Genomic DNA, 144,179 nt, shown 5'->3' with positions numbered 1-144,179 from the left:
TAGTTGAAATGTAATATAATATAATTATATAATATAAGGTAACACTTTACAATAAGGGTCCCTTAATTGAAGTTAGTAAGTACATTATTAAGCATTAATATATAAACTAATGTGTTGATTAATGCTGAGTAGCCTAATGCATACATAATGATAATTAATTACATTATTCACCTTTTAAATGTATTAACTAACTTTGAGTAGTAAACGTTAATTAACTGCTCACTAATAGGCTACATTAATTAATGTGTTTCCTAATCCTAAGTAATACATAATAATGATTGTTAATATATCTGTAAACAGTTAATTAATGCTTAATAATGTACTAACTAACGTTAATTAAGGGACCCTTATTGTAAAGTGTTACCATAATATAATATAATATAATATAATAATAATTTACTTTTTGTCATCGTCATCATCAGGCATTTAATCTGTGATGGTTTGTCCCAGATATTTCATCTTAAAACAAACAGATAGAACTTGCCCTGACAGGAAAAAAGTAATATATTACATGTGTGTCAGTGTTGTTGGCTGAAACAACGGGACTCAGTCCACATGTTTCCAGATGCTGGAGAACAAGTTCACTCTAGAACCGTCTAACAGGTGTGGACCGACACACAACAGCGTGACCTCTACTACTGTACTCACTGTAGTGTCTCCCTCCAGCTGCTGGTTCATGTGTGTGTGTGTGTGTGTGTGTGTGTGTGGGTGTGGGTGTCACTCCTGAGTCAGTGACGTAGCCTCTGTTTTACGACGGTGTGCTCGTGCTCACACACTATGACAGTTTCCGTCAGTTTCACTCGCGAGTCGTAACCGCGGAGAAGAACGAGCGAAGCCTTTTGTCGTTTCACAAATTCCCCACCTGAAAACGAGACTTTTTTAAAGCTTTTTTTTTTCCAAAACCGATCGATCGATTGATTGTAAATGACCGTATCGAACGGAGGAAGAGGGTAGTTCTTTTCCTTTTTTTTTTTTTTTTTTTGTGGAGATTAACTTAACTACGACTTGTTGTGGCGGCGGCGGCTACGAAAAGTTTGTTGTTGTCACGTGACGCGAGACGAATGTGGCGATAAAAAAAAGTTTGTTTGGATAGTTAAAAAAAAAGAAAGGGAAAAAAAAGAAAGAAAAAAACTACATTATCTGACACCCACGGCAAAAACTGAAAAAACGGTTTCACCACAATGCCTCAACCAAAATATCGTAAGATTGCTGTAATCGGTTACAGGTCTGTAGGTGAGTAAAACAAACACACACACACACACACACACACTAATGCTAATGTTGCTCGGCTAGCCAGTTAGCTGCATGCTAACAGCTAACGGCTAACAGCTAACGTCCTGGCTTTGTTTTCACCGAGTCTATCCGACTTTTTATCCCACTAATAACTCTTTGTAAGCTTTACCATTGTTCGTGTTTTTATTTATTTTATTTTTTCATCTGTGTTTGCTGCGTAATCGATCACCAATATTCACTAAAAAATACAACCGACACATGCTAGCTGTGTAACTTAGCTGTTGTAGGCTAGATATAGTAGTAAACCACTGGAACAAAGTGTCCTGGTGAAAGTAAAGTTAGTTGTTCCTCTGTGTCGCTAAAGCTTTTGATCCAACATGGCAAACACGACAAGTATGTGAAGCCGAACAGTTAAGGAAAACGAGCCTGTGATTATATTAACCTCCTGATTTACTGAAATGTAGCTGTGAGACCATATTTTGGTTAGTGTGACCACTCTTATAGCAGGTATTATAACCCAACATGGGGGCTGTTGTGTTGTGTTAGGTAAGGTCGACTGGTGGTGGTGATAGATGTGGAAACTGTTATAATAATAATAATAATAATAATAAGGAGGAGGAGCTGTGTAGATATAAACGACTGGAACAAAGTGTCCTGGTTTAAAATAAAGTTAGCTCAGTCCTTGATGTCCTGCTGTGGTTGAAAACATTCATCTGACTTTGTGTCTCTAAACCTTTGATCCAACAAGGCAAACATGACAAGTACAGGTGCATCTCGATATGGAAAAGTTTATTTATGTCACTAATTCAACTCAAAAAGTGAGACTAATACATTATATAGATCCGTTACACACAGAATGAAACATTTTATGTCCATATTTATTTAATGTCTTTTAATTATAATGATTATAGCTTATATTTAATGAAGACCATGTCTCAAAACCATTGAATATTACAAAAGACACATTTTAAAAAAGCATTTAAATACAGAAATGTTGGCCTTCTGAAAAGTGGTTGTGGGTATTTGACTTGAACTAATGGAAACTGACTTTTCCATGATATTCTTATTTATTGAGATGCACCTGTATTAGAAGCCACACAATTAAGGAAAAGAGCCTGTGACTATATATTAACCTCCTGATTTACTGACCATATTTTAGTGGTATGACCACTCTTATTGCAGGTATTAACCCAACATGGGGGCTGTTGTGTTAGGTACGGCCGACTGGTGCTGATAGATGTGCAAACTGTTATAATAATAATAATAAGGAGAAGCTGTGTTAATGTCGATAGCTGTGTTAAAGAGTGTGTAGTGTGTGGAGGACTCTCACTTCAGCTGTCGACTTGTTTTGGTCATTTGGTTAGATAGTAGAGTACAGTAGAGTAACCTTTATTGCGGCAAAGGGAGGTTTGCTGCAGTCCTTTGAGATAAGATAAAACATGAGAGACAAAAACAAGCAGTTCACACGAAGCTTGGCAGCTGTGTCACCCAGAACATCTCAATGTAAACACCTGTACTTTGTCTTTTGATGTATATGATGTATTAGTTTAACTTTTTGAATTGAATTCCAGACATAAATACACTTTTCCATGCTATTCTAATGTATTGCAATGCACCTATAGTTGACATTTCTTATCAGGTCACATAATTGGTTCAACACCTGTAAACAGTAACGTAATGTGATAAAAAAGAAAATGTTTTGTTTCATTTAAAGACTTGAAGCCGTCATAAGTAAGTCACTACACAGGATCGGTGTCTGTTCAATTGTAAAACATAGATTTTGAGATATTGTATTAACAACAATAGTGCAGCAGTCATGTTTTGTTTTTTGCTCTACACAGGAAAGTCATCTCTTACAATACAGTTTGTGGAAGGACAATTTGTTGACTCCTATGATCCCACCATTGAAAACAGTGAGTGTTATCAGTAAATAATGTGTAAAAAAATAAAATAAATCTTTCTTCATCTAAAGAAGTGTTTTCTAACTATGAGATAATCTCCATCCTTCAGCCTTTAACAAAATGGTCAGCGTGAATGGCCAAGACTTCAATCTTCAGCTGGTTGATACAGCTGGACAAGTAAGTTTTTTTTTTTCCATTTAAGACACTTTATGTTTTAATTCCTGATATTTAACCTCAGGTGCTGCTGGTGTTGCTGCTTATGTGAGATGGCTTATAAGGTTGTTATAATTTACCTTCTCTGTCTGTAGGACGAGTACTCAATTTTTCCACAGTCTCACTCTATGGACATCCATGGTTATGTCCTCGTGTATGCAGTGACTTCCATGAAAAGGTGAGTTTATTTATCTGTATGGATAATATTAGAAAAACATAATGGTAGAAGACATTTTTAGGTTTGAATCAACTTTAATATCATTATAAAGAGCAGTACATCAGTATTTTAAACTGCTCTGTTTGTCTGTGTTCAGTTTTGAAGTTGTGCAGGTTCTACATGACAAGCTGCTAGACATGGTTGGGAAGATTCAGTAAGTTTAGTGTCGTTTTGAAAATTCAAACCTTACAAATGTGTGTTTTTTTTAAAAGTTATTTTATTTTCAACCATGATGATTTCTTTTGCAGGGTCCCAACTGTTCTTGTAGGGAACAAAAAAGATCTCCACATGGAAAGGTAATCAACACGAATGAAATATGAAATATACATATAAATGGCAGTGCATGTAAGTAGTGTAATGAGTGATAATGTAATATGATAACGAGCTAATGTGTTGGAGTTTTTTCTGTGTCATTGATCTCAGAGTTATCAAGCCAGAGGAGGGAAAGAAACTCGCTGATTCCTGGGGTGCTGCATTCATGGAGTCCTCCGCCAAGGAGAATGAGGTAAAGACACGTACGGCGGGGAAAATAAGTATTGAACGCATCGACATTTTTTAATCCATTTTTCGTCAAAGTGTGATTTTCTTCTTTGTTCCTCCTGAACATTTATACAAAGGAGACGTGTAGGTACTTGGAATATTTTTGTGTAAAAAAGAAAAAAGCTGTAACCAAACACTGACTCCAGAGATGGATGAGGTCGTCCTACTCTGGATCTTTTCATAGGAATTATCAACTCTCTCTACTCTATGGAAAAAATAACCTGTAAAATAACTCACCGTCATGCCAAGGAAGGGTTTGGAGAACTTCATCAAAACTCTTTAGGAGTTCCAGGGGGGGTCCAGCTGGAAACGGATTTTCATATAATGGTGGCGGATAGAGCTCACCTTTGAATCGTCCAAAACACACACTATGAAACATCCAGATACCTCCATACTGCTCGTCTGTACTGACCCAAGTGTCCTGAAGCCGCCACATGAAGAACATCTCGCAGCAAATCTCGTGCAGCCACTGGAAGCTACTGCTACAACAAGGATAAAAACAGAGATCAAATTATTTTTTCCCGAACAACTTTTCCATGTGGCGGCTTCAGGACACTTGGGTCAGTACAGACGAGCAGTATGGAGGTATCTGGATGTTTCATAGTGTGTGTTTTGGACCATTCAAAAGTGAACTCTATCCACCAACATTATATGAAAATCCGTTGTCAGCCGGACCCCCCCTGGAACTCCTAAAGAGTTTTGATGACTCTGAAAGTTCTCCAAACCCTTCCTTGGCATGACGGTGAGTAGAAAATTAGTGAATTATCGATTTTGGGTGAAGTATCCCTTTAAATAATATACAATGATTTGTTGTACAATAGTAATAGTACAATAGTAATAGCAATATTTTGTCATGTGGGTATCGTTTTGCCGTCGTGCCGTTCTGTCGGACCGTTCACTCCATGTGAACGCAGCATAAGCCCCTGAATGCACCGCTGAGTGCCGTTATCAAGGAGTAAACAATGAGTAATGCCATGACCTCTATGCACACTCACCACGCACGACTGTTGACGTATTCAATACTTACTTTCCCTGCTGTAAACCTTTTGAATGCCGACTCATGCACAGTGTTTCTGACGCATGTAATTTGCTCTTCTTGTGATGCAGACGGCTGTGGAGGTTTTCAAGCGGATCATTTTGGAGATGGAGAAAGCGGACGGGAACTCCGCCCCGGAGGAGAAGAAGTGTGCTGTGATGTAAAAACGTGTATCCAGGACATCAGTGAGCTCATTTTTTGCTGAAGACAGGAGGCACAACTTCACCGGCTTGCCCAATCGTGACCTCACCGACACCGAGACACTGACCGGCCGCGGTGGAGCTTTTTCTGCTCCACTGCGATGATACCAGATTGATTTACATAGCAGGGCCACTGCCCCCAGACAGTCGATAAACTATCCCACCCGTAACCAGAGGCAGAAATTTATAAGAGGAAGATTAATCTGTTTTAGACAAAGAATCGGCTTCAGTGAACACGTTCTATAAATACTGAAATATAATCTATGACTAGGCAAAATCTTGATTTTTTTTTTTTTTAGTTCAACCAAACCCTCAAAAAACAAAATAAGATTTTCCAATTGCATCAAATTTTTTTCCATGAAAGAATTATGGTAATAATTACTTATAAATCTCATGTTTGAGACATCATTGGCTTGTTTATCTAAAAGTAAAAGTTTAGTCAGTGTACAGTGAGAGACCTTTTTAGGATGAGTATATTTTTTCAGCAGGTCTTTTTCCCCCCACAGTGATGCAGAGTCACTGTTCACATTGCTTTAAATGTGGTGTTAAAATGTCACTATTTCTCACAAATGGTGGATTTCGTTGGAACATCCCGAAATGAGGTTTCACTGTGGTTTCACAGTTCTTCTCACTGTAATTTTTTTATCAACTCATCTTTGCAGGTACCGTTCACCACCTGAACTCTTGAACTGTGTCTTCAGAACAGAAGAATCTATTTGTATATTTAACAACAAACATTTTAAGCTTTCCTGTGAAACAGATAGACCTCGCATTGTTTCTACAGTCGAGTTTCTCCTTACTGACCATGATAAAAGCTGATATCTTATGGACAAACCTCAAGAAATTTAGTATAGATCATAAGATATCTTTTGGTATTTACCAGTTATGGCCTTTTTTTTTTTTTTATATATATATACGGCATACATAGAAATCTTAGAAATTGGTTTGATACTATTGGTTATATCTTGAATGATGCAGGTTTGCTCTCCCTTCAGTATGATAAGTAGAGTATTTGCTTATAAGCAGGTTTAAAAAGTATGAACATTGTTGATTTGCAATTATTGAATTGCATTTTAACACTGCATAAGACCAGTTAAAGTGGCTGATGGCCACTGGGGTTAGTTTAGTAATCTTTGGACTCTTGGTTTTGATTTGATGGTTCCTTCAGGCCCAGGTGGCACGCAGCCTGTTTAATTGATAAATAGTGGACTGGCCTGATCTTCGCCGGACACTTCCTGAATTGTTTTTCCTTTATAGCTTGTGTAGCCTTACAGAAACACAGACGGTGGATTTTTCCCCCCACCCCCGACCCTCACGTTGTACCTGTAGTGGGTAATTGTACCTTTTTATCAAGTGCTTTGCTGAGTAAGTAGTTGGCAGATGGATGATTGATGATGGTTGAACAGAAGCTGGTGATGCTGTGTCTTGTGCCTTAAAGTTCTTTAAACTCCCTCATCTGCCTCCCTTCACGACTCAAGGTGCTCTTTAAGGTGTTTTTTTTCCTTCTCCCCCTTCTGTTGACTTGATACCGAGGGAGCACCAGAAAACCAATTTTTTCCCTTATGGGTCAATGTTAATTCAGAAATCTTGCTGTAAACAGTTTTGTATATAAATAAATCTGTTACTCATTTGATGTGTCGTTGTGTTGAATTTTGAATTTTTGATTTTTTAATCCTTCAGCATATGAAATGTTATGTGGAGAGGCAAGAGTTAGAAACCATGTTCTTTGTCAGTCTTAAAAATTACTTCTACAGAAAAAGTAAATTTCTCCACGGAAATTTGTATGGAAACTCCAGTATTATTACAACTCCCTCTAATATTTAGATACACTACTGTATTTACATATTTATATAAAGTATGGCTCCTGTCTTTTCCCAAATAAACTGAAGGAAGTTCGCTACAAATTACACATAATATTTATCCCCCTAAGCAATCTGTTTCTATCTATTCATATTGATTTAATGTCAGTACACGTAAGGATTCTGAAGAAATTGTTGATACTTAAACCAACTTGCAATTAATTTAGATGGAAAAGCAATAACCATTAATACATAATATTGTATTATGTTAAGGTAAAATACGGTTGATTGGAATATTAAGTAAGAAGAAAATATTGTGATATTTCATGATGTAATACTGTAAAGTTGATCTGTTTAATATTCCCCCATGTCTACAAAAAAAAAGTTGAAATTGTCAAATCTTTTTATTTTGCAAGGAAAGTACTATATCCATAAATGTAAATGGACACACAAAAAACAAATTTTCATGAATTTAAAATATAAACCATAGGATATAAACACGATATTACATGCAACTACCGTACTACACAACATGAAAGACAGAAAAGCTATAAAAACTCTGGAGTATCACAGACTATTACAAATATCTATATGATTTATGTGTATATATTTTTGTATATATATTTATATAAATGTTGTTTGTTTGTCTGCCTGTTTTTGTAAGTACCTATGTTTAGAAAAAAAAAACGAAAAAAAAAAATCCTCCATATCTGCAACTGCAAGTACTTACCTGAGATTACGTTGCGCTCACACTACATGTGTTACGGTAGCCTCCCATACATACGGTACTACATGTATTACGGTGCGCTCACACTACGTGTATTACGGTAGCCTCCTCCCATACACACTACGGTAGCCTCCTCCCATACACACTACGGTAGCCTCCCATACATACCGCATTACATGTATTACGGTAGCCTCCCATACATACCGCATTACATGTATTACGGTGCGCTCACACTACATGTATTACGGTAGCCTCCCCATACACTGTGTATTACGGTAACGGCGGTTCTCCGTGGTAGCGGAAGCCTCGGCGTCTGCTCGACCTGCTGCCAGTTGGAAACCACCACCCGGTTAGAGGAGGAGGGCGACACAGCGGATGGACCATGGAGTGTGTAAGTTACCTGGTTAACTTGACTGTTTTACAGCAGCTGAGTTTTTATTTTCTTTTTTTTAACCACTCCCTTCACCTTAGTTTAACCGTTGAGATGTGACGTAGCAAGCCCGGTAACGGTAGCAAGCTAATTTAGCTAACTAAACTGTAACTACAGGAGGAGGTTGTTCCTAACATACCGCATACTTATGAATGTAAACACACTTTCTAAAACGGTACTGTAAATAATTTCTAAAAAACAAACAAAAAACAAAGCTTTTTACCTCGTAATGTCTCAACAAAGGTAGGTGACGCACGCACCGAAATGGAAAGTCACCTCGTCGACGGACTCGTTAATGTAAACACAGTGGGATGCTAAAGCTAAAGCTAGAGCTAATGTTTTATCTCTTTAGTCTTTAGTTTTTTAATGGTTTGGTGCAGAATCTATAGAGTTTACCGCAGCGATCCCACCGGGGTCAGTCTGACCTCCAGGGCACTCAGGCACCGATACAGCCGGTACTGGTGTCAGCTGAGTGGTTATAACACTGGACCGAAGCCGCTGCAACGAGCTGTTAGTGAAGTTAAGTTAGCAGTGAGTAAGTTTACAGCTACAGGTGTAATAACAGTGTACAAGTTGATAGTCTTCACAGTCCACATTAATAACAAGAGGTAATACGATTTTAATAAATGTAAAATAAGCAATATCACAGTGATTAATTTTAATTCTGCCTTAAAAACACATAAGCATTAGGATCAACAAGTAGTAAAATAGTGTAGCCTATTACTTTATATTTTAAAGAATGGTCTGTCATAGAATTTGTAATAAATAAATAAATAATGATGATAATAATAATAATAATAATAATAATAATAATAATAATAATAATAATAGTGTAATAAAAAATAATTATATAGTAACTTTAAACAAGGTTTACAACATGGGTTTCAAAAGTGGTTTGACATAAAAGCAGAAACGCACAAGAATAATAGCAGAAGAACAGCAGCTACATAAAACCCATAAGAGCACAAGCAAGCATATAACATTTTTGTATTTGTATTATTATTATTTTTATTAGCCCTATTGGGACTGTTTTTGTTTTTTTCCTATTCGTCTCGGTTTCCTTTTTATTCTCATGTTGTTGATTTGTTTTGTTTTACTGTATATTACTGATGTTTCTATCCTGTATTTATTGTATGATGCTATGGACCGATTCTATCTATCTATCTATCTATCTATCTATCTATCTATCTATCTATCTATCTATCTATCTATCTATCTATCGTTAGACATAAGCATCACCTTTATTCTGCAACTATTGCTATGTTAATGTACGGGTGTAAGAAAATAAAGAACCAGTACATTACATATTACAATATTTTTTGAAGCTTGTGTTGATATTTTATCAATAGTTCACATGAAGACAGTGTTTTGTTTTGAATTTAACCCTATGGTGATTCAGACGGTGATTCGTCCGTTCAGGCTGCACAAAACAAACAGTATTATTGGATGTTGCAGTGACCATGTATTATATTGATAGTGAATTTAATCTCCTAATGTTTAAATTAACCATGTCAGTGTTTTTAATGTAGCCATGTAACACAGCCCCTTGTTTAACAACCTGTTTTTACATTCACTCAGTCACTTACTTATTATTATTTATTTATTTTTCAGATTCCAGTAACCACTGATGATTTCGAGCCCAAAAAGGACCTGGTCATAGAGGGTGAGGAATAATGTGTATATCATGAGGCCAAAGTGACAAACAGTGACGATGTGTAAAAGACAGTGAACAATAGTGTCCCTTTGTTTTCCCCTCAGACCCGGAGCACAACGTCTACACCAGGTTTATGAAGTCCCACCGCTGTTATGACCTCGTACCCACCAGCTCCAAATTAGTGGTGTTTGACACATCGCTGCAGGTAAAAATAAAAAGCTTTTAATGAGAAAAACTGAACTCTGTCCTTTAATTCGCTGATGTAGACTGAAAAAGCTTCGGTGTGATTAATGTTGCAGGTGAAGAAGGCGTTTTTTGCTCTTGTCTCTAACGGGGTAAGAGCAGCTCCTCTGTGGGACAGCAAGAAGCAGTGCTTTGTTGGTAAGAGACGTTACTTATTATCAGCTCTGTTTAAATAGATTAAATATAATAAATAATTAAATACAGTAATGGATTGATTAAATGCTCCTAATCCTTCTCCACAGGTATGTTAACCATCACAGACTTCATCAATATTCTCCATCGCTACTACAAATCTCCACTGGTGAGTTACGGTCCTTCAACTGTCAGATTAGGTGTCACATTTTACATCTGAAACCGATGTTAGGAAGGTTTTATTTTAATAGATCTTTATGTAACATGCTGCTGAATCTGCCTGTGCTTTTGTCTACAGGTGGTCTTTATGTTTTTAGTAGTTAATCTTAATCGAAGTCAAACTTTGTCTCTTTCAGGTTCAAATATATGAACTGGAAGAACACAAAATTGAAACATGGAGAGGTAAATAGTGTTAAATAAATATAGAAACACTTCTTCTTCTTTATCATTCACACTGATAATCTTGAATTTATTTAAATTAAATGTGTGATGTGTGTTGTGTTTCTACCAGAGCTTTACCTTCAAGACTCCTTCAAGCCCTTGGTTTGCATATCTCCCAATGCAAGGTGAGTCTCTTAGAAACGTTTCCCTTGTTTTTATATCAAATATCACTTGAATTGAACTGTTTGTTCCCTGATGAAACAGAAAACCTGTAATATAACAGTAAAATGAGGTGTCAGGTGTCTGAAAAGCTCCTCCTCACATTTATTCTCTGTAAAACCATCTGTGTCTGTATTAAGCTGCTTTTCTCCACTTAATAATAACTTAATTTCTAATTCTCATGGCGCCAAAGCTCATGTTGTCTAAATAAAGTTGCCCTGAGATTTGAAGTTTTGTTTGTATCCATAACATTTTATTGAATCACTGCCACACACTTTAAAAAGTTAATGCATTTCCTGCCCAGACAGAAAAACTAGTTTGATACTCAGCTGTTTTTAATCTGACAATCTGCCGCATTCCCTGATTAACCTGATAAACTCTGTCGCCTCTGTGTTACAGTTTGTATGATGCCGTATCGTCTCTGCTGACAAACAAGATCCACAGATTACCGGTGATCGACCCTCTGACAGGAAACACACTCTACATCCTCACGCACAAGAGGATCCTCAAGTTCCTGAAGCTTTTTGTAAGATTTAATAATTATTTCAGTCTTTGCGACAGTAACGCTGCAGAAATCAACTTCAGAGTCGGGCTTAGTGTCACATGTCACAGAAAACCTGTAATATAACAGTAAAATGATGTGAGCAGTTAGTGCTTACAGGTAATAATAATAATACATTTTATTTGTAACGCACTTTATATTTACCAAAAAATCTCAAAGTGCTAGGTGTCAGGTGTCTGAAAAGCTGCCAGATTGCTAACAGGAACTAGGAGGCAAGAACACATAACACCCATACTAGCATCCCTTCATTGGCTCCCCATCAAGTACAGGACAGAGTTTAAAGTTCATGGCCTGGCCCCCCAATACATTTGTGACCTACTCTCCCCCCTTTCCAACCCAAGGACTCTTAGATCCTCGAATCAACTGCTCCTGACCGTTCCCCGGTCTAGGCTACGAGGAAAGGGCGATCGTGCCTTTGCCATTGCAGCCCCAAGGCTATGGAACAGCCTACCCATTTCAATTAGATGTTCCTCCTTCAACCCCTGCTAACATTTCCATATTCCGCACATTCTGTGACAAACTGTAAACTGTTTTCTTGTCTGTAACAACATCTATTGCACGTCTGTCCGTCCTGGGTGAGGGATCCCTCCTCTGTTGCTCACCCTGAGGTTTCTCCTGTTTTTCCCTGTTAAAAGGGTTTCCATGGAGTTTTTCCTCAGTCGATGTGAGGGTCTAAGGACAGAGGATGTTGTTACGATGCCATGTAAAGCCCTTTGAGACAAACTGTTTGTAAAAACGGGCTATACAAATAAAATTGCCTTGCCTTGCCTTGCCTCTGCAGCTGCCTTTAAGGCAAATCTAAAAACCTTTTTGTTTTCCCAGGCCTTTAAATGTCCCTGATGGTCTCAAGTGTGTGTCATTTTTCATTCTGGCTGTCCCAGCCATGGCTATTTTGTATTTTGTACCTTGTTTGTAATTTTGTGTTCACTGAACTGTACATCACTTTGGTCAACTTTGGTTGTTTTTAAATGTGCTTTATAAATAAATTGATTTGATTTGATTTGATTTATCAGCTCCGATCAAGGAAGCTGTAAATGTCAACATTTCTTTATTAAGCTGCTTCACAAACACAGATTTAATCCAACAGGTTTTAATTCTGTTTTATTTTCCCCAGATATCAGAGATGCCAAAGCCGGCGTTCTTGCGTCAAACCCTGGAGGAACTGAACATCGGCACGTTCAAGAACATTGCGGTGGTCCGTGCAGACACGCCGCTGTACACGGCACTGGGCATTTTTGTTGAGCAGCGAGTGTCGGCGCTGCCTGTTGTAGACGACAAAGGTCAGTGGGTTTAAAGTGGAAAGTCCTGGTTCTTAAAGTTATAACTTGTTGATTTCTGTTTATTTATTGATCTTCTGTTTCTCTCTCTCTCTTTCAGGTCGAGTGGTGGATATATACTCAAAGTTTGATGTTATTGTAAGTTGTCGACTCTTTGTATGTTTGTCTTTCTTAAAATCAAGTTTATTTGATTTGAACAATTTTTTTTTAAATTAATTATCCATTAATATTTCAATTATGTTCTCAGTTAATCCATTAATTTATTGTTTGATGTATAAAACCGGTGAAAGCTACTGGCTGTAATTTTCCAAAGACTTGACAGGATTTATTCAAAAACATTTATTATCACATTATTTGACCCAGAAATATTTACATTTACATTTTCAATACAAGTTACAGGCATTATCTTGATTTCTCTTGATCAATTGATCGACTAGTTTGATGAAGTGTTAATTGTGAGAGAGTATGATTGTGGAAAAAGTTTTTTTTATAGTATTGTTTCTAATGAACGTTTGAATAAATGATCAGGACGACCTCACGCCAAATTTTAAGTTCAATGTGATGGATTGTATGAATTTATCTGCAATACATTGATTGCATTAGTCAAAAACTTACATTATAATGAATATTTTATCAACGTGGCTCTATTTATTACATTTCTCTCAATTGCCGTAGTCTATTTACATGTACAGTAAACTCTGTGGTGATGTTGACATATTGGACTCATGGCTACAGTTACAAGTGTGTGTTTTTTTTTTCTTTTTTTTTCTTTTCTGCTGTTAAATACGAACACACACACACGTTAATGTGAGGATATGTTGACCTGTGCTCCTGCAGAACCTGGCAGCAGAGAAAACCTACAACAACCTGGACATAACTGTTACCAAAGCCCTGCAGCACCGCTCGCAGTACTTTGAAGGAGTCCTGACCTGCAACCGACACGAGACGCTGGAGGCCATCATCAACAGACTGGTGGAGGCCGAGGTGGGAGATCAACAATAATGAACGTCATTTATTCCTTTATCGACACAGCACCTTTTAAAACTAGAATTTACATTTAAAGTGTTTTGACCTAAAAGCAGAAACACACAAGAACCAACAGTGTCATAAAAACCATAAAAACCCAAGAAACACAGACGATACAAGAACATGAAGTGAGACCAGGAAAAACCAGTCATGATGAATTAAAAGAGAAATTAATATAATAAAAGGAGGGATAAGTGAGATAAAGACGTACCACTGTAACAGCGCTCAATTTATGGAATAATCTTAAAAATCATCTAAAAACATGTAGTACAATAAATATGTTTAAAACACAAACAAACTTAAGAGCAGGATGATCAAGTTATATAAATAAGAAATATGAGCTGTGGTGCCTTCTCTGCTGAAGAGCTTTTTTTGACTGTTAGTAGTAGTAATAGTAGATTGTATAGTGTAACATAAGTAGGTAGGTGTAATAAGCTGTGCTTCAGCCTACACATTTACAGTCTTGAATGCCTATTGAACACCTCCTTTAGTTATTTATTTATTAATTCATTTTGTTTTGTCTTCTGTTCTTAAACCTTATCTAACTACTGTATTTATGTCGAGTTATAACTTCTAATGTGCAATTATGTGTTGTGCTAAACCAAACCAAACCAAACCAAACCAAACCAAACCCAAAAGAATTAAATCTAGTAAGAAACAGAAGAGCAACTGAATGAAACTGCAATAATAAGACAAAAAAGTGGTGAAAGGAAATAAAAAAACAATAGAAATGGGTTAGAAAACTAATGAAATGTGAGGCATAAAACACCAAGGTCATAAAGATTAATAATTCAAAACAAAACAAAGAGGCCGACGATGTTATGGAGCTACAACACATGAAGAAAGTGAGAAATACAGAAAAATAAAGAATAAAAAATGACAGAAAAACAACAAGAAGACGACAACGTCACATAAACTCAAGTGTGTAACAGTGGGTTTAAAAAGTGACTAAATCTCCTCAGTGTTGCACAAGAGTTGAACTCTGCTCAGTAAATCATGAACGTCTCAGACGGTCGCACCGTGACTCTGATGAAATAACACAGTCTCCTGTTAACAACACTGCTGTGAGTGTGTTTCTCATTGTGGTGCATTGTTTTTCCTGTTAGTAAACTTTTTTTTTGAAGAAAAATGGTTGCTTTTAAGTTTGAATACACGTTACCAAGCAGATAATGAAATAAAAATAGATAGATAAATTAATTTAAAAAAAGAAAGAGAGAAAAATTCACATCATTACAAAAGCAACTTAAGGATCAAAAATATAAGAAATGATAAAAACAGATATAAAAACAGACAATAACAGCTGTAAAATTAATAAGTTTGTCTGCCTCATATGTGGTGCATGTGTTTTTGTCCTTCAGGTGCACAGGTTGGTGGTGGTGGACGAGCAGGACGTGGTGAAGGGAATCGTGTCTCTGTCGGATATTCTCCAGGCTCTGGTGCTCACCGACGGAGACGAGGGTGAGGACTGACGCTGCTGCTGCTTTTACTGGAGCTTCTAAACTTTTATTTTAAAGCCAGGAACACACCGGCCCGACAGTCGGGCGTCGGGTCTCGTCGGACGGCGTCGGGTCCTCGTCTGTTTGGTGCAACCCGACAAAAAGAGGAGTAAAGCAATATATTAAGCGGCAATATATATATTTAAGCATCAAAGATGTTCAATCAAACCCACATAGTTTGAAACAACGTTCAAAACACACACAGCCAGTGTCACAACTAAGCATATAAAGTCCACTAGCTTAATGCTAACGTATAATGTAAAACACCATAGATGGGCTAACAGAAATCCACAGGGGAATCCCGCACGCTTTTAGAGGTTTACTGCTGGCTGGTTAAATTGTTTTTAGGAGATTAATGTTGGTCTCATTGATGAAATTTAACAACTGTGGCAGTGGCATTAGTTTGTTTGAATGAAAAGTGAGCAGGACTGCCTCTGGGCTACGTACTGAAGATCACCACATTTACGTAAATAAATAAATGTTTTACAATGAACCGATCAGTCAAATACATTTTATTTTGTTAAGTCAACATGGTTACTGTACATGGCAAAGATTATTACCACTTTATGACTTTAAATTGGTCTGTATTTCTATGGGAGTCCTCGCCACTCAATCGCTCTGGTCGGCAGTCGTCGGGGCGGTGTGTTTCACTGTTTCCTTTCTCCCGACGGTGGCCGACGGACAAAGGCCGTTGGCGTCGGGGCGTGTCGGGGAGGTGTGTTCCTGGCTTAAAGCATTAAAAGTATGATAAAGCAGTGGAAGCATTCACATATTTTCTGTCTGCAGGTTCGGCTTGAAGGAGGAGAAAAGGGAAAAAAAACATCAGTAGGTTTTAGTCTCATCATCATCATCATCGTTGCTGTCGTCGTCCATCTCTGGAGTTTCTTCTCTTCGCACCAGAAGACGCCGCTCCACAAATAACGGAGCTCATTATATTTTTTTAACGACGCGGTAATCTATGATTTTTTTTTTTAGTAACGTGTACAGTTGGAGGTCGCAGAGTCACGAGAGAGTGACGAGAAAAGAAGCACAAAGAGTGAGTGAGTGAAGGACGAGCGAGCGGCATCATTCCCACCGTGTGGCCGACGGACGCACACACACCAACACTACACTGATTATGACTCTGATTACAAAGGTTTTTCCTCCTAATATAAAAAAAAGAAAATCAATCAGCTGAAGGGAAACTGATTGACTTGTATTAATTGTTGTTGGCAGCGTTTGTTTTAATTGGCTGGAATAATCAATGAGTAACAGGAACACACACACATACACATACACACTCACACACCAAAGTACACGAGACACCTGAACGATGACGTCATCAGGCTCAGGTGATGTCATCATTCCTTCGTCAGTCACATGATTTAAAGCAGGTGGAGGATTTAGCTGTTTCATCTCCTTAAAGGGATACTTCACCCAAAATCAATCTTCTATTCATCATCCGTCATGCCAAGGAGAAAGGGTTTGGAGAACTTTCAGAGTCATCAAAACGCTTCACGAGTTTCAACGGGCTTTCATATAATGGCGCCGGCGGATAGAGTTCACTTTTGAATGGTCCAAAACACACACTATGAAACATCCAGATACCTCCATACTGCTCGTCTGTACTGACCCAAGTGTCCTGAAGCCGCCACATGAAAGAGTTGTTCAGAAAAAGTTCATTTGATCTCTGTTTTTATCCTTGTTGTAGCAGTAGCTCCCAGTGGCTGTGTGAGATTTGCTGCAAGATGTTCGTTCGTCGTTGTAAACCATTGGATGTCTGATGTAAACACGGAAGAACATCTCGCAGCAAATCTCGTGCAGCCACTGGGAGCTACTACTACAACAAGAATAAAAACAGAGATCAAACTTAGTTTTTCTCAACAACTTTTTCATGTGGCAGCTTCAGGACACTTGGGTCAGTAGAGACGAGCAGTATGGAGGTATCTGGATGTTTCATAGTGTGTGTTTTGGACGATTCAAAAGTGAACTCTATCCGCCGCCATTACGGTATATGAAAATCGTTTTGATAACCCAGAAAGTTCTCCAAACCACTTCCTTGGCATGACAGTGAGTAGAATATTTGGTGAATTATCGATTTTGGGTGAAGTATCCCTTTTAACAACTACATTTTCCACCTTGCAGAGATAATTTCACGGATACATGGTTACCTAGTTGTGTGTACTGTACTTCTCATTTGTACACACACACAGATATGCAGCATTTCCAGAAAATGAGTGTGATTTTATCATTCTGTTTAATGAATGATCCTTTCAGACCCGAGGACCTTGTTGGAATAATAATTGTATTTTTTTGAATGTAAATGAAATGAAACTGAAAAAAAAAAGAAAAGAAAAAAAGTCGACGACTTGTGAACAATTGAATTAGTTTTCTACAGTTACGCAGTGTGAAAGAAAAGAGGAAGAGCATGAGTTTTTAAACGTGTTGCGTATAGCCTGGAAAAAGCTCGACCATTAACATTAACAGGTGCTGTGATGCGTTCGAGTGCAGAAACTCAAAAAATATTTATGCGTTTAATGTTTTTGCCTTTTTTTTTATTTTATTTTGTTTTCATGTGTATCTGAATGATTAATAGACTCTCTATATCTGAAGTTAGTGACGACTTCTCTTCCGCTTGTTTTTGTTTCGTCTGCTCCACTTATGGTTTGACTTTATTATTAACGTTAAAGGGACTCGTTCATTCATTCATTAATTCATTCATTCAGTCACTTGTTTTTGGAAAACGTGGTCCATCAGTTTAAAATTCAAATGAACAGTTGTATTGTAATATTAATTTCCTGGTTTTGTGTTGACGGTGCGTTCATGTTGTCAGAATATGAGACGTCATATATATTTTCTTTTATTTTTTTTTTGTCAAAGTCACTGATCACCAGCATTTTACCCTCCACTCTCCAAAGAGGGATGGACCATCCAGACGCCTCCTGCTCTTCTGCTCTACATGAAACGAATATATAATATGTACGACTGTATGTAAAATGCACAGTTTTTGTACTAATCTGCATTGAGATTATAATTTAAAGGATGAGCAATAAAGGTTCTTTTTAGTTTGTTTTAAATGGCATTCATCTCCAAATACATGAATCTTATACTGTATATGACATAACTTTTATTTTAGTTAATTACGTGATAATGTCAAGAAATAGGGAAGAAATAACAATTAATTGCGTAGTAATGTCAAGAAATAGCCTAGAAATAACAGTCAATTTCAGATTACACATGCTTTTTATGCTTTGAATTTTTTGGGAAAGACCAGAGTTTTTCTCCACCAAGTCCTTGCAATTGACCGTTATTTCTGAGCCATTTCTACGCAATCAATCGTTATTTCTTGGCTATATTTCTCAACATTACTATTAAATTGTCTGTTATTTCCATAGACTGTATAATATTTATTTCTAAGCTATTTCTAGACATTATAGTGCAATTAATTGTTATTTCTTGACATTTTCACATAATTAACGGCCTGTAAATTAAAGGGTTACCGGCTTTTCATAATTAATAGTTAATGTAGTCATTCTTAGGTTGTTTTTCCGAATTGCTAAAACTGATTGAACCAACCCATTCACTGAATCAATTACACTTTTTTTTCTCTAATTTTTAAATTGTATTTTATTGTTTTCATATATTTCACTGATCGTAATTATGGAATGCGAGTGTGTGTTTTATTGAAAGCGAGGCTGGTGTGCCTATGAAAATAGGTTACAGTGGGTTTTTTAAGTGCTGTGGCTACAAGCAAATCTCATATTGTCTCTGTACAAAGACAACAAAGACCTTTTTAAATGTGAAAACAGCGGAGACCTATTCAAGATTTGCGTTTAATAACAGGCGAAACATCGAAATTAATTTATTCATGGCCACATTAAGTGAAATTATTAACTTTACCGATTATCCATCTGATTATCTGTCCTGCTGCGAGCGCACAACAGGGTATCTGCGGATCCTTAAAAAGTCTTAAATTCATGTATCTAAAATTAAGGCCTTAAAAAGTATTACATTTATTAGAAAATTCTAAGATGGTCTTAAATATATAATACACAGCATCATAAAATATGTATGCACTTAAACTTTTATATGAAATAACAGGGTATGCGCGCGGGGTCTTAAAAAGTCTAAAATGTGAAAATCTAAATTTTAGGTCTTAAAATGTCTTAAATTTGTTGAATTATTGTGTTCAAGTCTTAAATAATTTTAGACAGGTCTTACATTTTCTTATGCCCACCATGGGTGAGCATTTCACTCGCATTTGCCCCTAAAAAAAACAAACATGTGTGAACCGGAAAAATCACAAAAAGAAAGAGCACACGATTGGTCAAAAACTACAAATCCCACAATTATCTGGCCTCAACAATAACAGTAGTTAGTGTAAGTAAGGGAGAGTGGAGCTGTAGGTGAAAAGAGGAAACAACGCCACGTCTGGTCCTGTTCTATGTTGTTCGTTCACACCGTCACCGTTTATTCGTTACGTCCGCGGTGTAAAAGGCCGTGACGCAAAGACGCGATTAGGCGCGAGACGCGGTAGACGCGACTTTTTTTTTTTTGCGACGCTACACCCGATTCTTTTATGGCGACGGGACCTTCGCGTCTTCGTCCTTTTCATCCTTTTCATCGTGGACGAGGAACGCTTTTTTTTCGCTCGAGTTGTGACGCGCGACCAAACGCGAGATACGCGAGAAATGCGATTTATCGCTCGTTTTGACTTTGTGTAAATTCGCGTCTTCACGAGCCCGCCCATTTTCACTACAACAACAACATTTCTGCTCTCACCAACCATGGTTGAGGTCACAACGCTGCTGTAGCTGCTCTGGAAGAGTTCCAGCTGATGAGCTACAGAGACTTTAGAGTCTAAAGGAGCAGTGCGTCGCTGTGTCGGACTGTTTGGATTTAATGAAGAAGCTGCACAGAGTCAGGTGAGCAGAAGCTCAGGACAAACACTTCGCTCCGGGACATAATGCAGCTACACCTCACATGTTCTTGTCTTTTACCTCAGGGAGATTAAAGTAGTGTCTGTTTCCACTTTCCCTCCGATCTCGGCAGCTTCCCTCTGCTAGTTTGTGTGTGTGAGGCTAAACTGCGTGCGTGTGTGGTTTGTGTACAAACTGAACACTGCCTCTGATTGGCTTAGCATGAAACCTTACTCTGCCTCAACCAATCATCATCACTTATGCGGTTGTCTCGTCCCTCCCTCCTCCCCCCTCCCCTCACCAAAGGAGAGGAGGAAAAAACAACAACAGTTTAGCAGCTTCTGTGTCTGAGATGAGCCAAGTCGGAGGACAACGGCTTCACTGAGTAGTTTGTAACGCGCCTCATTTAATTGTCGGTAACGGTAACGGCGTTGTAACGGTGGAAATAGTAATTAGTTAGATTACTTGTTACTGAAAAAGATAACGCCGTTAGTAACGCCGTTTATTTTAACGCCGTTATTCCCATCACTGATCATGGGAAACAGAGGTTGTAGCTACAGTAAGTTAAACACTGGTGACATCGCTCAGACAGAAACAACTCAGATCTGTTCTGATTTTTCTATTTTACCACGCTATGAAATAATAATGTAACATAACAAGACGGAGTTGTTTTAGAGGTAAATTCTTGCAAAACCACTGATGCGCGTTGCCTTCAGGGACAGTTTTTCATCAAGCAGTCTCTGCATTTACCTCTAAAACAACTCTGTCTGGTAACGTTGTGTTATTATCTCATAGCGTGGTGAATGTGCAGGTCACAACTTGTCCACCAGAGCATTGTGGAGTTGTTGGATTGTGTAATTGATGAGTTTGATGAGGGAAACCAAGAAATCCCATTAGCCTCTGTAGCGTAGCTCTGAGCAGCTCACGGCTCTGCTCCGCCGTTCTAAAAATAGCTTGCACCGACAATTATAAAGGTAACAAACCTACTGCTATGACTATAGGGATTATGGCAATGGGCCAATTTGCCAAAATGCTGAACTATCCCTTTAAACGTAGGATGATCAATTCATATTTAGAACTATGAACTGCGGTGTCTTTTATGCTTCAGAGCTTGTTTTTCCTTCTTTTTTTTTACTCGATAGCACACCTTCTTTATTTTGTTATTTAATTGTTTACTTTGATTTGCTTTTTTCTGTTTTGTCATCTTTTCTTGGACTTGGACTAAATAAACTACGAGGTGAAAATAAGAACAGGAAACAGGACGTAGGAAAAACCGTTGTATTTTATTACTCTATATTAGAAGATACATGATTGAAGTCCTGAAGGGTTTTTGTACATCGATGCAGTCGCCTCGTTCTGAGACGTGGGAATTATCACAACCTGTCGTATATATATATAACACCTCATTTCTGTCACTCACTCACTCCCCCCCCCCGACCCCCAATACACACACACACATACACAGACTCCCAAACTATTGGAGCAAGGTATTAAAAGCCTTAAATACACTAATGCATTGTAACATTGTAATAAGGCAGATACTATTAAACAAACATACCTCTTTCTTTAGTGTATAAATAATGGACGACAGACATTCAACCACCAGCTATCAGACAGCAGAGCTCCCCGTCGTTCGTCGGTCCAGCTAAACGACCACAACCACGGCTACAACTACAACAAACGACAACAGTGTATCCAGTGCAATCTGTCTCTTCTTCTCACCAACATCCCATAATACTAAAAACAACACAGTGAACAACTTTTTAACTTTAAAAAAAAAAGTTCAGGGTCAGATACGTGTGAGAAACAGCAGTGAGTGAGTTCATTTCAGTAGTAGTTTTTTTTTCTTCGATTTTTAAAATTTCTTCTCCCAGAAAAATTAAAAACGTCATCGTTATAGAGATGATGATCGATCGATTGATCGATTTATTGATTGATTGATCGATGACGAGAGGAGACGAGATGATTCTGATAATAATAATCATAGAATAATTTGGTTTTTAATGCTGTGAGGTCAGTAGTAGTGCACATGTGGCTTCTTCTCAGGCTTTTTTTCTCAGGGACTCACAGCCTCGACACACAGGTACTGTCAATGACGAGGGGAACACACACACACACACACACATTCACTCACACATGTACGCACACACACACTCACACACACAGACAGAGTACCTGTTGGATTTGCATACGACTAACAAGAAAAGTGCATCCATTTCCTGACAACGACAACACAACAAAATAAAATAAAATAAAGATAAAAATGCAGGTTGATTTGCGACAGTGTGAAAACAGAGAAATATAAATCACATATGGTTGATGATGAGATGCGGAGGTAACGAACACATGAAGGAAAAAAAATCAAATATTGCACAGCAGGAACAGTGTGTGTGACGAATACAGTGATAAAAAGGTCCTAACAGGTACATAATAATAATAATAATAGTAATTCTCTTTATACAAACAGCAGGACGACAAGTCTTTGACTCTTCTTCCCCACCAACCAAAGAGCTGGTATAATAATAATAATAAAAAAAAAAGTTCCTAACCATCTAAAACATGAGCTGAGAATCAATCATAACTCGTAACTCTTGTTATATTTACACAGGTTTCAACCTTAAAAAGCTTGTTGATGTGCAGTTGCTCGTCTCCAGGGGCGACGGAGGCAGAAAACAACAGCGGACATGCTCCGACGACAGTATGAAAAGATAAAATATATAAAAACAAACAGACTAATAATGTTCAGCTTCCTGGAGTTAGTGTATTCATGTAATGTACAGTTTTTTAAGATATTTATATATTAGTGGCTGATCTGTTTCTGTCCAGAGGGGGGCGGAGCCTATTACAGGTGTATTGTTCATCAGTAGTAGTGTGTGTTTTTGTCTCCACAGCAGATTGAAGTGTTTTTTCCTTCGACTGGTCTTTAAACCGAAGGAGAAAAATCCTGTTGATTAAAGTTGAAGCAGAAAAAAAAGAAAAACCTGAGGTTCGTGTGAACGGCTTCGGGCAGGTTTGTGTTTGACCAGGTGTGTCCTCCTCCTCCTCCTCCTCTTCTTCCTCCTGCTGCTGCTGCTCAGGTGAGTGTCAAGTCTGAGAAACAGCTGGATGATGTTTAACATAGTGACTGATTGATCCAAAGAGTTAATAACAGAACCAGACAGAGTCGTTTTAGAGGTAAATTCATGCAAAACCGCTGATGCACGTTCCCGTCGGGGGCAGTTTTTCCAGCAAGCAGTCTCTGCATTTCCCTCTAAAACAACTCTGTCTGGTAACGTTGTGTTATTATCTCATAGCGTGGTGAATGTGCAGGTCACAACTTGTCCACCAGAGCGTTGTGGAGTTGTTGGATTGTGTATTTGATGAGTTTGATGAGGGGAAACCAAGAAATCCCATAATGAGCCTCCGTAGCGTAGCTCAGAGCAGCTCACGGCTCTGCTCTAAAAAAAATAGCTTGCGGTAACAAACCTTCTGCTATGACTATAGGGATTATGGGCAATGGACCAATTTGCCAAAATGTTGAACTATCCCTTTAACACCCTCTCTCCCTCTCCCCTATCTATGAAAACAATAAGAGCGACTGTTGTTCGTCTCATCAGGCAGAGTGATGATCAAACACACTGGTTAATTAATTAATTAATTACACGTCCGGCCATCACACAGATCCAGGATCAGCTCAGTGGAGTGTGTGTGTGTGTGTGTGTGTGTGTGTTTGTGTGTGTGTGTGAGGGGTTGGTTGGGGGTTCAGGTCGGGCAGCAGGAGCTCAGGACACGGGACAGGAGTTGTTGGTAGTTTGGCTGGGTAAGCGAGGTAGGGTTTGTTTGTTTGTCGGAAAAATCAAGTGGCTTCGAAAAACTGGCAGGAGTGTCGATGGACGAATATTTTTACAAGGTGCCACTTCTCCATCATCTCTCCGTCACATTCTCTCCATCATCTCTCCAGCTCTCTCTCCATCTCTCTGTCTCTCTTTGTGCGTTCGGTGTCGACGGACGAGGCCTCGGCTCAGACCTTAATGTCCTCCTGGATGCTTAGCAGCGACAGCGTCTTCTTGATCCTCAGCGCCGTCAGACGAGCCGCTCCGTTCGCGTACCAACACTCACGCATGATTTTACCCATCACACGCAACGACTGAGGAGGAAGAAGAGGAAGAAGAAGGAGAAAAAAGAGGAGGAGGAAACAGGGTTAATATAAAGATAATGACAGAACTGTGATGAAGAAATAAAATGTTTGACAGTGACGCTGCTTCTTCTTAGTCAACAGAGCCACAGATTAGGGCTGGACGATTATTGCAAAAATCATAATCACGATTATTTTGGTCAATATTGAAATCACGATTATTTACACGATTATGCGGAGGGGGGGGGCTGCTGCAGCTTGACCATGCTACATTATTACCTTAAATAAACAGTGCCAATGTGTGTTTAAGGTTTTTAAGTTTATAATTTTAAATATTTATTCAAAATTTATTTAAAACTTTTTTTTTTTTAAGTTTTATGATCCAGCAGCAGAAACTATACAGGGTGTTTAGCTTAACTTTTCTACATTTTTACCTTGAATAAACAGATTTGGAGTAATTGTCATGGTTGAACTTATTAAGAGGGAGAATGGAGGCTCTCTGCTTCCGTGTGTGTCGCTTATTGCGTCTCTGGGATGAAATCCAACCTGGGAAGATCAGAGCCTCCGCCCCGCTGCGCTGTTCCAGCTCTCGTGACAAACGCACCCCATAACTTCTTTTTTCTTTCTTTTTTTGACGCGCCCCATAAGTGATCTCTTGTTTATGACAGATTAAACTACACAAATACACGTCGTAACGTCGCATAACGTTATCCGCCGCTCTACAGATTGCTTTGTAAACATATGCACATGTCGCCTACGGGCCGGGGGGAGAGGAGGAGGAGGAGGAGGGGGGGGGGGTTGTTGTTGTGCGGCCGCTTTGAGGAGACGAGCGAGTGTTTTAAATTATTATTTCCCGTTCATTCGTCCTGAGCGGTGGCCGCTGCTCTCTCTTCACTGGCGCTGATTTTTAAACGCCGCCGTCAACACACGAGTGGACTCGTCCACAGCATTAACTGAGAGAGGAGTGCAGTGCAGGCCCGGGGGCGGAAGCGCGCATGTGTGTTTTTCAGAATAAAACACCAATAGACAAAAAAATAATCGTTTTTCTTCGATTACAGTGTTTTTATGATCGTAAGAAGCCAAAATCGTAATCACGATCAAAATTCGATTAATCGTCCAGCCCTACCACAGATGCTGATAATACAGTCTTAACCAGTCTCTGATGGTGAGCTGCTGCATAGAGTCATTCATCATTAGCCACGTTTACATTTGCTTTTTTTTCTACAATCTGATTATAATCATTCTGATGGGAAATTCCAACTTCGCGAAATAAATTGATCAGATTAAAACGGGTGTGTGTGCACATCAAGTAATTAATCAGTATAAATTCAGTGTGACATCATGCGCAGTGTATGGAGATAGATTTGTGTCTTCATTATTCAATCAAAAGAATAGTTGATTCCTGAATATATCTCCTTAAAATCGCATGAAATTAAAGTGATTAATCTCTGCCTTGTCCATTCAAAACGTCTCATTGCCATGTATTGGAAAAATATATCATGTTGTCCAGCTATTAGTCATTGGCTGAAAGAATTATCATTGTGTCTGGCTTTAGAGAAGCTGACTTATAGTATTAAACATAGTCATAGACTTGAAATCTGCCTTTTCTTGCTTTTTTTTGAAAAGCGTGGATCTGCAGTGTGCCCATGACCCTTGAATTTCATTGCTCTACACTGACTCTCTGTTGTCTGTGCATCTTTCTTCTTTTTTTTTTAATGGCGTTGCACTATGTGTTTGATTTTATGGCTCTATGTATACTTACTTTTTCTTATTTCCCATTTGCTTATTTATTTTTCCTCTTTTCCTGTTGCTTGGCGGGTGTTAATTTTACACTCTGCGCATGGCGTTTGTTTACAACTTTCGACCGGTTGAGACTGTTACTGTGTGAACTCAAACGACACAAAAGAAAAATATATTTGATATACTAGATACTTGTATCATTTTAGCCGCTGAGTGGGAACAAAGCAAACGAGCCACAGGTCTGAAAACACCCTGAAGCTCTGTGAGTCTCTTTCTTTGGACTCTGTCCAATATGAATGAATATGTATGATATTTATACAGTATGCAGTGCTCCTGACATGTTTACTTATCTATAATCCTGTGTTTTTCTATTATCTTTTGCTTGTATATTTATTATTGCTGTCAAAGTTAACGTGTTTTGGCGATTAATTTTAAACATTTAGCGTGTAAAGTGTTTAGTTTACTTCTGGTGGTGACTGACCCGTAACCTTTGGTGATGTGTGCAGACAAAACCAGGCAAAGCGTTGTAGCTACCCGCTGTAGCGCTGTTATTCTTCACTTTATTAGGTTTTAATATTTTTTCATGTGAGTAATTAACTGCTTTTTTTAATTGATTGACAGTGCTAATATTTATATATAAAAATATATTATTGGGAGTGGTCATGCAGCCCGGAAGAAGGTTAAAGCACCATTCAAACATTTCTTCTGTGCAAGTATTACAGTCTCTATATCAGGAATGTGAAAACCACATAGAAGCCAAAAAGAGGCATAACATTGTTGAAATTGCAAGTATTTTTCTCAAGAAATTTCAGGTTGCTCATAACATGTTTATTGTTTTGTAAAACGGAGGGTTCGTTTGCACTAAAACGAATGGAATAAGTTATTTATAGGTTATTATGCATTTTACTGGTCCGGCCCACTTGAGATCAAATTGCCTGAACTAAAATGAGTTTGACATATCTGCTCTATATCTTTAATCATGTTTCTCATCATCTGAATCTCCCGTTCCTACCTCGTAGCTCTGCCACCAGTTTGGGATGTTGGGCCGAAGCTTCTGCTCACACACCAGCTTCCTCATCTCCTCTATGGAGGGGTCGGAGGGAACCAGGTCGTAGTAGGGCAGCTGGTACTCCTCGTGGATACCTGGCGATAACACAACACAACACAACACGTTCATCTGTTGACGCTGCGACCTGAGACCTGAGCTCCCAACACCGATACAAAAGAAAAACAAACGGCGCGGCTCGAGTTGTCCCGACCTCCACTGTTGCAGCGGCGGGCGACCTCCCAGTAGACCAGACCCAGCGCGTAGATGTCGGCGCACTTGAACGAGTCGAAGTGTCTCGTGTTGATGGTCTCATCCAGAACCTCCGGAGCCATGTACCTGAGGAGACGGGAAGAACAGCAACGTGTCAGAGATACGTGTGGGAACGGACGGACAAGTGTGTGTGTGTGTGTGTGTGTGTGTTAGTGCTGCACGATTTGGACAATAATGTGCGATTGCATTTATGGTGGACAATATTGCAATTTGCGATTGTGATTAAGTCTACTTGCTTGATTATGCAGGACAACACAGAGAATAATATAGATTTCAGTGTGTTTCTCAACTCAAAACATACATATTTTAAAGGGATAGTTCAACATTTTGGCAAATTGGCCCATTTCCATAATCCATATAGTCATAGCAGTAGGTTCGCTACCTTTAATTGTCAGTGCAAGCTATTTTTAGAACGGCGGAGCAGAGTCGCGAGCTGCTCAGAGTTGTTTTGCATGAATTTCCCTCTAAAACAACTCTGTCTGGTAACGTTCTGTTATTATCTCATAGCGTGGTGAATGTGCAGGTCACAACTTGTCCACCAGAGTGTTTTGGAGTTGTTGGATTGTGTATTTGATGAGTTTTCCGTAGCGTAGCTCTGAGCAGCTCACGGCTCTGCTCCGCCGTTCTAAAATAACTTGCACCGACAATCAAAGGTAACAAACCTACTCCTAAAACTATAGGGATTATGGCCGGGCCAGTTTGCCAAAATGTTGAACTATCCCTTTAAGTAAAAAAGTAACTTCTATCCAGTGTGTGGATCATTTTCCAAGACCCCTCTTTATTAACTCAGTGTTTCCCATACTGTTTATTTTGGGTGTTCTTTTTATTATTTAAGAAAAAAGAGCTAACTTTTTTTTGTGCAATTTGATAGTCTATTGCCATCATTTCATTACAATATATTATAATGCATTTCTCTCTCTCACACAGCACACACAGGTGCTACACTCACACCAGTAACACAGACACACCCACCAACACTCTGACAAACAATGGAGACGACAGATGAGTGTTGCCGTTACGGTAAAAAAAAAGAAGAAACCCAAACAAGAACCAGAGCTTCCCTGGCCCTTCGCTAGAGAAATATCGCTGTTTTATTAAACGCACCGTACGAGTCGTGGAGGGAAGAACAGGAAAGATAGTCCCGATTGCAAGTTGATTAATTGTGCCGCACTAGTGTGTGTGTGTGTGCGTGTGTTGGGGGGGCTCAGACCTCTTGGTGCCGACCCTCTGGTTGGGGGCGATGTCGATGGTGTCGGTGGCGGAGTCGTGGCGGACGGCCAGGCCCAGGTCAGCGATGGCACAGGTGCAGTTCTTCTTCACCAGGATGTTCTTGGACTTGAGGTCACGGTGGGCGATGCCGGGCTTTCCTACACACACACACACACACACACACACACACACACACACACACACACACACACACACACACACACACACACACACACACACACACACACACACACACACACACACACTCACCTCATCACTAACTGTAATGTACAGTTTTATTTTATTTATTTTATTAAATTCACACACAGTGGGGAAAATCAGTATTTGATCCCCTGCTGATTTGATAAGTTTGCTCCCCACAAAGAAATGGACGGTCTATAGTTTTTACGGTAAGTTTATTTTAACAGAGAGAAACAGAAAATTAACATCAGAACATCCAGAAATAATATCATCAAATACAGTAAAGGTTTTAAACTAATTTACTAATTTGATCAAGTAAAATATGGGGCAAATAAAATCAGCGGGGGATCAAATACTGATTTTCCCCACTGCATAAACATCTTCTGGAATTAAAAAGTCAATATAAAGAGTTTTCTTCATCCTGATCCTTCCTACACAAGGGATGTGTGAAATATAATTTATCATAATTTTGTCAGTAATGCATGAATTGAAAATTGATTTATTTTTTATATAGCTTGATTTTGTTTTTATTATTCTCTGTTTTTTTATCTATCTATCTATCTATCTATCTATCTATCTATCTATCTATCTATCTATCTATCTATCTATCTATCTATCTATAGGACTAATACAAATGAAAATGTGTATAATGTACAAATCAAAAATGCCTACATTATAATTTATATTTGGTATAAGATGATATTTATCTTATTTATATAGTGTATAAGTGAATTCCTGTCTAAATGCAGGTGTGCAGTAACAGCGACACTACCTTGTGTTCCCAGGATCTCCATGTGCAGGTGTGCGAGGCCGCTGGCGGCCGACAGAGCCAGTTTGATCATCCCCTCTGTGGTGACGGAGTAACGGTTCAGGTAGTCGAACAGGGAGCCGTGCTCGTGGTAGTCGGACACCAACCACAGCTGAGTCCATGTGCCGTTGTCTGAGCCGCAGAGAGAGAGAGAGAGATGTTCATAACATGCAGAAAGATTAATACAGAAGAGCATTAGAGCCGACAGAGAAGATTCTAGGCTCTAGTTTCGTAGTCCAGGTGCAGCACAGGTGAGAGAGATGTGAACTCGTTAGTTTGCATCACGTTTTAATCTGTGTTAATTCAATGAGTTTCAATGAGTTTCCATTATGCAACATCAAATCATATGTTGAATCTGTGCTGACCTTTTCTCTCCTCTGCTGGTTCGGAAACCTTAACATCAAGTCAAAAAATGCACTAAGCAGAGTGATAAAAACAAGCAGCAAGATTTTGGGAGTCCAACAGTGCACACTTGCAGATAGGCAGATAATTAGGAAGGCTAATGCCATTCTTTCTGATAGCTCCCATCCCTTACACTCTGAATTCCAGCTTTTGCCTTCTGGCTCCCGATTCAGACTTCCTTGTATAAAAAGTAATAGGTACAAGCACTCCTTGATCCCTACAGCCATCTCCCTTTTGAATTCTGTACAGGGTAGGAGTCGTACCTGACTGTTTGACCGATATTCTGTGGTTCTGTTCTGTTTCTTGTTTCTTGTGATATTGATGATGATGTAGATATGGAGGATATGCACTGATTGCACTTTCCCGGTCATTTATGGGCTTTTTTAGTCGTGCCACTGTATTTTACCCCCCCCCCCCCCCTTTTTAATTGTGTGTCTTGTATCTGTGTTCTTTTTACTTGCTGCAACAATAATTGCCCTACGGGGACACAAATAAAAACCTTGAACCTTAAACCTTGATCTAAATTTCTGAGAAAAAAGTCAAAATTTCTGAGAAAAAAGTCAAAATTTCTGAGAAAAAAGAAATCTAAATTTCCGGGGGGAAAAAAGATCAAAATTTCTGAGAAAAAAGATCAAAATTTCTGAGAAAAAAAATCTAAATTTCTGGAAAAAAAAAAAAACTTTCTGAGAAAATAAGTCAGAATTTCTTTTTGTTTTTGTCTCAGAACTGATTTCTGACTTTTTTACTCTGAATCTGTTGCCCTTAATGCTCTTCTGTAGATTAATGACAAAAATAGAAAAAAGTCAAGACGTCCTTCACACCTTTGTTGTCAGCGGCGATGAAGCCCAGGATGTTCTCGTGGCGCAGCATGATAGTCTGATAGATCTCGGCCTCTCGGAACCAGGAGCGCTCCTCTCTGGAGGAGAAGATCTTCACGGCCACGTCGCCTCCTCGCCACCGCCCTCGCCACACCTCCCCGAACCGGCCTTTACCGATGATCTCCTGCAGCACGATGGTTCTGGCCACGGTGCGCTGGACGAACAGGGGCAGACCTGCTCAGAGGGGACACACAACGTCATGAGTGGTGTTCGTCCTTTATCCTCACATTATCAGCTGAGAGATGTTTTCATTTTGGTTTATTTTGACACTTAAACGTAGGCTAAAACCCATCTTTTTAATCTGGCTTTTATGCTATAGTCTCATAGTGATTTTATTCTATTTTACAGTTTTATACTCTTTCTTATTGTTATCTTTCTCTTTAGTGTTTGAGTGTTGTGTTTTTGAGTGTTTTCTTATTTATTCTTAATATTTTGCCCTATATTTCTATCCTGCATTTTATTCTATTCTATTTTATAAAATCTGTATCTATTTTCTATTGCTATATTTTATTTTATTGTTGTTTTTAATCTTCGTGCATTAGTCTCCATGCTATTTGTCTTGTTTTACCTCCTATATATATATACTTGTTCAATCAAAATGTAAAGCACTTTGAACGGCATTTATTTGCTTTGAAAGGTGCTATATAAATAACATTTGATTGATTGATTGATTGATTGAATGAACGGTTATGTAACACAACGTATCATATCTTATACATTTAACTGCTATAAGGTGCAAGCTACAGTGCTGCTGCAAAAGTGCTACAAAGTTTATGCAGCCTTTGATAGTTTAGATTATTTTATTATTTTATTATCGCCAGTTTTAAAATATGAAATGTCAGGTTTATGTTTATGTTCCATGTCCTTGTTTTGAGGAAAAATAAGCCTAGTTCTCTATTCGTTTGTGTTTTGTTTTGTGTTTTGTGTCACGTGTCAGGCCTATCACGTTTCATTCTTTATCTCTCAAATTAATTATCTTATCTGTACCCTCTGTTTACAGTTTTGCTTTATACATTATCTGCACTATCTTGTATTTAACTAAATCATGGAATTGAAGTGCTCTGAATTTTTGTGTGTTCGCTGCACTGTGATCTTGTGATAATTAATATGGCTCTTTTTTGTAAAATAAAGATTGATAGAATATATACAGCTCTGGAAAAAATTAAGAGACCACTTCAAAATGATCAGTTCCTCTGGTTTTACTATTCATAGCTATGTGTTTGGGTAAAATGAACACTTTTGTTTCATTCTATAACCTACTGACATCATTTCTCCCAAATTGGAAATAAAAATATTGTCATTTAGAGGATTTATTTGCAGAAAATGGCAACAGGTCAAAATAACAAAAAAAGTTCCAGTGTTTTCAGACCTTGTATAATGCAAAGAAAACAAGTTCATATTAATTTTAAAACAACACAACACTACTTTTTAAACTTAAGGTGCGTTCACACTGGACCTTTTATTTATTTATTTATTTTTTTTTAAGTATATTTTTTCGGCTTTTTACCTTTATTTGATAGTGATGACAGTAGAGATAGACAGGAAATGGGGAGGCAGAGAGAGGGGGAATGACACGCAGGAAAGGACCTTTTATTTTTGTCGCTGTCACTCGTATCGCTCCGAAAAAAACGCTCCGTCGCTCAGCTGCATTCGCTCGTCAATTTGGCACAGACTCGCATTTTCGCTTTGATGACGTCATGCCCACTGCCATGTGTCTCTGTTTACACCGGCACCACCGGCATTACGGCAGCCGATCAGCGCTGAGCGACGAGCGACAGACGGCCGGAGAGTTGGGATTTCTCATCTCGAGCGACAGAGCGAAAAAACGCTCCGTTGCTGTCGCTCGGAGCCCCAGCGTTTTTTCGCCTGGGCGTTTAAGCGTTCAATCGCTCGTTTGCATTGACTTAACATGTAAACTCGTTGCTCGTTCAAAAAACAAAAGGTCCGGTGTGAAAGCAGCTTTAGGAAGAGTTTAGAAATCAACAATGGTGGAATAATTCCAATTTTTAATCGCAGCAGTGTTATAATCTTCCTCATTAAATATGATTTAAGTAGAGTGAGGTGTGCTTGTGTTGGAGTTCAATAGACACTGGAATCGATGGCTGCCATACACGTAGAGCTAAGGCTGATTTATTAAGAACATTTTGGAGTGGTCTCTTTATTTTTTCCAGAGCTTGTATCTTATGTGCATTTCCCCAGATCTCCAGGCAGGAGGTGTCGGTGATGAGTGGAACAATGAATGATGCGCTGACCTGAGCCTGAGCCAGATGTGGACAGGTCGTAGATGAGGTCCTGCAGCGTCCGGTCCTTGGCCGGGTAGAGGTGGTCGCAGGACGGGTCCTCCACCTCCAGCCGCTGCCGGTGGTTGTAGGCCCTCTGGTGGTACTGGTAGAGGAACAGGCCGCCCAGCAGCAGCAGACACAGCAGGAACAGAGGCCCCGCGATCACCGCCACCAGCTCCACCAGCCCCCAGGCGCCGCCCGGGCCGTAGCCGCCGTCCACCCCCGATGGAGACGTGACTGGAAAACAAGAGGAGATTCACATCTGACACGACTTCTTCCTCTGATGAGGCGATTTCCTGATCACAGCAACAACAAAAAAAGCTTTTGTCCAAGTTGACAATTAGAAAACCAGAAAACCATTCACTCACTGCATTAAATTACGTTGGTTATTTCCACTTTTTTTTTACACAAAGAAACGCTCCATCAACACTGAGAGAGGCTTTTACTGTGAAATGCAGCAACACAATAAGAGCTGAAATTAAATTAGCAGCAAAATAACTCAGTTAAAAGGTCACATCAGTCTCTCATTCAGCCGAGCTGGGTCCAACTATCTGGATTTTGAAATCCTTTTTTTTGCCATCCAGGATCACGTAAGCCATCTTCCCAGTTGTTCAAAGCAAAGTTCGAATAATAATACAGATACAAACTTTTCAAGATAACCAGTGCGCATTTTAAAGGAAAAGAAATAGGTACCTGTTTTTAGGGCAAGATCTACCAGCTGTTGCAGCTTTTATGTGAGTGTCAATGTGAATTTTATAGCTTTTATTGTGAGATTTTTTAATGTGGGTTTTTACGTTGGTGTTTGTATGTCTAACTGTTCGGAGCCCAAACTGATGACAAATTTCTGTCCTTGTAATAGACAAAAACGTTTTTTGTATTGAAGTGAATTGAATTGAATTGAATTGAATGGGGTCACTCAAAGTGTATTTATTTGAAAATGTGGTGTATGTGTTGTTTTCTGTTTCTTCAGACCATAGACCTTAATCTTCTCTGGTCTGGCTGATTAAATAAATGAAAAAAAAAGGAAATATACAGAACATTAGTCAAACACATTGTGAATATTTTTCCATGTGTTTCACATTCAAACTTCTTAAAAGTTAACCTTATGTATGTTTATCACTGTGATGGTTTAAAAAAGAGGTGCAAAATATAAACCAATAAAGTATACAGTATATGCTACATAATAAATATTGTTGTTTAAATCACATTTTGTTCCACCCGAATGCTGTGATCGGAATAATCCAGATGTTTTGGATCAAAGTTTTCCTGATCCAACTAAAAAGTTTTGAACAACACAAATTGAGATCTGATCCGATCTCAGAATCTGTTTTTAGATTTGAAACAACCCATTTTCAAGATTTAATCCGATCCATTATCCAAAATCCGATTCGATTACCTTTTGAACAACTGGGTCCAGGTTTTACTTTTGTGTTTCAATACGAGGCTTTTTTTTATTTTTCCTATAACAAAACAGGAGCTCGTGCACCCTCAGACCAAAACAGACGTATCACTCCTCACTTTGTCTCTGAAGTGTCGTTAAAAACTTCCTATAAACTCTGTGACTTTTGTTTGAGCTGTGAACGAACTCTCTCCGCGGTTTCCTGTCACCATTGTTCCTCGGTGACGTGTCCTTTCAGCAGAAAAATGTGGAGGACACTGAACAAAAAAAAAACACTTCTGGAAACATTACAGTAAATCTTTTGAGGAACTGTGTGAATCACTCAAAAAATAAAGGAAATCCTGAAATGTTTTTTTTTTTTTCAATCTAACATCTAATTTATTCTCAAGGCTGCAGGTTAAAAAGAAGCAGCAAATGCCTCAACACTTTAAAGGGATATGCCAACATTTTTTTTCTTGTCTTGCCTCACTCCCGAGTCCATGACCAGCAGATAGACACCATCCTTTTGACTGTGCGTGCAGTAACCATGGAGATAGAGCCGTATCGCCCGTAATTAGCTTAGCTCAAACGCTGGAAGTGTATAGGTAGTGTTAGCCTGCCTCCTACCTGAGCTGAAATCAGCAGTCAGAAGCTGATTTAATTTTAGCTCTAAACTCTGTAAATATATCACTTTATCGACATTTCAAACATGTTTAGGGGAGAAAGTAGCTGTTTAGATCAGCAGTGTGTCGTTAATTTGTCTAAATACCAGCTGTTTACAATTTTGTTCGGACGAATTCGGCGCTACTCAAGCTAGCCGTTGTGACCAAGCACTTCTGGTTACTTTCACAAAATAAAACACCCGTTGCCCTTTACACACAGAAAACCATGACGATAGAATTTGTGCTTGTACTTTGAAATAGGAAGCTAACCTACCCTCGATGTAGCTAGCTTGAACCAAAATAAACCGTCTTTGCTTGAACCCTCCGTTTTGACCGATCTCGTCCCGTTACCGGCATTTGATCGCTCAAGGTGCCTTACCGGAGAGTTTTGTCAGCTCTGAGACGAAGATCGGTCCGCCGGTTTCCGTTTAGAGTTGCTGAAGAGTTTCTCTGATGACTTTAGGTGGAGGCAGGCTAACACTACCCATACACTTCCAGTGTTTGAGCTAAGCTAATTACAGGCGATACGGCTCTATCTCCCTTGTTACTGCACGCACAGTTGAAAGGATGGTGTCTAGGGTTGCAAAAGGGTGGACATTTTCCAGTAAATTTCCAGAATATTTCCAGAAACTTTCCATGGGAAGTTAAACTGGGGAATTTTAGAAATATTCCAAATTGGAAACTTTCCTTGGGAATTTATGGGAATTATTGGGAATTTATGGGAATTAACTGGAAATTGGGGGTAATTTAAACAAACTGTATCATATCCAAACATAAATGCAAATATTTTGTTTTGTCATAAGCAGACATCCATGCAAAATAATTAACAATTAAAAAACATTTCAACTGATTTATTTGTGAGTAGAACTTTATCAACTTTTAATTCTTGTATGAACAATCAATTCTTTTACTGAATAACAAAAACATGATGAATGTTGAGTAAAATATTACTACCCCCCCCCCAAATAAAAAAAAAGTAAGCAGTGTGCATGTGATTGAGGAATAGCCTGGATATTCAAGTGTACTTGCATTAAATATGGTTGTTTTAGCCAATATTATGCTACAATATATTTCCCCCAACTATATTTAAGTTCTCTGTTCGGATTTATTCCCGTTTATTCCCATATATTCCTGTTAATTCCCATATATTCCCATAAATTCCCATGGAAAGTTTGAAAATTTCCCGGAATTTTGCAACCCTAGTGGTGTCTATCTGCTGGTCATGGACTCGGGAGTGAGGCAAGGTGTATTCCTTTAATGCAGCTTCTTATCCTGAGGTGAACTCACAGAGCTCGTATTAGATGCACTAACAGTTTGTGATTTATTAGCTGCTGCTGTTTAATCTCCGTCACAGTTCTTTTACCTGAGGGAACCTTGAGGTCGATGCTGTTGCAGTAGTCGGTGTAGCAGCAGTGGATGTTGAGCAGACCCTCGGCTCCCAGGCAGTAGAACGGCTGCCCGGGGGGAACCAGCTTGTCCCGCGTGATGCAGATGCGGATGTGGCGCTCTTGGCCCTCGATGAAGGAGGTGGAGGCCATGCAGGCGCCATCGGTCTCGCACTGGGAACCGGTCTTCTCACACTGGGCTGTGGTGCAGTTACACCAGATGGCTGCAGAGACAGAGGGATGGGAGCAAAACATGTGTTAGAAATAATAACAATATAGCTTTATATTAGACCCCATAGGCCATAGGCAAGACGAACAACACAACAACAAACACACAATAAAAGAGAATAAAGCTAAAAATACATGTTTTATATCAATCCTCTCTGTTCTGTATCCATCCAGTACAGACAGATACCTGATGGAGCTACTGTTGATGTTGGTCAAACTATTGATTATATTATTTTCTGAGGCATCAAGTCGACACATAAATCTATACATAAGGTTTCTAAGTGCAGTGTTAAGGGGATATTTCAACATTTTGGCAAATTCACCCATTGCCATAATCCCTATAGTCTTAGGAGTAGATTCGTTACCTTTAACTGTCAGTACAAGCTGTTTTTCGATCGGCGAGCTGCTCAGCTAACGCTACCGAGGAGGCATATGGTATTTCCGGGTTTCCCCCATCAGACTCAACAAATACACAATCCAATAACTCCAAAACGCTCTGGTGGACAAGTTGTGACCTGCACATTCGCCACGCTGCGACCTACCGGCTGTGGCTAACAACAGCTAACATTCATATCGAAACATATCGCCGTCAAAACGTAGTTGCCGGTCATGGCGATTACAGCGAAGATGGCGTCCTTTTTTCTTTTTTTTCCAGCCGGGTTTAAGCAGAGAATTATTGCTAATTAGACAGACCACGTCAAGTCCAGTCTTCTAACCCTCCTCTCCTCCATGTGCATTAATTTGTTTCCAACGAAGCCGGTGAGAAATCAATCCATGGAGCGATGGATAACGTTATTTATCATCTACCATGTTACCATGTGTATATCTGTGTAGTCTTATCTGTCATCAAAAAGGGATCTAGGACTCTGGAACTGTTTAATTAAGGTAAAAATCTTGCATAGTTCGTCTTTAAATACTAACTCTAAATTTGACTGGGAGTCTTTCAGGTCTTACAGCTGCGGTTTGAACCACATTTGAAATTTCATTTACTTGTGTCTCTTTTGTTGAGACCTTCTGAGCCGGATCATGACAATAACAACAATATAGCAACACACCACAGTGGAAAATGACCTCATTACCTCCAGCAGAAAGTCGGTCTTTATCAAGAAACTAATCAAGAAACTCATTCTGTGAATTTTAAACATGGTTGAAAAGCCCACAGAATTTCAAGGAACTGTGATTAAAGTTCAATTTAAAGGAACTGAGCATCTGCAGAAAACTGGGACTATTAAAGCACTGAAGAGCATTAAATGTAAATGTCTCATTATTATTCTAAATGGACAATAAATGAGGCATTTTTACTGATCATACTGTTGGGACTGTTCATCACATACATATCAAAATTATGCATATTTTCTAAACTACTCATTTGTTTTGAATATAAAATCATAATCTGCAATGTAGCTGGCAACTACTGAACAGAATAAACAATATAATGGAGAAACAACACGCAGCAATAGATAAAGCTCTAAAAAAAACTCTAATCTACTGTTATGTGCTTTATTTCGTGTGTGACATTGTTTCACAGTTTTGGTTCTGGAGGTGGAAACTTGACGAGGCTCCAGTGAATTTTGCAGCGAAGTCCTTTAAATATTTCAGGTTTTTTAAGAGGAAAAAATGTCATGACATTGTGCCAAGATGAACTGGAGACTGAGGATGAGGAAGTAGAGGAAGTGCTGGGTGGTGGTGGTGCGTTCGGGTGGCAGGGGCTTTTGGGAGGATGGGTGGAGGAGGGTTTATGTGAGGGCATGAAGAAGGAGGAGGAGGAGGAGGAGAGATTAAATGACCAGCTGTGACAGTCATTAGACAAACAAGAGACGGAGACTTCCTCTGTGAAATTGACTAATGTTATTAAGACACAGACGTGATGTGACATTCCAGTAACTCAGACAAAAAAGAAGAAGAAGGAGAAGAAAAAATGTTTAAAAAAAAGCTCTCGTTTTTGGATTCTGTGGGAGAAAAATAAAGACGACCTCTGGTGTGGTGGAAAGATGAGCTGCTTGAACTTCAGCTTCATCTACGTCAAACGGGGATAGGAGGGAGGAGGGGGGGATATATAGGGTTAAAAAAACATTACAACATGTTTCGTGGCACTGACTCACACAATGCCTACAACACCTACTGAGCAGATGCTGCTGGTTAAATAGCAGCAACAAAAACAACCACAGAAGATAAAATAAGGAAAGAAAGACGACGTGCTGCTGACTGAACATGAAACAGCTCTGACATTTCAGACTTTCCGTGGTTATTAACAGGTTTAAACCACACTGCGCTGATTGTTGTAAACCTGCTGAGCTGTAGATAAGACACCGACTTCTTGACTGACGACTGCACTGCACATTCACCATTATGAAAGGAAAACAGTGATGAAACAAGTGATGAAATGATAAAAACAATCACAGAGTCAAATCTCTCTCCGTTGGTGTTTAAACGCTGTGTCGTGTTTTTTTCTGCACAACAGGTCAGACCGGATTTGTCCCGTTGTCAGTTGTATTTTACAACACATTAGCAACAAGTTTATGTCCCGTCATCCTGGAGTCGTCAACAGAAACAGAACCGAGACACCAAAATGTACACGATAGAATAGATTATAATGAGCTCCTTCTGGCACCATCATTTCATACGAGGAGGAAGAAGGAGGAAGGAACTGTTTCCAAATTTCTAAAACATCGCTTTGTCCCAGGAAAAAAAGTTGAGAAATGACTACTACTCTGCCCAGTCAGATGCATACAGTATTATTAACCTGCTGTTGCTGATGAATGAATTGTATTTATTGTAAGTTTATCTATATACATCACCTTTAACAGACACCAGTCATGAAGAACTTTACAATTTAAATCTGATTATCCTACACATTAACATCTGTTATCTGTCATTATAATAACTGTATAAAAATGTGCACTCTCTATCTATCTGGCTGGATGAGTACACATGTTGCCTCCACCATTAAACAACACTTGGTCACTTGTATTGTCATTGTCTTAATACTGTACTGTATTGATATTCTATTTTATTTATTTTGCTTGTTTGGTTGTTCTTGTTCCTTTTGGTTGTACTGTTTTTGTTTTGTTCTAATTGTGCCTCTGTTGTAATGTGAATATTATTCTGGTTTGAAATCAATTATGGAATAAATAAATAAATATAAAGATATATACTGACGGTAGGAGGAACACACACACACACACACAGGCCCAAACTAAACAAAACAGGACTGTCTCTGTGTTTACAGTAAAAAATAATTCCCTGAGCTGTCAGTCCATGCTACCTAAACACACTGTCTGCTCCACAGCAACACGGAGACATAATACGAGATATAATGTTTTATTAAATGACTATTAGAGGTATATAAAAGAGTATAGTATAGAGTATATTATCATCTGACCAGCTACATGTTTGTATACTGTGTCTCTGCATAACATTAGAGAGGTTATTAAACTGTTTAATTAAATGTGATGATATTAACTGTAGGAGGAACACACTCACAGGTCCAAACTAAACAGGACTGACTATCTCTGTGTTTATAGTAAAATTAATTCACTGAGCTGTCAGTGTCAGTCCATGCCACCTGAATGAACACACTGCTGCTGCTTCACATTAGCCTGTTAGCTCCACATCAGCCTGCTAAGCTAGCTCCATAGCAACACAAACGTAAAAACGTAAACGTAAAAAATAGATATAGCGTTTTATTATATGACTATTAAAGGTATATAAAAGAGTATAACCCGGTCTATATAATGATGAGGACTGACCTGTTTTTTCCTGCCTTTGGGCTCAGTTCAACTCTGTTCGTCAGGCTAGTAGAAGCTATGAGTAGAAGCTAGGTGGCTAACTAACTAGCTAACTAGCTGGTGGCTAACGTTCGCTCGTTGCTAACGTTAGCTCGTTGCTAGCTCAACGGCCGCGGCGCTGTCAACGGCCGCTGAGCTCCGTCAACAACAAAAACAGTGTTGAGTTGTTCCAGTTTTTCTACTCACCCTCGGAGCCTCGGAACAACAGGACAGACTGGACCACCACCACCACGACGGCTACTACCGAGACCCGGTGGAGGTGGTGGAGGAGGAGGAGGAGGTTAGCCATGGTCAATGAATTCCCGATTCATCGCATTAACACGGTGGTGAGTTTAGCTCAAAGAAGACGAGGAGGCGAAGAGGAGGAGGAGGAGGAGGAGGAGAGATGGTGACAGGCTGAGAGAGCTAGTAACATGGTCCACCAGCAGGCTGCAGCACACACACACACACACAGAGGAGAGGTGAACATCTATCTATCTATCTATCTATCTATCTATCTATCTATCTATCTATCTATCTATCTATCTATCTATCTATCTATCTATCTAATGTAATCCCTACTTCCATTGACCTAGCCAAGTTAAAGGTCAACATCGTTTACCTTTTATCAGGGCCGTTGCTAGGGATTCTGGGCCCCCTGAAAGTATACTAAAGTGGGCCCCTACCCCCGGACTTTTCCACTTTTTTTTTTCTTAGACTACTATTATCATTTTTCATTTAGCCTACTTTGTTTTGATGCTAATGCAGCATTACTATGCGTATTAGTCAGGGTCTTACTGTATGCAGAATAAATCACTCATACAAAGATTAGACTACTGGGGTTTTTTGAGGGCCCTACTGGGCGCTGGGCCCCTAGAATTATTATCACATCACCTTTCTCCCCTATACAACGGCCCTGTATCTATCTATCTATCTATCTATCTATCTATCTATCTATCTATCTATCTATCTATCTATCTATCTATCTATCTATCTATCTATCTATCTATCTATCAAATCTAATCCCTATACTTCCATTGACCTAGCCAAGTTAAAGGTCAACATCATTTACCTTTTATGTAAATCTCGACGATAACTCATCATTCTTTGAAGCTTGTTTGTGCTGTTTGGCAAACAGTGATTCCTGTTGGATGTCGCAGTGTATGATAAGTAAGTACGGCAGCTATTGATATGAAATAACATTATAAAGTTAATTTGGTGGTATAAAGTGGTTAATTCCTCTGTTCAGATTACACAAACAGTTTTTTCACCTTTCACCTTTCTTATGGTATCGCAATATATCACAATATCGGTATACCAGATTGCTTGCTGATACACAGCTCTGTATATCAGGACTAGAAGGAGAGAGTTATAAGCCGCGCTCATAGGACATTTTATAAACTGGTGCATTTGTGCTTTTATTGTGGTAGGAACGAGGAGAGAGACGACAGCAAATGACATGAAGCCAAGGACCTGGACCTGGACCAGGACCAGGACCAGGACCTGAACCCAGGACTCAGCCATGATGGTGAACACCAGGGGACGATCAGTCGGTTCGTATCATGGTTTTGGGATTATTATTTTTCCAACTCAGGTTATCTTCAATTTATCTGTTTCTATACAACCCCACATCTATAATTAATGTTCACTGACATTCTGTTGAGCTGAGACGATAGAATCGAATGGGACAAATATTTTCTCATAAACCTTGATATAAATAAACCACGAGGTGAGCTGACTAAGCTTAACTAACGTAGCTACTTGTAGCCTCTGTTTGACCATCTTTAAAAACCAATGACTGAAATGCTGTTTTTTTTTTTACTCTCCTATGTTTATTAGTAATTTCAAGAAAACTGAATCCATGCACTCATAGAGTTAATAAAATCAGGATACGTCATGTGAATATGTTATTGGCAATATCAGAAAATGAGGAAAAAAAACAAACTAAAACAACTTGAATGAAGTGAACTGGAGGATTATTTCAACAGATCCTCCATGTTGATGCATGTTTGCAGTATTAACAGTTGGTTTTGAAGTTGATTTACAAAAGAAAACAAAATTAGACAAGAACACAAATGAGCTATGACAAAGATGAATCATCATTTTGAATATATTGTGTTTTTATTTTGATATGTTTCTACCTGACTGTGTTTTTTTGTGAGTGTTGAGGTAGGTGCTAGAAAGAAGTCAGTAAACATGGGTTTTCCTGCATTGAATCATCATCATTGTAGTTTTTGATTCTATAAATGTTGAATATATTAATGGAAAAATAAACTTTATTTTCAACCTTAAAGGGATAGTTCAACATTTTGGCAAATTGGCCCATTGCCATAATCCTTATAATCATAGCAGTAGGTTTGTTACCTTTAATTGTCGGTGCAAGCTATTTTTAGAACGGCGGAGCAGAGCCGCAAGCTGCTTAGAGCTACATAATATGGAGGCTCATGGGATTTCTTGGTTTCCCTCATCATACTCATCAAATACACAATCCAACAACTCCAAAACGCTCTGGTGGACAAGTTGTGACCTGCACATTCACCACGCTATGAGATAATAACAGAACGTTACCAGACAGAGTTGTTTTAGAGGTAAATTCATGCAAAACCGCTGATGCGCGTTCCTGTCCAGGGCAATTTTTTGACAAGCAGTCAATGAATTTACCTCTAAAACAACTCGGTCGTAACGTTCTAACGTATTCGATGAGTGAGGGAAACCAAGAAATCCCATTAGCCTCCGTAGAGTAGCTCTGAGCAGCTCGCGGCTCTGCTCTGCCGTTCTAAAAACAGCTTTCACCGACAATTAAAGGTAACGAACCTACTGCTAAAACTATAGGGCAATGGGCCAATTTGCCAAAATGTTGAACTATCCCTTTAACTTTAAATATATGTAATATTTGCCTAAACTTAGACTAAAAGCTTCAAGAGTCTTTACAGTTCAGTTCAGCCTGCGGGTCACAGGGTCAGTGTTTTGCTGAATGTTTCAGTTTCAGTCCCTGAGTTCAAAACATTTTTCAAAAACAAAAAAGCCTCCCTCTTATTTTTGGGCCTTTTTGCTTTCTCTTTCCTTTTTCTTCTCCTTTTCTTTCTCCGCTTTCTCTTTCTCGGCCCTCTTCTTCTCCTTCTTTTTCTCGTCCTTGGCCTCCTTGTACTTCCACTTGGGCGGTTCCAGGAATCCCTTGTCCCTCTTCTTCTTTTTCTTCTCCTTCTTCGGCGTCGCCTCGGTCGGCCGGTTGATGTTGATCTGGGGGATGCAGCCGGACGGGAACACGCTGTTCCTTCTCGCCATGCTGCGCGAAATGAACGTGGACGCGACTTTGGTGGAGGCCAAGGAGATCATGCTCTCTCGCCGCTGGGTGTCGGCGCAGCACGTCGACACCCCGATGGACTCGGCGGAGTGGATGGAGGGGATGATGTGCGACACCGAGCCGTTGCTGTGGCACACCGAGCTCTCCTGCAGCTCCTTCTCCGGGTGTCTCTTCATCAGCTCGGGCACGGCCAGGCGCCTCTTCCCCACCTCGGGGGGGCTCGTCGGGCAGAGGGGGCGACACCCGGTCGAGATCAGGGGGCTGTGGACGCTGGTGGTGATGCGCACCATGTGGTCCATCACCCCGTCGTCTTGAGGGTCACGAGGAAACCTGAACCCAAAGGTGCTTTTTATACGCTGGGTGATCTTCTCCCTGGCGCTTTTCTCGCCCACGGCCCTGGCCACTCGCTCCTCGAGCTCGGGCCACTCGGGGACGAAGCTCTCGCAGAACTGCTCGGCCCTCGGACGCATGGTCAGGCGACGCATGCGGTTCAAGGTCTCGTAGCGGCCGGTTTTCAGCGCCCAGTCCCGAGCACATTTTCCCCTTGTGGTGTCGACTGCGTGAATGTCAGCGCCTGGAAAGGAAGATGGAAGAGACAGAAGAAAAACGAGAGGTGGTTAAAGTCAGGAGCTTCGTCTTTTCAGCCTCTTTTTATGATGTGAGTCAGGGAACATTTGACTCATTCAACCTTTATTTAAAGAGGAACTATGCGGGATTTGTAGCTTAAAGCAGAAGTAAGCGATCCGGTGGTTTTGGCTAACTTCCTGTCAGCCGATGGAGTTAGCAGTCCCCGCCCTCGTCCCTACGTCACCACATTCACGCGCATCCCTTGGCTGCACACACAGAGAGGACCGCCCCTTTATGCCGTTCTCTCTCCTCATTGGATAAAGGTTGTAGGATACAAGGAAAGTTTTCTCCTCGGCTTACAGCAGAGCAGAGTGACTGACAGACCCGTGTTTCAGACCAAACACTCTATGTAAGTGATTGCTGTCGGAAGATATAACTATTTAAGACTTATATTAACACAAACATTCTGTTTACTTCTGCTTTAACTAAACTAAATTTTTACCTTAATTAAACAACTTTTGAGTAATTGTGATGGTTTGACTTGTGTGTGTTCCAGGGAGAATGGAGGCTCTCTGCCTTCCACCTAGCGTCTCTTGGCTGAAAACCAACCTTGTAAGAACAGAGCCTCCGACCCGGTGTCCCAGCTCTCATCTCTAGGCACCGTGACACAAACGCGCTCCGTAACCCGTAATCTCTTGTTTATGACAGATAAGACTACACAAATATACACATGATCGTAACATCGTATATGATATGTAACGTTATCCACCGCTCTATTGATTGATTTCTCACCGGCTTCGTTGAAAACAAATGCACATGGCCGGGAGGAGGGTTAGTAAAACAGCAGAAAAGCCACCAGACTTGCATAGTAGGGGTGTGACTGTGTACACGTGTAAACGTTTACACGGAATGAAACTGTAAACGTTTAGTAAAAAATCCCTAAACGATACACGCAATTATTATTTTTTTATTTTTTATTTTTTTACATAGCGTACATTTTGGGGGGCTGGGTGAAAAATAGTCCCTCACACTGTCTTAATTTAGAGAAAACTATGATTTAATAAAAATGATGCTGTGACGCGCTTCCCTCCTTCAGACAAAATGTGCGTGAGTGAGTTTTTTTTTCCTTTTTTTTTTTGCGAGCGAGTGTCATGGCGCCGCCACCGAGTAAACGCCCATCCGAAATAAACGCCGGGTCAAACATTGCTTTTCTGGTTGCCAAAAAATATTCTATGCAAATATAGCCTCCCTAAACACAAACAAATAACCTTAAACGGATTGAAAGGGGTGTCTTAGTCGAGACATTAAAGACGGCCGAGGACTGACGAGACGCCTCTGGGCTGGTTGTTCCGGCCCGGTCTGTCCACTCCTCTCATCCGCACTTCAGCACCTGTCCTGGGCTGCACCGTGTCGGCTCAGCTCGGCTCGCTCCTCGTTTTAAATGACTTATTACTCCTGTTAAAAGTAGCGTAAACAATTTACTGTTCTGATCACTCATATGCGTGTTTAGTTAGGCAATACGGTGCATTATTATTAGTTATACTTCAAAAATAAAGGACGGTGGAGCGAGCCAAGCTGTAGCCCAGGACAGGTGCTGCAGTGTGGGAGAGGAGGGAGAGACTGGGCTCCGCGGGGCTCTGGCAACTTGCAGCGGATCAGAGAGGGTGGAGGTCAGCGAGACCGGGGCGGGGGGGGGGGTACGATGGTCGACTCTGAACGCTCACCGGGCGGATCTCTCCAGTTACGGTGCGGTGTGTGTCGGGGGGGAGGGGGGCGGGACGATTCCGCCGTCGGGTCTCCTCCGCTCCGGTGTAACACCGGCACGGTGGCTGCAGTGTCAGTGCTTCCACCGGCTGCACATATCAGACTAAACAAAAATAAGGCTATAGCAACCTATAGCGGTCCTGAAGCGTGTACACGTGTACACGAAAAAAAATGCACAGTGTACACGTGTACATATTTTCGTACACGTTCACATCCCTATTGCATAGTTCCTCTTAATATCAGGAAATCATTGAGGGGGGCATCATTTAGCTTGGTGGGAAGAGCAGGCGTTGCTGCATGTCGTTCCCCCTCTCTCTGTCTCCCTATTTCCTGTCTCTCTACTCTGTCCTGTCGATTAAAGGGACATATTAAATATCACTTTTTGAAGGCTCTTTAACATACTGTATATTTTGGTGTTTGGCCCTTCCGGCCCCCAAAAGGTGAGAATTGACCCAAAAAAATGTAATATACCACCCCTACCTGCTACCTGCGGACCGGTAGAAGGGGCGGGGCAAGCAGTGGCTCATTTGCATTTAAAGGGACAGGCACTGAAACCAGCCGTTATGAACAGGGCTATTTTGAGTGGATTAAAAGAGCTGTGATGTTTGATCCTCAGGGTATTTTGACCAAAGCATGTCACAGATATGTCTTTAAGGCACCTGGGAACTATTTTAATTTGTGGAAAAGAGGCAGAATATGTCTCCTTTAAAAAAAAGAAATAAGAAGAAATCACAGAAGGAATCATGTCGAGAAAAGCAGGAACAGAATGATTTATAATCATGGTTTTTATTGACTTGTGGTGCAAGTGTGTTGAGTTTTAACGTGTGTTTTAACACAAAAGCAAAAAGGTGTTTTCCCAAAATGAGTATTTACATGGAGACTTTTAATCAGCTGAGTGTGTTGAGTGAATGACTGTTGGAGCAGCGTAGTGGGGAAGTGATGACGAAGAGTTTCCATTTAGAGCTTCATAGATGAACAAAAACCAAAGTCTGCCAACGTTGAACTGACAAAGATGTCCACCCTCGTCATGACTAACATGAATAATGGGGTCACTCATTGGTGCATTGGTCTATTTCTATTATACTTGCAAGTTCTTATAATATTTAAGTCTCATTCTGATTTAAGTTGTTGCTGTTTCAGTTAGATTTCCCCATTGATGGATTAATAAAGTCTTATCTTATCTTATCTTAAATTATCTTATCTTATCTTATTCTAGTTTCCAGGATAAAGTCAATTTAAGTCTTATCAATTAAAGTTCAACCAACAGTCTAATCAGTTCACAGCTTACTCTGATAATAACAACAGGAATAGTAATCTATATCTACTGTATATTGTCCAATATTTGCTGCCATGTTAAACATTGAGTTGCAGAGATTTTAGAAAACGTGTGTTGCCTAAAATTAGCTCTAGTGGCTAATCTAGAACCAGCCTGTGAGACTAGTAAAGCAGTGATTACTGTGTGTGTGGTAAGACTGGATAACGACCTCAGAGTGATCCCTTAAACCGGTCTGGCGTCATTGGCACATGCACTCACAAACAAAGTTAGTGCCAGGGTTCAAATATGGACAGATAAACCGGCGGGCTCAGCTATATTCTCACTGCTACGGTTCATTTTGAGCTGCAGGAGTTTCAGATTAACGAGCTAATGTCAGCGTTTTGTTTGGAGGAGCAGCTCCAACTGTCCTCGGTCACAGCTTCCTTCATCACTGGGTGAATAAGTCAGGGAGCCTCGATGTAAAAATAAAACTTTACTAGTGGATCTGAGGAATCTAAATGTACAGTCTTTTTTGTTTTTATGTGCATTTTTGTTTTTGTGTTTTGGGTATTTAGTCATGATGGTTTGATTTGTTCATGTGCTGTTAAGATCCACAGATTCTGAGATATGTCACAATTTATTTACAAAATCGTTAAACTTGTTTCCATTCATCTGGATCAAACTAACACAGAAATGTCATATTTCCATCACGTCATTTTCCACCGCTTCAGGTTTGACTTTTAATGACACCCCCCCATGCGCCCCCCGTCTTCCTCTTCTTATTCTGTGGTTTAATGACTCATGAGTGGGGCCACAAACGGTTTATTTCTAATATTACACATTTAGATCATAATATTAATTCTGTCCAGTTTTTTTTGTTTGTCTTTTTTGCTCTTTATCTTCAAATTGTAAATGCATATCTTGATGTACAGAGGGTAGGCACAATAAGCCTTTTGGTCCATTATGTCAGTTGTTCTTAATCGACCAAATGAACTCAACTCAACTCTATAATTGTGGCAGAAAATGAGCAGAAAAAGACAATTAAATCGATAATTGCAATTATTTGTAGGACAATTAATCATCAACTGAAGTTTCATGATTGTGACCGCCCTACCTGTGATGTGCATTAAGTAGGGGTGTGACGATACACTCATCTCACGAGAACGAGACGAGACGAGAAGATTTTAAGAAAACTACAATGACAAAATATATGACTGGACCAACAGACTTTTATTTAACCGAGTCGCACATGCAATTTGAAATTTTTTATTATAACTCTTTACATGCATGATATTAGCATGAGCTTTTAAGTTCTTCTTCCACAAATTGAAACTAAAACTAAAATTTATAAAAGTTAAAATAAAATGAATTATTCCTTTCTTTTTTTCAAGTGCAAACAATATGTGCAGTGTTTCCTCCAGGATTTTTTTTTAAGTAGTGGCACGAGATCTCGTCACACCCCTAGCATCAAGTAAAGCAAAGTATGATAAATCATTTCTGTGACGTACCGGCCATGACGAGAGTAGCCACCACGTCGGTGCGTCCGGTCATCGCAGCTTTGATGAGCGCCGTGAAACCTCGACAGTCCCTCACTTCGGTGTCTATTCCAGCGTAGTAGTTGAGCAGATACATGACTGTGCTGATGTGACCTGCAGAGATAAAGTGTCAGCAGCGTGTTGGGAAGATGTTGGATCAATAATATATTGTTCATCAGATCTTAAAGGGATAGTTCACCCTTTTGGCAAATGCCATACCTTTAATTGTCGGTGATGCTCAGAGCTACGCTACGGAGGCTCATGGGATTTCTTGGTTTCCCTCATCAAACTCATCGAATACGTTAGAACGTTACGACAGAGTTGTTTTCGAGGCAAATTCAGAGACTGCTTGCTGAAAAACTGCCCCCGACGGGAACATGCATCAGCGGTTTTGCATGAATTTACCTCTAAAACAACTCTGTCTGGTAACGTTCTGTTATTATCTCATAGCGTGGTGAATGTGCAGGTCACAACTTGTCCACTAGAGCGTTGTGGAGTTGTTGGATTGTGTATTTGATGAGTTTGATGAGGGAAACCAAGAAATCCCATGAGCCTCCGTAGCGTAGCTCTGAGCAGCTTGCGGCTCTGCTCCGCCGTTCTAAAAATAGCTTGCACCGACAATTACAGGTAACAAACCTACTGCCATGACTATAGGGATTATTTGCCAAAATGTAGAACTATCCCTTTAATATTTATTTACTATTTAATTACAACATCATTGAAACTGGTCAGTTGCTTGTGTTGCCACTCTATTGCTTCAACCCTGTTGTGTTAATCTCTTGTGTGCAGGTGCGACTCACCTGCTTGAGATGCGATCATCAGTGCGGTGTTGCCTTCGTTGTCCTGTTGGTTGATGTCTATGAACTCACAGCTGTGCAGCCCGTACACGATGTCTATGAAGCCTTTGCAGCAGGCGACCATCAGGCCGTTCTGTGAGTGATCACATCACCAATCAATAACACAAAATCGTTCAGTCATTTAAAACAGATGTGCATCTCTGTAGTTGGAGTCAAACTGTGGTATTCTCATTGTAATGATCCAATTTAAGGAAATGCTAAAAGAAATAACAATCAGAACTTATGATAAAAGTAATTAATGACTCACAAACTCTTTTTATCAATGCAAAAATGTCAGATTTAAACTTTTTTTGTTATGTTTTCGATTGTTTTGTCTACTTTATTGTAAGACTGTTGCTCAGTGAGGGGCAGGCAATATAAGATGTATCATCTCCCTGCTCCTTTACAACCAGGGAATAAGAAAGTGTTGTGTTTTGGTTTGTCTATTATTGGGAAAAGTCGTGAAATTACCTTGGCTGGAACAAATAATAATGGTTAATGAAAATGTAATTATTATTATTGCAACGAAATCAGAGCTTTTGTGTATTCATTTTTACATGAAACTGTAACAACTCAGCCACAAATTATACAAATGAAAACTCTTATTTTGACGCCACAACAGGAGCATGAAGAGTTTTATCAGCAAGCAAATATAGAAAAATATGTAAAAACATGTGCAGTGTGATGTGAGTGTGTCACACCACAGCTGCTCCAGGTGTTTGTGACACATGCACAAGTGCATTAATCACATAAAAATGTTAGTTAGTTTCTATATTTATTCTCTTACACATTCACACTGAGCTGTTTGTTTGTGTTTCTGCAGCTTTGTCTAGTGTCCTGTGATGTTTCCGATCAGACTCTCACCCAGCCGTTGATGTCCAGCTCCATTGCCTCCTCCTTCGTGACTCCTCTCTCCATTATTTTCCGCAGCGACACGGGTTCGTTGCGGGCGCAGGCCTGGTACAGCCTGGACGCCGCGCAGCCGTTGGCCGTCCCCGGAGCGTAGTCCGGGAGGACGGAGTCGTCGGAGAGGAGGCTGTCCGAGTCGGACTCGCTGCCCGACACGGTGGAGTCGTCCTCATCGGGGCCGCAGCCCAGGTGAGGGTCCTCTGCTGCCGTGGCCATCGTCTAACAGCAGAACAGGTGAGGTGGTGCTGTGTCGTTTCTCTACATCTACAGGGAAATCACAGGTAGAAACTAATCAGGGGGGAGGATAGTATATGTACGGTGGATGTTATATACGGCAACAAAGGTGCAGTCAGGTCTGTTGTGGACATGGGCGAATGTTTCCTCCCTGGAAAAACTCTCTGTCATGACACATTATGATAATATTGTCTGTGTAGATTCTTATTTGTCCTGGTAAAAGGCATTTACTAGGGGTGGGAGAAAAAATCAAATCACATAAATATCGCGATATCTTTTTTGACGATTTTTAAATCGATTTTTTTTTTTTTTTTTGAAAAATGTGTTTTTTTTTTTGTTTTGTTTTTTAATATTATGCAATGTGCATTTGTTAGCCTTTTTTTTTACATACAGAGACTAGTACAGGTTTTGAAAAGGGTTTAAGTTCACTTTATAATGTAGTATGTTAATTTGTAGGCTTCTACAGTATTTGTGTGCAGATAAATGTTAAAAATGCAGACTAAAAATCGAGAGAATCGGCAATATCGTAGAATCGCCACCCAAAAAATCGTAAAAGAATCGAATCGGGAGAAAAGCATATCGTCCCAGCCCTAGCATTTACACGAACTGATGAAGCCATTTAGATAAGCGGCGAAATGTCTTGAAGACAAAAACTAAGTCCAGTTCAGTTGATTCAGATGCCTAGATATGATAATATTAATAATAATAATAATAAATTACCATATTTGTATATCATGGTCACCTTACATTATGATATTTTTTATTTCATGCATACCTGCTGTATTAGTATATTTATATTCATATCTATATTTATATCATTGTCACTTACTTTGCAATATTTTTATATCAATGGTCACTTTACATCACAATATTCTTATTTCATGCACACCTGCAGTAGTAGTATTTATATTATTTATACATCATTGTCACTTACGTTGCAATATTTTTACACCATAGTCACTTTACCTATCAATACTTTTACGTCAGGCCACCTTATATACTTATATCCTCAGTACTTGTTTTGCACATTGCCTGGTTGAAGGTTGTCTAATCTAATAATAATGATAATCATAAGTCAGAATCCTCTCCTCAGTGTGGGAACCAAGTTGTTGGTCACAGATCAGGCTCTGTGACACAGGGTGAGACCGTCAGTCAGGGATTATGAGTGTGTTATCTGTGTGTCATGGAGTGGGCGTGGCCACAGGAGCTCAGTGTGTGTGTGTGTGTGTGTCTTCTCTGTTGAGTAACTGGATCAGCATCTAAAAGCCCGGCTGAACACACACAGGAGCTAAATGAGGAACAAACCTCCTCAGAATAACCACAGTCACATGTGGCTCTGGAGTCAAACTCATGCAGAAGTTATAAAAATAAAAAAAATCACTAAAATCTTATCAACACTCATAAATAAAAGTATTTTTTTTCTCCCCCCGACACTTAAAAAATACAGCGTGCATGCACTTCAACCACAAACTGAGGGGCAGGTGTTTCTGAGACTGAAACCAAACTCAGCTCAGAACTGTGATTTCAGTTTGTTTGACATCAGTGACTGTGGTTTCGTCACCACCCGGTCGTTAAACACGTTGCAGAAGAAAACACGTCTTCACACGAGAAACGTTAAAGTGGTCGATTCAGTTCAGACACGTGAGCCCAACTCCAGTTTCATTCAACAGAAGAAAAGCAGTAAAAACCCCAGGCAGAGCAGCAGCATCCATAACTATAACGTACATTATGTTATTGTTTCTTATTATATTGTTATCACTCAGTGACTAAGTGTCAGTGTGATGTAATATAAACACAGAGAACACACACTCACCGTACAGGGGCTTCAACCAGCTGTAAATCTCTCTATCTTCTCCTTGGACGACTTCTGACTTCTTCCTTTCGACTCTTTTCTTCCTACTGAGCGTCCGTCAGCTCACACACTTTTCTTCTCCGCAGGCCCGTGGACTCACATTCACACAAACACACACACACTTTACCCACTTCTATCCCACATGTTGTGGTGATGACATAAAACTAAGAGGAGGAGTCTTCACAGAGTCTTCACACACTCCCTGTGCTTAGCTCATCCCACTTACCACAGCTTTATGGAGCGGATTACTGCTCTGGACATTTTCATCTTTTAACACAACACAACATAACAACAGCTAATTATATATTTAATGAGCTAAAACTGAGGAGAGGTGTTAGATTAGATTAGATTAGATTGCCTTTATTGTCATTGAAAAAAGAATTCAACCAAATTCACGTTGCTTCCCCGCTGCGATACCACACAACACACACAAGACAGGACAAACACAAAACACAAAACCCATAAAAACATCATGAAATATCAATGTAAAAGCATATGGGGACATTGAAGATATTGCATGTTGCCCGCTGGGGATTGCACAACCCATTGTTGCCTATCTGTTCTTTAGGCTGCTATTCAGTTCTTTAATGGCACAAGAATAAAAACTATTATTTAGTTCTGTGACATGTCTTTTTCCTGTTGCGTCTTTATTTTTGGAAAATAAGTAGATTCCCATGTGCTGATAAACAGAGTATAGGTTGATCTAACTCACAGCATGATGGTACAAATAAATATAAACAGAAAAACATAATAAGAGAGGAAACTCGTAGATGAAAGAACAGTTTTAAACCAATAGCAGCCACTCGTCTTCTGTCAAATATGATTAAAACATGTGATGATGCCCATGCATGCAGAAATCTCTTATTAAAATCCGTTAAAACCATGTGAAGCGGTTCGTGTTTGATCCACAAATAAGTCATTAATCCAATTGTAAATGTATAAAATGTTAAAGCTAAGCTGCTTAAGTCAGAGGAATCTAATTAGTTGTTAAGACTGACCAGCAGCCGATCAAAATCCCATCAGAGGTGACCACGGCGCTGCCAACACACGGCTCGCTGTCCACTCTCACTGTCAACAGATTCAGGGGGGGGTCTATGGATGGTGGATCTTAATTAAGTGTAATATTATTGTTGCCGTTGTGTCTTAAAGGAATAGTTCACCAAAAAATGAAATTCACCCTCATGCTGATGAATACTCCGGAGTAGTTTTTTATTCCTCAAAGTGCATCTGGAGACCCGGGAGGCCGGTTCCTAGTCCAACAAAATCCTTATATGAGAGTCAATAGCACCCAACACAAAAACGTCCATAAAACTACACAAAAACCATGTAATCTTCCTCCATACAGCTGGTCTGCTGCAATCCAAGTGTCCTGAAGGGAGATAGTCCAGAGTTTACTCGAAACGACGGCACTTGGATTGTGTGGAGTGTGGAGGAATATTAAATGGTTTTTGTGTTGGGCACTATTGACTCTCATATAAGGATTTTGTTGGACTACGAACCGGCCTCCTGGGTCTCCAAATGCACTTTGAGGAATAAAAAACTACTAGGGTGAGTCAATAATGACTGAATTTCATTTTTTTGTGAACTATTCCTTTAAGACACAACAGCAACAATAATATTACACTAAATTAAAGCAGAAGTAAGCGATATTTTTGTGTTAATATAAGTCTTAAATAGTTATATCTTCCGACAGCAATCACTTACATAGAGTGTTTGGTCTGAAACACGGGTCTCTCAGTCCCTCTGCTCTGCTCTGAGCCGAGGAGAAAACTTTTCTTGTATCCTACAATTTTTATCCAATGAGGAGAGAGAACAGCATGCAGGGCTGTGTGTGCAGCCAAGGGATGCGCGTGAATGTGGTGACGTAGGGACGAGGACCAATAGATCCATGACGAGGGCGGGGGCTGCTAACTCCATCGGCTGACAAGACGTTATGGTGCGTTCAAGGCAACCCGTAACTCGTGTTTTTCCGACCTGTGAAGTCGTACCAGTTCGATCTGGTACGAGTTCACGGGTCGGAAGTTACGAGTGGCCGTTATAGTGACTTTCACAGGTAAAACAGGTCGGAAGAACACGAGTGGGTTGCCTGGAACGCTACAAAGTCGTAAGTCGTGACTTGAAGCTGTAACTTACGGTTTCAAAAGCCTGCCTGGAACGCAGCATTAGCCAAAACGACCGGATCGCTTACTTCTGCTTTAAGATCCAACATCCATTAAGACCTCACTGTTCCATGTCCTCATGATGAGCAGTTGTGTTTGTCCATAACTATCACAAACAAAACACTTTATTAACACGATTTAAACATGAAAAGTCTTTAAAGTGACGTTTTACTGTTTTCAGAGCTGAGTTTAGAAACTAGAAAATTTTGAGAAACTTAAAAACTCACTAGAAAAACATAAAATAAAACAGGATGAATTAAAAATGATAATATTATTAGTAGTAATAATAATACAGGTGCCATAACAGTGTTTTTAGTTGAAGCTGCTGCTTTGTGGATGGTCACAAATGAATACACACTTAGTATAAACTGTCTTACAACATAAAAGAGGAAAAACAGCAGTGAAACATGCTGCACAGATGTCTTTATAATGTAACGTCCTCATAAAGAGGGGTTGTATTTGTCCATAAATGTCACAGCAATCAATAAACTTTATTAACTTGATTCACACCTGAAGAGTCTGTAAAGTGAGTCAGAGTTTAGAAACGAACCCAAACTGAAACACTTGTCACAAGAAAAACATAGAATAAAAGAGGATGAATTAAAAATAACAATAACAGCAGTGTCTGTGCTATGATAGAGAAGTTGCTGCTCTGTGGACGGTGTCAGACTGGAGTTGGTCTGTGGGAGCTGTGGGAGCTGTGGGACGTGGCCGGACCTGTCCTGACTGATTGACCCTCTGCTGGTGAAGAGGAGCCTGAGGACAGATAACACACTGCAATTGACCAGCTGTCCACACATCTGCCCAGAGGACAACGAGAGAGAGAGAGAGGGAGAGAAGAGAGAAGGACGTGGTGCAAAGAAAAAAACATCTCCCCTTTTTTGTCCTTCAGCTGGACGTGAAGCAGGACGTGTCTCTGTCCGTCTGTTCGACTGGTTTTCTGCCTTTTTATGAAACAAAAAGCAGCGGATTGAATGCAGAGAGAAGAAAGAGACAGATTTTGTAGACACGAAGGTGAAGAAGTGAAAGACTGAGCTGAAGAGGACAGAGGACAGAGGAGCGAGGGGGATGAAAGATGAAGACTTTGTCCAAAGTGCAGGGCAGGACTGAGCAGCTGCTGGGATACGGAGCTGAGAGAGTGAGTGACGCTGCATGAAAACATCAAACTTAAACTTAACAACATGTCTGCTCATAATAATTAATGTATAGAATAAGACAAAACTGGACAAGAGGACAGACGGATGCACGCTTCATTTGGTTGTACAATAGTTTTTTAATCCTTTTCTAATATAAATATAAATATAAAGCTCAAAGAAATGTCATATTACTTTGTGTTTTACAGGGTTTTATAATACAGAGCTGATACAGAAATAACCTATTAGAGATAACATACAACTTATTTCAGTGTCAGTACTTCTTCAGGTTTTCAAAACAAAACTTTTCTCCGACTGATCCCTCAAAATTTTCCGACTCTTCCTCCTTCGTTCAGGCCTTTGACTGCTATTTTGGAAAACCAATAGATTCCCAATTGCTACTGATTGTTACTACACCACCACAGCACGATGTAGAATACACATATGTAGAAAGAAGAGGAAACCTGGAGATAAAAGAACTTTAGATGGGTTGATAGATAGTTTGATAATCTCATAGTTACAGCAGCAGCAACAGACATCCATCACACACAGGCAACAGCAGAAAATAAATAAAAACAGAAAACGGATCTATCTCTGTACAAGGTTGTGAAAAAGAAAGAAAATTATGAAATTGAAGGTTGTTTTTCTGTGGTGGGAATGAGATAATGAATCTGGACTCACTCTTCAGTCTTCTCTGACCTTAGGGTTTGACGTTGTGCTCAGTTCAGACCTCTCAGAGAAATTCCACAGATAAGATAAGAAACCACTTAAACCGAGGCAAAAATAGGAAAGAGAGAGACGGAGAGAGAGAAAGGGAGACAAGTGGTTTAATTATCTCTATCTCTATTTTTTTAATCTCTCCTCTGGTCTACCTGCTCCTGAACTCATCACACAAACATTAAAACACAAATAGAGCCCTTAATTAAAGTTTTAAAAAACACAGATAAATAACACTGAAATGAAAAGAAATGGCAGCAGCAGAGGTTTACTTTACTATATTATTATTATTATTATCCGCCTCCATATCCTCAACAAACATTACAGTAAGAAAGGCTGCCAAATATTACACATTTTTCTAGTAGACCTGATTGTACAGGTGCATCTCAATAAATTGGAATATCATGGGAAAGTTTATTTATGTCAGTAATTCAACAACAACAACAAAAAGAAAGAAACTAATACATTATATAGATCCATTAAACACAGAATGAAACATTTCATGTCTTTATGTATTTAATTTATTTTAATTGTAGTGATTGTGACTTGCATTTAATGAAGACCTAAAATTCAGTATCTCAAAAAACCAAAAGATAAAAGACCAAAAAAGAAAAAAAAAAAAAAGCATTTTTAATATGGAAATGTTGGCCTTCTTCCATCTCAATACTTTGACTTGAACTACTGGAAATTGACTTGTAGTTCTTTCCCGGGAGTTCATCTGGGCGACACCAACATAGCACAATGAATGGAGACAACGCCACCTTTTTTAGACGAGTTATTACACTAATGTTAAGACCCACAGTGGGCTCAAATTCATTTTTCTTTTCTGTACAGCTTTAATATTAGACCAGTATTTATTTTTTATTAATTTTAACTAATTGCCTTTCTTCTTTTTTTTTTGAAAGTATATTTTTTGGCGTTTTTTGCCTTTATTTGACAGCACACAGTGAGATAGACAGGAAAGGGGGAGGCAAGAGAGGGGGAATGACATGCAGGAAAGGTCTGCCCGATGCGGGATTCGAACCGGGGACGCCTGCGTTGAGGACTGTAGCCTCTACATGGGGTGGCCGCCTTAACCACTGCGCCACGCACCGCCCCTAATTGCCTTTCTTTAACCAATTATCTTCTTATATGACTGTCTTCTGCCTGATTTGGACACCTTAATCTCCCTACAGGGATAAATAAAGGTTTCACTGAAGGTGTGCACAATTTTTGAACTGAAAGAGTAGAAGATTCCCTGTAGATTATTATTTTGTGCCAAGTGTCTTCTGTGATGGCTTCATTTAAATCTGTCTAGAGTTCATCCAGTTCATCACTTCACTTTATTCTCTTGTTGTCAGATTTCCGACGCCGGCCGAGAGAAGCTGCTGTCGTCGAGTCCGGAGAACGTGAGGAGGCAGCGGAGGTGGAGCAGGAGCAGGAGAACCAGCGTGGCTGCAGGATGCGAAGGTAACATCATCATCATCACCACCACTAGTGCTGCTGCTGCTGCTGCTGCTGCTGCTGCTCCGTGCACTTTCCCGTGTCGGCCACAAGGAGGCGCCATCTGATAGAAGAGGAGCTCCTATTATACAGTAGTTGCACTGTTACAGACATAACATCACTGACGAATTTAAGATTTAAAATACTTAAAGCAACACAAAACCTCTGGCTGGTGATTGGATATTGTCTAATTACTAAACACACACACACACGCACACACACACACACACACACACACACACATGCATGCATGCACGTACAGTAATCCCAGTGCTTTTCAGCTCCCAGGGATCATTTCAGCAGAGTTTTTAAAAGCTTAACTCGATGGCACAGAGACCCGGAGCATTTAGATGTTTGTATATATCTGTAATCCTTCGTCCTCAGTCGACTCAGTCAGACTCGTGTCGCCGTCATCGTCGCCATCGCCTTTGTGACACACGAGCGTCTCGCACTGTTACAGTAGACACACAGCAGCTGTTTACTGGAGACGGCTTCTTCTTGTCCGTTTGTTGTTTGTTGTTTCTCTGCTTCTTTTATCCATGTTTGGGTTTCCACTTTTAGTTTGTGCATAAATCTCCCTGGACAGCTGTGGCTCAGAAGATCACGCAGTCATGAACACTTAATCTTTTGCCATGAGATTAAATCGGCCCGTTTCCATCCTGGCGTCCCAGCGCTGTTTCTGTTTGTTATGAGAGGAAAACGCTGTGGGTGGCACCTGTGCTGCTGCTGCTGCTGCTGCTGCTGCTGCTGCTGCTGCTGCTGCTGCTGCTGCTGCTGCTGATGGTCGAGCATCAACCGACTGAGTCACTGCAGCAGCGGTGGTTTTTATTTCAGCTTTACTCACTTCACTTCACACACAGACAAACACCGACAGAGGGGGTTGTCATAATATTTGTGCGATTTCTGGTGACTGTACAAACCCCACTGAGCTGTAGAGGTCAAGTGAATTTTCCAGAGATGTTTTTTTTGAATTTCCTCTTCACTTTAAACAGCAGCTCTGACTCCTTGACATGAAGTTATGTCTGCACAGTCGTCCTCTCAATATGTATACATATAACCACACACACTTTGAGAAGTATCTTTCTGTTAGAACTGATGATCCAATCTGTGATTTCATGAATATAAAGTAATGAACAAATCAAAAATCTGGAGCTAATGAGGCTTAATGAAAAGTGGAAAATGACGGAGCTGATATGTACAGTATATGTGTCATCAGCTGTGGTTTAATCCATGTGTGAACAGGTCAATGTGGAAAGCAATTGCTTCAAATCAATATTGTTTCTTGTGAGTTGAGCTGGATCAGTGGTTTCGCCCACATTTAAAGGGATACTTCACCCAAAATCAATAATTCACCAATCATTTACTCACCGTCATGCCAAGAAAAGGGTTTGTTGAACTTTCAGAGTTATCAAAACGCTTTCATATAATGGCGGCGGATAGAGTTCACTTTTCAATCGTCCAAAACACACACTATGAAACATCCAGATACCTCCATACTGCTCGTCTGTACTGACCCAAGTGTCCTGAAGCCGCCACATGGAAAAGTTGTTCAGAAAGAATTAATGTGATCTCTGTTTTTAGCCTTGTTGTAGCAGTAGCTCCCGTGGCTGCACGAGATGTTCTTCCGTGTTTACATCAAACATCCAATGGTTTACAACGACGAACGAACATCTCGCAGCAAATCTCACGCGTGTGCACAAACATCAACAGAGCCACTGGGAGCTGCTGCTACAACAAGGATAAAAACAGAAATCAAATTATTTTTTTCCGAACAACTTTTCCATGTGGCGGCTTCAGGACACTTGGGTCAGTACAGACGAGCAGTATGGAGGTATCTGGATGTTTCATAGTGTGTGTTTTGGACGATTCAAAAGTGAACTCTATCCGCCGCCATTATATGAAAAAGAGTTTTGATAATCTGTCATTGATCAGGAGGTTCTGATCTTCAGGTTGGTTCAGTCCTGGTTTGTTGAAGAAATGACTGAAGAGAGGAAAAGTCCGTTGAGAAGGTGATGAGGAGGTGTGAAGAGGGAGAGAGGGACAGAGAGGGAGGAGGAGGAGGAGGAGACAGATGCCTGTTGGCTCCATCTCTCCTCTGAGCTCCTCCCCCTCCCCCCATCCTTTCCCCCCTCCTCCCTCTCTCCCTCTCTCCCTCTAATCTCCACTCGGCTGGAGATGGAGCAGAGGACAGACTTTGGTTCTGCTGCTCCTCGTCTTCACATCATGGGATAGAAACTTATTATTATTATTCTGCCGCTCAGACTGGAGCTCTGTGAACTGTTGTTGCTCTCCTCTGGATCTACCACAGGAACAGTGTGTGTGTGTGTGTGTGTGTGTTTATGTGTGTGTCTGTGTGTGTGCACTATGCTGCCTGCCTCTCGTCGTAGCGTGGGGAGCGGGTCGTCATCATGAGGGGGGGTCACCACCAGCGAGGGTGTGGGTGTCAGCACCTGTTCAGGAAACTGCTCAGCACATGTGGCTGCTGCTTCGGCCGGGTCAGAGGTACGTACGTGCTGCACATTTAACTAAAACATCACACCGTTTATACTATACTACAGTTTAATCTCTCACTGAGCTCTCTGGTGTCTCAGATAGAGGTGGAGTTCATTTTATTTTAAGTTATAAGATAAAGTTTTTATGACATTTTCCATCGGTCACTGTCCTGTGGTGCAGAGGACGGCTCTTCTGCCTGAGCTGTGATTATTCTTCATGTTTAATTCAACATTTAGGAAAGAAAGTGGTGACTTCGACTTCACTTTGTGTTGTGGATGTTATAGAAAACTCAATTGCTTCCTGCAGAAACACACTCAGCAGTGGTTTAAATCCGTTTTCTCGTACAATTGAGCTATAATATTTTATTATCCGACAGATTCGGTGTGTTTGTTGGTTGTGTGAGTGCAGAGCTGGACGAGTTCCTTCTGTTTCCTGATGTATAGTGTGTGTGTGTGTGTGTGTGTGTGTGTGTGTGTGTGTTAGTGCTGGTTCTGTTTCTGAGACATGGACTTTGACTGAACAACTGTGATGACATTCACAATCTTTCTTCATTATTGATTACGGATAGAAGGACGTTTTTTTGTCACTGTGGCTCCACAATGAATTTCAGTTTGGCTCTCTCACAGCACAAATCAACGTAAGACAAGAAAAAACTAGATAAACGACAACAACTGTGTGAACTCACATGATATGTAATAAAATATATACACTACAGTATATAACTTTTTCTGTCATTAAAGCAGAAGTAAGCGATGTTTTTGTGTTAATATAAGTCTTAAATAGTTATATCTTCAGACAGCAATCACTTACATAGAGTGTTTGGACCGAAACACGGGTCTGTCAGTCACTCTGCTCTGCTCTGAGCCGAGGAGAAAACTTTTCTCGTATCCTACAGTTTTTATCCAATGAGGAGAGAGAACGGCATGAAGGGCTGTGTGTGCAGCCAAGGGATGCACGCGAATGTGGTGACGTAGGGACGAGGACTGTTATGGTGCGTTCAAGGCAACCCGTAACTCGTGTTTTTCCGACCTGTGAAGTGGTACCAGTTCGATCTGGTACGAGTTCACGGGTCAGAAGTTACGAGTGGCCGTTATAGTGACTTTCACAGGTAAAACAGGTCGGAAAAACACGAGTTGCGGGTTGCCTGGAACACTACAAAGTCGTAAGTTGTGACTTGAAGCTGTAATTTACGGTTTCAAAAGCCTGCCTGGAACGCAGCCTTAGCCAAAACGACCAGATCGCTTACTTCTGCTTTAATGGAATAAGTTGAGTTGAGAATGTGTTTTCTACACCTGGAGGCAAAGTGAAGAGTCACTGTGACAAAATGTTCCTTCTGGTTTGATTTACAGTAAAGGTTTAGGCTGTTGTTGAGAAGCAGCTGCAAAAAAAAAAGAGAGAGAAACAAACAAGAAAACAAACGTGATAGAGTCACATCTGGATCTGATCTACCTCTGATCATTTGAATCAGATGAGTCGATGATTCACTGTCCTCACACTCGTCTTCGTAAGAAACTAACCCCACATTCTTCTTCTATATATGTCTTTATATCTGTCTGTTGTTGCATAAGAGAGAAAGGTGATGACACTTCTATGGGCCCAAAAAAACAACCCCCCAGTAGCTTTATCTGACTTTTTATGACTACATTATTCCCCTTAACACTGACTAATACTCACACGTTGATGCTGCATCAGAATCATAACAAAGCCACAAAGCATGCAACATTCAGGAAATACGTTTTATTTTCCAAGCAAACCCCCCCCCCCCCCCTGTCTTTTTTTTTTATTTTTAAATAACTTAGAACAAGTTGGAGCAACAGTAGCCCCCCGCAAAATAATAATAATTATTAAATGTATTGCATCAGGCAAGAACATAGAGTAACAGAAAAATGAATAATATTTTTCTAATAATAATAACGGCCCTGTTTATATGTTTCTATGTAACATGTAGTTCTGTAGTGAACACATGATATTTTAGTTAAACACACACAGTTGATCAAATCAGTAAGTTTTAGTTTAGTTTATTAAAAGTCTGTTTGGTTATTATATATATATATATATAAAAAACATACGTTTATATTCACAGGAACTTTTCTGTCTCTTTTGTTTCCTCATCAGATTCATATTTGACTTGTGTGGACACATGAGAGTGAACCTTAACCTGCAGCGCTGCACTGACAGCTGCACACACACACACACACACACACACACACACACACACACACACACACACACACACACACACACATAGACATGCAACCTTGTCCCATTACTGCCCCGACCCTTAAATCCTCTGCTGTTCTAGTTGCTGTGCAGTGATGATTACAGAGCAGCTCTGTCTCTCTCTCTCTCTCTGTCTCTCTCTCTCTGTCTCTCTTTCCTCCTACAAACAGACGTGAGTGTGAAACGTGAAAACAAAAAAACACGAGTCCTGAAGAGTCGAGATCCTCAGTTTCTCAGATCTCATCTTTTCTGTGGGTTGCACATCCCTGTCTGCAGCCTGAAGCTGCACAAACTGTTTTCAGCCATTTGCAACTGTTTGTTTTTGCAGGAGAAATGCACATTCTTTCTTTCTTTCTTTCTTTCTTTCTTTCTTTCTTTCTTTCTTTCTTTCTTTCTTTCTTTCTTTCTTTCTTTCTTTCTTCTCTCTACCTCCCTGAAGTCTTCACCCCTCCATCGCTCACTGTGTGTGTCACTTCATTTGGCCTTGTGTCGACCACCAGTTCAGGAGAAAAACACCTCCAGATTTGGGAAACTTGCTCAATAATCTTCTACTTGAACCTCCATCATCCACCTCCATGAGTAACTGTCCACATTATCACATGATGACTAACACTAAGCACTGAAGTGTTTAGTTACACTGAACTCATACATATTCAGTCATCCACGTACAGTTGCAACTGTTTTTCCTCTTTTGAATCTGATCATTGTGCATCTCCTCGAATATATACTTGTAAATGTTAGATTTGAACAATTTATAATGTTTTTAAAAAGCCGTACAAACTCACGACTCGGAGCTCAGAAATTTTCCAACTTTCAAGAACAACTGGAACGCACCATGAAGTTGGCAACAAGCTGTTTAAAGAGGAACTCTGCTACCTCAATTAACCACCTCCAGTCCAGTCCTAGTTCTGGTTAAATCAGTGACTTGTAACTAGTTCCAGGGAGAATGGAGGCTCTCTGCCTTCCACCTAGCGTCTCTTGGCTGAAAACCAACCTTGTAAGATCAGAGCCTCCGACCCGGTGTCCCAACTCTCGTCTCCATGGCGACACCGCCACACAAACGTAACGCGCCCCGTAACCCGTAATCTCTTGTTGATGACAGATAAGACTACACAGATATACACATGGTAACATGGTAGATGATAAATAACCTTATCCACCGCTGCATGGATTGATTTCTCACCGGCTCCGTTGAAAACAAATGCACATGGAGGAGAGGAGGGTTAGAGACACAGAGGAGGAGAGACTGGAGTTGCATAGTTGCCCTTTAACATAGTGGAGCATTGATCAGCTGATATTTCCCAATTAAAAACTAATATTAATTGACCTGGTGTCCAGATATTGTGGTTTAAAGTGGATGTTAATGTTGTGACATGTCAGTTTTTGTGCAGCGCTGCAGGTTTAATGTTCAGTCGAAGGCCGTGGAGAAAGTTTAACCCTGAATTTAGAGGTGAAGTCTGTAGTTGTGTGCGTGTTGTTGGACATGAAGTCAGATCTTCAGAGACTAGAGAAAGTTTTTGGTCTGAGGACGAGAGCGACAGAGAGAGAGAGTGAACAAGTGAGAGTGAGAGTTCACGTCGTCAGGCTGGAGAGTCGTGGGAAAAAGGAAGTGGTGTCCGACCGGAGCGGAGAAACTGTAACTGGGTCAATTGTCAACGTGCAGGATGTGATCACATGTGAGGATGAAGAGATGTTCATCATCATCATCATCATCATACTGATGTTCACTTCACATCTGGACTGTGATGAATATAGATGAAGAGGAAAATCATGGACGTTATTTAAAAAACCTGGCACCTTCATCGTTACCCACAATGCACTGCAGGAGAGTCAGGCCAGGTGTGTTTAGCTCATAGAGGCTAATGTGGTGTTGTGTCGATCTCTAACTACTTTTTTAAACTCTTATTATCTGTAATATAAATCAAGTTCAAATAAAATGCAGAATATAAAAACATCTGAGCATGCGCATCTTGATTGACGGCCGCGATCACGTGCAGTCGCCAGAAATTTGTGATGTCAAAATGTGGTCATGAGACAAAAAAGGGTTGGGAACCACTGCTCTAACCGTTGTTTAAAGGGATAGTTCAACATTTTGGCAAATCGGCCCATTGCCATAATCCCTATAGTCATAGCAGTAGGTTTGTTACCTTTAATTGTCGGTGCAAGCTATTGCGAGCCGCGAGCTGCTCAGAGCTATGCTAAAGAGGCTCATGAGATTTCTTGGTTTCCCTCATCAAACTAATCAAATACACAATCCAACAACTCCAAAACGCTCTGGTGGACAAGTTGTGACCTGCACATTCACCACACTATGAGATAATAACAGAACGTTACCAGACAGAGTTGTTTTTGAGGTAAATTCATACAAAACCGCTGATGCGCGTTGCCTTCAGGGACAGTTTTTCAGCAAGCAGTCTCCGCAATCAACTTGTGCAGGTCACACCTTGTCCACGAGAGCGTAATAGCTTGCACCGACAATTAAAGGTACAAACCTACTGCTGAGACTTTAGGGATTAAGGCAATGACCAATTTGCCAAAATGTAGAACTATCCCTTTAAATGAATATATATTTAAAATGATGACTCTCTGCTGTTTATATTTCTCTTTTCCCTTGAAGTTGTCAGGAACAGCTGCATTTAAAAACAGGACAGATGTGGAGTGTGTGTGAGGAGGTCGTATTATTATAATAAACAGTAACTCGGGGGCCTGATAATATTATCAACATGTCGCAATCTAGTAGTTAAATGCTAAAAGTCTCTGCATGGAATTAAATTCTAATGTGGGGCAAAGATGACAAACAGTGTGTGTGTGTGTGTGTGTGTGTGTGTGTGTGTGTGTGTGTGTGTGTGTGTGTGTGTGTGTGTGTGTTTGGACTGATAAACTGTGCATTAATCCGCTGAGGATTTGATGTGAGTGGCTGATTTGTCGTCGTGGCATCGACGGCTGAATGACGTATTTATTTTTCTTGGCGGTTTTTCAACAGGAAGTCAAACATCAGATCTGATGATGATGATGATGATGATGATGATGATGATGATGATGATGATGATGATGATGATGATGATGGTGATGATGGTGATGATGGTCGGAGCTGAGTTGTAGTCACAGTGTTCAGTCTGTTTGAAGCAGCATCTTCTGTGCTGTGTTTATATGTGATTGTGATGTAAGTGTTATGAATGATGTGATAGTGAATATATTAAATACACAACTAAACTCACTGTGAGTTCAGTTTTAAAGGGATAGTTCAACATTTTGGCAAATTGGCCCATTGCCATAATCCCTATAGTCATAGCAGTAGGTTCGTTACCTTTAATTGTCGGTGCAAGCTATTTTTAGAACGGCGGAGCAGAGCCGTGAGCTGCTCAGAGCTACGCTACGGAGGCTCATGGGATTTCTTGGTTTCCCTCATCAAACTCATCAAATACACAATCCAACAACTCCAAAACGCTCTGGTGGACAAGTTGTGACCTGCACATTCACCACGCTATGAGATAATAACAGAATGTCACGAGACAGAGTTGTTTTAGAGGTTAAATGCAGAGACTGCTTGATGAAAAACTGTCCCTGAAGACAACGTGCATCAGTGGTTTTGCATGAATTTCCCTCTAAAACAACTCTGTCTGGTAACGTTGTGTTATTATCTCATAGCGTGGTGAATGTGCAGGTCACAACTTGTCCACCAGAGCGTTGTGGAGTTGTTGGATTGTGTATTTGATGAGTTTGATGAGGGAAACCAAGAAATCCCATTAGCCTCCGTATAGCGTAGCTCTGAGCAGCTCACGGCTCTGCTCCACCGTTCTAAAAACAGCTTGCACCGACAAATAAAGGTAACGAACCTACTGCTATGACTATAGGGATTATGGCAATGGGCCAATTTGCCAAAATGTTGAACTATCCCTTTAATAAAGCTGCACTATTATTTACGCAATTTATGATTATAACATGACTGGACCAGAAGCAGCACCAACGTTCTGCTCAGGCATCAATAATCAATAACATACGAATATAACACTGATAGAGGTCGTTGTGTTGCAAAATTAAAACTTATTTAAAGTTCATTTTGTTGAAAACCATAAATACAGGGCGTCTCGTTCTGCTTTTATTTAACTAAACGTCTGAATTCTCACTGTGTCAGACTGTTTCTGTCACAGCAGTAAAAAGGAAACAGTCTGTGTTTTAGTTTCTAGTTTTTACTTTATTCATCGTTGATCTAAACGTGGTATTTAATGTGAGTGTGTGTGGATGTTGACAGCTCCAGGAGCAGAGTCACCTGCTTCTCATTTTTTATTACTGGTCAGTAAACGCAGCACAGAGCTGAAGACAATGAGAGGAAGTGTGGCGCTGCTCTAAGTGGAAATGAAGGAAACTCACAAAATGAGAAAACCTGAAGCCAAGTGAAGCCTGATGACTTTCCTTTTCCCCTGTGAACCAGAAACTCTGAAATATTCCACAGAAAAACTCACACAACAGCGACAACACACGCGTTTCTGTTTCTGCAGCTGCTGCAGCTTCGTGCGATTCAGGATTCACCGTCGATTCACCGTCGCAGTCTGAGCCGATGAAGCTCCAGAGCTACAGACAGGATTACTGAAGGTCGACTGACCCCTGGCTAATGTTTGGTCCTGTTTGCTGCCCTTTCTATCTCTCTCTTTCAATTCAATTCAATTCAATTCAATTCAATTCAATTCAATTCAATTCAATTCAATTCAATTCAATTCAATTCAATTCAATTCAAATTTGCTTTATTGGCATGAATGTTACGAGAACTATGTTGCCAAAGCATCAAGAATCAATGAAACAAAACAAATACAACTCACAGAATCAAATATATACAAATAAGATAAAAATTTAAAAGTATATATACATTTATACTGTATACCCTATGCAAGTATATATATACAGGTAGTTCATATTAAATGATGATGATAATATGAATGAATGAATAAATTAATTAATTCATTTTATTTTCAAACATGTATTAAAAAAGTATGTAACTATTTGTACATACAAAAGAAAGAAAAAGAAAGAAAAACAAAAAAAATAGAGCCAAGACATAACAAAACATCGCACATTGTTCAAAAAAGGAGTGGGAAGAAGTACAAAACTTTTTAAATAATAATACATAATAGTAATAATAATACATAAAATAAAGAAATGAAAATCAACAACAAAAATATATACACGTAGTTCATATTAAATGATGATGATAATAATTAATAATACATAAAATAAAGAAATGAAATGTCTATCCATCTCCACCCATCCATCTGGAGAGGTGTGCTGTCTGAGCCAATGGGGTCGCAGAGAGAGAGTCAAGCCCCGCCCACCACCACTAAACTGTCCATCAAGTCTCACATAGATCAGAGAAGATGCGTGTCTTAAAAATTCACATCAAAACACAGTTTTCATGGGATAAAACTGTTGGATTTTACACACTAGACACACACACACACACACGCTGACCGTCCCCGAGGTCCTGATGGCGGTCCAGCTGCTGCTGCTGCTGCTGCTGCTGCATCGTGGGAAAATGACACGTTACATAATAAGTGACAGAAACAAACACGACGAGCGTCAGAGAGTCAGAGTTCAGAGAAATTGACGATGCAGATGATCAGATGGTCGTTAATGACCCGGCCGCTAAAACGACAACAAGGAGGCCAGATGGCTCCGAGTGTGTGTGTGTGTGTGTGTGTGTGTGTGTGTGTGTGTGTGTGTGTGTGTGTGTGTGTGTGTGTGTGTGTGTGTGTGTGTGTTGGGGTCATACTGTACAGATGAGGACGTGGATGGTGAAGCCGCTCTGAGCTGTTTGTTTTCTGGTTAATTATTAGGATGTTTCTTCTTTCGACGACGTGTGAAGGTCGTCATGACGTCGCGAAACATCTGGTCCAAACTAGAGCTGCAACAATTAATCGATTAATCGCACAATAACCGATTATTAAATCAATAGAGGGTATGCGTTTACGTCACCTTGCCCTGGGACACGCCCCTTTCGTTCAGACTGAGTGGCAAAACAAAGGAGCTGTGGACACAGAGAAACTGGGTAAAAGATGTACTATCAAAACAAATCGAGATCAGAAGGACTCGACAATGATCCGTACCAGCTTCCCAAAACCATCTGGTCCACGGAAAAACGTGTTGCCAGAAATCAACGAATCATTTCAAAATTAAATCAATCAGCCATTAGATTTAAACAGAAACTAAAGCCAACTACTGGTGTCTGCCTCCTCCTTCAGTATCTACATGTCCAATACAGTCACATGGTTTACGTTGTGTTTTTTAATCAATGTGACTGCGGTACCGGCAGAGTGACAGACAGGTTTATTGTTAATGTGCAGAGGGACGAGATTACAGCTGTTATTTGGTTCTGACACTTAAAGGAACAACGAGGAGTTTTGGAAAAGCGAAGTGTTTTCACACTACACTTATGAGCCTCCGCGCACCGTAGAATTCTTTGAACGGCGCAAGACAGACTCATGTTTTCATTCATCAAGAATTAAAGTCAGAGGTTGGAAGACGATCACATACCGTCGTAGTTCCGACCATAAACGGCGATTCGACGCCGTTATTCTCATGAGCGTCCGTGAAACCGAAAGTAAGGAAACGCTGGTCGGCTCGCCCAGCATTTCCACCACCACTAATAATAACAAAATAACGATAGAGACAAAACGATATATTTATCGAAAATGGGCCCATTAACAAGTGTGGGTAACGTAGATTCATCCACATTAACGTGAGACTTTTTTATAACCAAAAAAACTCCTCGTTGTCCCTTTAAACCTGAGTTGGTTCTATACTGACAAACTCTAACAAGTCAAACTGTAGGATGTGTTAGAGGACTAATTTATCTGTCTAACCATCATAACTATGACACCTGAAACTGTAAACACAGCTGATCGATCGAAATAAATCACCGCTCCAGTGAATTTACTTTGCGTCATTGAGAACAGGTTCTTCAATGTAACTCGGTCAAAGTCAGACGTATCCTCAAGATTTTTTTGCAGTTCTGTTAGGTCATGCTGCGGTAGCCTACATGCTGACAAAGTTAGACATGTCAGACTTGTATGGGCTCGGAGAAAATCGCTCTGTTACTTTCATCGATTTTAAACTTTGGCGGCTCTGCCACCCTCGAATAATCGGTTTGTGTAGTTTTTTAAGAAAAAAAGTCCATATTCTCTGATTCCAGCTTCTTAAATGTGAATATTTCTGGTTTCCTTGTTCCTTTATGACAATAAACTGAGTCTCTCTTTGGTTTGTGGGCAAAACAAGACAATTGAGGACGTCATCTTGTGGTTTGGGAAACACTGATTGACATTTTTCAACATTTTTTAACATTTTATTGACCAAACAACTAATCGACAGATTAATCGATAATGATAATAATTGTTAGTTGCCAAACTTTCCTTCACTCTCTGTATCGATGTTGATCATGAACCTTCAGAGTCTCAGTTGCTGCAGAATTTAAGACTTTTGCACAAACTATAACGTTCGTCCGTCTTGTTCTCTCTGCTGCTGCAGCTTTTCCTCCTGTCGTCCTGATCTGATTGATTATTGTTGAGTTGTGTGAATTCTGATAAGATTCATTTGGACCCATCAACACTACACACACACACACACACACACACACACACACACACACACACACACACACACACACACACACACACACACACACACACACACACACACACACACACTACACACACTCTGTTCGCTCTGAATCATCCATTAACCGAGATGAGTTTGTGTCGGTCGGAGTGAAGCGCCATGCAGATGATGAATTAGTTTAATCATTGCAATTAATTACCGGAGCCCTAATTTAAATGTCTGGGTTTGTTTTATCGGAGGCTAAAACTTTTGTCAGAAGAGAGTTTGGTTGTCATAGCAACGGATGACAGCACCAGGAGAACGCCGGCGGTGTCCTGATCAGTGGAGGCAACAGCAGCAGCAGCAGCAGCAGCGGAGGAGGAGGAGGAGGAGCAGAGGCCTCTCAGTGTTTAATAGCTGTATCAGGCAGTTTTGGCAAATGGCTGACCCAGATTTTCTCTGGCTTCTTGAAAGCTTGTTATTATGATTACAGCTTACGTAAATGTGCTGACAGCGAGGCAGCAGTGGCTTCTGGGACGAGTCCAAAACGACACAAAGTAGGAACTCCTAAAAAGATCCCCGCTCTGCTACGATCAGCAGAACGGAGGGAAACGCTGCCGCTCTGATTAAAAACAGCGTGCTGCAGGATTAGGGGAGCGACGCTTTTTCTTTCCACAGTCTGGAGACTCAAGGCGAAGGAAGGAAACCAGATCCAGCTGTGGATGGACAGAGAGAGTTTCTGTCGGCTCCTGAACCGGTCCAGTTCATCCTTTCTGGACCCTCGTGTCCAACAATGGACACACAAAATAACTGCTATAAAATCATCATATATCAATATTTTTTAATGCTTTTTTTGCATAAATTTCTTAAGCCACTTCAGCTCTGCTCAAAACTACCAAATTTGCATTAATTTTTGCGATTTTAAGCCTTTAAATGCCGGTTAAGACTTCAAACTGGTGCAAAAAGTGTTACCAGTGTACTATAAATGAGTAACTGACAATAGATTTCCAAAAAAAATGTCAAAAAAGAAACTTTATTGCAGAAATCCATACCTTTAGCGGTAACACAGCCAAAATGATCAGCAAATCAAAAAAGGAAAAATGGAAAAAAAAATGTCCAAAAAAGGACCCAGGGACCCCTGAGGTTCATTGCAGACGATTCACAGTCTCAGTGATCTGTTGTGTAAATGTATTTTGTCAAGAATCAATTGGGAAAAAAAGGCTTAAAATGAATAATGTGGTGGTGAATATATGAAATACACAACAACTAAACTCACTGTGAGTTCAGTTTTAATAAAGCTGTGCTATATTATTCACACAATAACAGAAGAAGCACCAATGTTCTGGTCAGGCATCAATAATCAATAACACATTGATAGAGGTCGGTGTGTTGCAAAATTAAAACTTATTTTAAGTTAATTACGTCTCTGTTGCTGCATTTCTGCTTTTATTCAACGTCTGAATTCTCACTGTTTTTGTCACTGCAGTGAAAAGGAAACAGTCTGTGTTTTAGTTTTTACTTCATTCATTGTCAATCTGGTTTCTTAAAGTCGAGGATGTGTGTGTGTGTGTGTGACTCTCTGGTTTCTCTGGTTGAAGAGTTAAACCTCTCTCCGTCAGACTGTGGTGTCGGAGCGTCTCAGGAGCTGCAGCCTCTAAAGTTACAGTTTTGGGTTTAGTGCAGGAAATTGAACAACATTTTTGTGCAGAGATCTGTCTGCACCATCTGACCTGAGAGAGGATGTTCCCCACAATTAGCTGCTGTCGTTTAACCCCAGCCTCTCTTCCTCTCTCCCTCCCTCTCTCCGTGCAGCAGAGTCCTACTCCATGGCGGCGGGCGGTGACGGTGGCATCGCGCCCTGCGGGGGCCCGGGGCCGCTGCAGGCCGCCGGCGGCTCCAGCCCCGGCTCCCAGACCGGGTCCAGACACCCGGTCAGCGCCCTGAAGCGGTGGCTCAGCAACCCGGTCCGCAAGCTGAGCTCCGAGTCCCGAGGAGGAGGAGGAGGACGAGGAGCCGAGAAGCCGCCGCCGGCGTTCAGGTCCGAGGCCGAGCCGAGGCCGGCGTCGGGGCCGGGGCCGGGGCCGGGGCCGGGGCCGGGGCCTCAGTACGCCGTCGTCCCGTCAGAGGACACGGTGAGACGTGGACACTCAGACCTGGTCTAATGTGTCTAATGTGTCTCTACTGCTGGTTTCTAATGTGTGTTATTCTACTGCTCAGGTCTGGAGAGACGCTCCGACGAGTCCTGCAGCATCCACACAGAACAGAGACAAACTGAACCTGGTACTGAGTCTATTCTATTCTATTCTATTATCCCACACAGAGCATGGTAACGCTTCTATTCTATTCTAGCCTTGTCTTGTCTAGTCCATTCTATTCTATTCTATTCTGGTCTATTTTGTCCAATTATATTCTGTTCTGGTCTATTCTAGTCTATTATATTCTATTATCCCACACAGAGCATGGCAACGCTTCTAATTCTATTCTATTCTATTCTATTCTATTCTATTCTATTCTATTCTATTCTATTCTATTCTATTCTGGTCTATCCTAGTCTATTTTGTCCAATTCTATTCTGTTCTGGTCTATTCTAGTCTATTCTATAATCCCACATGGAGTATGATAAAGCTTCTACTCTACTCTACTCTAGCTTTGTCTAGTCTAGTTTAATCCATTCTATTTTATTCTATTCTATTCTATTCTGGTCTATCCTAGTCTATTTTGTCCTATTCTATTCTATTCTGTTGTGGTCTATTCTATTCTATCCTATTCTATTATCCCACATAGAGAATGGCAAAGCTTCTACTCTACTCTACTCTACTCTACTCTACTCTACTCTACTCTACTCTACTCTACTCTACTCTAGCCTATTCTAATCTATTCTATTTAGCCCACATAGAGCTGTAATAAATGACATACGTGTCTCATATCCAGACTGATGCCGACCGATCAGTAGATACAGTTTATTACTGTCACATTTGTCCATGTGAAGATATCAGTGTATAGTAAAATCTCTATAAGATGAGTTTTTCTATGGTAAAACAAGTCGTACCCGTATATATTTAGGTGTGTAGGTTTATTAAATCAACATACTGTACATAGAACAGTTTTCTATCTTTCTATATGTTTTTCTAATTCATTTCTCATCCAGTTTAAACACGTCTTCTCACTCTGGGAAAGTGCTCTCAGACTGTTTATGATGTCAATCAGCTCCTATTAACAGGGGTTGGATGGAAATATCTTAATGTGACATGTGTTTCTAACAGACATACATAAACATACAGATTTATATGGGTCAGACAGATCTGTCTGTATCTGATAGGATCCATATATAGTTTATATAATATATGTTTTATTCTATATGCACGCCACATATGTGACATCTGTGTGTGGGATATCTTCAGGTGTTGTTGTATATATTGTGTAAATGTTCTCACACACGCAGCACTTTGCTCCTCGAGGCCTTCACTGTGCTCTGGTGAGTGGGATCAATCCTGTGGGCTTTTCTCTAGACGCCATCTGGAAGTAATCAACCAGCCGAGCGGTCGGTAACAGGCTGAAACAGGGTCAGGGCTGAGGGGGGTGAGGAGTTTACTCTGACATTAGGACAAGGAGGAGGAGGAGGAGGAGGCCTGGAGGCGAGGTGAGAAGCTGCTGGGTGACAGAGTTTCAGGTTTCATCAGCTTTACATAACAGAGAAGAAGACGAAGAAGAACAAGAAGAAACAGGCGGTTTGATGAACGAGCGCCGTTGGGATGAAATCACGTCACACCGACACCTTCAGCTTCAGCTTCAGCTTCGTGTTTTCTTTGGCTCGTCGTCGTCGTTGCTGCTCCGCTGCTCTGCTGTGAACGAACGGCGATCTGGGACTCTGCTCTGATTCGCCGACAGTTCAATGAGCGGATTGATGCCGTGATGAGATTCATATGGTGAAAATGGAGCAAGAGCCAGAAAAAACCAGAGGAAACAACTCTTTTACATTTTCTTTAATTCACACGAGAACCTGAGTGTAAAAAAAACAAAAAAAACAAAAAAAAACACATTAGATCCTCACATAATCAGTTCAGTTCAGTTTATTTTTATTGCAAGGTGGCGCACATTTGATAGGATACTATCGGTTAAACAAGTTATAACAAGTTTTTTTAGTAAGAGACAAAGATACGGCAGCAACAACGAACATAGACTGGAAATAGTTTATTGTCATTAAACATGTTCAAAACATTTATTTAGTTATTTTAATGTTTATTTAACAGGGACGATACATACAACATTGCCACAAAAAATGGGAAAATGCGATGCATACAAGACGTCTATAGCTTCAGCTAATTTGCAGTCTTTGTCCCTGGTCAGGCTCTAGAATAGGATAAAATACTATACTGAATACAATAAATGCAATGATACAAATACAGTGGATAGGTACCATGAATAAATAAACGCAGCTGCAAATTTCAGATTAAAACACAAGTTAAATTTAGCATTAAACATTAGTAAAGTGCTCTGACGCCACAAACTAGGTTCCTCATGTCAGGTACAGGATAAATAACAGACCCTGTAATAATCAAAATTTAGAATTAGCTACAAGAATAAATAGAAACAGACACATACATAGTTAAACCAAGCAGGAAGAGGTCACAGTAGTGCAAATGTGAAAAAGAAAAAAAAGCGTAATCGCTCGTTATAAACAGCCAATTGTCACATTTACACCTCGGCTCCAGAGGTGGTGGTGAGTTAGTGAGTGTGATCTCTGGACGCAGGCGGAGGATAATAACTGCTGCCATGTTTTCAGTCTTTATACCAGGAGCGCTGCCATGAAGCTCCACTGGGACACAACTCAGTCTGAACCACAGGCGCCGATTTATTTTGTTTTTGTGTGCTTTATACCTTTGAAAACCGCCCACAAACCCTCGGCCTGTTTTATTCCTATATTCCTACTTTACTCTTGTGTTTCTATCTCCTTTAGTTGTAGTATGTCCTTTTCTTTTCTTTTTTTCTTGCTCTTCTCTTTATTTGCACCCAAAACTCACCAGATGTGTCATTACTACTTTGCTTATTCTTTAAGCATTAAAGGGATAGTTCAACATTTTGGCAAATTGGCCCATTGCCATAATCCCTATAGTTTTAGAAGTAGGTTCGTTACCTTTAATTGTCGATGCAAGCTATTTTTAGAACGGCGGAGCAGAGCCGTGAGCTGCTCAGAGCTACGCTACGGAGGCTCATGGGATTTCTTGGTTTCCCTCATCAAACTCATCAAATACACAATCCAACAACTCCACAACGCTCTGGTGGACAAGTTGTGACCTGCACATTCACCACACTATGAGATAATAACAGAACGTTACCAGACAGAGTTGTTTTTGAGGTAAATTCATGCAAAACAGCTGATGCGCGTTGCCTTCAGGGCCAGTTTTTCATCAACAGTCTCTGTATTTACCTCTAAAACAACTCTGTCTGGTAACGTTATGTTATTATCTCATAGCGTGGTGAATGTGCAGGTCACAACTTGTCCACCAGAGCGTTGTGGAGTTGTTGGATTGTGTATTTGATGAGTTTGATGAGGGAAACCAGGAAATCCCATGAGCCTCTGCCGTTCTAAAAATAGCTTGCACCGACAATTAAAGGTAACAAACCTACTGCTATGACTATAGGGATTATGGCAATGGGCCAATTTGCCAAAATGTTGAACTATCCCTTTAAAGTGTACCGCCTTTATATGACATGTATACTGGGGCACAGCTCATTTGGAGTCTGGTGCTGCTTTATGCTAAGCTAAACTAACTGGCTGTGTTGTTGACTGGTTCTCAGCTTCTCAAATCTCAAACTGTTCATTTTGAGAGAAGCTGAGCAGCTTTAATGGAGCTTTAAAAAAGAGAGAAAGGAGGTTAACCAAAAAAAACAAAAAAAAAAAAGTAAAATAAACAGAAAGTGCATATTTGACCTACAAACTGCAGGATTATGATGGAGTGCATCGAGGCAGAGAACACAGTGTGGTGTGTCAGGAGGAGGATTAAAGTCAAATTCACATTAGATTATGCTGCTTTTATGCGGCTGTGTCTGTTATATAACAACCGTCCGGGCGCCGCCGGCCGCTCAACCCCTGGCCTCCTTTTTCTTTTTTTTTCTTCCTTCCTTCCTTCCTTCCTTCCTTCCTTCCTTCCTTCCTTCCTTTCTTTCTTTCTTTCTTTCTTTCTTTCTTTCTTTCTTTCTTTCTTTCTTTCTTTCTTTCTTTCTTTCTTTCTTTCTTTCTTTCTTTCTTTCTTTCCCCACTCCTTTCCTTTCTTGTTCCTCCATTTCTCCATTCTTCTTTCTGCCACCTTTTTCACTTCCTTCCTCCCTCCCTTCCTTCTTTCCCTTGGTCCTTCATTCCCCGAACCAATCTCTTCTTTCCTTCCTGTCTCCTTTCTTTCCACCACCACTTTTCCGATCCTTCCCTCCCTCCTTTCTTCCTTCCTCCTTTCTTTCCCTCCATCCTTCCTTCTTTCTTTGTTGACCCAATCTGTTCCCCTCCTCCAACTTTCTTTCTCTCTTTCTTCCTTCCTTCTTTCCTCCCTTCTTTCCCTCCATCCCCTCTTCTTTCTTTCTTTTTTTCTTCCTTCCTTCCTTCCTTCCTTCCTTCCTTCCTTCCTTCCTTCCTTCCTTCCTTCCTTCCTCCCTTCTTTCCTTCCATCCTTAACTTCTTCTTCCTTCCCTTGACCAAATCTGTCCCCTCCTCTTTCTTTCTTTCTTTCTTTCTTTCTTTCTTTCTTTCTTTCTTTCTTTCTTTCTTTCTTTCTTTCTTTCTTTCCTCCTTTCCTTCTCTCCCTCCATCCTTACTTCTTTCTTTGTTGACCTAATCTGTTCCCCTCCTCCATCTTTCTTTCTTTCTTTCTTTCTTTCTTTCTTTCTTTCTTTCTTTCTTTCTTTCTTTCTTTCTGTCATTCTTTCTTTCTTTCTTTCTTTCTTTCTTTCTTTCTTTCTTTTATTTTTATACGACTCAACAAATTTGTGCGAACGCTGCTCATTATTCGTGTGTCAGGCCGGCGTCCAACACACATTAAAAACATTAAAAAGCGATTATTACTCTCAGGTTACGTCGGATTCAGGAGGAGGAAACACAGAGATGAGTTCCCCAGAATTAAAACCACACACACACACACACAGGTTTTTCCACAGATATATACGTATATTATGTGTGTGTGATGGGTCAAAGATCACCGGGTGCGCACGTATCATCGTCAAAGTTGTAAAAGCACGAGTACAAATACACGGAAAAACTAATATTATGAAACTTTATTAGCGATTAACGCCGATGCTTCCACGTCTGAGGCCGAGCAGCGTTTTACGGCTGCAGCTGGAGGAGCTGGAGCTGCTTTAACTGCTCCACATAAAAGTTTTAGTGGAGAGGGTGAGGTCACGGCAGGAAGAGGAACAAAGCTCTGATTCACACTTTTATATTGTTTTCTTTTGTTTATTATTTATTTCATTGGGGTTTTTTTGGAGGGAAAAAGTGAATAATATTTGTAATAATGCCTGATTTCTGAATAGAAAGAAGAAGAACAGCTGGTTATTAAAGTTTTAACAATGGAAATTATTATAATTTATAAAAGTGAATGAAGCAGCTGTTTGGTCGATGGAGAATGAAGTCAATTGGAAACCTGGACGTAGAAACTTGGACTCAGATTTAAATGTGTGTTTTTTTATGTGTTTCAGAGTCAGAAGTCCAGCATCAACACTCTCCATGGCGACGACAGCTGCCTGGTGACGGACGACTCAGGAAGTCAGTGGTCGGCCATGTTGGACAGCGAAGAGGAAAGAAACGTCGCCTTAGAGAAAAGCATGTAGGTCTATCTATCTATCTATCTATCTATCTATCTATCTATCTATCTATCTATCTATCTATCTATCTATCTATCTATCTATCTATCTATCTATCTATCTATCTATCTATCGTTCTATCTATCGTTCTATCTATCGTTCTATCTATCTATCTATCGTTCTATCTATCTATCGTTCTATCTATCTATCTATCGTTCCATCTATCTATCGTTCTATCTATCTATCTATCGTTCTATCTATCTATCGTTCTATCTATCTATCGTTCTATCTATCTATCGTTCTATCTATCTATCTATCTATCTATCTATCTATCTATCGTTGTATCGTTCTATCGTTCTATCTATCGTTCTATCTATCGTTCTATCGTTCTATCTATCTATCTATCGTTCTATCGTTCTATCGTTCTATCTATCGTTCTATCGTTCTATCTATCTATCTATCTATCTATCTATCTATCTATCTATCTATCTATCTATCTATCTATCTATTTATCTATCTATCTATCTATCTACTGTATCTATATCTATCTATCTACCTTTTGTTCTATCTATCTGTCTATCTGTCTATCTATCTATCTATCTATCTATCTATCTATCTATCTATCTATCTATCTATCTATCTATCTATCTATCTATCTATCTATCTATCTATCTATCGTTCTATCGTTCTATCTATCTATCTATCTATCGTTCTATCGTTCTATCGTTCTATCTATCTATCTATCTATCTATCTATCTATCTATCTATCTATCTATCTATCTATCTATCTATCTATCTGTCGTTCTATCTATCTATCTATCTATCTATCTATCTATCTATCTATCTATCTATCTATCTATCTATCTATCGTTCTGTCGTTCTATCTATCTATCTATCTATCTATCTATCTATCTATCTATCTGTCGTTCTATCTATCTATCTATCTATCTATCTATCTATCTATCTATCTATCTACTGTATCTATCTATCGTTCTTTCGTTCTATCTATCGTTCTTTCGTTCTATCTATCGTTCTATCTATCTATCTATCTATCTATCTATCTATCTATCTATCTATCTATCTATCTATCTATCTATCTATCTATCTATCTATCTATCTATCTATCTATCTATCTATCTATCTATCTATCTCTCTCTCTCTCTCTATAGATATGTGCTGACAGAGCTCATAGAGACGGAGCGTTTGTACGTGGACGACCTTGGACTCATCGTTCAGGTGCGTTTGACTTTTATAAACAACTAAACTTCAATTAAACTCTGCAAAACCATTATTTATTATTTATTATTTTTCATTACAATGTGTGTGTGTGTGTGTGTGCAGGGCTACATGGTGACCATGGCGACTCAGGGCGTCCCAGAGGACATGAAGGGGAAGGACAGGATCGTGTTTGGGAACATCCACCAGATCTACGACTGGCACAGAGAGTGAGTCACGGCCTCCGCTCTGAACCTCGTCGCTCACGCTCTCACATTTGGTTTTTATGAGCTTTGCATGTTGGTTTGATGTTGTGTGTGTGTCTGTGCGTGTGTGTCTGTGTCCTTCTGGTATCACACAGTTATTTCCTGGCGGAGCTGGAGAAGTGTGTGGGGGATCCCGACAGTCTGGCTCAGCTCTTCATCAAACATGTGAGTCTCTCTGAGCAGATCAGAGACAGAGAGAGAAAAGAGTTTTGGTTTTCACTTCGACACATTTTCACTTTTTCCTGTGTGAAGGTTTCAGTCACAACACACCTGGTCACCTGCACACACCTGCTCTGCCAGGTGTGTGGGGTTTAATCCAGGGTTCCCACGCGTCCTGGAAAACCTGTAAAATGGTTGACCAGTTTTCAACACACATGGAAAATGAGAAAAAAAAGCTTGAGTTTTCCTGGAATATTATTACAGTTCTTCTCAGTTGCTTTGGTGCTTTTCTCAGATCAGAATGAAAATCCTCATAACCACAACATTTCACATCATTTGTGCACATCATAGTAGCAGTTTCTCATTCCTCTGAACAAAGTGCAGATGCTTTTGGACGTGTATCAGTTGCTTTCATACAATTCACATTATATCATTTGCCTATGTCATGTCAGTCAAAATGAACTATACTTACAGTATGAATGCTGAATATTCGTTCCCTATAAAACTAACAGTCCTCGTTTCATTGCTTGAGTCATAAACTGTCATAATGAAAACATGACAAAGCCATTTGACTATTTTGTTCATAAACGATGGTGTCAGGACTTCTTCACACTTGCTTTTGAGGAATGATGAACGATCCATTTTGAGCAAGTGACGCACTTTTGCAGGTTAATATCCACTAGGTTTCTCTTGAGAAATGCACAAACTGTTGTGCATTTCTCAATTTCTCAATGTTAATTTTGTTCTAATTCTGATACTGATTCTGAAAAAGAGGGTGAATACTTTCCGTAAACACCTTTATCAGCATCAGTATCAGTGTGCAGCCGGAGGTGGACGGACCAGAGGAGAAAATGTTTTTGATGTTTGTATGTGACGCAGCAGCCAAATGCCTAAACGTTCTTTTCTTTCTCTGGAAGTTTTTTAATGAGGCAAAGATTTAACCAGATTTAACTGGAAGAGAGAAACGCAGCCAAAACTGAGAGGAAACTCGGAGTCAGAGCAGCTCACACACACACACACACACACACACACACACACACACACACACACACACACACACACACACACACACACACACACACACACACAAACACATGTTGTGATGAATTATTTACCACACAATCTGTTTCTCTGTCTTGAATTTGCAGGAGCGTCGTCTGCACATGTACGTGGTTTACTGTCAGAACAAACCCAAGTCTGAGCACATCGTCTCCGAGTACATCGAGACCTACTTTGAGGTGACTGGTCCTTTAAATGCTACCAGAGTAGATTTTACTGAATTCTTCTTATTCTTATCTAAAATATATTTCCTTTTATATATATTAACGTGTTGTTCTATGTTTTGTTGTACGTGACAGGAGCTGAGGCAGCAGCTCGGCCACCGGCTGCAGCTCAACGACCTGCTCATCAAACCTGTTCAGAGGATCATGAAGTATCAGCTGCTGCTGAAGGTTTGATGGTTAAAGATTATTACTGTGAATCTGAAAAGCAGGGCTGGGCAATTAATAAAAAAAAACTAATCAAAACTGATCTTTAGAGCCTCTAACCCAGTGGTTCTCAACCAGAGCTTTACCGAAATAGTGACCAGAGCATCGTTATTGCATAAACTGCAGAAGTTAGGATAAGCCGAGGCGTTTTTTTTTTCTTCTAATCCCATATGTTTTAATGGGATTGGTCATATTTTATTAAGAAGCCATATTTTGATGGTTTTGACTCAGTCTCATTCATCTTCTTCAGCGGAGAGTCTCCATTCATTTCCCAATTGGGCTTTTATTGTGAAATATCGCACATGAAGGTGGTGTAAAACTCAACAATTTAACCGCAACGTGCAATGTTGAGTGTACTGCGTCTTTAAAAATTGCATATTTGCCTTCAGAACCCTTAATAAATATGTAATGCTTTTTTTCATGTGTTTGTTTTTTGGGGAGGGCACACTGTAATCGGTCATTAATCGTAATCAAAGTAAAAAGTTCAATTAACCATGAATAATATTCTTGCTATAATTGCCCAGTTCTACTGAAAAGTGTCGCAACTGGTTGGTAAAGTGTACAAATTAATCCCTTTATAAATGGTGATGTGGTGCTGAACTAAAACAAAACCTGAAAGGAAAAATTTAAATAAATTAAAACGTCATTCATCTACAAATTACTGCAACTTATTCTCATAAAATAAACACATAGTTTTCCCATCAGAGTTTGTGTTAGATTTAGATTTTAAAGCATGAGATTTTAAAATAAATCTGTAAAACTCTAATCTCAACTCTCTGTGCCTCCACCAGGACTTCCTGAAGTACTACAGTAAAGCAGGGAGGGACGTTGCGGAGCTGCAGGTATGAGCTCAGAGTGGAAGAATGTAAATATATTAATAGAAATAATTTTTAAAAGTTTTAGAGTTATTCTGAGTCGTCGTGTTCCCACTTGTCCCACAGCGAGCCGTGGAGGTGATGTGCTTCGTGCCAAAACGCTGCAACGACATGATGAACGTCGGCCGGCTGCAGGGCTTCGAGGTGAGAAGCGCTGACTTATGCAGTATATTTATTTTATTAAATCATGAGCCTGTGGTGACCTTTGACCGCTCACAGTGAATTATTATGTCCCACTCTCGATGTTGCAGGGTAAGATCACGGCTCAGGGGAAGCTGCTGCAGCAGGATACGTTCGCTGTCAGCGAGCAGGAAGGCGGCTTCCTGTCCAGAGCCAGGGAGAGGCGGGTCTTCCTGTTCGAGCAGCTGGTCATCTTCAGCGAGCCAATAGATAAGAAGAAGGGCTTCTCGTTGCCGGGATACACTTTTAAAAACAGCATCAAGGTCAGAGGAGCACGGCGTCTCAGTGTTTTACTGTTGGTTTATGTACGTCCGTCTTTACACTTTACACGGTTCAAGTGACCCAGTTTTGGAACAGATTGGACCCTTCAAGTCAAGTCAAGTCATGTTTATTTATATAGCATCTTAAACACCACACAAATTGATCCAAAGTGCTTCAAAAAAAGAATAAATATTAATAAATACATAAATAAACACAGTAGACAGTAGACCTGTAGCATGAACGTGTAAACGGGAAAAAAAACCACATGAAATCGGATATTGTTGGATCGGATTCAGGCCTCCTTCATATGTGGAAATCTGCCAACACACAGTCTGTTATCTAAAGAGACAGATCGGATATTTCCTGGCATTGTGAGTCGTACGTCATCGATAATGTGACATTAGCGCATTTTGATGATGAAGCAGCAAGAAGGAACTACGCAGGATTTTTACCTTAACGCTGCTACATTTATACCTTAATTAATCAGCTTCAGAGTGATTGTGATGGTTAAATAAATGACTTAGAACTTACAAAATAACATGTTATTAAAATAATTTGTTATGAAGTTTGTCAAGATAAGAAATTTAAGTTGTTTGCAAATGTAGCAATGTATCTTGTGTTCTTTAAACTTACAGTAGAATAAATAGTTGAGCTGACAAAACAAAACAAAATCAAACTTTATACTTAAAGGGATAGTTCAACATTTTGGCAAATTGGCCCATTGCCAAAGTCCCTATAGTCATAGCAGTAGGTTCATTACCTTTAGTTGTCGGTGCAAGCTATTTTTAGAACGGCAACTTGTGACCTGCACATTCACCATGCTAGAACGTTACCAGACAGAGTTGTTTTAGAGGTAAATACAGAGACTGCTTGCTGAAAAACTGCCCCCGACGGAAACGTGCATCAACGGTTTTGCATGTATTTCCCTCTAAAACAACTCTGTCTGGTAAAGTTGTGTTATTATCTCATAGCGTGGTGAATGTGCAGGTCACAACTTGTCCACCAGAGCGTTTTGGAGTTGTTGGATTGTGTATTTGATGAGTTTGATGAGGGAAACCAAGAAATCCCATGAGCCTCCGTAGCGTAGCTCTGAGCAGCTCGCGGCTCTGCTCCGCTGTTCTAAAAATAGCTTGCACCGACAATTAAAGGTAACGAACCTACTGCTGCTATGACTATAGGGATTATGGCAATGGGCCAATTTGCCAAAATGTTGAACTATCCCTTTAACAAGAAGTGCTCTTTTCTTTCTCCTCTGCCTTAAAATGTGACCAGTAATATTCTGTGCAGCTCTAAAAAAAAATGCTTTGGAAAAAGATTGCTTGACATACAGTATTTATGTCCATTTCATCATCAGCGTCCATGTTTGTTTACCTGCGTAGTTCACGTAGCTCTATAATAAATGCAGTTTGTTTTTCACGCAAACAAAACAGTTGTAAATGCAGTTTAGTTTCAGATGTGGGAAACTTCTCATAGAGGTTAAAGGGATAGTTCAACATTTTTGAAAATTGGCCCATCGCCATGATCCCCCTAGTAATAGCAGTAGGTTCGTTACCTTTAATTGTTGGTCCAAGCTGCTTTTAGATCGGGGGAGAAGAATACCGAGCGGAGCAGCTACACTACGGAGGCTAATGGAATTTCTTGGTTTTGCTCATCAAACTCAGCAAATACACAACCAAAAAACTCAAAAACGCTGTGGTGGACAAGTTGTGACCTGCACATTTACCACGCTATGAGATAATAGCGGAAAGTTAAGAGAAGTGAAGCAAATACTCGGAACTACTTTCTTCAGTGAACCACTGGTCGGAGGGACACAGTGTGCGCACCTCAGCCAGTGCCGTAGTATACGGACGTATCTGCAGTAAACAGGCGCTTTTGAAATCACTCCGCCGAGCAGCCGTCTAGAGTGTAAAGTCCGACTTTGCCTCTAAAACAACTCCATCTCGCAACTTTCCGCTATTATCTCATAGCGTGGTGAATGTGCAGGTCACAACTTGTCCACCACAGCGTTTTTGAGTTTTTTGGTTGTGTATTTGCTGAGTTTGATGAGCAAAACCAAGAAATTCCATTAGCCTCCGTAGTGTAGCTGCTCCGCTCGGTATTCTTCTCCCCCGATCTAAAAGCAGCTTGGACCAACAATTAAAGGTAACGAACCTACTGCTATTACTAGGGGGATCATGGCGATGGGCCAATTTTCATAAAATGTTGAACTATCCCTTTAACAAATCAGAATTGGGCATCATCTGTAGTGTAAAAACGACCTCTGTGTGTTTTCTTCTGCCTGTGCAGGTCAGCTGTCTTGGCGTGGACGAACACTCGGACTCGGACCTGGACCCGTGCTGCCTGGTGCTGACGTCCCGCGGCACCGACGGCAGCGTGACGCGCTTCATCATGCAGGCGTCGTATCCGGAGATACAGCTGGCCTGGCTCGACGACGTGGTCCAGATCCTGGAGACGCAGAGGAACTTCCTCAACGGTACCAGAGCCGAAAACCGAGTCGAGTCATTAAAGGGATACTTCACCCAAAATCAATAATTCACCAATCATCTACTCACCGTCATGCCAAGGAAGGGTTTGGAGAACTTTCAGACTCATCAAAACTCTTTAGGAGCTCCAGGGGGGGTCCGGCTGGCAACGGATTTTCATATAATGGCGGCGAATCAGAGTTCACTTTTGAATCGTCCAAAACACACACTATGAAACATCCAGATACCTCCATACTGCTCGTCCGTACTGACCCAAGTGTCCTGAAGCCGCCACATGAAAAAGTTGTTCGGGAAAAAATAATTTGATCTCTGTTTTTAGCCTTGTTGTAGTAGTAGCTCCCAGTGGCTGTGTGAGATTTGCTGCGAGATGTTCTTCCGTGTTTACATCATACATCCAATGGTTTACAACGACCAACGAACATCTTGCAGCAAATCTCGTGCAGCCACTGGGAGCTACTGCTACAACAAGGATAACTTTTCCATGTGGCGGCTTCAGGACACTTGGGTCAGTACAGATGAGCAGTATGGAGGTATCTGGATGTTTCATAGTGTGTGTTTTGGACCATTCAAAAGTGAACTCTATCCACCGACGCCATTATATGAAAACCCGTTGCCAGCCGGACCCCCCCTGGAACTCCTAAAGCGTTTTGATGACTCTGAAAGTTCTCCAAACCCTTCCTTGGCATGACGGTGAGTAGATGATTGGTGAGTTATCGATTTTGGGTGAAGTATCCCTTTAAAACCTGCAGATGTGAGAGGTTTTTTTTGCAGCATGTGAGTAATATTGGTTAATATTGGTGTTGATAGTAAGCCAATGTGATTATAACAACAGAGAGGGGCAGGTACTACACTGCAAAAACTCAAATATCTTACCAAGAATATTTGTCTTATTTCTGGTAAAAAAAAATCTCATTACTTAAAGCAGAAGTAAGTGATCCGGTCGTTTTGGCTAATGCTGCGTTCCAGGCAGGCTTTTGAAACCGTAAGTTACAGCTTTAAGTCACAATTTACGACTTTGTAGCGTTCCAGGCAACCCACTCGTGTTTTTCCGACCTGTTTTACTTTCACAGAGTCACTATAACGGCCACTCGTAACTTCTGACCCGTGAACTCGTACCAGATCGAACTGGTACGACTTCACAGGTCGGAAAAACACGAGTTACGGGTTGCCTTGAACGCACCATAACAGTCCTCGTCCCTACGTCACCACATTCACGGCGTCCCTTGGCTGCACACACAGCCCTTTATGCCGTTCTCTCTCCTCATTGGATAAAAACTGTAGGATACGATAAATGTTTTCTCCTCGGCTCAGAGCAGAGCAGAGGGACTGACAGACCCGTGTTTCGGTCCAAACACTCTATGTAAGTGATTGCTGTCGGGAGATATAACTATTTAAGACTTATATTAACACAAATATATCGCTTACTTCTTACTTACTTACTTTATTTATTTCTCACGACCACGCAAGTGGTATGGAGCACAAACAATAAAACAGTACAAATAATCAGACATAGCAAGAGGCAGCGGAGGCTGTACATGCTTTGTACATACATCTCTGACCAGGACAGAGCAAAATCACTTAAACATAGGAAGAACACATTTCAGAAAAGCACCTAATTTATAAATAACTTTTCTTTTATCAGACTGTAATAACAAAATTTGTTTAAACATAGATGGGCGACAAACATAGTATTTATCTGCTTTAAAATAAGACTCATCACATAAAAAGTAGCTTGTTTTTAGACACTTTTCCTTCTTTCAAGCATACTTTTTTTACTTGAAATAAGTAGAAAAATCTGATAGTGGAGCAAGTTTTTCTTTCTTATTACAAGCACAAAAAACTTCCTTTCACTGGCAGATTTTTTCTTATTATTTCAAGTGAATATTTGTTTGAAACAAGTGAAAATTATCTAAAAACAAGTAAATTTTTTAGGTGATGAGTCTTATTTTAAGTGGAAAGAGATTAGTTTTGACTAGAAATGAGACATTTTACAGTAACAAGAAAAAGGACAAATATTCTTGGAAAGATTCTGAGTTTTTGCGGTGTATAAGTTTTCTTCACCCTGCTCCTTTTCGTTTAAATATGTGCAACCATGTGTAGAATGTATACCATGAATGGAATAAATCAAAAATGAAATGAAATGAAATGAAACGTGTCACTGTGGCGTCCTCTGCAGCGCTGCAGTCCCCGATCGAGTACCAGCGCCGGGAGAGCAAGTCCAACAGCCTGGGCCGGAACATGAAGCCTCCCAGCGGCTCGACGATGGCGGCCGGGCTGCGGCCTCACTCCTCGGCCTCCATGGACCGGCGCCAGCAGCCCGGCCTGCTCTCCTACAACGCCTCGCTGCCCTCGCTGCACCCGCCGCCACACTGCCCGGCCTCCAAGGCGGTGAGTCCGGCTTGGCTCCACCTGGGTCATTTTTTTTATAGGGTGCCATTTGGACGTCATAAATTGTGGGAAAAAAATATTTGATTCACCCAGATTTTAATGTTTCCTTTAAAAAAGGACACATTTAACTTACTGAAAAACATATTGGTTGAGCTCAGGAACCTACATAATATTATATTTATATATTTTAACAACACTGCAAAATCTGATTTTTAAAGAGGTAAAAAAATTTAAAAAAAAGTTGACCACAGTTGAATTTCTCACCACTGGTGTGATGTCTCCTCAGAAGAGTGATGTCATTGATAAATAGGGGAATTTTCTTAAAAGGGCACAAACACAACTTAACAGAGTGGACAATGACTCCGGGGACGAACATAAAACCTTAATTTTTTCATTTAAAAAATCTATTTTGATTAAAAAACAGCACATGATTAAAGATAGTTTATCCAGGACAATAAAACCATAACTTTTTTTTTTTTCTACTTTTATTAAGTATTCTCTAGATTGAATTTTAATGAACCGCACTGGGGACATAGCAAAATTCTGTAACATCCTTTTAACAAAAGTAAATTAAATTTAAAAAATAGAATTTGGGAACCTGTACCCTTGAATTTATAATAGAGGACAATTGACAATACACAAAAAAGCTAATTGAATGAGTATTTGTCCAACTTTAGTGAAAATACAGCTTAATTTATACTGGGGACACAAATGGCACCCTATAAAAAAATGACCCACCTGATGATGCAGCTCAGACTCAGAGTTTGGTGTTTTATCTGACCCCGTGTGTCTCCGTCCGTCAGGTTTCTAACCCGTGTGCTGCGACGCCGTCTCCTCCGTCCCCGCGGCACCAGCTCAGCGTGTCCACAGACGGGACGTCCAACGGCCTCACGCCCTGCGGCCAGGTGAGACGGTTTATAGTAAGAATAATGGGTAACACTTTACTTGAATAGGTATTCATAAGATTGACATAACACTGTCATAACCATGACATAACAGCTGTCATAAACATCAATGAATACTTATGACGGCTGTCATTAAGTGTCATTCGGTAAGTTATGTCACTTTTAATGCAAAGTTGACACTGTTTGTTCTGACAACTTGACATAAAGACAATTTAAACTGTCAGAGACTAGCAGACCTAATTGCCAAACTTTTAAAATTATGTCGAGTTCTCATAACAAGAACATCTCAACTAATGTCAACTTTGCATCAAAAGTGACATAACTTACCGAATGACACTTAACGACAGCTGTCATAAGTATTCATTGATGTTTATGACAGCTGTTATGTCATGGTTATGACAGTGTTATGTCAATCTTATGAATACCTATTCAAGTAAAGTGTTACCTAATAAGGATACATCTTATTTCATAGGCGCCTTTCTGTCACTCAAGGACACGTTACCATGAAAAAGAGACAGTTCAAAATAAACAATAAAAACCACAAGGAGTAGCTACACAAGATTAAAAACAGGTTAAGATTAGACCGCACAACTGAATCAGTCAGAGGGAAAAGACAATCTCAAACAGGTGTGTTGTGAGTATGGACTTGAATTACAAGAGTGAGTTGCTATTCCTTGTTTCAGGTAGTAGTGAGTCTTTACGACAGTGACTGCGTTTACATGTAGTCAGTATTCGGGTTAAGGTCAGTATTCCGGTTTCTGAAACATTCAGAATCCAACAGATCCAACCAGACTTGCACATTCCCCTTTAATGTCCAGGTCAGAGTGTGAAACTTCACTTTGTTTTGAGCTGAACAGGTTCACTGAGACTTTTTCTTCCTGTGACAGAGCGATCAGGAGCAAAAGTTATTGCTAAACTTATCTGAGCTCGTCTTGTCTGGTCTCTCTTGCTCGGCATAGTTGATAGTCTATGTTTTTTTTTTTTTTAGGAAAATCCTACAAACTCTACCTTTGATTGAATGAATGAATTTATTTTATCTATTTCGAACATAACAAAATTAAATTTAAAAACATAAAACAGAATACAAACAAAAAGAACAGTGTCTGAAAAGGAGCATGTAAAAGTAAAACTTATATGACCCTATCCCTTTCTTACTTATCTATTTGTCGGAGCTATTTGTTACTTTTGTATCATTTAATCACTTATTTAGTTATTTTGTGTGGTTTAGTTTTGGGAAATACACCTTTAGTTGTTTATGATATTTAGTATTGATTAAGTTTATTTTGGTACTTAACCATGCTTTTATTTTGAAGGTACTGGGTAGCTGGAGCGCACCGGGTGAGTTTACATATAGGGGTTGGCAGACGGAGGTGAGCTAGGCACCTGGGAGGGCAGATGGTTTTTTACCAGGGCAAGAGAGGCGGCAAAGGCCCATTGTTCTTTGTTTGTTTGTTTGCCGATGGAGAATAAACCTAAGAAACTTTCATTTTTTGCCTGGACAATGGACTTTGTTTATCCTGCGTAAATTCACTCCCTAGGTGTCTCAGTGGCCGTTTGATTTGATTTAGTTTCATTATAGTTTTGATATTTTTAAGTTTTTTGATTATTGACACCGAGGACAAATAGCCACTACATAAAGTAAAAAACCCACCCTAAAGTGAAGATTTGGCGGATGAAATCTCTGACAGCTTGGATATTGGATTGATGATTTGTGAAAGAGGATTGGAAAACGTGTCGGGTTTGGAGAGTCACTGGCCGACGGACATCACATGAAACTACTCAACAGCATCGGTGAGCAAAGAATTACGAGGAGGCTGTATTGGAAAACGGCATCACTATTGGAGTGTTTGAATCATCGTTTCTTTGCACTGGATGTTTATTGGGATCTTTGGAAGTTTGGATGACGCGCGCTGCTGCGCAATTCTACTATCTCCTGGTAAGCCACGCCTACTCTCATTCATAAAAGTCTCTGATGCGGAGCCATGTGTCACAAACAATATCCCTGTGTGTTATGAATATTTCAAACAAAAGTGTGGAAATTAAAGGATTGAAAAGGACTTGATGTGGAAAAATGTCTGAGGCTGCAGCCAAAGCAAATGACTCTGTGTCCGTGCTCTCAAAAAGGAGTGTCAAGTTTACCTCAAAGGGTCTAACATTTTATTTAAAGACGTGTCAAGAAAAAAGGTCTTTGAAATGCAAGCATGTAAAAAGGAGCATCGATAAAATGTGTGATTTTATGGTATCCACTGACAATGTGAACTCAGTGCAAGCTGAGCTGAGTAAATGCATTAAATGCTTCGAGGAAGCCAAAGACATGCACGAAGCCATTCTGAATCTGAATTTGCCTGAGGATGAAGTTGAACGGCAAAATATATATTTTCATGCAAAAGGATCTGGGTTTTCGAATTCCATTGAGAAGGCAAAATGTTGGTTATCTGATGCTGGCCATCCATATGCGCAATCAAATGATGCTTTACCTCCTGGTAACTTAAGTGTGGCTTCTGATGACATTAACCCCGAAGACAGTGTTTCAAATGTTTCATGTCAAGAGGAGAAGCGTTCCAGAGCGCACTCTAGGTTATCTAAAGCATCATCAACATCATCTGCAAGAATAAAGACAGAAGCCGACAAAGCGGCACTTATGGAGCGCATGGCTGCATTAGAAAGGAAACACGCATTGGAAGCACAAGAGGAAAAACTCAGAAAGGAAAAGGAACTGCTCGCTCTGGAAACGGAACTTGCGGCCGCTAATGCAAAACTGAATGTGTTGGAAATCAATTCAAAATGTGGCTCTAAAGGATCGAACGCAATTAACTCGTATTTTGACAGGAACTGGACTGGTGCTCAAGGAACACGCCCACTGAATCTCCACGCGGATGATTTTGTTCCACAAACAGATGCTGCAAATAACATTGCTCACATGGAGGCTCAGGCTGTCACTGTCACACCTGTACATGCGGCAATAACACAAACTGACGTCAGACCATCACTAATAACTAACACCGAAGTGAACATCAGGCCTGGACGAGCAGCAACGACACAAACTGACACTGGCCCAGTAATAAGTCAAACTCATACAACACAAATGGTTCCTAATACTCTGAATCTACCCCGCAACAATAACCCCTGCAATGATATTATGGACATTATGCAAAGGCAGAATGACATCACTGCATTGTTGGTTCAGCAAAATTTAGCATCTGCTTTGCCAGTGAGAAATATCCCTGTGTTTGATGGCGACCCTCTTCAGTTTAAATCCTTTTTGAGATCCTTTGAAAACTGTGTAGAAGGAAAAACTAACAATGCCAGTGATTGCTTGTCATTTTTGGAACAGTACACCAGGGGGCAGCCAAGAGATCTTGTCAGGAGCTGTCAGCATCTACCCCCAAGTGTGGGTTATCAGAGGGCCAAATTCCTACTGATGGAGCATTTTGGCAATGAACATAAAATCGCCTCTGCTTACATGGAAAAAATTCTGAACTGGCCCCCCATTAAAACAGAGGATGTACCAGCCATGCAATCTTTTTCCCTGTTTCTTCGAGGTTGCTCCAATTTGACACAGCAGATAATGTACATGAAGGAGTTGGACATGCCCTCCAATCTCAAAATTATTGTGATGAAGCTTCCTTACAAGCTACGGGAGAAGTGGAGGAGTGTTGCATGTGATTTGCAGGAGCAAAATGGATGCAGAGTAATGTTCACTGACCTTGTGACATTTGTGGAAAAACAAGTCAAAATACTCTCTGACCCACTTTTTGGAAATATTCAAGATCTGTCACCTGTCAGCCACAAAGCCTCCAATGTCAGTCACACAAAGCAAAGGAGAAATGGAAGCACTTTTGCCACTAGTGTTTCTGCTGTGAAGGAAAGCAACAAAACATACATGGACAGTAACATCAAGTCTTCCTCTGCCCAAAGTTATCTCAAATGCTGTTTATTTTGCAAACTTAACAGTCACTCTCTGGATAAATGCTCACAGTTCAAGTTGAAGATGCATCGGGACAAGATAAGTTTCATACTGGAAAATGGAATTTGTTTTGGTTGCCTGAGAGTTGGTCACAGAAGCAAAGACTGCAGGAGTCGTTTGGTCTGTATTGTGTGTAACCAGAAGCATCCATCAGTCCTTCACATTCAAGAAAGGGATAAAGGTACATCCTTAAAGGACACACAAGCTGTGAGCTCTCCACCGAGTGTTTCACCGGGACCTTCTCAGACATGTGGAGCTATAGGGGCCGGTGATGAGGATGATGCTGTCTTCTCCATTGTTGCAGTACAGGTTAAATGCCAGATGAGTGATGAGGTCGTGCAAACGTACGCTTTTCTGGATCCTGGGAGTTCAGGTACATTCTGCACTGTCAGTCTGGCAAGGAGACTGGGTTTGAGAGGCAAACCAGCCAACATTTTATTGAGAACCATGGGTCAGAGGAAAATTGTGAGTACGACTGTATTGTCTGGTGTGGAAGTGTCTGGCATGGACGTGGATGATTTTATTGAGTTACCAAGTGTTATGACTCAAGAGACTATGCCAGTGTCAAGACTGAACATCCCACAGCAAGAGGATATTGCAAAATGGTCTTATCTGAGGAACATAAAACTTCATCATCTGGATGCAGAGGTTGATCTGCTCATTGGGACAGACGCTCCTAAAGTGATGGAACCCTGGGAGCTGATTAACAGCCAGAGTGAGGGACCATACGCAGTCAGAACCAGAGTTGGCTGGGTAATAAATGGACCACTGCGCAGTGGAAACGGCAGTGGAGTCAAGACGGGCTGTGCGGTCGTCACGACTAATCGTATCTCTGTGGAACATCTGGAAGAGATGCTCATCAGTCAATATAACCACGATTTCAGTGAAAAGACATCAGTGGAACGGTTGGAAATGTCAAGAGAGGACATTAAATTCATGAAGACTGTGCAAAGTACAACAGAACTGAAAAGTGGACATTATTGTATTGACTTACCTTTCAGAGAAGAAGATCCTGCCTTACCAAATAATCGCTGTGTGGCAGAGCAGCGGCTTCAAGGCCTGAAGAGGAAATTTGAGAGAGATGTCAAGTACAAGGAGGAGTACACTTCATTTCTCAGTGACATGTTGGATCAAGGTTATGCTGAGATGGTACCCACTGAACAGCTGGAACAAGATGATGGAAAAGTGTGGTACATCCCCCATCACGGAGTACATCACCCTACCAAAGGAAAATTAAGAGTTGTATTTGACTGTGGTGCAATATATAAAGGAACTTCACTGAACCAGCAGCTGTTGCAGGGACCAGACTTAACCAACTCTCTGATTGGAGTCCTCATTCGGTTCAGGAAGGAGCCTGTTGCAATCATGGCAGACATCCATGCTATGTTTCATCAAGTGCAGGTACCTGATAAGCATGTTGATTTCCTCAGATTTCTGTGGTGGCCCCAGGGCAACACTGACCAACAACCAGCAGAATATCGCATGAGGGTACATTTGTTTGGAGCTGTATCATCCCCAAGTTGTGCTAATTATGCCTTGAGAAGAACTGCAGAGGATAATGCATCTGATTTTCCCCCTGAAGTAATCAGCACAGTCAACCATAATTTTTATGTGGATGACTGCCTGAAGTCCACAGCCTCGGAGGGAGATGCCATGCAACTGGTGAAAGACTTAACTGCACTCTGTCACAAAGGTGGATTCAGTCTTCAAAAATGGGTAACGAACAGCCGGTCTGTGTTGATGTCAATCCCAAGTGACATCAGAGCAACAGAGATGAAAGAACTGGATTTGGACACAGACCAGCTTCCTGTCGAAAGAGCACTCGGACTGAAATGGTGTGTTGAGTCCGATAAGTTCATGTTCAGGACTTCAGTGCAGGAACGGCAGCAGACCAGGAGAGGAATTTTGTCTGTGGTGAGCTCGCTGTATGATCCACTAGGATTTTTGGCTCCTTTCACCATGTCAGCCAAGTTAATGTTGCAGGAGCTCTGTAGAAGAAACCTGATGTGGGATGAACAAATTTCCCCCTCTTTCTCCAAGCAATGGTCTGATTGGCTGAGTGACCTTCAAAAGATGAGTGCATTCACAGTTGAACGCTGCATCAAACCTCATGACCTTGGAACATCTGTGACAGCGCAAATCCATAATTTTTCTGATGCAAGTCAAGTTGGTTATGGTACAGTGTCTTACTTGAGATTGGAAGAAGGCGATAAAGTGCATTTGTCATTTCTTGTGGGGAAAGCCAGAGTTGCTCCCCTGAAGCAAATGACCATTCCTCGCCTGGAGCTCACGGCAGCAGTTCTCGCTGTCCGAGTGGATGCCATGCTGCGAAAGGAGCTGCAGTGGCAGCTGAAGAGGTCGATGTTTTGGACTGATAGCACGACCGTCCTCAAGTACATCTCTAGTGAAACTAGACGTTTCCACACCTTCGTTGCCAACAGAGTCTCTGTTATTCGAGAAGCTACAGATGTTGGTCAGTGGAAGTATGTGGGCACGAAGATCAATCCTGCAGACGAAGCGTCACGTGGATTGACAGCTGAGGAACTTCTCACAAATGGAAGATGGATTAAAGGCCCAGAATTCCTGTATTTGTCAGAGAGTGAGTGGCCTGTACCTGACTTTGAGCCAGCTGTGATTCCTGCTGATGACCCGGAGGTCAAAAAAGAACCAGCAGTGTATGCCATCGTTAAGCACTCAGAAGATCCCACAGACTGCCTCATTCACTATTTCTCGTCGTGGAGGAAACTTAAAGCATCTGTTGCCTGGTTCCTTGAGCTTAAAAGAGTTCTTTTGCTTTTGAGCCAAAAGAGAAAGGAGTTTAAGGCTGCTGAGAGTGATAAGGAAACACAAACTAAAAATTCTGTGGAGCAGAAACTTCAGAGCTTCAAGACCACACTTCGAGGGAGGATTTTGACCCCAGAAAATTATGATGAGGCAGAAAAGGCAATATTTTGTTTTGTCCAGAAGTACAAGTTTGAGAGTGAAATTGCCTCACTGACACGTGGCTTGGATAACATCTCCAAGGACAGCCCACTGTACAAGCTGGATCCAATACTGGAGGACGGCATTCTCAGAGTTGGAGGTCGCCTGCATAGGTTGGCATTACCATCAGAAATCAAGCATCCTGTTATCCTGTCAAAAGACCTGCATGTTTCCCAGCTTATTCTACGTCATATCCATCAACAGCTAGGACACGCTGGTAGAAACCACATGTTGCACAGGCTTCGACAGAGATATTGGATCATTAATGCCAATTCTGCTGCAAGAAGGACGATTACAGAATGTACAGTGTGCAGACGGTACAGAGGAAAACTTGGAGAGCAGAAGATGGCAGACTTACCGGAGGAGAGAGTCATGCCAGACAAGCCTCCCTTTACAGATGTTGGAGTGGATTATTTTGGCCCCCTGGAGGTCAAAAGAGGAAGAAGCCTTGTGAAAAGGTATGGAGTGCTGTTCACCTGCCTCACCAGTCGTGCAGTGCACCTGGAGGTGGCACACACACTTGATACACACTCTTGTATTAATGCTGTGCGGAGATTTGTTTGCAGAAGAGGCCCTGTGTCAAGCATGAGGTCCGATAATGGCACAAACTTCATTGGAGCCAATAAGGAGTTGAAGCAAAGTCTTGCTGATTTGAATAATGAGAACATTCAAGGTGCTTTGATTCAAGATGGGATTAAATGGAGCTTCAATACACCAGCAGCCCCACATCAAGGTGGTATTTGGGAACGTCTGATTCGTTCAGTAAAGAGCATGCTTTCTTCTGTTGTCAGACAGCAGGTGTTGGATGACGAGGCCCTGCAGACGCTGTTTTGTGAGGTGGAGGCAATACTGAACGACAGACCCATCACAAAGGTTTCTGACGACCCCAATGACCTTGAGGCCCTAACACCCAATCATATTCTGTTGCTAAAAGGAAAACCTATCTTTCCACCAGGACTCTTTGAGCAGAATGATCTGTACACAAGGAGAAGATGGAGACAAGTACAGTACATTGCAGAACTCTTTTGGAAAAGATGGGAATCTGAGTACTTACTTGTGATGCAGGAAAGACAAAAGTGGACGAGGCCAAGAAGAAACTTCTCTCCAGGAGATATTGTCATCATCGCTGATGCTACAGCTCCCAGAGGATCCTGGATGATGGGCCGAGTTCTGAGCACCAAGTCTGATGCCAAAGGATTGGTTCGTTCTGTGTGCCTTCAAACTAAGACCAGTGTTTTGGAGCGGCCTGTAACGAAGATCTGCCTGCTCCTGGAGGCCACAGTATAGAATCATGGACATTATTCTTTCTTTCTCCCTTACTACTCTGTCCTCTATCTGTTTTTTTTTGTTTACAGCTTTCCAGAAGAAGACAGAAGAATTCCCCCCCCCCTTTGTAGAGTTAGGGAGAGATAAAGAGAATAGCTCCTTGTAGAAATTAATGTAATTGTGAGTTTATACTTTTCACAATTAGGGGCCGGAGTGTCGGAGCTATTTGTTACTTTTGTATCATTTAATCACTTATTTAGTTATTTTGTGTGGTTTAGTTTTGGGAAATACACCTTTAGTTGTTTATGATATTTAGTATTGATTAAGTTTATTTTGGTACTTAACCATGCTTTTATTTTGAAGGTACTGGGTAGCTGGAGCGCACCGGGTGAGTTTACATATAGGGGTTGGCAGACGGAGGTGAGCTAGGCACCTGGGAGGGCAGATGGTTTTTTACCAGGGCAAGAGAGGCGGCAAAGGCCCATTGTTCTTTGTTTGTTTGTTTGCCGATGGAGAATAAACCTAAGAAACTTTCATTTTTTGCCTGGACAATGGACTTTGTTTATCCTGCGTAAATTCACTCCCTAGGTGTCTCAGTGGCCGTTTGATTTGATTTAGTTTCATTATAGTTTTGATATTTTTAAGTTTTTTGATTATTGACACCGAGGACAAATAGCCACTACACTATTAATAAATTAAACTGCTTCATAATTCAATTTACAACCAAATATAAACATACAAACAACTACCCCCAATTTATTTACAACCCAAATTAAATATATACACATTCATCAAATTATTTACAATCCTAATATCCATATTTGTGATGTTTCTTTGTCACGAGGAACAAGTGTCTTGGATGCAAGAAAAATTGACAATAAAAGTACTCAATCTCAGTGGATATTAATAATAATTAATACTAATTATATAATTATGAATTATTTAATAATTATCATAATAATTGATAATTTAAGATTTTAAATACTGAAAAGGGCCGAGCTGATGACACCTCACCTGCGTCACAGTGACATCATCATTAGTGGGCGGAGCTTCTCTCTCTCTGCTCGTTGTCATGATGACGGGAGTGAATTAGTCAAATATCCTGTTGTTGTTGTTGTTGTTTCTCTCTGTGTGTGTGTGTGTGTGTGTGTGTGTGTGTGTGTGTGTGTGTGTTTTTTATCTGGTGGGCTCAGACTTCCACTCGGAGCAGGAAGTGGTTTGATCACAGTGATCTCTTGTTATCCAGGTTCATCTGGCTCCGCTCCACACACACACACACACACACACACACACACACACACACACACACACACACACACACACACACACACACACACACACACACACACACACACACACACACACACACACACTCACTGTTTCCTCCGAAGCTGAAAACCTTTTGTCCGAGCTGCTGATCCCTCGTCACTTTAATCACATCATCATCATAATTCAAACTTTTATTATTGCAAAAGTCAAATTCCAGCGTCCGTTACATCGAAGCGTCGAGCTGAGGTTTCATTTTTCACGTGCAGCGTTGGAGAAACAGAAGATCTGACACTTTGAATGCGTGCGTCCTGTTTAAAGGTCGAGATTTTCCTAAGTCGATGTGTTTTCCTCGACCAATGACAGAGTGAAGTTGGGCGTGTGGCGATGTGGGGGTTTGTATAAAAACTAACGGGAGAAATGGCGGATACGCATTCGTAGCTGTTGAGCCTTAGAGGAGGATTTGAATGTTGTGTTTACAAACTGCAACGAACAAACCTACAGACTCGACCTTTAAAGCTTCATCAATTCACTGCACCTGCTCAGTCACAACAGACACAGATAGAAACAGAGTGGAAGTTATTACAATACAATAGTGTCCTACAGCGCCACTTAGTGGTAGCAACGGTCATATAAACTCCTCAAAAAAACAAAAATAGGAAACGTTATTTCAGTCAATCATTGCTCCCCTTTAATAAAACCATTTGGTGTTGTATTTTATATCGTTGGAAAGCCTGATTAGTCGCCTTTACAACGAGGTACAACTTGTAAGAATCGTGCATCCGTATCATGAGCAACACAACTAAACGTGTGGGCAGTATTGTCCTGTTGGTGTTCACTCTTGATTTGCTCTCTCCCACAGTAATAAACAGAAACATATTGGCCATTTTTACTAGGGATGCACCGACGCATTAGCGGAACATTTTTTGGGGGGGCGGACTTGACTCTATGACTCTTTGTGAAAGTTAAAGCAGATATCAGCTTCACGGCCGTTTCGGCTAATGCTGCGTTCAAGGCAGGCTTTTGAAACCGTAAGTTACAGCTTCAAGTCACAACTACGACTTGGTAGCGTTCCAGGTAACCCGTAGCTCGTGTTTTTACCATCCTGTTGTCTGTGAAAGTTCCCTATAACGGCCACTCGTAACTTCCGACCCGTGAACTCGTACCAGATCGAACTGGTATGACTTCACAGGAAGGAAAAACACAAAGTACGAGTTTCTTTGAACGCACCATGAGTTAGCAGCCCCCGCCCTTGTCAGGCATCAATTGGTCCTCGTGCTACGTCACCACATTCACGCGCATCCCTTGGCTGCACACACAGCCCTTCATGCCGTTCTCTCTCCTCATTGGATAACACTTGTATCCCACAAGGAAAATTTTCTCCTCGGGTTACAGCAGAGCAGAGTGACGGAGAGACTCGTGTTTAGGCTGAAATACTTCATGTAAGTGATTGCTGACGGAAAATAGGACTATTTAGGACTTATATTAACAAAAACATTCCACTGATATCTGCTTTAAGTGAGCAAAAATGTCAGGGGGTCATTTTATTCATTTTACACTGTCAGGGAACTCTGTAACATGTTCAGATTTCATTCCCAAAATGGTGAACAACAACAAAAAGGAAAGCGAATGGGACACAAATGTAGAGCTGCAACAATTAATCGCTCAATAATCGATGATTAAATACATTTTCAACTATTTTGATAATCAAATAATCGGTTTGTGTAGTTTTTATAAGAAAAAAAGTCTAAATTCTCTGATTTCAGCTTCTTAAATGTGAATATTTCTGGTTTCTTTGTTCCTTTATTACGACAATAAACTGAGTCTCTCTTTGGTTTGTGGACAAAACAAGACATTTGAGGACGTCGTCTTGTGGTTTGGGAAACACTGATTGACATTTTTAAACATTTTTTTACCATTTTATTGACCAAACAACTAATTGATTAATCGTTTAAATAATCGACAGATTAATCGATAATGAAAATAATCGTAAGTTGCAGCCCTACACAAAGTCCAGATAAAGCCCAGAGGGTTAAATGCTCTCTAAATCTCTTTTTTTTTTATCCTACATTGGTTCAGATATGCAGAGTAAACTACAGTGCGTCTATTGTTTTTTCAGTGATGTGTGTGTGTGTGTGTCACTAATCGGCTGCTCAGAGTTTTAATTGTTTCAATTGTTTCACGAGGCAATGTTTGTTGCAAGTAAGAAAACACTAATCCGTTGTTGTTCTTTGTTCCTTTCAGGGCGACTGCTAGTTTCCAGATGACCAGGTGTAGGAGGAGAGAGAACGGACAGTTTTTTTTGTTATTAAAGGACCAATCAGAGAGCAGAGAGTGATGCTGCACGATGAAGCAGGAAGCGACTGTTTCTCCTCCTCTGTCAGTGTCTCCGTCTTTCGTCTTTCTTCTTCTTTTTTGTCCCGAAAAATTTCCCTCCAAGTTTTTTTTTTATTTTTTATTTTTTACATCAGCTCAGTGGTGCAGGTTGGTCTGAGCCTGAGCGTGAGTGTGAGCGTGCACGACGCTGCACATGCAACAGGTGGTTGTGAAGCGCCTCAGAGACTTTGTGTTACTTCATATTGTAAATATATTTCTTACTTTTTTCCACTGAAATTTCCTGATGGATATTTTTCTATTCATATTTTTCACAAAGGGACCAAATCCACGTTTTTCTTCCACCAGAGAAAAAAAACCTCCTCTCTCATACTCTGCGTCCTCTGTTTCTTTTTTTCTTTTTTTTCCCCCATCGGCGAGCTTTAATTTTAGCTCGGCCATTGTTAGCGGTGTTATCTGAAGCAAACACACACACGGCTCACACAAAGCGCGTGTCATTATCGAGCAGAAAGAGGAAAAAGGGAACAAAGATAAATCAGAGGTGCTCATGTGTCACTGTCGTCTTGAATGTAAATAATCTCATGTGGAACCGTATCAATAAAACTCATGTATCTGACACACACACACACACACACGCACACACACAGTTAAAGAGTTCTGCTGTTCAGAGACATTATAAATAAAACTGACTCATGAAAACTAGAAATATACTTATTTTTCTTAAGCATGGAACAATTTGTGATTTATCTTTTTAATGTACGGTATATGTTTTTATATTTTCTTCTGATATCAGAGGCCCTTCATAGCTCCTGCAGTGTATTGTACAGTTTCTGCTGATTTTATTCTTTAAAAGTTATTTTTTACTAACTTACAGTTTTAAATCTGAGCCGTTTAATCCGTTTTCTTTCTGAAATATTATTTAAATTGACTTTAAATCTGATGTTTGCAGCAGAAAACACACTGACAGCAGCGAACCTGTTGATACACAGCGTCCTCTAGTGGCGACACTGAGGAAGCTCCTGCTCACTTTTTTTTTTATCATGTCAGCCTCACAACTGACCGATAATTATATTTAGGCAATTTAATATAAAATGACAAGTGAGTTATTGTTGAAGTGTGAAATGAACCTGGAGAAAAAATAAAAATATAACGTAATAGTTTGACTGTGTGGACAGAACCACCACCACCTGCAATGAATGAGGCCCATTAGAGTTCATTTACACTGAGGTTTAGTATTTAGTTTTCCTTTCTTTTTCAAGACAAGAAGGAAAAGGAAAACTAAATACTACATTTGGACATAATGAATTTCTACAATATACTGAGCTTTAGTGCACAACCTGAGGCCCGAGGATTCACACTGTTTACGCGTGCAAAAAAATGATGCATGCAAAAAAAAAAGTTCAAACAAGGGGCGCTTCGTGGACTCCTTTCTCAAACTCTCTCTCTCTTTGGAGAAGGATCATTCTGGAGATGTAAAAAACAGAGAAAAACTCTATTTTAAACATGTCATTGTGACAATGTCATATTAATTAAAGGCATTTTATTGACTCAAGCAGGTTTTTCTCTGTTTTTTACAACAAAAAGATGCTGTTTGATCCAGTCACCACAGATTTAACTCAACATCTGATGAGCTGAGAAGAGAAAATCAATCAACTACGTCTCAAAATCAACTCGTTAATAACAATAATAATTCATCAGTGAAAAGGACCAATGACATAATGTAGCTGCTTTAATTAACTCCTTCTCCTTCTTCTTTTTTACTCTTGACCCAAAACAAAAGATCAGATGCAGTTTCCAGATGCATTAATGATGCAGGTGCAGATTATTGAGTTGGTTTGTTCAAAGTACAAATACAAACTTAATACAAAAATACCAAATTACATTTACATCAAATATTAAATTAGAAATACAAATTATATAATAATATTAATAATAATACATAAGGTTTATATAGCACTTTTCTCAAGGACTCAAAGACGCTTCACATAACAAAACATATATATTATATGTTATGTTATAAATATATGTAGTATAATATGTTAAAGTGTTGCATGTCAGTCCAACGTCTTAAAGAACAATTGAGACGAAGTGGAAAACCAACAGAATCAACAAACTTGTTTTAGTTTTGTGGTAAAAGTTTCAACACTCTCCTGGAGCTGGACGGTGATGCCTTCAGGGACACCTCGTTAAAATGTAGACTCAACTCTTTGTGTTTTCACCCTCACATAAACAGCAGCAGGCACGAATGTTGTGAAAATAAAGGAGTTTTTTTTTCTTTTCTTTTTCCACAGACATTTTAATATGTCAACATGTGAAACACATGAAATAATAAATTATAAATAAATAAAAGTCACTGTCGCGATCAGACGACTCACATCGTAGTTCGGTGGGTGAAGCAGGTTCGATTTCTGTGTGAACATAAAAATAAATCACTGTTTAAAGGGATAGTTCAACATTTTGGCAAATTGACCCATCGCCATAATCCCTATAGTCATAGCAGTAGGTTTGTTACCTTTAATTGTCGGTGCAAGGTGTTTTTAGAACGGCGGAGCAGAGCCGTGAGCTGCTCAGAGCTACGCTACGGAGGCTCATTATGGGATTTCTTGGTTTCTCTCATCAAACTCATCAAATACACAATCCAACAACTCCAAAACGCTCTGGTGGACAAGTTGTGACCTGCACATTCACCACGCTATGAGATAATAACAGAACGTTACCAGACAGAGTTGTTTTAGAGGCAAATACAGAGACTGCTTGATGAAAAACTGTCCCTGAAGGCAACGTGCATCAGCAGTTTTGCATGAATTTCCCTTCTAAAAATAGCTTGCACCGACAATTAAAGGTAATGAACCTACTGCTAAAACTATAGGGATTATGGGGATGGGCCAATTTGCCAAAATGTTGAACTATCCCTTTAAAAGCAAAATAATAATTTTTAAAAAGCTTCAGGTTACATGAGACAAAATCTTTTCACACACAACTACACAAAAAATCTTTTTGTATCATAGTTTTACTGATGGACTTGAGTTTCTTGCTCCTGTAATGTTACAGTTTCAGTAAATAAAACAGACAAAAAACATCACATGTTAGTTTTTAAAATATTCCTCTCGAGATTTTAAAAAAGAAAAAGAAAGAATGAAAGAAAAGAAAAATCCTTTTATAAATCTCTGGCACCTTTTTTTTTGCTATTCAAACAAAATGACTTGTTTTTAAAAACGAATTAGTAGTTGGACTCGTTTTGGGGGAAAAAACCTAAAGGCCGTGGTATAAAAGAACAGCATCGTCACTTCAGTACATGAGTGAATCAAAGTCTCTGGAGCCAAAACAGGTGAGTGACATCACTCTGTCCTCCTCCTCTTCCTCTTCCTCCTCCTCCTCTTCCTCTCATGCACCGACGACTCAAACTCAAACTCATCAAGCGTTCGTTAATACTGATTTTCCTTTTTTCCCTCCTGTTTTTTCTTATAATGACAGATAATAAACATGCACTTTGGTTCATCCGTTGTCTTACTGTAGGCAGCGAATTAAGAGAAACTCACTTTCACACTCGTCATCAAATTTGTTGTCTTCGTCTTCTTCAGGGATGACAAGCACAAAAAACAAAAACCAACAAAGCTGCTCCCAGATCAGCTGACACACTGTAAAAACTCAAAATCTTTCCAAGAGTATTTGTCTTATTTCTTGTCAAAATGTCTCAATTTTCATCAAAACTAATCTTTTTCCACTTAAAATAAGACTTGTCACCTTAAAAATTCACTTGTTTTTAGATCATTTTCACTTGTTTCAAACTAATTTTCAATTGAAATAAATAGAAAAATCTGCCAGTGAAAGCAAGTTTTTTGTGCTTGTAATAAGAAAGAAAAACTTGCTCCACTATCAGATTTTTCTACTTATTTCAAGTGAAAATATGCTTGAAATAAGTAAAAAGTGTCTTAAAAACAAGCTACTTTTTATGTGATGAGTCTTATTTTTAGTATAATGACATTTGTTTTGACTAGAAATTACATTTTAACTAGAAATAAGACAAATATTCTTGGTAAGATTTTGAGTTTTTGCAGTGCACCACCACCACCACTGACTCCATCCACATGGACGACGGGACCAAAGTGATGTTTTTTCTCCTCTGCAGATGTGATGATGATGATGATGATTAGTGACGAGGATTCTGGGTAAATGGGACTTTTTCTTTTCTTATTTTTATTTTTTGTTGGCGAGATAAAAACTGACCCCAGAGCAGCGGCAGCAGCACTGTCCACGGGATTGTCACCTTCTGCTCTGTCAATGTCAATGCTCACATCCTGAGACTCTACGCTGAGTCTCTATTGCTTCTCCAAGCTCCAAGCGATGGAGGAGGAGGAGGAGGAGGAGGAGGAGGAGGAGGAGGAGGAGGAGGTGGGGGGTGGGGGTGGATTAGTGCAAATTGAAGGAGGACACACAAGTCGAGATGCTGCCTGTTGGTTTCTCCCCGAAGCTCGACTCGACTCTGTCAGGATGAAGATGAGTCAGATAAGATTCAACAAACACAAAAGAAATACTGTTAATAAATACTGATAAATACTGAGCGGACCTCGAATGCACCATGATGAAGTTTTTTTTTAGTTTTTTTTTAAAGGAGCTGTATGTAAGATTGTTGCTGCAAAATTCAATGCAAATTCAAGATACTGCAGACTTGAGGTTGCCAGATATTAACCACACACACGCTAACCTCCGTCCTGCTCCAGCTTCGTGGCTCTGGTACCCCGAGACTCACTCACACAGTCTCTCTCTACGATGCAACAATGTTGTAACAGAAGTGTGAAATGAAGCGGATAAATCTGTATTCATGCACTTCGGAAAAACAGATTTGTCAAGACGTTTCTGAGAGTCATAGCGACGTCTTTTAAAGTAAAGTAAAATATCACTTTTTGAAGGTTCTTTAACATATATTTAGGTGTTTGCCCCCAAAAAGTTAGCCTGGGTATATCCATGCTGCCTTGCACGCGATTTTATTTGCTCTGCAAGTCAGCCTGGAAACCATGGACGCTTTACCTTTCAATGCAGCGTTTGAAAGTGTTTGAAGAGCAACGTTTAGCGTTTTTTTCCTCATCTGACTTCTGTCGCTCTACATACGTCATCGGGTATGATTGATACGATTGGCTATAAGCTACGTACAGTACAGACGCATTTGATAGACATTCGTAGCGCCCAATAAACAGCTCTGGGTTTCGTAAACCACGCCTCAAATACGAAAAAATGAACGGGTGGTTCCCAGACCAGAATCTGAATCTACATTGAGATGAGGTCTGGTGTTAGCCAGGGAATAAAATGAGAGAACTGACAAAAAAATCTGTAATTTTCAGGCTCCCGAGGTTGAAATCCATGTGGTTTTATGAAAAGTTCCCTCAGTTGTCTCACAATGATGTCATTAGTTTTCGAATTTGCATAATACCGCCTCTACCAAATGCTCATTTGCATTTAAAGGGACAGGCACTGAAACCAGCCGTTCTGAACAGGGCTGTTTTGAGCGGATGAAAAGAGCTGTGATGTTTGATCCTCGGGGCATTTTGACTGAAGCATGTCTCAGACGTGTCTTTAAGACACCTGGGAACTATTTTAATTTGTGGAAAAGGAGCATAACATGTCTCCTTTAATAAAACATCAGACATAATCTACAGTGCTTGTTGTAGCTGCAGCTCAGTGGGAACTGGCAACCTGATTGACGCTGAGATGCTCCTGACTGATTGAGCGGTGGGTGGAGCAACAGGCCAAAAAACCACAAAATAAAAACATAAACATGATTTGCATGCTGCAAATAATAAAATACTCTGGCTGTACTGTTGTTGTATTTCAACCTAACATGATTCCTTAGTCTCCGGTGACATATTGGGTGATTTTATGATTAATTGCCTTATATTTCTTACATACAGCTCCTTTAAACCGTGTGAACGACACAATGAACTGGTCGTCAGGCGTCTGGATATTTACAGCGTTGTTGAAGTGAAGTGAACTCTGATCTATAATATAGTATATCGGAAACCGTTCTCCAGGTTTTCAAGGTTTTTCCAGGTGTTTTGTCTTTTTTTTTTTGTTAAATCTTATCTGACAGGACGCGGTGATGGAGGAGGAGGGAGGAGTGAGGGAGGTGAGGGGGGAGGAGGAAAATGTCTTTGGCAACTCAGGAGGAGCAGAGGAACCGTGGGATTTAAAAACTAATTACGAGTCAAACACTGGAATCGGTTTTTGAAGAAGAGGAGGCCGTTCTTGGTGTGCGTGGCGTCGGACGAGGCTGACGGGTAACGGAACTTGGCGTAGGTCTTGTCGCTCTCCGATTGGCTGATCCAGGGGAGTTTCACTTTGGTCGCGTGGTTGACGATGACGTCGTCGCACGAGCCGACGTGGAGCGACCCGAGGCCGTCGATGAAAAACTCTGGAAAGCAAACACAAACAAAAAACGATTTAGACTTAACATTAAAACTCAATTAGCACAACATTTATTTATGGTTTTCTAAACATCTGGGCCCAGTTGTTTGATCACATAATCCTTCTTTACTTTTATCACAGTTGTTCAAAGCAAAGTTGGATTGAATCAGTCCGATCCAGATACAAACTTTTCAAGATACCCTAGTGCTTTTTTTGTTTCCCAATTTTTTCTTGAAATTTTACCACTTTTTTCTAGTATTTTAAAAGCTTTTTTTTTTTGAGAGATAATTTTTTTTTTTTTAGAAATGTAACCACTTTTTTAGAATTTTTTTCTAGAAGTTTTTTTTTTGAGAAAATTTACCACTCTTTTCTAGAATTTTAAAAGCTTTTTTTTTTTTTGAAATTTTTAGAAATATTTTATTCATTTTTAGAAATGTTACCCCTTTTTCTAGAATTTTTAAAAAACTTTTTTCTAGAATTTTTAAAAAACTTTTTTTCTAGAATTTTTTCCACTTTTTTCTTGAATTGTTTTTGAGAAATGTTACCACTTTTTTTAACAGAAATTTCTCTACAATTTCCAAAAGTTCATGCCATTGGCCCTAATTTGAACGTACATTGACTAAAAAAAGTAATGCTATTCCGTCTCAGAACAAATATTTATGTATTTCTGGTGTTTGCTTCAAAATTTTGCCCAATGGGGGTCCGTGGTCTAATTTGTGTCAACTTAGGGGTCCTTGATGTAAAAAAAAAAAAAAAAAAAGGAAAAGAAAAGAAAAGAACCACTGCATTAGTCTAATATATTGTGAATGTTTTTCCTTGTGTTTCAAATTCAAACTTCAAATTTCATTTAAATGTCCAGTAGTTTGGGAAAAGTTCTTAATTTGTGGAATAATCAAAAGTTTACTTTATTTACTTTATCACTGTAATGGTTTAAAAATCAGGTGCAAAATATGAATCAATAAACGTATATCACATTATAAATGTTGCTTATTTGTCCAGTTTGAATTTAATTTCAATCATATTTTGTTCCTGAATCAACCCGAATGCTGGAATCAGGATAATCCAGATTTTTTGGATCAAAGTTTTTCTGATCCTACTAAAAAGTTTTCAACAACACAAACTGAGGGTTTGATCCAGATTAAAACCAAAAACTGGATTATGTGATCTAATCCGATCTCAGAAACTCTTTTTTAAAGATTTGATCCGATCCATTATCCAAAATCAGATCAGATCACTCTTGAACAACTGGGCTCGTTGTTTGTTATATATTAGAAAAATAAAATAACATACAGGGTGAGTTATAAATGAAGATGTTCCAGTCACTGTAAAGACAGGAAGAAACAACCTAAAAACTAAAATTAAACCTGAATTAAATCGGTTCCTCTGTGCAGCAGCTGTAGTTTAATTATAGCAGCGCAGTGACACTGAGATATTAAAACCACAACTAGGTCACAGCGAAATTCACCTTTGAGCTTTGACACCAAAATAAAATCAGCTCATCTTTGAGTCTGTTCCTACTTCTAAAAGACCGAATCCAGAGAAACAACCAGAGCTGGAGGAAGTTTAGTTTCCATTCAGTGTCATGAGGAGATTATTTTTTTAACAACCTTCAAACTGAGGAAGGAAAAGAGAGAACAATTAAATTAGTTTTAATGTGTAGTTGAATTAATTATAGCAGAGCAGTGACTCTGCTGCTGCTGCTGTTTAATTCACTTGGCAAAAAGATTATGATCATGAAATATGATAGAACGTAAATTACTAACACACTTGAATGAAAAATGTGTGTGTGTGTGTGTGTGTGTGTGTGTGGTGTGTGTGTGTGTGTGTGTGTGTGTGTGTGTGTGTGTGTGTGTGTGTGTGTGTGTGTGTGTGTGTGTGTGTGTGTGTGTGTGTGTGTGTGTGTGTGTGTGTGTGTGTGTGTGTGTGTGTCTGATGGTTTTATTTCTAAGTTTAGCTTCACAAGACCTTTTGATTTGGAAAAAGTTAAAAAAAAAAAAAAAAATTTCAGTCTCAGTTTTCTATGAGCTGAGGAAACATGAAACGTCCTAATTTCCTACCAGACCAGTGTAGCAGTGTATGAGATGAAAAGTTACCTGGATTTCTACACCCATTATGCACCGGGGCGATAACTGTTCCCCTTTGAGCTCTGACCGATTATTAAAAGGGATAGTTCACCCAAAATTTAAATGTCACTCTTTATCTACTCACCCTCATGTCGACTAAGGGCTGGGAGAAGTTTCAGAGCCAAATCACGCGAGATTTGAAATGACACAGGCAGAGCAGTGAACTGAGAGACTGGGAGCTTCCGCTACAAACAAGCTTAAAACATAGACTTATTAAATTTTTTTCAGGAACAATTTCTCATGTCGGGGCTTCAATACAAGACGGACATTACAGACGAGCACCATGGAGGTATTTGGATGTTTTTTGGTGTGTCTTTTTGGACGAAGAAAAGTGAGCACCGTTCTCAACCCGCTGTAACTCAGAGAAGCCACGGAGGACTCTGAAACTTCTCCCAACCCTTAGTCGACATGAGAGTGGGTAGATAATGAGTTGAATTTTGGGTGAACTATCCCTTTAAAGCAGAAGTAAGCGGAATGTTTGTGTTAATATGAGTCTTAAATAGTTCTATCTTCCAACAGCAATCACTTCTATAGAGTGTTTGGTCTGAAACACGGGTCTGTCAGTCACTCTGCTCTGCTCTGCTCTGAGCCGAGGAGAAAACTTTCCTTGTATCCTACAACCTTTATCCAATGAGGAGAGAGAACGGCATAAAGGGGCGGTCCTCTCTGTGTGTGCAGCCAAGCGATGCGCGTGTATGTGGTGACGTAGGGACGAGGGCGGGGACTGCTAACTCCATCGGCTGACAAGAAGTTAGACAAAACCACCGGATCGCTTACTTCTGCTTTAATGTGAAACTAAAATGCCCTTACTAGAATAAACTGAATAAAATTTCTGTATGTGACCCTGAGATGTTCAGGTTTTCCCTCTGCACTGCACTCACTCACCCAGGTGAGCGACCCTGGTGAGTCGCGGGTCGAATCCGACCTGCTGGACTTTGTCGGTGCGCGCGAGGAAGAAGTTGATGACGCCGTCGGTGACGACACAGTTGGGGAAACCCTGGATGACGTGATGGAAACCCCTCCGCATGTGTAAACAGTCTCCGTCCTCCTCGCCCGGCTCGATGGAGATGGTCTGTCTGTAGGTGGCAGTGTAGCCTGTGGCCTCGCGCACCGCTCCGCCCACCTGCGCACACACACACACACACACACACACACACACACACACACACACACACACACACACACACACACACACACACACACACACACACACACGACATCATCACACCACTGACATTTTATCTATTTGTTTTTATTTGATTTTACTGTGTTTTATCTTTTATCTCTTTTATCTCATTGATTTTAGTTCTGTTTTATCGTATTTTATTTTATCTTATTGTGTCCATTGTTTTATTGTGCTTCTGTTACTTATTGTTAGGGATGGGAATTGATAAGATTTTTACGATTCCAATTCCATTTTCGATTCTGCTTAACGAATCGGTTCTTTATTGATTCTCTTATCGATTCTCATTTGGAAAAAAAAAAGGACAACCCCAAATAGTCGACCAAGCATTATCGACCAAAAAGTCATTAGTCGACCTAAATTTCAACATTTGGAGGCGTGGCTTGTCAAAATTAAGTCAAAATCAATATGACTGAGCCATGTGAAAGATTGAAGGGCTTTTAATTTGAAGGGCCACATACAGGAAGTCGTGACACTCACTCGCTGTCAGTTTTTTTTTTTCTCTACACGGGTAACTTGCCAACTTTTCCGATGTTGTTACAGACGTGTCTGGTTTGGAGACTCAGACGTGAAAGCACGTAGGCGATCACTGCTGTTTTCAAAGAGCAGCGGGTGTTACCGCGAGCCCCGTCCCAAAGCCGCTGACCACCCACCACCAGCCTCAGCTCAGTCACTCACCTCATCTACCGTGTTTATGGTGATAAACAGGCACACTGCCTGTAATTAAACCCGACCGCCGTGTTGGACTCACCAGCATTAAAGCAGAAGTAAGTGATATATTTGTGTTAATATAAGTCTTAAATAGTTATATCTTCCGACAGCAATCACTTACATAGAGTGTTTGGACTGAAACACGGGTCTGTCAGTCACTCTGCTCTGCTCTGAGCCGAGGAGAAAACTTTTCTCGCATCCTACAGTTTTTATCCAATGAGGAGAGAGAACGGCATGCAGGGCTGTGTGTGCAGCCAAGGGATGCGCCTGAATGTGGTGACGTAGGGACGAGGACTGTTATGGTGCGTTCAAGGAAACTCGTAACTCGTGTTTTTCCGACCGTGAAGTGGTACCAGTTCGATCTGGTACGAGTTCACGGGTCGGAAGTTACGAGTGGCCGTTATAGTGACTTTCACAGGTAAAACAGGTCGGAGAAACACGAGTGGGTTGCCTGGAACGCTACTAAGTCGTAAGTTGTGACTTGAAGCTGTAATTTACGGTTTCAAAAGCCTGCCTGGAACGCAGCATTAGCCAAAACGACCGGATCGCTTACTTCTGCTTTAATTCAAAGAGCGACTGGGGCAAGAAAAAAAAACATACAAGGACTGGAATTGATAAGGGAATCGTTTGCAAAATTGGCAAACGATTCCAAGGAATTGAAACACTGGGAACCGATTCTCAACAAGAACCGGTTTTCGATTCCCATCCCTACTTATTGTATTTTTATCTTGCTGTGCAGCACTTTGGAAACCTTGTGTTTGTTTAAATCGTGCTGTATAAATAAAATTGGATTGGCTTGGATTGGCCATCATCACGGTGCAGAGTCTTCAGGTCGACGTGTCTGTCCGACCGTCCCTCACCAGGTCCAGAGTCGTCCTCTCCAACACGTCCACCAGCTTCTCCAGCTTCGTGTTCGCCGTGAAGATGAAGTCGTCGTCCACCCACAGCACATACTTCGTGGTTACCTGGGAAACGGCCAGGTTTCGTCCCGCGAACCAACCCTACGAGTCGACACAGCAGGACACACTGAGTCTGAGCTCCAAGAGCAGGAAACTGTACAGTAACCTTAATAGGCCGTTAATTACATGATAATGTCAAGAAATAGCCTAGAAATATTAATTAATTGCATAGTAATGTCAAGAAATAGCCTAGAAATAACAATTATTTGTGTAGTAATGTCAAGAAATAACAATTAATTGCATAGTAATGTAAAATAGCCAGGAAATAACAATTATTTGTGTAATAATGTCAAGAAATAGCCTAGAAATAACGGCCAATTTCATAGTAATGTCAAGAACTAGCCAAGAAATAACAATTAATTGCGTAGTAACGTCAAGAAAAAACCTAGAAATAACAATTAATTGCGTAGTAATGTCAAGAAATAACAATTAATTGCATAGGAATGTAAAATAGCCAAGAAATAACAATTATTTGTGTAATAATGTCAAGAAATATCCTAGAAATAACGGTCAATTTCATAGTAATTTCAAGAACTACCCAAGAAATAACAATTAATTGCATAGTAATGTCAAGAAATAACAATTAATTGCATAGTAATGTAAAAATAGCAAAGAAATAACAATTATTTGTGTAGTAATGTCAAGAAATAGCCTAGAAATAAAGGTCAATTTCATAGTAATGTCATGTAAAGACAACCAAGTCCTTGCAATTGACCGATATTCAGTCAATCCTTAAGTTAAGTTAAGTTAAGATTCCTTTATTTATCCCACAGTGGGGAAATTTACATTTGTGCACTGCAGCAGCAAATACTGTAGCAACAGATTAAAAATAGAAACAGAATAAGACAAGAAGAATATAAACATCACACAACATTTCTTGGCTATATGTTTCTTGACATTACTATGAAACTGACTGTTATTTCTAGGCTTTTTCTAGACATTACTACACAAATAATTGTTATTTCTAGGCTATTTCTATACATTATGACACAATTAATTGTTATTTCTAGGCTAGTTCTTGACATTACTATGAAATTTACCGTTATTTCTAGGCTATTTCTTGACATTACTACACAAATAATTGTTATTTCAAGGTTATTTTTTGACATTATCACGTAGTTAGCGGCCTGTAAATTAAAGAGTTACAACAGGTGTGTGTGTGTGTGTGTGTGTGTGTGTGTGTGTGTGTGTGTGTGTGTGTGTGTGTGTGTGTGTGTGTGTGTGTGTGTGTGTGTGTGTGTGTTTACTACCTACCTTTCCAAAAGGCATGATGTAATGCTCGATGTTCGGCCCGGTGATGGTTTTGGGGTTTTCGCTGTCGTCGGCGATGACGATGGTGACGGTGGGATAATACCTCCGGATGCTGTCGATCAGGTCCTGCAGCTTGTCGTAACGCAGGAAGGTCTTCGTAGCTATGGTAACGAGGGCGCTGACGTTGTACTCTGCAGAGGAGGAAGATCGAACGACAGAGAGAGACAACTGTGACCTCTGACCTCATCTATGCACTCTGGTGTTGTGTTGTGTTGTGTTTTTTACCTCCATTGGATCCAGTGTTGTACAGTTTGGGCGTGACACTGTGACGGATCTTAATACTGAAGAGAGCTTGATGCCCCTCGGTGTCAAACTGCACTGAAAGACACAAAAACAAAGACTTTTAATTAATTTTATCAGCGTTATATGATGCAACTGTCTCATTCAACAGCTGATAACACGTAGATCAACAAGGATCAGCTCTTAAATGAACTTATTTATTGAGACACTACAGGTGAATAGGGTAAAAAAAAGATATCACCATGCAACTTCCCAAGTTTCTTTACGTACATTAAGAAAATTATGTTTTGTGTAACAAGTTTTGTCAAATTTTATGTTTAAATATGTAAATGAGGCAATATCTAATTAAATATGCGCTAATTTGCATTATATTTCCAGAACAGAAATCTGAAAATTGGATAAAGCCACTTTTAAAATCAAAAGTTTTAAAAGTCAAAAGTTTTTTCAGAGGAGGATTTGGATATCTCTTTTTTTTTCACTCTGTAAATGAGAAAATACTACTGTCACCAGCCCTAAAAAGTCAAATTTTCGTCATGTTTTTAGGCATAAAATGTTCCTATAAATCAGGCTGTGAATGATATATCAACAATCCCCTCTGTAAAAACCTTCAGAGTATATAAAGGAATAAAACTGGAAGGTTTGGTGTCTGTAAGTGCTGCTGAAGTGGAGATTTCTAGCTCAGAGTCTGAGGAAAAACTCATTTTGAGAAAACGGCCTTTAAAGATTTGTATTGCAAAATTTCATAAATTGTAATAGAGAGCCTAAGCGGAAGCAGGAAGTAACGTCGCCATGGGATCTCAACTCTGAAAAACTATCCATGCAAGTGAACGGGACTGAAAGTTTTATTTCGTGATCCGATTGAATTGTGCCATGAGAAAAAAATATGACCTCTACCTGTTTAAAACATCACGTTTCATCCGGGAAAAAAAGCAGTTTATCGTAAAACGGTAACGGAAGAATGTATTTTGTGTGACGACGCTCTACGGACTACAGATCTGGTGTCCCACAAAAAATACATCTGATTTCTCTTCATGAAACGTGATGTTTTAAACAGGTAGAGGTCATATTTTTTTCTCATGGCACAATTCAATCGGATCACGAAATAAAACTTTCAGTCCCGTTCACTTAGTTTTTCCGAGTTGAGGTTGAGGTGACCGTTACTTCCTGCTTCCGCTTAGGCTCTCTATTGTCAATTGTACTTTTATGATTTGTTGCGGATACGGAGGAAATGACAATTTTTTGGAGTGCACATCATTGTTCAGGAGAGAGAAAGCTTTACAACAGTGGGGATATTCTACAATTTCTTTCCTCTAGTCTGAAAGAAGACATGTTAAGGAAGCAAAATAGCCCAAAATCCCAAAATTGATCCATGCACAAACCAGGTGAGACTAGGGATGTCACGATTACTTGTTTTCACAGTTAATCGCGGTATTAAACGCCACAATTAATTCGTAATTCGTAATTAATTAAATCGTAAAGATTCCTAAATACCATCACTTCCCAAAAAAGATTATGTTGGAACCATATGTGCGCCAAAATAAAGGTAAATGCTCAGATACTGGTCCATTTATTAAACGTGACATTGAATTGGTAGGAATTTAAATGTTAGCATGTCATTTGTATTTAAAAAAAAAAAAAACCCAAATAAAACAAAAAACGATTAAAATAAAGGTAAACATTTGGTATAGAAGACAATTTATGACCTGAATATTTCAAACGCTTCCCCTGGAGGGTTAATAATTGGTCATATATTAATAGATAGTTGAAATATTTTGTGTAAACAGTGAGTAATGTAATTATATTTTGACTATTTTTGATTTTACACATTCATAATGTTGTGAAATTAATTAATGCATAATAATCATGATAATCGTAACACCGTGATTATTTCTCTGACAATAATCGTACCAAGAAAATCAAAAATCGTGACATCACTAGGTGAGACGGTAAAAGTCTGAGCCTCACCTGTGTCCGACGTGCTCGGGTGGAACAGTGTGTTTGTGTAGGTGACGAACTGCAGCTGCCGGTTCAGGTTGGTCAGGACGCTGCTGGACAGAGTCATGTGCATCTCGCCGTCGCCTTTGATTTTCACGCCGTCGACCTCGGCCGCCACGTTCAGAGTCCCCAGAGTCGCACTGATGTTTACCTGCAGCAGGAGAGAGACAGAGACAGAGATACAGAGCTTTACATAAAATAAATACTGTAGCAATAAAAATACTGGGATACATTTCAAAAATACAATTTCAACAAAGACAGAGATAAATACAAATGTTAAAACACACTAGAAAGTGCACAGAGACAAAACTACAGACATGCAACACTCAAAAACACCCCCAGGACAAAGTTTTGCCACACACAGAGTCTTTTTTGATAAATAATGATTAAAAACAAGAATGAGAATAAAAATAATAGGAAAAATTTTATATAATTTGTAAGTTATGGTCAAAAATTGTGTTTTCTCAGGTCTCACTGCAGACAAAAAGACAAAACAGACAAAAAGTTTGTCCTGTCAGTCTCATCAGATTTTCTCTCTTATTATGCGATAAATGCTGATGGAAACTGTTCTGTGTCTGATAATAATCAAAACGGTGTTTTCACGCCGTTGTCTTCTTGATATGTCGCAGTCAGTTGGCACATAAGCACTATTATATACAGTATTATTACTTGTGCAATGTTTACCATTTGTTGCTAAAAAAAAAGCTATATTATGTAACAACGACTCCTGAAAGCGGCTCGTCACAATTTTGGCTTTTGCAATTCAGCGCAAAAATTAATGGAAACATCTTAAAGCTGTACAGAAAAGAAAATTGAATTTGAGCCCACTGTGGGTCTTAACATTAGTGTAATAACTCATCTATCAGACGGTGTAGCCCAAACTTTGTGCAAAATTCTACTTTTGATTATATTCGGGATGAAAGTGTGGTAGTTTTTTTTCCCACATTGGATAATGCAGGCGCACGGATTATACGTCAGCCTGTACACGATTCATCAGCCACTGATATTGGATCCGTCATCCGTCATTCAAACGTCTGAGACACACACACACACACATGGAGCTCGGGCTCGCCCCAAGCTTTGAATATCCCGCCCGCTCGATAATGTGGTGGCAAAAAATGTTGTTCCTTCAACAAAGTATTTAATAAAAGGATAACGGGACACGTCAGCTGTCTTTCTTGAGTTTTAATAAAAGGCATTCATGAATGGAGTCACACACAACCACACAAGTGTACAGTCAGTGAGTGAGTGAGTGAGTGAGCTGAAGAGGCTCACCCGGGCGCTATCTTTATAGTTCCCAAAACACATTTGAACAACAGACAAAATATATGGCTGTGATAGCTGTGCCTGGCTCCACCGCCAGGACACAACTCCCCTTGTAAATTAACACAGAGCACCGGCCTGACCTTTGACCTGCTCTGTGTAGATTCAGTGATTTGTGTCTGGTGCATGTCAGCTGAATACCACTTTCCACAAAGTGAAAGGAGGTTCACTTAGTTAACATGGTTATACACCCCTTGTAAAGCATACAATGGGTTACACCAAAATTTCCCATTACAATAACGACCAATCAAATTCGTTTTTCTTACTCGGGTAAACTCGTGCAGCAACTCGTGACAACTCGGCGCAACAAACAGGACAAACGGCCATTTCTGTACACCTTTAAAGGTTCAGTGTGTAATATTTGTCAAGGTTTATTGGCAAAATCTGAATACTACTAGTGTATGATTGCTATAAAATAAAATTTGTTTGGTTTTCGTAGCCTTATAATTCTTCTTCTATAGGCTATAGCAAGGGCCTTGCTTTAGAGAGTGTTGCCATCTTGCGCCGCCATGTTTGTACGGCAGCCCGAACGGAAAATCCGGCCAGTCAGAGAGCACGTTTCAAGAGTTTCGTGTTCATAAATAAACCAACAAAAAAGACGGAGGAAGGAAAGAAGAAGGAGGAGCAAATGCTAAATGCAAAATGCAAGAAATGTATTTGATCGACCACCAGTTTGATCGCAAAACAGCGTGTGACGTCATTACGCACAGATTTTTATTAGCTTTTAAAGATCTTACATAGAAACGTACTTTTTTATTTGTACGTTTTATTCAGGTTAATATTTTTAGGATGGATAGAAACACGACTGCTGTTCCAGGGTGGATTAAACTCCCTCTGGACGTTCACCATGACCTTGACCTTTTCTTTGACACCGTTGACCTTTGACACCACGACTTTATCTCTGAGCTCGTTCTAAATTTGAAAAAGCTCCATAACTGAGATTTAAAAAAAAAAAAAAAAAAAAAAACGTCCAAGATGAAACCTGAGATGAAATGAAACAACATCAAAGTCTCCAGACGTCAGAGCCGTGGAGACGCTGTAGTTTCCTGAGAACTTGAAGTACTCACTGTGAAATGCTCTCTGGGAAGGTTGTGTAAGGCCAAACCTGAAAACACATGGAAACGATTTACAAACAGAGCTGATGCATTGTGATTGTTGTGACGCATTATTAATCCATTTCCTGTGTAAGTTCAAAGCAGCAGGAGATTTTACTGTAAACACTTTTTTTTAATTTTATATCTAAACGTCTTTCAGATGATCCATCCATCCATCCACTCTGTTTTTTCTTCCTCACCTGGGATGATGATTGTTTTCAGCGGCCGGACCTCCAGCCCCTGTGTTGGGTATTGTAACGGACTGTTTGCTTCTGCAACGATGAGAACGTCTGCAGGCGTCTGAGACCTGACGGGGAAACAAACACACACAAACACATGAGGAGGAGGGTGTACAAATCAGAATAAAAGGACAAACAGGCCTGAAAACTGTTTGGAAACGTAAACGGACTGATCCCAAAGACGAGAGAAATAATCCAGTGGCAGCAAATTATTAATAATAGAGAAAAGCTTGTGTAGAAAGGATTAATATGTCAGGAGGAAGAAACAGGAGCTGAAAGATTTTTCCTTTTTGATTTTTTTTTATATCTCTGTTGTGATCTGAAGCTGGAGACGAGAAATTTGATCCTGAGGAATGTTTAACGAAGAGAAGATACGACTGAAACAACATGATCCATCCAGGGTTTATCCAGACAGCTCTCATGGACAAGTTGTGACCTGCACATTCACCACGCTATGAGATAATAACACAACGTTACCAGACAGAGTTGTTTTAGAGGTAAATACAGAGACTGCTTGCTGGAAAACTGCTACCGACGGGAACGCGCATCAGCGGTTTTGCATGAATTTACCTCTAAAACAACTCTGTCTGGTAACGTTGTGTTATTATCTCATAGCGTGGTGAATGTGCAGGTCACAACTTGTCCACCAGAGCGTTCTGGAGTTGTTGGATTGTGTATTTGATGAGTTTGATGAGTTTGAAACCAAGAAATCCCATGAGCCTCCGTAGCGTAGCTCTGAGCAGCTCACGGCTCTGCTCCGCCGTTCTAAAGATAGCTTGCACCGACAATTAAAGGTAGCAAACCTACTGCTATGACTATAGGGATTATGGCAATGGGTCAATTTGCCAAAAATGTTGAACTATTCCTTTAAAGAGGAACTATGCAGGATCTGTACCTTAATTAAACTGCTTCAGAGTCCGAGTGCTGGTTAAATCAATGACTTGTAACTTGTTCGTAACGCGCCCCGTAACCCATAATCTCTTGTTGATGACAGATAAGACTACACAGATATACACATGGTAACATGGTAGATGATGAATAACCTTATCCACCGCTCCATGGATTGATTTCTCACCGGCTTCATCGTTGGAAACAAATGCAGATGGAGGAGAGGAGGGTTAGAGACACAGAGGAGAGAGAGAGACCAGAGTTGTGTGGAAGAAAATATTCATTTGGAGTAGTGAAGAGAGCAAAACCCTACACCTCTGAGTGTCTCTGACTCCACACCAATCAATGCAATACCATTCACTTGTATTACAATGCTACGTTTCCCAACAGAACACCTCCCCCCCCCCCTCCCCAACTATGCAACTCTGGTCTCTCCTCCTCTGTGTCTCTAACCCTCCTCTCCTCCATGTGCATTCATTTGTTTACAACGAAGCCGGTGAGAAAGAAATCAATCCATGGAGTGGTGGATAACGTTATTTATCATCTACCATGTTACCATGTGTATATCTGTGTAGTTTAATCTGTCATAAACAAGAGATTACGGGTTACGGGGCGCGTTACGTTTGTGTGGCGGTGTCGCCATGGAGACGAGAGCTGGGACACCGGGTCTGAGGCTCTGATCTTACAAGGTTGGTTTTCAGCCAAGAGACGCTAGGTGGAAGGCAGAGAGCCTCCATTCTCTCTATAATTCCTCTTTAAAGACCCGCAGGCCTTAGTTTGCTCACGCCTGATTAAGGGCGCTTTCACACTGTCCTCGTTTGGTCCGCTTTAAACGGACCAGAGTTCGTTTCCTCAGATAGTCCGCTTCGTTTGGGCAGGTGTGAAAGCTCAGTCAACCCTGGTGCAGTTCGTACAGTATGCCGTGTGAAAGCTCACCGGTCTAAACACAGGACCAAATGTACGTAGTGCATAACGTAGTGCATGACGTAGTGATGCTATATGCAGTGCATCTTGGGTAGGGGAAGTACAGCGCGCACTCCAAACCAAAACAAACCGTCTGTGTAGCAGCAACACCAACAACTCGACATCTCTCATCAGTCTCCGTCTTTTCCTCTGGTGCCGTTTCTCTGTCCTCAGTGCAGTTGTAAGAGCGAAATGCGCTCTGCCTCGCTGCCTTACATGGTGGTCGTAGTACTGCACGGCTTGCTGAGCCATGTGCAATTGATAAATAAAAAAAGACAAAAAACATCCCAAAAACAGCCAACTTCACATGCTGCTCCATGTTTACTGTTATCCAGCAGGTCTGCCAGTCGGGAGTTATTTCCCCTCCTACTTTGTCCAATCTACGAGCGGCCGTTGTGACGTTGAGTGTTGATGCTCAGAAAGTATGGTGCGCAAGTTTGGTGCGGTTCAGAAATTGCAGTGAGAAAGCGGAATCGAACCAATATGATGATAAATGCAACAATGCTGCAACTTTCAGCCCCCCAAGCGAACCAAATCCGCTTGGTTAGGTGTGAAAGCGACCTTAGACTCTCCAATCTACCTCCTGTGTTTGTCTTTGGGCCGAAGACCCTGGAGAAGAACCAACATGAGAACATGCAACTTCCACCAAGGGAATCAAGCCTAGAACCTTCATGCTAAGAGTTGACCTGAAGACCTGATAAACTGGACATTTCCAGTGCTTCTCTCTGTCTTTACCTCTTCTGGAAACTCTTGTACTCTTTGGCCCGTCTCCTCTTCATCTCCTCCAGCTCCGAGGCCTCGAAGGCCGTGTGCAGCGGGTGAGCCGACACCCGCGGGAACAGCAGCTGGGCGAAGGGCAGGTTCACGCCGCTGCTCTCGCCCTCGCACACGCAGCCGTTACGGGCCAACAAACTGCATCAGAGACACACAACACGACACGACGACACGACACGAGGAGAATCAGACAGTGGTGGACAGTAATGGAGTGTTAGATTTCTTTGGTACTTATTACTCTTACTTGAATACATTTCCAAGACAAATATTTTTACTTTTACTCGAGTTAATTTCTAGGAAGGCTGAAAAGTACTTGTTACTTTCAGGTCTGCTCTTTTTTTTCTTCTATTTTTTTTTCTTCCTAAAATCCTATTGAACACAAGCTGTGTTTGTCAAAGAAGGAAACCCTAACCCCTAAAAGCAAACACATCAGTGCAGCTGGTTTCAAAGAGTTCATTCTCAGAAACAAGAGTTAAAAGCTCCTTAAATTCATTTAGAAAAAATTATAGTTCAGTCAGACAACTCACGATTAAAATGTTTATTGCAGCTTCATTATACATTTGAGTTTGGCGTCAAGGCTCCGATTTCATCACTCCCTGAGAATAGGATTTCATTAAAGTATAAGGGAGTGATGAGCCTACAGGTGGATGCTGGGGAGGTGGTGGGGCAGAAAATAGGTTACCGCTGAGAGATGCTGCTGTGTCATAGACGAGCAAAGAGGACGATGGGTAAATCACCCATCTTAAATAGACCGCCAGATTGAGAGGGTGTGTGTACGATGTCATGAGAGTGACGCAGCGCAGCTCGAGTTGGCTGCCTGAACTAGCTCGCAGGCTTCGCTCCATTAATTCATTCATGTGAAAAATAAGAGATTTACTCTTACTCTTACTTTTACTTAAAGTAAATTTAACCCTCCTGTTGTCCTCCTAGGTCAAGGAAGGAAGGAAGGAAGGACGAAGGGAAGGAAGGAAGGAAAGAAAGAAGGAAGGAAGGACGAAGGGAAAGAAGGAAGAAAGATGGAAGGAGGGAACAGATCATGTCAATTGGATCAAAAGAGGAAGGAAGAAGAAATGACGACAAAGGGAAGGAAGGAAAGGAAAAAGGATTGTGGAAAGGAGGAAGGGAGAAGAGAAGGAAAGGAAAGGAGGAAGGATGGAGGAAGGGAACAGATTGGGTCAATTTGACCCAGAAGGACGACAGGAGGGTTAAAAGCATGTACTTTGGGATACTTAAGTACCTTTAAAAGCAAGTACTTTTTTACTCTTACTCGAGTAACATGTCGACTGAGCTACTTTTACTTGTAACAGAGTAAAATTTGACCAGCAGTATTTGTACTCAAATCAAATCAAATCAAATCAAATCAAATCAAATCAAATCAAATCAAATCAAATCAAATCAAATCAAATCAAATCAAATCAAAATAAACTTTAATGTCCCCGGAGGGAAAATTGTCTTGGACAATCAATGCTGTACATCCTGCAAAACAGATTTTAAACAGATCACACACACACAACCAACAGAGATCACTTACAGACAGTACGACTAAGTTCATAGTTCATACAAGTAATAAATAAATAATTATTGCACTTTTCTACTGTATATATTGCATCTTGCCTCAGTATTGCCACAGTCTCTGGGTCTAAATTGCACCATTTTGCATGTGTGGACTCCACCATCAGCACCAATTTAAAGGTGCCGAAAATAGAATATGTATCTATTAAAGCAGAAGTAAGCGATCCGGTCGTTTTGGCTAATGCTGCGTTCCAGGCAGGCTTTTGAAACCGTAAATTACAGCTTCAAGTCACGACTTACGACTTTGTAGCGTTTCAGGCATCCCACTCGTGTTTTTCCGACCTGTTTTACCTGTGAAAGTCACTATAACGGCCACTTGTAACTTCTGACCCGTGAACTCGTACCAGATCGAACTGGTACGACTTCACAGGTCGGAAAAACACGAGTTACGGGTTGCCTTGAACGCACCATAACGTCTTGTCAGCCGACGGAGTTAGCAGCCCCCGCCCTCGTCATGGATCTATTGGTCCTCGTCCCTACGTCACCACATTCACGCGCATCCCTTGGCTGCACACACAGAGAGGACCGCCCCTTTATGCCGTTCTCTCTCCTCATTGGATAAAGGTTGTAGGATATGAGAAAAGTTTTCTCCTCGGCTCAGAGCAGAGCAGAGGGACTGAGAGACCCGTGTTTCGGTCCAAACACTCTATGTAAGTGATTGCTGTCGGAGGATATAACTATTTAAGACTTATATTAACACAAAAATATCGCTTACTTCTGCTTTAACTGGGGTCGAGTTACTCTGTCCATCTCTGGAATCAGACGACCGACCGATCGATGGTGATGGAACAGAACCGGGTTCACACACACACACACACACACACTCACCTCGCCACGCTCTCCCTGACGTGGAAGGGGATGCTGCCCAGTCGGTGGTCCGGTTCTGGGAGCCTCTCCTCCAGGTGTCGCTCCACTATCAGGCCCGGCCTCTTCCACACGTCCACGGTGGTGTAGGCCCGGGTCGGCCACGAGTGCAGCAGCGCCAGGACCAGGACCACGGACGCCAGAACGGCCAGCAACACGGTTTTCCTCAGGGAGCGCATCCTAAAACCTAAAAAACACACAGACGGAGAACAGATGTCTCTCATTACTACGTACACACTCACATGCTCATGTGTTACTGGTTTGTTCAGTCTCCTTCCTGTCAACGCTGACTCACACGGGGGTAAGGGTTACTGAATGTAAAGAAAAAAAATATATAGAAGTCGACGGTGATCAGTCATCAGAGGTGTCGAAATGAGTAGAAAAGACTGTTTTTTTTAGATTAAAATCAGGAAGTGGAACAGGACGTCGGTCTATACACCACAACTGCTTGAACCCAGGGTTAAATATATGTATGGGTTTATTGGTGTCACACACATCCAACATACGAGCAGTGAAACATACAACTAATGAAGCTTGGTTTTTCTTTTTACTAATAAATAAGGGACAAACTCGTCAAAGTCTTTCTACTTTGTTGTTGTTGTTGTTGTTGTTGTTGGAGTTAGAAACATTATTTTTGATCTGTAGCTGAGGCTTCAATGTCATAGTTTCTACATAGAAGTGTAAGATTCTTGTTGTATCAACTCTGACCTATTATTTGTTCTCTCATCACACATACGGACGTATTATTTAATTCCGACTTAATAGGCTTTATGCACAGCTCCACTACTTCCTGAACTTAAAGGGACAACGAGGAGTTTTGGAAAAGCGAAGTGTTTTCACACTACATTTATGAGCCTCCGCGCGCACTGTAAAAATTCTTTGACCGGCGCAAGACAGACTCATGTTTTCATTCATCAATAATTAAAGTCAGAGGTTCGAAGACGATCACATACCGTCGTAGTTCCGACCATAAACGGCGATTCGGCTGCGTTATTCTCATGACTAGTTGCGAAACCGAAAGTAAGGAAACGCTGGTCGGCTCGCCCAGCATTTCCGCCACCACTAATAATAACAAAATAACGATAGAGACAAAACGATATATTTATCGAAAATGGGCCCATTAACAAGTGTGGGTAGCGTAGATTCATCCACATTAACGTCAGACTTTTTTATAACCAAATAGAAACTCCTTGTTGTCCCTTTAAACAAGCTCCTTTATTTCCTGTCTTACATTATTGGACAAACTGATTAATCCAGGTGTGTCAGACCATTGGATTAATCAGCTTGTCCAATAATGTATACGACAGGAAATAAAGGAGCTTGTTTAGGTTCAGGAAGTAGTGGAGCTGTGCATAAAGCCTATTACACCTAACCACCACCACCACCACCAACATGTTGCTGCTGCTGCTGAGTGTTGGAGGTCATTTCCTCCTTTGTTTCATCACTTTTTCCTTTTTCCTAATGAACGTTTCCTTATGAACCCCAACCAACAGGACATTTAATAAACTCTTATTATCTGCAGTGTTATCAGCTCTGATAGTGGTCGATGCAACGTACCAGAGGCGTTGCAACAGGCAAACTGGCCCCCAGAGACGGCTGACCTTGGTCCATATCAATGACAACATTGAGAACATTGTGCATTGTACGCACTGCATAACTGTATACAATGAAGCCCCTTTCTTACTGGCCAAAAAAAACTTGTTTAAACCTGCCAACAATCGGCTTCTGAGAAAGGTCACCAACCCACGTCGACCAAATCTGCAGTCGAATCAGCTCGCCTCTGGTCGGCTTGGTACGGCCACAAATTCCAGTCACCTATCAGCGTTCGAAAATTGTTCATCGAACGTTTTGATCATTTTAAGGAAGGTCAAAACAGGAAAAGACACTGACCACTGCCTAACTAGCTTCCATGCTGCGTTTTTTTTTGACCCATAGGAAAGGAACCAGATGCTGATTGTTAAAAAACCTGCGTCGACCTGCTAATTTTAGTGGGAAAGCATCTTAAAGGGATAGTTCAACATTTTGGCAAATTGGTCCATTGCCATAATCCCTATAGTCATAGCAGTAGGTTTGTTACCTTTAATTGTCGGTGCAAGCTATTTTTAGAACAGCGGAGCAGAGCCGTGAGCTGCTCAGAGCTACGCTACGGAGGCTCATGTGATTTCTTGGTTTCCCTCATCAAACTCATCAAATACACAATCCAACAACTCCACAACGCTCTGGTGGACAAGTTGTGACCTGCACATTCACCACGCTATGAGATAATAACAGAACGTTACCAGACAGAGTTGTTTTAGAGGGAAATGCAGAGACTGCTTGATGAAAAACTGCCCCCAACGAGAATGTGCATCAGCGGTTTTAAATGAATTTACCTCTAAAACAACTCTGCGTGGTGAATGTGCAGGTCACAACTTGTCCACCAGAGCGTTTTGGAGTTGTTGGATTGTGTATTTGATGAGTTTGATGAAGGAAACCAAGAAATCCCATTAGCCTCCGTAGCGTAGCTCTGAGCAGCTCACGGCTCTGCTCCGCCGTTCTAAAAACAGCTTGCACCGACAATTAAAGGTAACGAACCTACTGCTATGACTATAGGGATTATGGCAATGGGCGAATTTGCCAAAATGTTGAACTATCCCTTTACTGTAAGTTAGTGCTGCCAACACCAATGTTAATTTCTCCTATTAGCAGTAGAACGGTAACGTATTTGTGGTCAAATGGTAACATTGATACCAGTATAGAACAGCTTGTTCTGTCCAAACTGTTTCTAATTTGTATTTGGAAGAGGATGATATTATATATTATCTCCTTGAATTTTCTGGTATAAATTTTAACATGAAGCATTGTTATTGCAAAATGGAAACAATCAATCAAGCAATAGTCTTGGATTCATGTTTCTTAGGTGGGTGGGTGTTATTTCTTGCCTGGGACCTCCAGAGAGTGTGGATCAGTGTTTCTCCCAATCTTTTCCAACTCACATGAAAATCTCATAAATGGTCTCGGCCCACCTCCGCCCCCATAGACAATACAGGGGCCGAATAATAATGTCTTCTCAGAGCACTTCTTTAAAAAATGTCTTTTAATGATACAGATAAAACATCCAGGACTGAACTGACAGCTGCAGGAAGTTCAGTTCAGTTCAGTTCAAGGAAGATGATGACATTAGTTCACATTCATTTTCACTGCGTGGGAGTCGGACACAAATCCACAGGTTTTCGCCCCTTATTTTTTTTTTAACAATCCAGAAACACAATTCTGTTTATTTCATTGTATTCAAAGTAAAGATGGTCATGCTTCCTTGTAACATGTCAGACTGCAATAGGTAGGACTGCCTGCAGTGAGATGGATGATGAAGCAGCAGCAACATCTACATCTGTTATCATAGGAGAATATCTCCTTCTATCATTGTGGATGAATTTCAAAGGAGGTTAAATCGAAAGCAACTGGACTTCTCATCCAAGAGGCTTCATCAGTTCATGTAGCATCTGACCAGGCTGGGACTGGTCCAACTATCTGGTGTGGAGACTCACTATTTAACCTCTTGTGTGGGCGATGAGAGGTGAAACGTCTTCCTAGACAAATAACTAAGTCCAGTTGCTTATTGTGGATGAATATTTAGCTTTTTACTCTGAAAGTTTTACTGCTCTGACTCACAGTAACAACGAGCAGAGTTCACATCAACTCAGGTTATTGTTTCACTTGACTTCTCACTGTAATATCCTACCGCATCTACAGGAGCCTTAGTGCATGTTTTCACGCCGTAGATGAACCAAATGTTTATTTAACGACACAAGCAGCTCAGTGTTTTCACAGTCTGACTTTTCTCCTCTCGATGATGATGATGATGCTGCTGCCTCCTATGTTTCCTCTACAGCCGACCTGCTGCTCTACTGGACACTGAACCCTCCAAAACTTCACCTTAATTAGCTCCGGCTCCACTTCCACTTCCACTCATTCTCTTTCTCTTTTCTAACTTTTACTTTATCCTTCTTCGCTTTAGCAGCAGCTGCTGCAGCTCAAACAAACTGTATAAATACACTCACAGCAGCAGGCGGTGTATGTGTCCTACGAGCTTTCACAGATAGCAGAGAGACAGGCTGTTGTGTTGTTGTTGAGATATTACTGCTGTCTGTGTGGTATCGGGGGGTTAAACAAGGATTTTTTTTAGGCAGCATGTGTCCTAGTTATAATTTTGGTTGAAAATAAAGGTCGAGTCTGTAGGTTTGTTTGTTGCAGTTTGTAAACACGACATTCAAATGGGCCCCTCCTCTCAAGGCAAGGCAAGGCAATTTTATTTGTATAGCCCGTTTTTACAAACAGTTTGTCTCAAAGGGCTTCACATGGCATCGTAACAACATCCTCTGCCCTTAGACCCTCACATCCACTGAGGAAAACAGCTCAACAGCTCAATCCCACAAAAAATCTACAGACTCTACCTTTAAATCAGTAAAAACAGCAACATTTTTTTAAAACCAGCTTCTAGATAGTTTTATTCACTGCAATTGTTTTATTATTTAGGGGGTTTATAGGTATTGGTGTGATTTGATTGGGGAAGGGTTATAATCAGTGATGGGAACAAAGGTGTTATAAAATTACAGCGTTACTAATGGCGCTACTTTTTTCATTAACGAGTAATCAAAAAAGTTACGGATTCCCCCGTTACAACGCCGTTACCGTTACTGACAATAAAATTCGCCGTTACTTGACTCAAGAAGTCCCGTCAGAAAATAATACACCCCTCTAAGTGTAGGCTACTTTATTTTCACTTCATCAACTGGTCAGAGAAAAGCCGTTTATCGGGATCTAACTGGCTCACTCACAGTATTCCTCCACACACGGAAAGAACCTATAGGTTTGAATATATGTGACATACATAAAATTGGCCGTTTATATATACTGTATATGGTGCATATATGCTGCATATATTTTATATGTCACAAATATTCAAACCTATATTAAAACCTATAGGTTCTTTCCGTGTGGACAGGCTCCGTGACGCGCCGTATCACTCCGCCTATCAGATGTTGTGTGGAGGAATAGTGAGTGAGTTGGTTAGTTCCAGATAGTGAAGCGGTTAGGGAGGGAAGTACAAGAAATTTGACATATCTGAGTATTTTTTAAAGTAACTTAATAGTTACTTTTTCATGTGGTAATTCACTTACTAACTCAGTTACTTTTTGGGGAAAGTAAACAAATTACTTTTTAAACGTAAGGTGCATAACATAACACCGGTTATAACCCCCCAATACATTAAGCCACTTGGACTCACTTGGACTCATTTCTATTTAAATGGATGTTTAAGACGACTTCATTCATAAATACCAGATCTCCCTGCAGATTTACAAAGCATTATAGAAGAATATAATATAATATAATATAATATACAACCTACCCAACAGCCTCTATCCAGTCAGTGAAAGGGCATCGACTGAAGACACCTGCATCTCCAGAAACCGTGTGGACAGTCACCAAGATGAGCGAGTCCCTTCCCCATCTGGAATAAGAGAAAGAGAAAGAGAGACAGTGATGATTAAAAAGAATTAAAGGTCACACACTCGTTAATTCTGCACAGAATAATTAAACACGATTGCATTATCTCTTAAAAACAACAGAGATAGGCATCCATATGGTGCTTCATCGGCTCCATCAGCTGCTCGCATGGTCTTACAACCCCCCAGGGAAAAACCAGGAGAGGGTGAGTGTGGGGGGTGCAGGGAAAATCAATTTCAGGATAAGATGGACAGAGCTGAGCCGTGTGCTCTCTCTCACGGGAAGTGGCTCTTAAACTGCTGCTTCTGCTGTAACAATGTAGTAATGCTGCTTTACGCTCAGTGTCCATTAGAACGGATGCATGCATGCATACATTTATATCATACATTATAAATCATATATCGGCCTATTGGGTGACTTCCTGATAATGTGTTTTGTGTAATAATTTGCATTCTGATCCCAGTGTCTGAACCTCATAACAGGATGTTACTTTCCATAATAATAAATGAAAGCACAGGTGAAACCATAACACACAAGAAATAACACTTTTTTCAAATGTGCATCTCACAATTTACAGTGAATTTGACACAATGAGAACACAATAAACACCCTGCAGCAGTAACATAACATAACATAACATAACATAACATAACATAACATAAACCAAGCTCTGCAGAGAGAATAAATGCTATGATACTTAACTATAATTTGGATTCACACTGTTATTTAAATACAATATAGTGTGCATAACTCCTTTGCACCACAATTTACCATCACTTACATCCAGGACTTTGCTGACATGCTCCACTTTATACTCTCTAACAAACACCTTTGCACATTTTGTACATTACACTTGCCTTATACTAAGCACTACTTACTTATTGTATGGTATGTTATGCTATATTGTAGTGAATGTGGTTTACTTTAATGTTGGGTGTGCTTTGTTTTATTATATGGTGTGATACCATATTAGCTAAATCTGCTATTTTTTTCTTGTAAATGATCAATGCAAGCACACACTGTCCTTAAATAAAATAATCATTAATATGTGGAGATAAACTTCCTGAACCTGAATCAGCCCCACAACAGCAAGGACAGGAGGAGCAGAAGGAGCAGCAGCAGGAGGAGGAGGTGAAGACACACCAAACATACCGGTCCCTCCCAAAGCCTCATGGTGTGTTGTCACTTGCCTCTTTTGCAACACAACCACTGTGAATCACTACGAATCTCTATTTTTAATGCTGATAAAATATCCATAAACACGCCAGAGAATGAACGGTGCTGTAGCTGCTGGTGGTCCTGCAGCAGCAGCAGCAGCAGCAGCAGCAGACTGGGCCTGGCTGCTGCTGCTCCGCTACATAATTGGCTCCATCGATAGAGGCCTATTATCCTACCTTGTCGTGAGCTGGACTGCAGGGGTAAGAAGAAAAAAAATAAAATAAGGATAATGCACATAAATCTTGATGTATAGCTCTCGACCGCATCCTTCACCCAGACTCACTGAATGAAGCGCATCCCTCCCCCTGAACAACAAAGCTCCGCTGTGGTCTGTGCTCTTTTCATCGACACTTACCTTGGATCCAGACAATACAAATTTAAAAAATTTAAGAGAGAAAAAAAAAAAATCTCCACGCCTTTCTTTTCTTTTCTTCCCTCACGTCCAGTCTGGGAGCGGCGGAATCGTCCAATGCTGATGATCCACAGCTGAGTGAGAGAGTGAGTGAGAGCCGTATGGGCCGCGTTACACAGGCTGATCATATGGAGGAGGAGGAGGAGGAAGGAGGGAGGGTGTGTGTGGTAGGGGGTGTTGAAGGTTGGGGCTCACCTCAGTCCAAAGACGCTGCTGCTGCTGCTGCTGCTGCTGCTCCCCCAGTATCTGCTCCCTCCTCCTCCTCCTCCTCCTCTCGCCCGTCTGTAGCCCAAATGGTCGAGTTGCTCCTCGGCGGTGAAGCTGCTGCTGCTGCTGCTGCTGCTGCTGCTGCACCCTTCACCGGTGTGTGACACATGTCCTAGTTCATTTTTTCATTATTTGTAACGGGACTCTGCATATTCATGAACATAGGCTATACAATATGTAAATGCACCACCAGATTTATTTAGCTATAAGGCTAATTTCCATCTGCAGTCCCGTCCCGCAGTTCACACAAAAACAATAGACATTAGACAAGGACGAGAACAAGAACAAAGCACAACATGGTACAAATACCATATCACAATGTATCAAACAGTAGAAGGAGCAAGCAGTAAAATGAAAGTGCATTTAATCGACAAAAGTGTCCAATAGCGCTGTTAAGATCCATTAGTAAAGTGCATCTGTAATAAAGTGCATCTGTAATAAAGTGCTGGTTTTTAAATTGCATGGAGTAAAGTGCCTATTATTTGTAGTAATCTAAAATATGAGAACTATACCCTTAAAGCACATGAACTGAACATTAACCTTATTTCTAACAACAAACCATATAGCTCCTTAGCTCACTATTGTGCATGTGTGGTTTTACTAGGCCTGTGTCCTACAGTATATGTCCCATGTGTGTGTGGGGGTGGATGGACATCTGTGTGCTGAATAGGTGTAGCCTATTGTGTCATATGTTTGGTATGTGTGGGAAGTGGGATTTTTGCTTTGACAGTCTGTCTCTATTATTTTTTACATTAGGCCTGGGACGTTTTATTTTTATTTTTTTTCTATATCACATACGTAGACTGATTGTTGCCTATGTGAATATCCAGAACTAGAACTTCTTTACATAGTGTCTAACTGTGCTTGGAAATCTGACGGTAAAATAGGCTACATACTCCAAAGGAGGGCGGTGATATGATATATTAGTGGGATAGGCTAATAGCTTTATTGTGATTTTTGAAGAAAAAACTCTCTCAGTATAAAGAACACACAATGCAACGCACAAAAGTGACCAGTGACATAATTTTAATGCAACCAAAGGAATAAGCATTGGTTGGAAACTTGATAAAATATCAATACAGGCTTCAAAGAATCCATATACACATCATACTTATTATTCTTACATAGCCTACCTTCACTAAGATACATTATTCCTTTATTAGCCTCACAATGGGGAAGTTTGAAATATTGCAGCAGCAAAAGCAAAAGAAAATAGAAATAGCCTACGATAAAAATGTAAATGACAGAATATATAAAATAAGATAAAATAGTTATGTACAAGAGTAGCCTAATATTGGTGTTGATTAATGACAGGCTATTCTACCTGTGTTAGATATTGTAATTGTCAATATTTGAAGTGAGAAATATATTATATTCTTATTTATAGACCTATAATAAAATTTGAATCCTAAAAATTAAACATTGATGATAAATAATGCGGAAAAAAAACAAAAAACAATAGCAATATGGTTAAATTAGCAATATGGTAAAAATAATTAGCTACTGTAAACCCGCGCTAAAGGGTGAGTTTGATTTGTGACCGCGTAAACCTGGACAGCGACATAATACGTTGTTTCCGTAAAGGCACCGCCCCTCCGCTGTGTGCCAGTGCTCTAAACGAACACACCCATAGAACTGGAGAAAACCGTTGACAGACACATCCGTGAACCAATGAGAGCGCCGCTCTGGCCACGTTGACCAATCAGCTTCCACCATGTCAGGCTCGCGCTGTGTGTTGGTTTTGTTGTTACCATCAGATTTAAATGGGGCAGTGAGCAGCAGAGAGTCGATCATTACTGGTAGGCTACTCAGCTCCATCATGTGTCCCTTAGCTCCGCTCCAGAGTCCTAGTAATTAGATTGTAACTATATATATATAGAAAAATATATATATATATAATATACGTATATATAGTTTTTGTTAAATCAATGACTTGTAACTAGTTCCAGGGAGAATGGGGGCTCTCTGCCTTCCACCTAGCGTCTCTTGACTTGGCTGAAAACCGTAGGCTACAGTACGTGCTCCAGCTCAGTGATTGTTATAATAATAGCCTAATAATAATAAATTGTAGCCTATTTATAACACGCTTTTACAAGTGCTCAAAGACGCTTACAGAACACAATAAAATAGGCTATAGAACAATGTGGAGTAACATATACACAAACAATGTGGAAGGTAAAAAAAAAAAGACATAAAATGAAAAGAGGGTAAAAGTACAGTTTACAGATTAAAAGCCATTATAATAAAGCTGAAGCATCTGAGGCCAAGTCATGGATGGGCCAAGTGAAGCCTTTAGTGCAGCAGACAGCGCCCCCCGGTGGCAGCAGGTGGAGAAACAGCACAGTGAATGTAAAGCAGACTGGTGAGAACACACACTCTATCAGTCAGTCAGTCACCCTGATTCATCAAACCTGCAGCTCTGGCCTCTCTGAGTGGAGACCTGAAGGGGAAATACTTCGCTCTGAAGAACATGACGAAGGCCGAGCGCTGGTGATATGAGGAGGCTTCATCTCTCCTGTCTCTGTAAATCTGTCTGCATCTGTTGGAGCAGGGTTCCCACTACTCTTTCCATGAAATCATTCTCCAGGACATTTTTCAGCTGCTACAGTCTGAATAACATGTTATCACTCCAAACACTTACACACACACCCCCGTCCCATTCATGCTTTATACAAGTGTTCTTTTAGACTGTTGTATCTCATTTTATACATTTAATAACCTCTGTGAGCAACATGAACTCTGACATTTACAGCACAACGATGTAAACTGGACTCTCTGCATGTTCAGTATGTGGCCTCCTCTGTTTTATGATGAGACCTGATCAGTACAAACTGCTGAGCCAGTGCTGCTCACTGATAAAGAGTTTAATGATTTAATGATTGTGATTGTATATCTTCATCTTTATTCTATTCTATTTTTTATTCTTTTTGTGTAAATCCTAAGTTTTATATAGTATATGTGTATTTTTTTTACACTAGAATGTTTTAATGTATTCTGTTTTATTTATTTAAATTTCTATTTTTATTTTTATCCCTACCTTTGACTATTTTTTATGTTTGCACCTGACACCATGACAAATTCCTTGTGCTGTAATCTAACCTTTACTGCTCTTGGCAATAAAAACATTTCTGATTCTGATTCTTTTCTGATTCCTTTAAAATACAAACATAGTTTAAATGAACTGATATTAACCAACACTGCAGGTTTCCTCTGGAGGAATGCCTCTATCAAGACTTTATAGTCTGTATATACAGTAATATAATACAACCAAATGTCCCGTGTGTTGTTGGATTACAGTTTTTCTCAATTGCTAAAACACTAAACCCTGTTGTCTGAACCAAATTCTCAGTTGTTTGAACCCACTGATTGAACCAGTCACTCTTTTGGCAAAACCATCAGCACTTTTCACCTGTTTAGACACAACTTGCCAACACATTTTCATTGTGATGCACCTGTGTTGCATAATGCTGAGCACAGGAGGCAAAAGTCAAACACAACGAAAGCACAGGTTTCACCGGTTGAACACAACAACTCAAAATTGATCACACTTGTGTCTAATGATGTGAGGGAATAAACCAGTTCAGGATGAAGTCCTGTGGCCTGATCCAGTACAGAGAAATGATGCTGTGGCTGAGTTATGCACTTCTCATTTCTATATTTTTGTACTTTATTTTTTACTGTATGTAGGCTTACTGCATACAAGTGCTAAATGCACAAGATTTCTGTTTGTTTTTGTGATGTACAAGTGCTACGTGTAAATGCACAGGATTTCTGTTTTTTGTACTTTTTTTTTACACAGTACTACCGTATGCACAAGTGCTAAATGCACAGGTTTTTGTTTTGCGAGAGAAGATGAGAGACGACAGGGTGAAGGAAGAGAGGATGAGGGAGGGAGGGAGGGATGAACTGGGAAGAAAAAAGAAGAAGGAAGGAAAAGGGGATGAAATGGATGTGGGGAGGGTGAAAGAAAGGGAAGGAGAGAAGTGCTACAGTAAATGCACAGGTTTTTTGTTTTGCAACATGCATTTAGCCTACAGTGAACAATAAACATTTATTTCTACAGCTTCACGTCCTGAGCATTGTGTTTTCTACTTTTCTATGTAGTGTTTAGTGGCTGCTCAGTAGTGTTTTTAATTTTGATTGATTCGGGGCACGATTTGACAAGTTGTGAGCACAGATTGAACTGTTTTGAGGTGAAAGTTTGGTTTTGCAAGAAGAGGTTTTGTGAATATAGCTTGAAAATTGGGGTTAGGGTTCACCGTTTAGAGAAAAGGAGAGCAGCTTTCAAGAAATGTGTCTTAGCAATTGAGAAAAACTGTAATAAACAGTCTCACGTCTTATTACGTAATAAAATAATATGTTGTAGTTCCTCTCTCCACCACCTGAGGACCCCAGAGAGTTGAGTTGCTCTGTGTCTCCACATGTTCAACAGCAGACTCATGGGTTCGGTTGAAAAAGCCGACAATATCAGTTTGAGAGGATTTTCTTAGTCATCGGTCTGAAAATCACAGAGAATAGCTCAGTCGCTACTCACAGCCCCAAAGCTAAACTCCAACATTTTCCTCCCGTGACTCCACATCCACTTCCTTTCATGTTTCTGGCTGGTGTAAAAAAAAAAAAAAAAAAGCTTGGTACAAGATGTTGAGCTTCCTGTCTGTGTTTATTTACCACGACTACACTCACTTTGATATTTCCCACAGAGTCGCAATAAAAAGGAAAAGAGACAATCTTCTCTTTCATCTAATAGGGATGAATGATAAACTATAAACTCTGACCATCACAGTTAATAAGGACCTTGTACAACTGATCAAAAGTGTCCTAGTACAGACTGAATTCAGAGCCTTTTTGCTTTCATTAGATACTGTGACAGAAGAAAAGAGGAGTAATATGCAGCAGAGGTCACAGCTGGGTCTGAGCTTTAACCAGGAAATCTTTAAGACTTGTTAATGTGTGAACTCACAGTCAGTAGCTCTGTTTCTTTTAATTGCATTAAGTTATAGCTACTGAATTAAAAGTCTTAAATGTCAGTAAAATCTGATGAAATGTCATGAATATGGACAAAAAGTTTGTCCTGTCGACCTCATGGGATATTCTCTTGATTGATAAAAAGCTTCTTATGGGATAAACGCTGATGGAAATAGTTACTTTTTTGATAAATCTGAGTCACAATCATGTTTTACATCAATTCTGCCACGTGTTTCCTGCTTTTCAAAGACATGGAGTGAGTAAACACAGAATAAAAAGCATTTCTAAACCTTGCCATCAGACGGTGTTGCGGTTAAAATAATCAATAAATGGCAGTATCGATACTAAAACGTTGTATCCGGATACAATACTCATTTGCAAAAGTATCGATAGGCTACTTGATGCACTTCCGGTGGAATTGCTTACGTTTCCATGGTTTCAGTCATTGTCATATATGTTGCGGTAAACGCATGGATCTATTAATATAACGCTGGCTTTTAACACGGATGTCAATTTGTGTGATAGGCTATTCATTGTTAAACGCTGGTGTGATGATGATCCATGCGTTTGACAGATTTTCATTGAAAAAAAAAAAAAAATCCACGCATTTATCGCGACTAGCGAAAGCATGGAAACGTAAACATAAAATTGCACCGCAAGAGCAAAACCGGCTTACGTTTCGTTTTTGACGTTCGGAACAAGGGGGCAGTTGTCGGTCTGAGAAGTGAAGCTCACTTCCGCGTTCAAAAAACTGCAATCCCCTCGGCTTCCTCTGGGGGCTGGTGTCAGAAAGCAGCATTCTCCATAGACCCCCATGTTAAAATCGCCAACTTTACATCCTCAATAAACATATAAACATGATCAAAGCCTGGTGTCGGCACGTTTTTTGGTCTCAACCGATAGTTTCTACCCCCACACACACTCTGAGGGGGGGGATGTTTTTTTTTACTCAACCGTTTTACTATTATTAGGTTAGAACACTGGAAAAGAGAGTAACGACACCACCATTGACTCCCGTGGTAAGGGTTTTGCGCCCCGAGTGGCAGGATATGGGTATTGCAAAAGCGCCCAGAAAACCCATTCACTCCAATGTAGGCTATGTGTGTTGCCCACTTGCTTGTAAATTGATGAAAACGGCCGTGTTTTTGTTTTTAGGTGTCTTGGTCATATCAAATTATACTTATAATTTGTTTATTACAAAATGTAGATTGAAACAATGTAGACAACTGTTTGTTTGTTTTTACTCGCCTATGTGTTAATGTTTATCTGTAAAGGATCCTCAATGATGCTATTAACGTGGGTGATCTATGAATGTCCTTAAATTATTGAAAATACCACACTTGCTCATTCAACAACAATGCAGAGATGTCAGTTCTTGGGCGCTTTTGCAATACCCATATTCCTCCATCAGGAGGCGCTTCCATTGGACCAATGCGTGTCGTTACTCTCTTTTCCAGTGCTCTATATTAGGTTTGAAACTCTCGCCAATTAGGGCGTGGAAACGTTGAGTGACAGGTCCGTGGACAGCTGCTTCGAGGCCGGTGGGCGGGTTCTCGGCCGGCCAATCCAACATGGTGCTGTTCAGGCCGCCATATTTGAGTCACAAAAACGACTCCCCAAAACCAATGGGTGACGTCACGGATGCTACGTCCATATTTTTGACAGTCTATGGTTCGGAAAAAGGTGGATACTTAGACCCCTAGTGGTAGTTGGTGTAACTGCAAGTGGGACTCAAAACGATGAAGTATCATTTTATTGAGTGACTTTATAGACATTTATCTAATTTTACTAAAATAGTGACTGGAGCCAAGGCATTGAAGGCATTTTCTCAAATCTCCTATGTTTTAATTGGAAATTGTTCATATAAGCCACATTTTGATTTTTTTTTTTAAATTCACTCTCCTATGTCTTTTTAAATTTACTGCATTAGGCCTTTACTATAAAGTTTAAACTCAACTCTCCCTGCACCTGGAAAAGATTTTCCAAAGTGTCAAACAATTACTTTGATATAGTTGATGACAGTGTTCGTGTGGCAGTAAAACTCAAACCCACTCTCATCATTGTGGGTGGGGGGGCGGGGGGTTCATACACAGCAGCACTGAATGTCAATCATCGTGGCGTTGGCAAGTCTACACTCATCTTAAAGCCTCTGCACCCTGTTGTTATGGAGAGTTATGAGGAGGCTGCGAACTAGGCAAATTGTTATTATTTTAAAAAGCTCCAGTGAAAGCAGGACCCGCCCCCGAAATGTGAAGAAGAAAAAACAAAAAAACCTGAGAGAATAGCGTTAATGTTTTCATGTTAAAGGGATAGTTCACCCAAAATTGAAATTTCACTCTTCTCTGGCTTCTCTGAGTTACAGGGGGTCTCGGCGTAGCAGTGCATGTCCATATAACGGTTGCAAATGGATACCAACTGTCTTCATAACAAAAAGACACACCAAAAAAAACATCCAAATACCTCCATGCTGCTCGTATGTAATGTCCGTCTTGTATTGAAGCCCCGAAATGTGAAATTGTCCCAAAAAAATTAAATAAGTTTATATTTCAAGCTTGTTTTGTAGCGGAAGCTCCTCTTCCCGGTTCATGCACTGCTACGCCAAGACCCCCTGTAACTGAGAGAAGGCACGGAGGACTCTGAAACTTCTCACAGCCCTTAGTCGACATGAGGGTGAGTAGATAATGAGTGCAATTTGAATTTTGGGTGAACTATCCCTTTAATCTGTGGCAGGAAACATCTGTAAGTGAAACGTGTGAACAGAGATTTCTCAGATCAAGTGGAGGCGCTGATACTGATACCGAGGAAAGATAGATGTGGTGCCAGGCCTGCTGGGTTATTCACCTCCTCCTTCTTTTATTAAGGAAGTGATGAAGACTCACGTTCTTTTAATCCTGAGGGTTTTTTTTGTTTTTTTTCCCCCTTCAGACCTTTTAAAACATGTCAGATCCTCCTGCCAAGAAACGGCGGTGCCAACCAGAGCGATTCCCCAGGAAACCGACAGCCGAGGCCAAACGGATGACTCATCATCAGAGACGCAGCCGTGCATCGTCGTCGTCGTTGTTGTGTATACTTCAGTTTGTTCAGACATGTTGCCACAGTGTTGGTAGATGGATGCTCAGCTGCAGAGCAGAGATGTGGTTCCTCTGCAGGTCAGCGGAAAGCTCATAGTGTTAGAAACATGTGAAGTTGTTGCAGTAAATGATCTGAGACGAGCCAAAAGTCCTGATCTGATATTTACACGTCTCCTAACGCCTCATGGAGCTTGTTTTGATACAACAACAACAACAACAACAACAACAAGGCTATTTGAGTTTGGAAACACAGCGTGAAGTTCCAGTAATCAATCAGTCATTAGGTCCAGAGGTTGTTGTTTTTTTTATACATGTATAGACGTTTCATTCTGAACATTTAAAGAGGAACTATGCAGGATTTTCATCTTAAAGGGACAGTTCAACATTTAGTTAGATCCTCCTCTCACCATAATCTATGTAGTCATAGCAGTATAGGTTCATCACCTTTAATTATCAACAGGCCCCCTGTCCCTAATCAAACTCATCAAATACACAATCCAACAACTCCAAAAAGCTCTGGTGGACAAGTTGTGACCTGCACATTCACCACGCTATGAGATAATAACACAACGTTACCAGACAGAGTTGTTTTAGAGGGAAATGCAGCTGGAACTACATTCCAGACACGGCTGCTGGGCGGAGCGATTTCATAAGAGAAAGTAGTTCTGTGTATTTGCTTCATGTGTCGTTACATAATTATACATGAGTATCTCATAGCGTGGTGAACGTGCAGGTCACAACTTGTCCACCAGAGCGTTGTGGAGTTGTTGGATTGTGTATTTGATGAGTTTGATGAGGGACAGGGGACCTGTAGCTACCGTTCACCTCCTTTGTGTTCGCTGAGCAGCTCACGTCTCTGCTCCGCCGATCTCAAAACAACATGCACCGATAATTAAAGGTGATGAACCTACTGCTATGACTATAGGGGTTATGGTGAGAGGAGGATCTGACTAAATGTTGAACTATCCCTTTAACTCAGCTCCAGAGTCCTAGTTCTGCTTTAAATCAATGACTTGTAACTAGTTCCAGGGAGAATGGAGGCTCTCTGCCTTCCACCTAGCGTCCGTAATCTCTTGTTTATGACAGATAAAACTACACAGATATACACATAGTAACAACATGGTAGATGATAAATAACGTTATCCACCGCTCCATGGATTGATTTCTCACCGGCTTCGTTGAAAACAAATTAATGCACATGGAGGAGAGGAGGGTTAGAGACACAGAGGAGGAGAGACCAAGTGTTGGATGTTAAATTCTGCCAGAATGTGGACGAACGCCAACAATGTGAGTTCACCTCAGAGTCTTTGTTTTATGTGCATGTCAGGACATTTATAGCTAATTTATATGGATTTTTCAAAGACAGTCTGGTTTGTATGTGACAGTAATGTGATCTCTCAATGGAGGAATGCACTGATATAATAAGTTAACTGCATACGTATCTATCTATTATGATAAAAATAAGTTACTATAATAAAATAATGTTTGATTTAAAATTAGAGGCATGAACACACTTGGAGGTGATCATTTCCTCAGTAAATTATAATTTACTCTGCCAGTTCAACTTGTACTTTAGGTATTAAATGATAGTTTATATGACCGGCACATTGACAGCATCTCTCTTCATTCATGCCGACTGTGTGTGAGCCTCAGCCTCTCTGTGTGTGTTGTGTTTTTATATAAACTCCTGCAGAACAAGTTCAGTTTCAGTTTCATCACCATATTATTTTAAATTTAAACCTCCACAGATTTAAAAAAGAAAAATGTTCAACTTCTGCTCCGCCGTCTGTTGGACTGTAAAAAGACGAGTGATTCACTCCTGAGACACACCTGTCCTACATCTGTGCCTTCTCCTATAAATGGATAGTTTGATGTCTTTTCATTTCTTAATTTGTGTTTTTATTTTATATTTCATTAACTTACGTGCATTCTTTGTTTGTGTCACCTGCCGGATGTCATTGAACTATTTTCTCCTTTTTCTAGTTTTCTTCCTGTGCAGCACGTGTCGTGTGTCCTCTGACTCCACGTGCACTGGGTTTGTGCAAAATATGTGCAGCCATACCAGTATCACATGCTGATGTAGCGCCAGCGCTGCATGGCAAACAGCTGCTTCTGGTTTTATATCAGAGAGATATAAGATATACGATCTGCTGTCAGTCTGATTCATGGAGCCGAAACCGGTAACAAACAAAAACCACTGGTAGAACATCTGTCAGAACATCTGTCAGCTTCACTTCTAACACTCTGTCATAATTAATAACCTCGACATTCGGTGATCAGACTGTCTAAACCAGGTTCAACGGACATGCTATTATCAATATTCTTGCACCAAAGACACATTTTGACTGAGTTTACATACTGTATTGATAGTCAAGGCGAGCTGGAGTCAAGACCATCTAACACGAGACTAAGTCCAAGACCGAGACCAAACCAATGAGAAACCATTTCAAAATCAAATACGGTAAATAAACTTTATTTGTCCCGGGAAGGACATTTGTCTTGGGCATAATACAGCTGCTTTGTACTTGTAAAAACATACATACACAATACATACATTACAGTAGCAACACTGGCACACATATCCAAGAGAGAAAAGAGAAGGAAAAAAAAGAGAAAGTGCGGAGAGTGCAATAAATAGTTTAAAATACTTATAAAACAAGTTCAAATACAAACTAAAAGTCCATCATTGTATTCAGTACCAGTCCTCATAATAACCATGTGTCTTGATATTTACATTATTCCTCCTCAGCTACAAAGAAAATATAATTTGATATAAAATCTAAACCATATTTAATGTAAACAAAGTTTGGATTGAACAGAAGAACACAGTACAGAACCTGCTGAAGTCTCCTCCCACTGTTGTCATGGTGACACCAAGTTGTTCAGATGATTTAACACAAGCAGATAAAGTTTAGTACAACTATTTGAATTATCTGGAACTTATTGAATTACATCACAGAAGCCAAAGTGAGACAGAGACACAGAGACATTGGTGGTTACATAAAGATGTCAAAAAACATCCAGGGTCCAGTTCAACTGAGACCAAGACCAAGACCTTGAAGATGTGGACTCAAGACCGGTCTGAGGACTACAACACCACATACGGATCACAGGTTTAATATGTCCAGAATTTCTTAACACGATAATTTATGATTATACAGTAACATGAGGAGCAACAACAGAGATGGCAACATCCACAAATAGTCTGGTTTAATGACTGGCACCGATCAGGCGCACTTACAAGGTTCTGTCAGGAAAGAACACAGTGAACAGGACTCGTTGATAGAGTAGCAGCCTACTGTATAGCCTACTTTATATCTGCAGATGCACGTGAACCATCAGCATGACGTAAAAACCATCAACAGCAAACACACGCGCACAGACAGACAGACAAGCCAAGAACCACAGGTGGGAGCGTACCTATGTTAGGACCCTCTTTTTGAAAAAGGGTCCTATGTTCCCCGGTCGCAATACATACTGGGGAACATAGGACCCTTTTTCAAAAAGAGGGTCCTATGTTCCCCGCTGTTGCCGGTCTATGGGCTCTCTCTACTTATCTGGACTCTCTCTCTCTCTGGCCTGTCTAGCCTCTACCTGGTCTTTTTTTACTAAACTTAACCAACTCTTTTCTTCATTGCCTAAACCCAACCAATGGGACAATTCCACAACTCACTCAAAGTCACAACTCAACTTCTCACTCAAAAATAGGCAAAAATCTGCAAAATCACAACTCAACTTCCAGGTATGGGTACAAAACTTGTATGTATATGAGCCTTTTTTTTTTTTTTTTTTAGAAAAAGCACACACACACACACACACACACCTTACTTTGAACGCAGCTCGCTCTCTCTCTCTCCGTCTTCATCCGGTATGGAAGTGGAGTTTGGACAATTAATCCATTACCGAGCGTCCACTTATTGAACAAGCAGCTACAGGCTAAATATTAATGCTACAACAGCTGTTAGCTTCACTGCTGCTCCACATTGAAGTTACCTGGTGGTGACGTAGCTACGTTGACCTCTGACCTTTCAGTCAAGCCGTCATCAGATTTCTCAGCCAGCAAAAAAAAAAACACGCCTCACACACGGCAAATACTACGAATGAATAATTAATGTATATTTAAATATTTCAAACTATATTTGGACCGGACGCCAGTGAGGGGGCGGAGCCTATTCACCGGAAATCCTCCCACAGAGACAGGTAGCCTATGGACTATTATTCAGGGATGCAAACGGGTCAGGACCAAAAAAGAGAGGAATTGTCTGGCGGGGGGGCGGGGGGGGGACTCACCATTAACAATATCACAGAAAGGTCAATTTCCAGTAATTCAACCCCAACCAAGTATTGAGTGCATATAGATGGACAGTTTTCAGAAGGCCAACATTTCTATATTAAAAATGCTTTAAAAAAATAAAAACCATTGCAATATTTCAATTTTGGAGATACTGATTTTTAGGTCTTCACTGAATGTTAGTCATAATTATTACTATTAAAATAAACTGAAGAAATAAAGACATGGGATTTAACATCCCATTCAGTGTGTAATGGACATATAGGCCTATATAATGTGTTAGTTTCACTTTAATTGAACACATTCTACATCGCGGAGGCGACGTCTCTCCTTCACCTCTGAGTGGGAGACACCTGCCTGACACAGCAACGGACATGCACGGGGGGGAAACGGCGGCGCCGTCGCACCGAATGCACGCGGATACGCGCCGCTTTGGGTAACGAGCGCGCACGTCGCGTCTACATTGGAGGTGAATAGGAAGGCTGTTACCAGTATAATCAGAGACAACCATGAATGAGTTGTCGCACACACTGAGGTGAGCAGCAGAGCGGCCGCACCGTGACCACGGTCCGCTCCAGCCTGGTGTCCCCACTGCGCACCACGCGTCTTTTCAGTCACTTGTCCAAGTTCTCCTTCACTGTTTTTTTTTCGAGACAACACTCATTCTCTCTCTCTCTTTTACCGGCGGTGTCAGCTGATGTGCACATCTGCAGCAACCCAAACAAATGCACATGTTACTGTTGACTGGCTCTATTCCAGCCACATGATTGGTTCGGCGCGGTGGAAATCTCATTATCATTGGTTATTTGTATTGTCTGCCAAAACATGGATGAATGAAACCTGTCGACCACGTCTCATATTTCTATCGAGGAAAAGTTATTTCACAATTTATAGACACAACACCGACAAGCACTGAGAGCCGCATGTTGCAGTGACGTTATATAGGCTATAAAAAAAATCTGCAAATAATAAACCGACGAAAAGGTGCAACTTGCCACTTAACTTCTTGTCGATGTATTATTTGCGGGGGCTTTCGGGGGATCTGCTGACGGTGGAGGATCTGGGACTGATTGACTGTGGACCACCACCAGTCTGATCAGGTCCATCACAGCACAGCAGCTGCAGCTCTGCCCCGCTGTCACATGACGCATATCAGCGCAATCTGTTTACATTAAACCGACATCAGGAGAATAATGAGAATTATGATTAAAAAATATATTTGTTTCGAATTTTGGCCCCTGGGTCATGATTTTTTTGGCCGCATTCTTGGTAAAAAAAAAAAAAATCTGTCTGAAAAATCCTCTAAAAAAAAAAGACAGTTGGGATGCATAATGTGTCTCATAACAGTATACTGTGCGTCATGTTATCGCCCCCCCGCCCCCCCCTCTGTACTGAGCTGGCCGGTACT

The 144,179-nt window shown here is 40.4% G+C and overlaps 6 protein-coding genes across 8 annotated transcripts; 3 read left to right on the top strand and 3 right to left on the bottom strand.

Moving 5' to 3' along the window:
- The first annotated feature begins 795 nt into the window (after positions 1-795).
- On the top strand, positions 796-6,969 carry LOC310985493 (GTP-binding protein Rheb-like). Its single transcript, XM_083971102.1, has 8 exons — positions 796-1,233; positions 3,075-3,146; positions 3,244-3,311; positions 3,443-3,525; positions 3,662-3,718; positions 3,813-3,860; positions 3,988-4,069; positions 5,212-6,969. Exons 1-8 carry the CDS (start codon positions 1,182-1,184, stop codon positions 5,302-5,304), a joined length of 555 nt encoding a protein of 184 aa, XP_083827228.1. The 5' UTR covers positions 796-1,181; the 3' UTR covers positions 5,305-6,969.
- A 1,184-nt stretch (positions 6,970-8,153) lies between these two features.
- Positions 8,154-16,556, top strand: prkag1 (protein kinase, AMP-activated, gamma 1 non-catalytic subunit). Its single transcript, XM_083971871.1, has 13 exons — positions 8,154-8,257; positions 9,908-9,959; positions 10,055-10,155; positions 10,250-10,331; positions 10,436-10,494; positions 10,682-10,727; positions 10,837-10,891; positions 11,325-11,451; positions 12,602-12,767; positions 12,865-12,902; positions 13,602-13,748; positions 15,149-15,248; positions 16,073-16,556. Exons 1-13 carry the CDS (start codon positions 8,249-8,251, stop codon positions 16,081-16,083), a joined length of 993 nt encoding a protein of 330 aa, XP_083827997.1. The 5' UTR covers positions 8,154-8,248; the 3' UTR covers positions 16,084-16,556.
- Positions 16,557-23,871: 7,315 nt separating this feature from the next.
- LOC310985841 (activin receptor type-1B-like) lies at positions 23,872-40,931 on the bottom strand. The gene is made up of 9 exons (XM_083971502.1): positions 40,764-40,931; positions 36,540-36,785; positions 33,107-33,373; positions 30,798-31,028; positions 29,539-29,706; positions 28,567-28,723; positions 27,298-27,422; positions 27,051-27,181; positions 23,872-24,310 (listed from the first exon to the last, which is right to left on the bottom strand). The coding sequence occupies exons 1-9, from the start codon at positions 40,864-40,866 to the stop codon at positions 24,185-24,187; spliced, it is 1,554 nt and encodes a 517-aa protein (XP_083827628.1). The 5' UTR covers positions 40,867-40,931; the 3' UTR covers positions 23,872-24,184.
- A 2,658-nt stretch (positions 40,932-43,589) lies between these two features.
- On the bottom strand, positions 43,590-50,942 carry LOC310985784 (photoreceptor ankyrin repeat protein-like; the record flags this gene model as incomplete). The annotated part of the gene is made up of 4 exons (XM_083971445.1): positions 43,590-44,434; positions 48,955-49,095; positions 49,782-49,911; positions 50,682-50,942. The coding sequence occupies 4 exons, from the start codon at positions 50,940-50,942 to the stop codon at positions 43,590-43,592; spliced, it is 1,377 nt and encodes a 458-aa protein (XP_083827571.1).
- Positions 49,779-100,972, top strand: LOC310985783 (rho guanine nucleotide exchange factor 25-like; the record flags this gene model as incomplete). 3 transcript variants are annotated; one of them, XM_083971444.1, is made up of 18 exons in its annotated part: positions 49,779-49,913; positions 50,748-50,960; positions 58,162-58,270; positions 72,413-72,732; positions 72,818-72,880; positions 78,284-78,411; positions 79,558-79,624; positions 79,730-79,833; positions 79,965-80,034; positions 81,177-81,266; positions 81,387-81,479; positions 82,307-82,357; positions 82,457-82,534; positions 82,642-82,833; positions 85,118-85,304; positions 87,491-87,702; positions 88,506-88,607; positions 100,333-100,972. In XM_083971444.1, 15 exons carry the CDS (start codon positions 72,427-72,429, stop codon positions 100,342-100,344), a joined length of 1,755 nt encoding a protein of 584 aa, XP_083827570.1. In that variant the 3' UTR covers positions 100,345-100,972. The 3 variants fall into 3 exon arrangements, with proteins under 3 accessions (XP_083827570.1, XP_083827569.1, XP_083827568.1); XM_083971443.1 differs by lacking the exons at positions 49,779-49,913; positions 50,748-50,960; positions 58,162-58,270 and adding an exon at positions 60,712-60,805 and having other exon boundaries at positions 72,416-72,732; XM_083971442.1 differs by lacking the exons at positions 49,779-49,913; positions 50,748-50,960; positions 58,162-58,270 and adding an exon at positions 60,712-60,805.
- A 5,638-nt stretch (positions 100,973-106,610) lies between these two features.
- Positions 106,611-123,239, bottom strand: b4galnt1b (beta-1,4-N-acetyl-galactosaminyl transferase 1b; the record flags this gene model as incomplete). The annotated part of the gene is made up of 10 exons (XM_083971849.1): positions 106,611-106,828; positions 109,830-110,067; positions 111,699-111,839; positions 113,052-113,239; positions 113,334-113,426; positions 115,314-115,494; positions 117,734-117,771; positions 117,961-118,067; positions 120,586-120,762; positions 123,025-123,239. The coding sequence occupies 10 exons, from the start codon at positions 123,237-123,239 to the stop codon at positions 106,611-106,613; spliced, it is 1,596 nt and encodes a 531-aa protein (XP_083827975.1).
- Between the last annotated feature and the right edge of the window lie 20,940 nt (positions 123,240-144,179).

Source organism: Trachurus trachurus (genome assembly GCF_905171665.1).
Source record: "Trachurus trachurus genome assembly, chromosome: 5".
Classification (NCBI taxonomy): Eukaryota; Metazoa; Chordata; class Actinopteri; order Carangiformes; family Carangidae; genus Trachurus; species Trachurus trachurus.
This window is presented reverse-complemented; position numbering and strand designations above follow the sequence as displayed.

Coding starts and splice junctions, on each gene's coding strand:
- LOC310985493 (XM_083971102.1), top strand. CDS start 1,182: ATGCCTCAACCAAAATATCGTAAGATTGCTGTAATCGGTTACAGGTCT. Junction 3,719..3,812: donor GACATGGTTGGGAAGATTCA/GTAAGTTTAGTG, acceptor TTTCTTTTGCAG/GGTCCCAACTGTTCTTGTAG. Junction 3,861..3,987: donor AAAGATCTCCACATGGAAAG/GTAATCAACACG, acceptor CATTGATCTCAG/AGTTATCAAGCCAGAGGAGG.
- prkag1 (XM_083971871.1), top strand. Junction 10,495..10,681: donor GCTACTACAAATCTCCACTG/GTGAGTTACGGT, acceptor TGTCTCTTTCAG/GTTCAAATATATGAACTGGA. Junction 10,892..11,324: donor TGCATATCTCCCAATGCAAG/GTGAGTCTCTTA, acceptor TCTGTGTTACAG/TTTGTATGATGCCGTATCGT.
- LOC310985841 (XM_083971502.1), bottom strand. CDS start 40,866: ATGGCTAACCTCCTCCTCCTCCTCCACCACCTCCACCGGGTCTCGGTA. Junction 29,707..30,797: donor CATCGCCGCTGACAACAAAG/GTGTGAAGGACG, acceptor TCTGCGGCTCAG/ACAACGGCACATGGACTCAG. Junction 27,423..28,566: donor CAGAGGGTCGGCACCAAGAG/GTCTGAGCCCCC, acceptor CCGTCTCCTCAG/GTACATGGCTCCGGAGGTTC.